The sequence below is a fragment of the Carassius gibelio genome, chromosome B10 (genome assembly GCF_023724105.1).
Source record: "Carassius gibelio isolate Cgi1373 ecotype wild population from Czech Republic chromosome B10, carGib1.2-hapl.c, whole genome shotgun sequence".
NCBI classification, from domain to species: Eukaryota; Metazoa; Chordata; class Actinopteri; order Cypriniformes; family Cyprinidae; genus Carassius; species Carassius gibelio.
The window spans coordinates 11,348,685-11,492,863 of NC_068405.1; the positions used below are offsets into that span (position 1 = coordinate 11,348,685).

Sequence of the window (144,179 nt, forward strand, 5' to 3'; positions counted from 1 at the left end):
GAGTCTGGCGACCACTGCAGTCATTACTCTTTAAAACTGCTGACCAAAGCCATCGCAGCGCCCGGGATGTCAGACAACACACAACTCCTACCTGCCAGGAACAGACAGGCAGCAGGAGACAGAAAGATAAAAAGAAAGAGAAATCAAATGAGGTGTGTAACAGGAACCATGGCATAGAGGAGCTCAGTCGTGATTCTAGTTCAAGGAGAAAAGATGAAGGAGAATGAATGAGATTAACAGTACGGATGCATGAAATTGCAATTTTATGGGTCCAGGTTCTTTGTTTTTATGAACACAACCATGACGGATTTAGGTTAATTTCACAGAACTTTAGTTAACAGAGTGCCATTTGCCCTTGGGGGGCAGTTAGTTCACCTTTCGGGACACTAATAAATAAATAAATAATAAAAACTTTATTGTTTCACCCCATTAACATTTAATGCAAATTATACCCATAATGCACATTAATACTTTAAGAATGGTTGCTTAGAGTGCCATCAAGGGAATTGCATTGTATTTTTAATGTCCATCATAATTCATTTGACAACTGCACCCGACAGAGGTCCGATTTTTATTTTAAATATCGCAAATAATACAAATCGCAATCAGCTTGAGTCATTATATATGCATTTGTTGGATTAAAAACTGATTCTTACCAGACGCAGGAAATCCATTAAAGCCCCGTCTTTCTATCACACCCCTCTCTTATGTCATCCTGGGGACAGATTCAGAAAAGCATCCATAATTAATAAATATTCATAAAAGTCATTAACTATGAATGCAGACAATTGCTTTCAAAAGTGGCTCCGATGACCCAAATTTAAACCTCAGCAATATTTAGGATATGGCCTCTCTTGAATGTTGGGGTGCGTAAAGCCTTTTGCAAGGCAAACACAAACAGAAGCCAAGTCCAAATGATGAAGCTTTATCTAGCTTGTTTCTAAATCGCATAAAGATTTATTATACATGCTCATAATGCGCCGTCAGTATCTCCACAGTATTAGTGCAGCTTGCATTCATTAGGCAGCTGAACGCTATTTGACACAAACTGCTCATTAATTTGACCCTGTCAAACATAAGTTTAGCATAAAGTCACTAGGAGACCGTTTTGTAATGCTTGTTTGCGCTGCATATGTTAATAGGTCCCACACAACACATTGCAACAGCCTCCTTAGCATCCTGCACCCTCATCTAGAGGAAAAGGTGTATTGCTGTCGAAACACCTTTGTTAACCGAGTTGTTTTTCTGTGTATGTGTGAGTGGGGTTGATGTTTATTTTTGTGATGTGGCGGATCAGCAGTTGACTGATGTACAAGCAAAGGAAAATGTCTTTCATTTGCTGCACTTAAGCTGCAATATGTTGAGTAATATTCTGACGCTCTCTATTCTGTGCGCAGAGGGAAAATGTATTATTTTGACTTCACCTCTTCAATAGTGAAGCGGCTGGACTGAAGTAAAAGCCATGACAAAAACAGACCTCAATCAACAGATTGAAGTGAATTTTACACGTTATAAAATATTCTGTTTTTGTGAAGAGCAAATGGTTCAGACCAACCATAGGACGAAGACTAGATTTCTATTACATTTATTTTTTAATCATGTATGGTGTAATTCACTATGATGAAATGAAGTGATCCATGGTGTTAAACCAAACATTGGAAAGAATCCTTGCACTCACTGGCTACCGCCTCTTTAGATATGATCTGGCGATGTGAAGATAAAAATCAATGTGTTATCATTACAAACACAAGGTGGAAAGATTTATTGACAGAAAATCCTTAGTAGTGATTCCCGAGTTGAGAATTATTGGGTAATTTACTTGAAAACACAAGAGACAATATTTGCCAAACCATGTCAATAGATGGCAGTGCAGCATTTAACACCACTGTGGTAACGGTACTGAAATACACAAAGAACAGTGATGCTAAAGCTAGCTAAAGAACTATTCTAATCTACATAAACAGTCAACAACACTGTCTTCAACATCAACTAGTCGATGTTGATGTGTACATTGAACATATACAACAACATATTCAGTTAATTGCTCTCAGTGGATGATTCCAGATACTGATTCAGTGAATATTGATTTGCTCTTTCTGTGAAGAAATGACACTGAGACAACAGCCTTTCTGATGGATGGATCGATGGACTGGTTAGTTGATTGATAGACCAGTTGAAGACAAGGATTAGTTCAGCCAAAAATGAACATTCTGTGATTATTTATTTATCCTCGTGTTGTTCCAAATCTGTACTTACTGTACTTTCTTCCAACACAAAATGACACAGTAACTTTTTTTCCCATCCAATTACAGTGAATAGTGACTGGACCTTTCACACTGAAAAAAGAAACATAGTCATAAACAGAACAATTTTAACGTTGTTAGTCATTGATAATCTTTCCCTTCAGTGAGCTGTAAACCACTGTGGTTAGATTAACAGATCAATGTGAACTAATCATTGAGCATTTAATCATTTGAGTGAACTGAATTTGAATTAAGTTCTTTTTGATTGTTTTGTCTTTATTCACTTTCAAGATATTCAGGATATATGGATATATATGGACAAGACCAGGATATATATATATCCTGGGCCCATATATATATATATATATATATATATATATATATATATATATATATATATATATATATATATTATATCGTTTCATACTTAGGTGAACTTTTGCTGTAGGTTCACTGGTCAAAAAAAAAAAAAAGAAAAAAAAAAGAAAACTATTTGTTTCTAAACAAAAACTTCAGGATTGACAGTCAGTCAGACACCGAAAAGAAGTCCAGTAAAGTCAAGTTCTATTTGTACAGAATTTACACAATACATTTGGTTTCAAACCACCTTTACGGAAAATAGGACCTTACAAATTCCCCAGTGAGCAAACCAAGGGCAACTGTGGCAAAGAAAGAAAAAAAAAACATTCTGAAAGAAATGTACTTCTTCATGTTCTTTGGCATGAACAGGCCTTCACTTTTTTCCTCTACTAGAAGAATAGTGAATTTGTGGGCCCATCTTCCAGTCAAGAGCATTTTTGTGTGCAGAGACGTGTCCTGTGACAAACTGTCTGATGTGCGAGCACTGGCTGCCAGTAAGTTTGCCATCACTCTCTTTCCGTCTGTGCCTCAGTGCACACTGGGAAATATTTCATGAGCTCTAAGTGACTGAAATAGTGTGTAAGCATTTTTATCGGCTGGCCATTTTAATTAAATAAGGATGGGAGAGTTTGGAGTTTTAAAGAGGGCCTTTTAGCGCTGCGCTTAGATATTTAGAGTGTACATCTTCATGTCCATTTAGGTCTTATCAGCATTGACCCATTACAGCTCTGTCACTGTGGTCATAAATAAAGGATCTTTAAATATGTTATCAGCGCTGACCCAGACTTGATCGTGGACAGGAGGGAATTTGCAGACCGTATTTCTTGCTTTCCCTCAGTGGGACAAAAGTATGCATGTAAACACACACACAAACCCAGCTCAGCTAGGTGATGGACCTCTCTCTGTCCATCTCGTGATCAATCTTGAGTCATCTCAGCTGTCTCACTTTCCACTGGAGATTTGTGTAAGCAGGACTCATCGATTTCCTTCCCAAAAAGCGACACCTTGTGTGCTTATTCCACTGCATATTAACAGAATAAATTCTTGCTCTCTGCCCCCGGCAGCTGGGTGTGACTGCATAAGGAGATGTCGTGCACCAAAAGATGAGTCATTGCTGACTGACGATCGTCACAGATCCACTTCACACTTCCTGCTATCCGGAATCAGGAAATGGCTTTCTCATGGAGCTCATATATGAACCCCACAAAGGATAGTCTGAAAGTAAAAGGGCGCACAGATGAGGTTCTTTGAGAGTCTTCTCTCCTCTGGTGGGAACTGTCACCTCTGTCTTTTTGGCACTTCAATTACCAGGAACGAGAATCATGTACGGGAACAGGCGAGCTGAATGTTAGTGCAATGATAAGATGTTATCTGAGAGTGACATTTGCACCTGCACAGACTCGCACTTCTTTAATTGGTGAACGAGGGAAGCTCCTTGTTTTTGCAGATTCATTAGAACAGCTCGGTAGTTTTATTCAATCAAGAGGACTTTGATGGCTGAGGATCCTCAGCAAAGTAAACTTGCTGTTGGCACATGCATTATTTAGAAGTACCGTGGCCCTAAAAAGTATCTGGATGCTTAAAAATGCACTTAAAAATGCATGAATGTCATTGCATTATATAACAGAACATCAAAACCGAGATATGCGGCCATACTTTACAAGAAAAACTATTAATTAAATTACACTGCTCAAAAAAAAAAAAATTAATAAAATAAAATAAATAAATAAGTAAAAATTGCATGACCGGTTTGGTGTTGGGTCAGTGATGGACTGGGGGAAAATATTTTTGGAGGGTTTCAAAGACCTTCAGTTGCCAACATAACACTTGCTGCTGTTAGGTACTGGGATGAAATCCTCAAAGCTATTGTCAGAACTTACACTGGTGCAAGATAAAGCCCAGCATCATGTGGCCAGATAGTTTGTGTAGATAGTTTTTTACTCTGATTTTAGGGTGATGATTTCTGGTTTTCATTGACCATTTCACAACACAAAATTTTGTTCACAAGGACTTACACAATATATATACATACAGTTATGCTGTGAGATGAAGCTGCAATTACCAAAAAAAAAAAAAAATAATAAAAAACATGAGACTGTGAGAATTGCATTTATGTGGTTGTGAGACATAAGGCAGCAACTGCGAGATAAAACGATATAATGTGAGATCTAAAAATCACACTGCGTGATCTAATGTCACTGTGTGAAATATAAAGTTACTGTGCACAGTGAGATACAGTAACAAATGGAAGATAAAAAAAGTAGCAATTATCAGAACTGAGGTTGCAATTACTTTCTTTTATTGTGAAAATCTACTTAGATTATATTTCTGGCTGTTAACCATGTAGTTAATGTGATCTTTGGACCTGCTGGTTAAAGTAATTGGCCCAGAAATGTTAGTTCTAGAAAATATCTGGCATAATTTGTTTGCAGATGCCACTTGGTTTGACATTTTGTTAACTTATGTAATGAAGTTCATGCATTTTACATAAAACTTAAGTGTCCAAATACAGCCCACTGCTATATTCATGATATGAGAACATGAAGCACACCAATTAAGTATTATTTTTAAATTCATCCTTCTGCTTCATCCAAAATATTTATGTAATCAGGGGAACTATCCAAGAAAACTCAGCAAATTTAGCCAACAATCTATAAAATGATGAAAACTGGATCCGTTTTCAAACCTGCTCCTGGAGGACCACCAGCACCGCACATGCTGGCTCTCTCTCTAATCTAAAACCTGCTACTTCTCATTAGCTGGAGAGTCTCAGTTACCTGAATAGCGGAACATCCAAAATGCCCCGAAACACTGAACTTTATAGAAGTGGGAAAAGAAGCTTCAAACTCAGGTTATCAAAATGTGTCTTATAAGCGGTGAGAAGAATCCTTTCAGTCATGCACATCTGTTACCATGGTGACAGAGGACCTGCTGGGCTCTTCAATACATGCAACATGTGTTTGATACACTGCCATGAACACAATAAACATCATTTACATGCAGGGATGCTTAAGTAGTTGCAATGAGTATAGTTTATGTGAATGTGTTCATTTGTGTACACAATACCCATAAAACAAACTATTGCTGGAACTAGCTGCGATGGAAGAATTCTGCTGGAACACTGAGAATAATGGACTGGCACCTCAGAGTCCGGACCTAAAGCCCATCAAACTAATTCAGGGCAAGTTAGAAAATAAACGGGACAGATCTATTGTATATCCAAAGGAAAGGATTGGCTTGAGATGCACAAGGCAACTTCATCTGATATTTGTCATGCTTAGAGCAGCCATCTGCATGTTTCATTACCATTATGAAATTAAATCATGTTTTGGAGGCAAAAAAAGGTAAATGTTTTCAGATCTGATCTGTCTGGTTCTGGTAACTTTGGCCACTACGTTATAAATGTGTATATATATATATATATATATATGCATGTATGTATGTATGTATGTATGTATGTATATATATATATATATATATATAATCTAGTAATATAGAAATCAAAAGTCCTAAAATCTCAATAATGTTCTTCTAAAATGATTTTAATGTCAGTACCAAAAAACATTTGAAACATATTTAACATTCTAACCATCAAGACATTGTAAAATACAATAAATATATATAGCTGTTGTTATTATTATTACTAATAAATATCAATAAGTAGTGAAGCATTTTTTAAACATTTTCTAAGAAATAATAGTACATTTGAAAAAATTGTCAGTGATGGTCAAACTACTAAATATTATATAAGACACAATATTAAATGTTTATAAATAACAAAAATGGAATGGTCTTTATTATTATATAATTTTAACATATTGTTATATAATTAAATTATTATTTTATTGTTATAGTTTTATTAATGTACAAAACTGCTTCCCTGATTATTTATATAATAGCAGTGAAGTATTTTTGTATTTTTTTTCTAAGAAATCATTAAAAAATGTCCAACAATTTGAATCAAGTTTCTTTTCAATAATTGATTTTTTTCCTTCATTGCAATATCTGTATAATTTTTCATTATACACTATGCCTCACAAAAACAGCTCAACATTAATTTTAAATTCAAAAATTAAAAATGTGATGAGACATAAAACAAGTTCTACATAATATTAATTATCGTAATAATAAAAATAATATATTAATCTCCTTGTTGTGATTAGATTTGAGTTACTTCACATGCACATTCAAGTTAGTGTGTCCGAATGCGTTGCTGGATACAGAAGTGAGTGTGTTGCAGCAGAAGTGGCTTTGACGTGCTCATCCATCAGCGCAGTGAGCTGAGGTCTCCGTCAGAGCGGCAGGTATACAGCGGGCCGCAGGGAGGGGAGGTGTCACTCTTAAACAGGATATATGGCCTCTCACTGAGACACAAATTACAGAGTAAATACATTATGGTACTGCAGGACTTCCCCACTGCAACATCTCTTTTCTAGCTGCGGCCCGGCGAATGCAAGCAGTCCCGCATTAGACAGCTCCATACCGCACACACAATCACATTAGAATGGCCTGCCAACACCCTATAGAGTCACATTACACAGCGTCGGGAACTGTCACGCAATCACCGCCAGCATTAAATGAGCTCGCTGGATCTAAATGTTGATCGGACCACCACACAGCGAGCAAATTTAAGCACAGCATTCAGCTCCCACAGCATACCAGATTCAAGATGGTCTCCAACTAGAATATATCCCAATAATGGCATTTCAAGGATACGGCCTGATCCATCATAAACCACCCGGCATGTGTGCTTTGAGGGAAAATTGCTTTGTCTGCTGTCTTCTCTTCTCTAAATTAAGCTCAATTGGCAGCATTTGTGGTATAATGCTGATTAATTAATTCAATTTCCAGTTGCATCTCCTTTACTTTTGAAAAAAGCAAAAATGTTACACAGTGCAGCACTTACAATGTAAGTGAAAGGGGACAAGCCATAAATGTTTCAGAAATCAAAGAACACAAACAGTATCTGTTAACATGATTTTAGTGTGAAAAAAGTAAGTAATTATAATCTCTCTTATCATGCAAATTATAAAAGCAATTGAACCTGGAATATTCCATTTAAAGCTGCAGTATGTAATATTGACAGTTAGCAGCCAAAATGGGTCCCGAAATATTGGAAAGAATTTTTCCCGCCCCCTTCTCCTTAGACTTGACGCTTCTGTGGGTTGCCAAATTGAGGACATGCAACAGAAACAACGCAACTGACAATGATGAGCTTTACCGTGTAAGTTGATGAGTTTATCCGTGTTTTAATATGCCCCTGGTGATGAAGATTTTTAGATGGGTGCCAAGGCTTTGTAGTTCAACTGAATCTGCAATTTTTTATCCAGTTTGTTTGCTGGTTTCTATTGCTTGAAATGCGCTGTTTTCTTCAAACTGGCAACACAGGGTGTCAAAATACTACTGGGAAACTGGCAGTAGCCAGAATCACACAGACAAAAATAGACATTTCAAAGAAGAATAACTGGCTGTAGCATTATTTTTCAGAGAAACAAGACCTGTTTGCTAAATCTCTCCAAACATATTATGGTATTTTTCACTTTAGTACAGTAAAAAAAAAAAAATACATATAGCACCTTTAAACAAAAACAAAAACTGAATATTATCAGTCTGCTGGCCACCAATCTAAATGAAGCACTGAGGCAGTCAGTGCATCCATGCATCAAAAGCCCACAAGTGCTTCATGGTTTCACCATCTAATAAAGACTGATGTCCAACATGAGGCTCGGGATTTCACAGCTACCTTAAAAGCAAAAAACAAAATAAGTCTCTCTACCATATCATTTGCTGATTGTCGAAACAGAGCATCTTCCTTGGCAATCAGTATACAATTCTCCATCTATAAATTATGATTTTTTAACATAGGGAGCAGTTTGAAATGAATTATGCCCCATTTGTTTGAAGCACAGCTATAATTTTCATAACTACACCCACTGATAATAAAGTGCCACGGGTGGCTGTCTGTCACCTTGCCGGCATTCTGTGACAGATGACATCCTGCTTAGTTTATTCCCAGCTCTCTGCTCTCGTCTCATGCCCTCAGCGAATCACAGCAGCGCCCCGCAAAAGCACAAACATGCTCGACGTGAAATTAAGCTTTTTTTTTTTCTCCCAGTGCTGTCAGATAATGCGGCAAGGATGACGGTGACTTGTTTTACGACCTCATTTCTCGTTTTCAAACCTGCAGCTTCACTCGGTATTTTCCTTCCTTCCTTTTTGACTTCGCCCATAAGAACAGAAAGGGCAGGGTGTGCAGAACCTAGACAAATGGCCTCTTACTTTTGTATTTATAGCTAGCGGAGAAAAACAAAAATGACCAATGAGAAAGAGGCAAATAGGTCAAACTAAATATTTAATTTGAGACGCAAAGGCATTAATTTAAACTAGCACAAACAATCATCATATTATTTGAAATGACTGCCAACAGGCCACTGTTTTGTGTGCAGGTTTCTTTGAGGCAAGGAGGGAGCACAGTCCAGGGTGAGTGGACAATTAGATCCACATAGGCTGATCGGTGCAGAGTTTTCCTCCAATTATCTCTGGTGTAAACCACAGGGAGGGGGTGGGATGAACCTAGCCCTTAGCGAATAATCATGTACAAATGAGTGGAGGCAGAGGAGGGGGCAGAAATGAGAGACGAGTCTAAAGCAGCTCCGTGTGTGACCGGTGAGAACCGTCTGTATAGGAAGGAAAATAACTCTTCCATCTCAGTGGTTTCTCCTAGACAGTAACAGATTAAATAGAGAGCAAATTGAGACTTTTGCTGACATATCTCTGATGTGTTTTCAGAGAAAGATAGAGAGAGAGAAACTCTGTTATACTTTGCGAGAGAAAGAAAAGTGTATCCACCTAACAATGCAGTATGGGTGCTCCCGGCCCTTTTTCTTTATCAATGCTCTCTGGAAATATTTACCTTGCTTTTTTTTGTGTGTGTGCATTATATGTGACAATATATGAACAATATGGCCATGAATAAGTGTTTTTTTATTTATTTAACTATCTATATGCCTGTTTGCTTGTTCACTTGTTTTTTGCTTTGATGACATTCTACTGTTCCAGAGTCATGCCAATAAAGCTCAATTGAACTGGACAGAATTGAATTGAGAGAGAAAGAGAGAGCGAGACAGAGCCCTCAACAACACCGAAAACTCACAGGTCACAGATTTTCCAATGAACATGACATAGCTATTGAAACAAAACTGACAAAAAGTTGTCAAAAGGACATGATGATTTTAAAATGTTTTAATGAAGTCTCTTATGCTCACTAAGGCTGCATTCATTTGACCAATAATAAAGTAATAAAAAAGAGAAGCAATATTGTGAAATATTATTACAATCTGAAATATCTATTTGAAGATATTTTAATTTCATTTATTCCTGTGATGCAAAGCTGAAATTCTAGCATCATAATCCCATTAGGATACTCTAGCCTTCAGTTTCTTAATCTATATCATTAGAAACTGATATTCTTTAATATATTATTAAATAAATACATATTTATGTTAAATCATAAATATCATATTATGCAATTAGAATTTTTCCTTTCTCTTTGGAGTGTTACAAGCTCTTGGTACGTGAAGAAGATCTGTAAAGTTGCAAGGACTAAAGTCTCAAATCCAAAGAGATATTCTTTATCAAAGTTAAGAGTTGTCCAAGGCCTCCTAAAAAAGATTTTTGTGTTATGTTTTGAGTCAAACTTTTGACACTTGTTTTTTGACACTGGAGGTAAGTAGTAGTTCAGAACAGCTTCAGAACTTCATAAAGGCTTTTCCTTTCAATGCTGAATGATAGGACACACTGGTTTCAATGAACTGTAGGGTACAGTTGGTACAATTTATGCTTTATCCTTTACCACACCAAAACCAGGGACAGAAAATAAGTGATTTTTTCCTTTACTTGCTTACTAATATATTAATAATTATTAACATCCATAAGTAGGTCACAATTGCCACAATTAGCTCATAAACACAAGCAGCTTTTTTGTTCCAACTGTACCCTAGGACAGTTGAGACACCCATCCATAATGCTCTAAAGCTGCCTAACCTTTAAAAAATTTAATTAAACAGTTTTCATTTCCATTCAGTATTTTATTTTATTATTTGTTTAGTTAAAATTAGTTCATTTGTAAAACATTGTACAGTAATGACAAACAGCAATAAAATATTTAATTTCAGTTCATCATTTTATAATTAACAGTTGAAAAGTTGAGTAGCAGTAAAAAAAATAATTGCAAACAGCAATAAAAAAATTTGTGTTGCCAGTATGATTTAATAAAATAACCAATTTGAACAACTTATTTCAAAATAATAAAATAAACTGGAATGAACTTCAAAATAGGAAGTTAAGCATCTTGTTTTGGTGAACGGTGGGTTGTGTCTGAGGTGAATGTTCGTCAATACTATACCGGATTACAGAACTACCGGACAAAAACAGTGGATTATTGCACACGATAGGTGAGTAATTACTCTTGAAGTGTAACAAACCCGCATAGACAAGCTTCATAGCTCGCAGAATCTGATAAGTGTGTGTGTGTGTGTCTGATGCTTGGTTAACGTTAACATTACCTTAGTGCGAACGATTATTTTCTCCACGTTTAATTTGCAGATCTGCAGATCTTGCACCCATCCATTTGTGAACTGCAGTTGAGCTTCCAGTGAATTAACATTTTTTAATTGATCGGACCAGTCTCCACAGAACAGGTAGGAGAAATTAGCAGGGAAACTGAGGCTTGGTAAACTTTCATAATTATTACACCAAACATTGTTCATAGGGATCGATTCCGCCTGTAACCTCAATTTTTAAGTAGCGTTGTTTGGCTTCATTATTAAGTTTTTCCGTATGTGGTACAGGCAACTTTTTTTGTCACGTTCCATAACTTTTTCTGGGGACCAGCCGGCTACGCTATTATCTTATTACAAACCGACTTTGCGTTGCCTCTAAAATGGCCACCCACAAAATGGTTACCCACAATGCACCATTCCATAACGTCTTCACCCGAGCTCTATACATATCCACTTAGTCCTATTTATCCAATGCTTTTTAAGAGTGTAAAAATAGTTCTGGTTTAATGCCATTTCAAATATAAAAATGCAAATTTTTTATGAAATATCTTGTATTCTAATATTTCTCACACGAGGAACATATTACAAAGTGTGAAACCTCTCCAAAGGATCCAGCTCGTACTGTTCAGTTCATTTAGACCGAATCACGAACTGAATCACTAGAGATTCATCAGAGTACCGACTCTATCTAGGGATTCATTCAATCAATCAATCAATCAATCACCTTTATTTATATAGTGCTTTAAACAAAAAACATTGCGTCAAAGCACTGAACAACATTCATTTGGAAAATAGTGTGTCAATAATGCAAAATTCATTGGCAAATTAAAGGCATTTCTGGTTCTGAGCCCAAACATCTGACAGACACGAAGATGTGTGGTTATTTAAATATTGTGAACGATTTTATTTTTCAGATTGGTTTCTCAAGTCCTTTCAATTCCTGATGAATTTACTTTTCTTAATTGCAAGTGAGGTAAATAACTGCAGAGGAGCAGACAGCCAGCTGCTATGATGGTGGGCGGGCCTAAAGCGTACGTAGTAATCCTATTGGCTTGTGCATCTACCGTGTTTTGATTTCATCAAATAACTTTGGATGAACACAGACAGCAATCGAAGCATGGTTATGAGGGAAGACGTCAGAATTTAACAGAAGTCTCTTTGATCATTGTACGTTAATATTATTATATTTTAGTGTCTCTTGGAGCATCTTGGAACTCTATTTTTTCTTAATTCTTTTCACCATCTATTTGTTAGTAATTGTCGATAAGTCAATACATTTTCATTCATATATGGTTGCAACACAATTTTAGTTAGATTAAAAAAAAAAAACGATTGACTGATGCATCTTAAACATTCAGCTTTTATACTTTCAAATACATGCCATGTTATGGTTTCATCTTAAAAGCGTGTCATATTGATAAACTGATTTAAAATGTTTATACAGTTTCCAGATCGTTTGTACATCCCCGACTGTAGTGAAATTGCCTTCGTAAAGGCAATCAAGGTGTTGATGGCACAATGTATAAGACACATGCCTTTGGTGTGAGAGACCCAATTGTAAGTCGCTTTGGATAAAAGTGTAAGCAAAATTAATAATGTAATGTAAAATAAGCGTTTGCCAAAATGGCTCCCTAGATGACAGGTCTGTATGAATAGCTTATCTAGCAACAGGTTAAACATTTAGATAAGAATGCTTCATTATATATATACAACTTATTATTATATTATAATTTTCTTTTCCAAAATTACATTTCATAAAGAATTATGGACATATATTAAAATGACGGCCATTGCATGATTGAAGCTCTGTATATGCAGTATGGAGAGTAATAGACTCTGTTCATAATTCATTTTCAGGTTTAAATTTTATGGGTGAAACTAGATGAAGCAGGTTATCTCACAGAAATCCTTTCATTTATGCAGGCCTATAAAATGATGAATTCATCTCATCCCCAAACCTGAAGCTTAAGTGTGTTTTTTCCCTCAAGATCACCTCTTTATAAAGCCGCTGGGAGAGGGTTAGCACTGGACCATTTTCTCTCTGCGCTGTAAGGTAAGAGAGTGTTCGTTCATGATATGAATCTCATTTGAAGCAGCCGGAAACATTGCATTGCATGAGTGGCCCTATCGCATGACTGACGCAAGGAACCCAACGATTTGTCACCCGCTTCCCGCGCTTCTGCAAAGAGCTCGCGAGTAAACGCTCCGTAACCGCCACAAAACACAACAGGCCATTAAAGTTACCTCACCATGAAGAGAGATTACAGCACCTTCTGAGAAAAAAAAAAAAAAGGTGAGATAGACTTCTGGCTTACATAACTGAAACCTTTGAGTAGTATGGCCTTATTCAGGGCAGACGCCATATTTAATCCTGTTCTGCTGTGTTATATATCCGATTCTTACAACATGTATTTTTCACACATTGTGCCAATTGAATAATGAATAATTTTTATACTTCCTTTGTCGGGCCAGTAGTTCAGATTTCTACTTAACATTTTCACTGGTGCTAAAAAAGGATAATAATAATATTGTATATATATCTTCTATACAGTATACTGTAAATGCTTTCACACAATAAGTGTTCTTTACAAATAAAATCTGCAATAAAACATGGAAATTTTCCAGTTATTATAATTACACACTAGCCAACAGGTCATCCTTTTTACTAAGCACTGAGACACCTGAAACATAATTAGGTATGTTAATTTTTCCACTGTCTCAATTCTGAATGTCTAGAGAACAATGTAAGTGAAAACTGGCTTATCTCGCTTCTCTGCTCTAAATTGCCTGGACAAACTACTCTTTGTAAGTTGCCGTGAAGTATAGAGTCTGTAAACTTTTTAACTGCAAATGTTTTAATAGTGAATTCTTTCAGGAAGCTTGGTGAAATCATCTGTGGCCACATATATTTGTAGTCATAATTCTGCATCGCTGAACACAAATCTTGCACAAGGTCAATTATTGTATGCAATTAAATTATACAAATTTGGTTCGGACAATAGACCAGTGCACGAATCAGCCTTTATCCTGTTTTTTTTTCATAGCAAGTTCAACCCTGATTGACACAACAGTACCAGTACCTATGGAACAGACCCTACATCTATCCCTCACAGTATTGTTTTTATTTGTGAAATTGAAATATGATGTCTCACCTGAATAAAGTTCACGGCTACTCATGGATCATCTGGTTCCCTGTCAAAACCTCTGTTTTTTTTTCTCACAGAATTAAACCAACGCATACAAATGATCTTTTGGATGTATCTGTGTTATTTATTTTAATTTTTTGACTATGTCTGAGAAACCTGACCGCATACGTCAACTCTACTTCAGAGACATTCACAGTGATGAGAAAGAGAGAGAGTAGAGCTCCGCTGGCGTCCTCCATCTCACAAGAACAAAAAGGAAATACAAGTTTAGTCAAGTGTGAAGGGAGTACTCATTATAAAAGTGAAACATGTCAGTTTTGGTGTAAGAAAAATATGTAAAATGCATTTGACTTCCTGCTTCTCTCCTACAATAGAGCACTTTTACATTACATGATTAGTGTTGCTCGGAAAAAAAAGGGCTCATTTTCACACGTTAAAACTCTTTATGAAGTCAACACATCCTCTGGAGAATATTCTCCATTCCATCATGAAATCATTGAGAGTTCAGCTGAGAGGTTATCAAGTCTCACTTTCCCCCCAATTTTCCTCCCCAGAACAAAAGACTTTCTGTCTCCTGGCAACAAAAGAATACATTTATGGAGAGTGGAAAAGAAAAAAATAGGACGGCATGTGGCCCCCAAAACATATGCTTTATTTTATTTTTTTACTGAGACTATTCAAAGACCCTCAACCGTTTCTTCAAAAACACATCATGCGCTGAATAATGGCTTTGAGACTCGCCATTATCTCGAATTCAGTGTTTTGTTGTTTTGAGGCACAATCTGCACTCGTAATTGGACAGCCAGGCCTGGTGTGTGTAGTTCTTGTCTAAAATAAACACAGCAAGTCAGGTCTTTAAGTTAGTGAACTGGGAGAGAGACTTCTCCTGGGATATACAGGTCCGGCACAGAGGACAGTGGAAGAAAAGTAGCTGAAAAAAGTGACTCTGCACTCTGGGTTCGAAATGGAACCTCCAATTCCACATGGCTTTAGAAGATCCAGTCTGGGAAGCAACAAAGTGGATGGGCTGAAATTGGCTGGATGCCGAGGGAGAGAGGTGTATTGTTAGGGCTACGGCGAAGCCTCGCTGCCTGAGGTGGGAGACAATGATCTTCAATTACCAACAACTCTCAGTCCAATTTACTGCGGACATGAGAGGAGGAACGACGAAAGAATTGTCTTCAGAAGAGAGCTTCGGGTTGTAGAGGCTGAAAGTTTCCGGAGAGATCTGCGAACAGAGAAAGGTGGGATTTTTTGGTGCGGCTAAGTGGATCGACATACAGAAAAGTGAATGGGAGCCTTTTAATTAGATGACGGACACAGAGAAAGGGTGGTTTTAATTAGAAGGGAATCGATTCCGAAAGGAAGAAAGTTTTATTCAGAAGGGAGAGGGCTAGGAACAAAATGTGAGCTTTAATGATACTACAAGATCAGAGCTTTAGCGAGAGGGAGGACTACATTAAAAAAAAAAATCCAAGGTAGATGGCAAGCGACACTGGGAAGTGCCTATCATTAATGGCTGTGCCTGTCATTAAAGCCGTAATGTATTTTACTTCTCTTTCACTGTAGGCCAAGATGCACATGCCTAACTCGAGTTATCGCGTATCGGAGAGAGAGAGAGAAAAAAAAGAGCACGCTTCACAAACAAAAACATTTCAAGGCTACATTGGTGGAGTAGATAAAAATGTTTTGCATTATTCGCAGAAACGCACTTGCTTTTCTCTCTAATCACATGCATCCAACCTCAGCCGTAAACAGGTGAGACCATTCCTCAATGCCTAAGATATAACCGCAGACTTTGTCCGACAGCATGGCAATTATACTTTGATACAGATAGACTGAAAGAGCAGAAAATGAGCGCGTGGGGTTGATCAGAGTCTCCCACAGCTAAGATCAGCTGATGCCACTCAGCCGCCCAGGTGTGTGCTTAATCAGGAGTGCTTCTCCTTTAGATTTCACGTTGGACAGAAGGAGCAGGTCCGCCGGGAGACCGCCTGTCAGTATTCATCTTCTAAATGAGAGCCCCCTTCCCTACTCCATCATGTAGCCTGTCTCTTCTTCTCTGGGAGCTGCCAGTTCTGCTCTCCCCAGCAGCTACAACATTTCTCAACAAAACGCCGTGTTTTCCAACTGTACCCTGACTGTCTTTACAAAGCCATCAAGCAAGTGCAGGAAAGCCGAGGCAGAGGAAGCACTATAGCTCATCGTGCCTGTAGGGTTCATTCAGGTGCATAACAATATCCCACAAACCTCTAGAATAAATGCAAACAATGTTGCTGCACAAAACGGCATCAAAATAATCTGGCCCTACTTGCGAAAGGATAAATATGTAAAAGCAGCTCTGATTAGGCTCTCAACTGATCTCCCTCCAAAATAAACTACTTCTCTCCACCATTAGCGGCACCGTGTTTTGTAGTAACTCCATAAGGCCTTCAATAAAATCGTTCAGAGCAGCTGTACACATGATGTTTAATTGCACCCGCTGTGTTTACTACAAAAGATCCATCTTTCCTTTCTCTCCATTTTCTTGCCTGCACACTCTACCTCTTGAGCATCTGCTTCTATCCACTTTGTCTAGGGTTGCTAAGTGAGTTTCTCACGGGAGAATCTTGTCGTTGAGATATCGAATCTTCTCTTGATTTAAGAAGTTTTTATTTTCTCTAACTTTCTCTAACTAACCTTTTAAGCTTCCTTTGCATACTGTTTTTTTCTAAAAAAAAAAAAAATAAATACTCCACAAACATGGCTATAATATAGTAGGGTAATGATGTAAGATAAAAAAAAGAAAAGAAAAAAAGGAAAATTGATCCGTTAACATTAAATAACAGCCTTGTTTTTTTGCTCTGCTTAATGCGATGCATCAGAACATGTGTGATACATTTAAAGGGGTCATATGACATTGCTAAAAAGAACATTATTTTGTGTATGTGGTGTAATGCAATGTGTTTTTGTGGTTTAAGGTAAAAAAAAAAAAAAACATTATTTTCCACATAATGAACATTATTGTTTCTCCTCTATGCCCTGCCTTCCTGAAACACGTTGTTTTTTACAAAGCTCATCATTTAAAAAAAAAAGCGAGGAGTGCTTTGATTGGCCAACTACTCAGTGTGTTGTGATTGGCTGATTGCCTCAAGAGTGTGACGGAAATGTTACATCTCTCACATCAGTTGTGTCCTCTTTTGGAAGGCCAATCAGAGTTTGTAGTTTGCTTTCAGAATGAAACACAATATGGCGGCGACTTCAACAGTGAGAATAAAATGTCTTTGGGTGGCGTTATGGAAATCTTCCCACATTGTGATGTAGACATGTTGTTAGAACGAGCCATTTTAGGAGCGTGTGGTTGAATCATAACTTTTAGAAAGATTATATCTCTTTGGATTTGAGTCTTTGCAACTTTAGACCTTATTCATGCACCAAGAGCTTGTAACACTCCAAAGAGAAATGCAAAAATGTAAACCGCATCATATGATCCCTTTAACATGAAAAGAAAACAGCTTATCACATTTGCTAACCTGTCTAAATGGCAGGATAATTCTAATAAAATTGGCATAATACAGAGTGCTTTTCATTCAGTGTGCCATGGTATTTAGGCACTACCAGATCTATGAGAGCAAAACAAGCATTATACTACATACATTAAGGTCTAAATCATGATGATCAGCTGTAGAGGAATAATTCATATTGCCTACATTGTTGATTGAAAGTGTCATGATATTTTTAGGGTGCTTAATGGAGAAAAATGCAGCCTCATGGTGTAATTACAACCACTACCAGCAGGGGTTAATGAGCCATGCTAACCAGCCAAACCTCGACCCTTTAGGTGAAATACCTCATTTCCAAAAGACTGCTGGATATCTGGGCTGGTGTGGATTTCCATTATTGGAGGATCAAGACGTGCAAAGCATTTGACACAGATTATAGTAGTTCACAGACCTAGACATAGACCTAGACAATAATTGACCCCATTGCCTCCTGCTGGTGTCAGTAGATTTGAATCTATTTGAGGCATCACTTAATGCCTGAAAATAACCACAGTGACAAATACATTACCAGTCTCATCATTATTACAGCACAAACTGGCTTCTTTAGAAAGGGTGTGAGAAAAAAAAAAAAAAAAAAAAACGGACCGAAGAGGGGAGCACATGCGGCCGCCCCTTACCTGGACCCTTCCTCTATGAACACTGCCCGACCCACACAAACCCCGAAGCACAAGGAGGACACCAGATCCCCTGTTTATTTTGGACACTCTCCCACTTTGGCCACATTTATTCCCTTGTTTTATTTTCTGTTAATAAAAGCCTCTCCGAGGCCTGACGCCATGCCGTGTCTGTTGTTGACTCCTCCCGTTACTATATACATATATATATATATATATATATATATATATATATATATATATATATGTGTGTGTGTGTGTGTGTGTGTGTGTATTATATCAATCATAAATTTTCATCCTGCCATAATTAAATCACCCTCATGCTGTTTAAAAAGCTTAAAAATACATATTTATTTCTAAACATTCTTTTGTTTTGTATTTCAGAAAAAAAAATCATAAGAATGAGTAAATTAAAAATTATTTACATATATATTTATTTTATATTTTTTATATCTTGCATTTTTGTTTAAATACAAAACATAGATGATGTGTTGTACATTTGAGGATGAATTGTTTTTGTTGTCATCATTTAAAAACACAAATTAAGATATTTTTTATTAACTCTAATAAACCCTCCATAGACAGCAACGGAACTACCACGTTCAAGGCCCAGAATGGTAGTAAGGACATTGTTAAAATAGTCCATATGATAATTCGATAAACCTTAATTTTATGAAGCTATAAGAAGATCTTTGTGCACAAAGAAAACAAATATAATGACTTTTTTCAACAATTTCTTCTATTTCATGCAAGTCTTCAAAACCCATTTATTGATGCAGGAGCCATCAGTCTGACGTAGAACCCGGATTGTAAACAAGGAGCAGCGCACACCTTGTTTACAAGCAGAATGCACAGGCATGCATCATGGTACTCTTCGTGGAATTTCTTTCTTATGTTGAACATAAAAGATGATATTTGAAGAATGCTGGTAATCAAACAGTTGATGACTTTGACTTCCATAATATTTCTTTCTCTACTGTGGAGGTCAGTGAGGACCAACAACTGTTTGGTTCTTCAAAATATCTTCCGTGTTCAACATAAGAAAGAAACATACACAGGTTTGCAACTACAAACGGATGAGTAAATGAGGACAACATTTTCATTTTTGGGCAAACTATTCCTTTAAGGTACAGGATATAAATATTCTCATATAAATACATACAGCAGGTGACTCAGACATCGTTGAATGCATGTACGCCAGTGGTTTGAAAAGCTTTTTTAATTCCATTTGCAGTAAATTAGATTAATGTTAAAGTGTCATGTTTCTAGGATTAGAAGATGAATTCAAACGAGTCTCTAGGTGTGTGATGGTGCTCAGCAGGTGGGCAGGAAAGTGTTGAGCTACCTCTCTCTTGAAGGCACTGTTGATTTGGAGCTCTCTGCCATGTCTTTGCGATTTCAATAATCCTGTTTTAACAACCCGACAAACACACACAGCGCGGGTCAATAAAATACGACTTTTAATAGTACTTCCTGTTGGACTTCTCCACAAATGTGACTCTTATGGTACACTACAACTCTCTCTCTCTGCCAGACATGAGCTATCGGCCATTTTTATCAAGCAGAATGCCTCAGACGAGGTAGTGAACGAATGTGAAAGGGACAAGTAGTTATTCAAAAAGTGATTTTCCACTTGAACATACAGGAGGAGCCTCCTGAGACCTAAGCGACTGTGGAAAGAGGAGGTGTTTAGGCCAAATGAACGGGTGAGGAGGCTCTACCCGTGATGTGTGGCGTATGGCCACTGTGTTTGTCAGGGCTGATGGATGGCTCTAGGCTGTTTCGGGATCATAGATGATTGGAAGATTGAGTTCAGGAGGGACGTAATTGGGTGTTAAATGAGACAAAGAGACATTTTATTGACACTATTGGGCAGTGGAGGAGTGTATACAGCACCTAGCTGCAATGAACAAAAATTGACATGATTGCACGTACAATATGATGCAAAACTAGTTTTTCATGTGCGATGTTGCATGTTCCGGGGGTTCCGAACCATCCCTGCTGTGCTTATTGACTTTGCACATAAACCTTTTTAATGATGATGCTGTTTAAATCGCGCCATTGATTTTAATGCACCAATTACGTCTATAGTGTATGAGAGTCGATATGTAGGACAGTGGTACAAATGGCTGAATATGAGAGGGCTTTAGTCCAGCAATTTTCTATGAGTCTTAAGTGCCCACGATCTGTGAAACACCTCACTTTCCTGAAAAATGTGCAATCAATACTGTGGAGAAAACCTTTTATGGGCTTGCAGCTACATGCATTTTCCGCTGAATGAAAGAATAATCAAGTTTTTAACGCCTTGTGACTACAGGAAAAGCATGCCGCCTTTAGCATCATTATGGATGCTGCTGGAAAAGGGTGGAATTTGTGCATGCATCGATCTCTGCTTCTGTTTGTTTAGGTGCAGTTTTAACTATCCTTCCTTTTGAAGCACAAATGTGTCGTGTGATAGGAGGGGATGGCAAGAGGTGGCGGTTTTGAGATACGCCATTATTTGACAGTGTTTAATTGGAGAGTACATTTGAGAGGCAGCCGTCCCCGCCGCTGGCTTTGCTTCTAATTGCCAGCAGCACTGCGCTTAACGAAGCGAGCGAGAAGGAGCGTGGGTGAGGGAGGAACAGAAAGAGAGAGGGGCCAGGTTTCTATGGCAACAGCACATCAACAGTAGGCAGTAGCCGAGGGGGTAGTTTCATCTTGAAGAAAGACCCTCTCTGCAGAGGCCCCCTCCGCAACAAGAAACAAATGCCCAAGCCGCACGCAAAAAAACCCCAAAACAAAACACCAGCGAAAAGGCTCTTTTTAAAGCTCAGCCTGTGGAGTGCGAGGCGAAGTGAAAACCTATCCATTAGAAGGAGATTAATGAAAAAAAACTCAGCGGGTCTTCCCATCGCAGCCTCGGTTAAATAAGCCGCTATGAGCATCCCTGTCTGCGAAATGTACTTCTATGTGGTCCAGAAACCACTATCATCTTGATCTCAATTATTATTCATGCAGCTTCACTCGTTTCATCCGCCATCCCCGGGAACGCGTACGCTGTAGGTGATGTCAACAAGAAACTGAAGAACACCAGCAGAAAGGAAGGCTATCTGATTCATTAATCCTGACTGTTGAGTATCAGGTATTAAACGCTAATCCTTTGCCTTTTTGGGGAGTAGTAGTTCCCCTGACGACCATTAGAGGGCAGTTTGGCCTTCTAAACTACTATCCATGCGCTTGACAGCGCAACGTGCATTTCTCACATTCGTCTGTTTACTCACATACTTGTATTTACCTCACTTTCCATCTTGTACCTTTGATATTCTTTTTAACTTGTTTATGGCGCTCACTTTTCACAGCGTTTGTTCGCTGGCTCACATCCATTTATTTTTATCTGTGAAAGCTATCATTTCAGAGGTGCGCGAATTACGGTGTGGCATATCTATAAAGACAGCGCACCAAATGAAAGCCGGATTGATTTATTGTCTTTCATCTCAGCGTTATCATCTTTATGGCTTCTTCTTTATTGTGCTGTCGAGTACTGGGAGGTCTTGGGTGTAACGGTTTAACTCCTTGTAGAGAAGAGAATTAGGTTTACGAGACTGAGAGAATTCGAAGGTCTTGTGTTTTTTGATCATTAATATTGATGGACAGCTTTTGTGAAGTGAGAGCTTCACATTACAAGATCTCACATTCGCTATTCTGTTCTATTAAGTTCCTGTCAGTCTGGCGAAACCGTAACCTTTTCCTCTTTCTCTGTTTAAATAGGCAAAGAGACCCAGAATGGGAGAGAAAGAGAGAGAGAGAGAGAGAGAGAGAAAGAGAGATGAGTCTTATATCTTTGTCAGATCAATTTGCTTTATTAATGAAAATGGTTTATGGAGAGATCACAGTCTTTAGATTCATTCTTAAACAATGACTCAACAAGCGAACGTATTTCTTTGTTTTTATTTTCTTCACTCATTTTATTACAAACTTTGCAAGGACTTATTACAAGGGGTTTGTTTTCAACATGCGGAAACGGAACAAAACAAAACACATGGGAATCAAACAAACAAAGTCGGATCGGACAATCCACTGTTCACAATAAACATAAAATCTGATAAAGCCCTCGGTGACAGGAGCCAGTGAATGACTACGGTGCAGGCATACAACGGCCACATTCACACTGACTCGGCAAAAAAGATCAATCCATCCAAGGCAAGATGTGCACATCTCAATAAACACTTTACGATTTTTATATGCCATCGGCTTTTGTTGTAAGATTTAAAAAGCTTCACTTGCATGTACATAAAACTGTACAAAAACAGATCATCACAAGCATTTTTAGTCCTATATAAATATAACCAACAATTAAGGATAACAAGTTTTGAACTCTCCTGCAAAAGACATACTTTCAAGGCAGCTGTCTTCAGTTTTGGGGTGAACGGTGAAGATGAGTTTTGTGCAGTGAACGTCGCTTTAGCTCTCAAGAAAAAGGTTTCTGAACCGGCACTAACATTTCAGCAAGAACAGTAAACGGTTTTTACCAATTATCTTTGGAATTCATGCTCAACTCGTCGCCTGCTTGACACCACGCACGGGGAATGTGGAGAGCTATGTACAGAACACTTTTTAAGAGATGTTTACCACAAACACCAGTTTTCGTTAGTCTATGTAGAAAAGTCTCGCTCTAAGGACGAAGAAAAGACTCCCTCGTTCGTTATGGTTGTCTCATCACATCCAGACATCTAACAGTGAAAGAGCACACATCTAAACACCAGTTTAAAAAACAACCACGAGAAGTGGACACTCCTCCGTCCGTCCTCCGGCATTTTGGGCCGAAGGACTCTAGGAGTCTAACCTTAGAATTACTAGGAATAAAACAGCCGAGATGAAGCCAGAGCAGTCAAAACCTGCAATTCAGACTATCTGACTCAGGCCGGCAACAGAGTGGAGGAAGGTCAGAACCTGCTTCACTCAGAGTTTGAGTAGATGAAAGCCTTTAAGTGGTGGTGGAGTTTTGTGGTCATCTCTATCTTTTAGCCGTGTTAAGTCCAGGTCAGCGTTCGCCTGGGAAGAGCGCGGCTGCAGCACGAAGGAGGAAAAGTGAGCTGGGCTAATTACGCTGGATCATGACTCTCGTTGGATTTTTTTTTTTTCTATCAGAGTCACTAAATGGCTTTGAAAACAGCATAATGTGCTTTCTTTCCTTAGGGCGGGATAATCATTCGCCTTATTTAATCATGGCTACGTCCAGTAATTTCCATACGTTTCAGCCTTAATTATTCGGCGAGAGGTGCTGAAGGCAGTCACAATGAGGTAAGTGCTGTGAAAATTGTGACTCGCTAAACAATTGAAGCGTTTGGACCGGGATCTTTTTCTGTGATCTGTGCTTCCTTTGGGGGCTGGAGTGTTCGCATATGCCAACTGCACCACACTCATTACTCACCCTAATTAAGGAAATGCCCATCGTCAACCCCCCTGCAGACAAAGCGCCGGGATCTGGGCAGGTACTGTGCTGCAGTATGTGTTAAAAAAGTAGAGATATTGAGGCGATGCAATAGTAATGATAATGTCCATCAGATATATGGTTCTTGAGCACACTAGATAGTCATTGTCAAAATGGTCCCCCAGAGATTCTCGGAAACTTGGAGGGGAGACACAGCTTTAGAGCAGGTTAGATAGTCAGCACAGTGTCAAAGAAAAAAACTAACCTGAAGAAATACCCAATCAATGGAGGACAGAACATTTACGTAAAAAAAAAAAAAGAGTTGCTGAAAATAGGCAAATGGCGAATGGTGATGTGATCATTTGTAACATTTGTCATTTTTCGACCGTGGAAAAAAAACATGCACAATTGACATGCGAAAGACAAGACAGGATTATCAGTCTAATTTGTCCATTGTGATTGTTATATACAACTGTTTTAAGGCATTAATACATTTGTTCTTCAAACAAAGTCTAAATAGAGTGACACAACGATTTCATTTCGAACTGTAAAAACTATGTAAACAAAGAAAACAGGACAGTGAATATGAGTGCGGCGAAAAATGGACCCATTTGATGGAGACTAGGTGTGTTTGTGGACTTAACACACCGTTGAGTTAACACAACTCTACTGATAATTTGAGGGGAGGCAGGTGGTCTCCTCCTCATTGAGGCTGTGCTGTGTGAGCCGTAGGCGTCTTTGCGAGTGCCAGGCAGCGTTTGCACTATATCGTGGGAGTTCAGGAGAGATTCACAGTGCCAAAAAACACAAGTTCTGCCACGACACAAAAGTATGCACGCACATTCTCATCTGTTGAATAACGTGTTAATGTGCCAGAAGCCACTTGTGTTACTTTCGTGACAGTAGGTCCCCTGACACACGAATGCACAGACCGGCATATGTTATGGTCTGTCATAGTTAATCGCTGTTAAACCCACTGCCCACCCTCACCAAACACAAAACTATACACCATGCTGCAGTGCGAATATGGACATACAGTACAGCAGGTGAGGATCTGGGTCGTAGACGGGCACAACGAGGGTCATGGAGCACCATTAGGACATTTTTCCTTTCACTCCAGATCATCTATTCACGTTCCCATATGACCATTATGAATGTTCAGACCCTCGAAAGCAGTGGTACCAACACACACTTCAGGTGTTCAGGCTGATTTAGATGTAACCTGTCACTATTTTTCAACTTGAGCCTGATAGTAATATTCATATGTACACCATACAAATGTATTTACAGCGTTTTACATGTATAAAGACTGCTCTCCTCTGAGGACAGGATCAAGTTAAGAGTGTTAGACACTCTGGATGTGGCTCAAGACCCTTTTACAGCAGTTTCTCCTGCCCACTCCAGCACTTGGTAATCTATTAGAAGAAGCCATGAACATTCTGTAGGCTAGCGAAGCTAAACGTTTGCTAAGTCACATAAAAGTATGCGTTGGTTGTTTTTGATGGTATGCAAAAACGGTACAAACAGTTGAAAAGAACAGTAAAAGTGATGGTAATAAATAGATGAATGCATGAATAAATAAATAAATAAAATTAATCTACTTGGACATTATGACAATAGCGTGTTTTTCCACTATCTGATTGATATCCTGTTGCAAATTCGATGTTCTCTTTTCGCAACCCTGTCTCTGTAATTTCTGATATGCGTCAATCAAAGATGGTGGGTGTGGTTATCTCACAGGTATATCTCTCTTTTCGAGGCGTGATTGGAGCGGGGGCTGGTAGGCAGGAACTCTGATGTCACACTCAGAGGCACCTCCTCCAGTGGGGCGTGGTCACTTGGGGTGTGGTCACTGCTGGAGTAGGCACTACGGGAAGGTGGGAGGCGTGGCCTATTCTCCTCTCCTCCCAGCCTCACGCTCCCATTGGCCAGGCGTCCCAGGCTCCCCCTCTCCTGATAAGGCACAAACGTGGACAGTTTAGGGGGGTTGCGGGTCTTGCGGACGGGCGAAGGCTGACCGGGCATCCAACACGCATCTGAGTGACCCAGCTCGCTGCACTCCTGACTGCAGTTTCCCGTCATGGCAACATCAGGCAGTGAGCGAATATCTGTGAGAGGAAGGCACACACAAAAAAGCAGTCTTTAATGATGAGTACATTATGTTAAAGAACAGCAAATCAAAACTTGTTTTGATATGCTTGAGTTCATTTCTACCGGGTGAGTCACAGAGACACTGCAGTTCACCTAGCGTCAAATGTAAGCAACTAACAGGGAATACACAAAGAGCTGCCAGTGGTTGCTATGCACTGTGGTGTGGTTGCTATGTGAGAGGCAGTTGTTGCTATGCTCAGTGCTGTTGTTATGCATTGCATACTGGGATTTCTTCAGTGGCTACTGTGGGTCAGATTCTTCTGGTTTGATTCCTTCAAGTCATTTGAATTGAAATGGCTTCAAATGCTGACTGACGTTTGCTAGGTGCATTTGAATGTCTGCATGCCCAACATACGTGCTGGAAGTTTGGTGGCAAAAGGGTGAAAGGGCAATTCACTTTTCACTGCATTTATGTCCCTTGGGCTGCAATCCCTCGATATACATGTCTTGAATATTTATGTACATATACACATACAGGCACGCTCACATTCAGTATCCTACATTCAACACTAAATGAGACCCACCAAGGCCCCTGAAGGAAAATTCTGCACTAAGGCTTATTGATTGGCAGGTCTGAAATTAGTGAGCCTCTGATTGCTATCCATTTTCCATTCCACTGTTCCCTAATTAATTAAATAGGGCCGAGACCCAGTGACCTCATTCCAACAGAGCCACAAAGAAAGCTACATTAACACACACTCCCTGTAATCCGCCAACCACATGCATTCTTTTTCTGGATCTATTATACTCTGTGGACCACGTTCATCACACTTGGGAATTCACACTAGAGGTTTTCAACCTCTCAGTCACAAATCCACCTTGGGTTGCTGGATATGGAGATAGGGTTGTCGCCTTTTTATTCATCATACTTTTTTTAGCAGAACTTTTATAGTTTATTATAATCTATAAAATCCGTAAAAAACAAAATGACTTAATTCTATGACATTGCTAAGAATTTTTGGGAATTGAGGACCAAATGGAGGCATGCACATATGCAGTGTTATTTATGTTGTAATACAGAGATGGGGACTCGAGTTTGAGACTCGGACTCGAGTGCGACTTAAGTCGCACAAACAGTGACTTCAGACTCGACTTGAGACTCGTCCTCGAAAGACTTCAGACTCGACTCGGACTCGAGCTCCGGGACTCGTGAACAATGTTAATTTTTAGTAAACGTCAGATGAGCTCGCTGTTAGAGTTGTGACGTTCGCGAACGAACCGATTCTTTTGAACGGCTCATAAACATGAACGATGGGAGCCGAGTCACGGCTGGAGGGGAGCCGTTCTTTCTGTCACTCTTTTTTCCTATGCGTGTTTCACACAGATGCACACAAATGAGCTCCTCCGCGAGACAGAACAGTTATAGGGGAGGGGCGCACCCAGCGCAGGCCAACCCTTTATAGCGTGATGATATTAGTTATTAGTTGTGCACGCATCCTTCACGTGAGTACTCCAGTGAAAAAAACCTGCGTGCCTCTGTCATTGGGTAGGAGCGGAGCCATGACGTTTTGCACAGATATTCATTGCAGCCCACTTTGTTATTGTTCATTGACTTGAAGGGGCTGATGTCCTATTTGCAAAGTTTACAGTAGTAATAGTATGTAGACATTTCCATTTTATTTATTCTAATTTTATCTACTTTAAATATTTTTGGTTCTCTATCAAAATGTTCTTGTGTGATAACAATGTTCTTGTGTGGAAGTGTTTGTAGTAAAAGCTGTTTTGCACAGAAATTCATTGCAGCCGGCTTTGTTTTTGATGTTTATTTGTGAGTAGGTATTGTATGAATAACATAAGTCAGCGTAGCTTTGTTCATTCTTAAGCCAGACAAGAGGTGTGCAGCTATACAGCCAGGACAGACAGAAGGCCATTACTGAATCCATAAATGCAAAATACAGATATTAACTTAAAAGTAAAGCATTCTTGGTGTTTTTGTCATGTTGCAATAGCCTGTTTACACTGATTATATACCAAAATCAAAGTTGATATTGTATGCTAATAGATAGAGTTGTCATAATAACATATTACATGCTTTGAATTTCCTTATATATAGCTATGCAGTGTTCTAAGCAGCTTGGATGGGTCGCTGTACGTGATGCAACATTTATTATAACCAGAGACTTAATATAATAAAGAGACTTGAGACTTGACTTGGACTCTAGCTCAGAGACTTGAGACTTGACTTGGACTCTAGCTCAGAGACTTGAGACTTGACTTGGACTCTAGCTCAGAGACTTGTGAGCATCTCTGTTGTAATACGATGCTGTTGTGATCAGTGCGCCAAGAGTATGCGCATCAATAATAACGGACTATAGCATGGCTAATGTATGACTCCTGTTAAGTCACTATAGTCATCTTCACCTTGATTTCAAAAGTCATCCATCAAAAATTTACTAATGTGACACTGGTTTACAGAGGTTACATCGTGATTCAAAGTTAAAAAGTGTGCCTTTGAATCACGATGTAACCTCTTTACGCTTTTGTGGGATTGAGAAAGTAACTTTGCCACCTAGAGGTGGAGACATTGAATTACTTCTACAGAGACGCGAACTGTTTTGGATTTACACCCTTCAAACTTTATCACCTATGGGTATGAACAATGAAGCATTATTTAATGTAATGTTATAGTCATGCAATTGTTTTGAATGAGGTGTTGTTTTTACTGTGTATTCACAATGAGTTTGAGAGACTATAGAGCCTGACTACCGGTTTAGAATTACAATTTGATGCTGTTTGATGACGATGTGTTGATTGTGTTTTTTGGATGATTTTGTTAACCTATAGGGGGATCTTGATTGTTGTAATTGTTTATGATGTGGTGCTAATTATGTATTCCGAATGAGCTTAATTCTGTGCAGATGGAGCTCTGTTAATTGGTCATGTGTTTATTTTAAAAGAGATGAAATTTGAACATTTGTATACTCCTGATGAAGGTCGTGTGACCGAAACGTTGGTGTGATTAAAATTTTAATTTGCAAGTTAAGATAGTGTGCGGGAGTTCCTTATATGTTGATACGACCCACCTGGTCTTTATTTTCTATGCACCTATCACTTACAGGTGTGCGATGGAGTTCGTTCACTAATGTATATTTTATAAAATATTATTTCTTCTGTAAAGTACTGATTGAAAGGGTTAAACATTAATTGATTTATAATAAAAAAAAATCGTACAACTCCACAAGCCTCCTTTGACAAAAAGACTTGGGCTGCTCTGAAACAATCACAGTTTATGGGATAGGTTGTGGTTTGAAGCCATACACATGCTAAAATTTATAATTTGCTAAAACCTGGACGCGAGTCTATTTTCTCTGCTGTTTCATATGTTTTTCATATTTTATCAGTTCTCATTTTCTACAGACATTTCTAACATTTTAAAAAACTTTAAATAATATAACAAATTAGCACATAATTAACATTACACATCGTTGTCCATGTGCATAGTGAAACACTAATGTTTAGCAAAGTGCTGTGAATAAAACAAAATGTATTGGAATAAAACCAAACAAATGTGTCATTTTCCCCAATGCACCTTCAGGATGTAATGTCTAGTTCCAAAGATGATGAAGACGTTTATAAAAACTTATAAAAAAATAACACTGTTTATTAAAGGAAAACAAAAGGCAATCCAACTTAGAGCCCTCACAGACCTCATATTTAGGCCCCTGCCCAGCCCGTGTCCGACAGCTTATCAGAATTACCGGCCCGTGCCCAACCCGACCCTGTCTTTTTTCCCTCCTTCTCCCAAAACAGCTTATTCTATTGTTTGAGCTATTAAAATAGTTCAGTTTTGAAAGTAATGACAAAGTGAATCTATTGCATTTGATTTTTTTCATGTTCATTTAGAAAAACATTTGGATAATTTTTTGTTCTTTAAAAAAGTTTTTAGTTTTTTATAGTAACGACCAAGCCGCCAGCAGCAGACAGTGAGCCGATATTTGATCAATTTAGCCTTCTTAAATCATCACGACTTGCCTAAAATAAAAGACATAAATATAGATATAAAACAGTGAAACCTTGATAAATGTGCGATATATCAAATAGTTTGTGTGGAGAGTGGACGCTAAAGTGCGCTTTGCAGGACATGGAGGCGCCAGTGTGATCACTTCAATTTTTTCCAGTGGATGCGCTGTTATTTTTGTTCATAAAGGTAAGTGTATTACATCATTCATAACTGTGAAGGGTCTACTTTTATTTGTATGCACTTGTAGTGAATGTTACAGACATAATTCACCATTGTTAAGTGTAGTTCTGTACACTGTGTTCTGCATAACTGTTCAGGGATCGTGGTCCCTTTAAATGTTCGGAATGCGTGATGACGTAACACGCCGGTCAGCGCCATTGTTCGGTTATTCTGTTTTTGCTTAAAAATAAACTAGACATGCATTCGTGTGCTCAAAGTAAGAAGTTGTCCCTTGCAAATTACTGCAATTTCCACACACTCAAAATATCAACAATATGTTGTGCTTTTATAAAAAAGCAACAGGAGCGCTTCACAAAAATGAACCAAAACTCAGTGAATACCTGCCTCAGAGATATGATAAATATGTTTAGAAAGCTTTAAAATACTACTTAATGAAATAAATCCAAAAAAAAAAAAAAAATTCATCATAATTATAATCTATAAAGATACATTTCTCTCTAAAGGCGCATTTAATGAGGAACTGGTGAGTCAGGATCGGCACTTATGTCGATACTTTGTGGCAAGCTTAAGCCTATTGCATGCATTTGAATGCAGAACTGTTCAGCTCCGCTGACGCCACGCATCATTCATGCTGCTGCTGGCGGGACAATAAACACCATTGAGGCACTCTTTACTTTCGTGGTAGCGCAGCTATTTTTTCATCACTAATTGTTGGGTGTCTAAAGTATAAAAATAAGGAAAAGCCTAAAACAGTGTCTAAACTATGACGTGATAATTGGCCCATAGCCTGGCCCAAAAGGTGTAAAAAAGTTGCGGCCCGTCGTGCCCAGGCTAAAATGCAGGGCTCTAATACAACTAGTAAACCAACTTCAAAACAGTGTGCATAGCACAAATAATACCAGACAAAAGAGGAGTGAACACAGATGAACTTAAATACACAATGATAAGGAACTAAAGAGTGAAGAGACATGCTGATTAATGAATGTTCATGGTGACTGATGAGTGGCAGGAAACAAGAAGCAGGAAGGTGATATGAAACAAACAGAACATACAGTAATGGTGACACAGGTCTATTAATTAATTGCATTACTCACCTCTAAAAAATGAAAAATCATTTGAAAGTCTGTATATTACTGAAATAAGCTCATCATTTGGCAATCAAATTGTTTTTCTTTAAATATATATCATCTATGGAACCAAAATACTTAAGAGCAATAGCAATCACTAAATTATTCATGATTTCCATTTTGGAATTCCAATAGTCGTGAGTATTTATTATCCTAAGAATGTGCTGCGGACCACTAAACATTAAGAACCTCTGATCTGCACTCTCTGCCCGCCATGTTACCTTTCTCTCCACTTTCGATTCTTACTACAGTCCCAAACTACTTCATCTTCCAGAGACAGAGAAAATGATGAGAAAAGTAGTGGAGACCCTTAAACGTGCAAGAGATCTACAGATGGCAGCCCTGAGGCAGACGGTGGGGCCCAGGGGACGTACCTCCACTGGCCATGAACATCCATGCAGCTTTAATGCACTCATTAAAAAGAGCTCTGTGAGGCTCCACCGGCACAACATAACTGACAGTTCTCTCCACACGAAAACACCACACTGACCCCACCACCGCACAAACGTATGTATGCTTCAAAAAACTTCCAATAAGCAGGGGCTGACATGGTCAATACATCAAAAGAGGTCTGGAATAGTGTAAAAGAGGGCGTTTACTGGAGGAGGAAAGAGGCTTTATATCTCACCAAGCGGAATAGATCAACTCGCCCCTCTGGAACAAACACATTAGAGTCCTACGGTCCTCTTTGTGTGTGTGTGTGTGTGTGTGAGAGAGAGAGAGAGAGAGAGGGGGATAGAATGTGTGGGAGAAAAACTGTGTGGTGAACTTGGAATATAATTGCATGTGTAAGTGATAAGTGTGTCCGTAGGAAAATGAGCATGTGTGTTAGATGACGCTTCTGTCAATGCATTTGCAAAGTAATAGTGTGTTTGTACAATAAACGTGTGCTACAGTTGGTGTTTGGAGTGTAGAAAAGTGTGTTTGTGATATTCTTGTGGCTCTATGTAGGCAGGTGTAGCCTTGAAGTTGGTTTAGGTGAACTGGAAATGAAAGCATGCATTTAGATGTGAGTAAAGACAAAAAAGGAATCAAAACCCTTCTTTCCTAAATTTACCTAATCATGCATGATTGATAAGTACAAAATATTTTAAAATACTCTCAAAGTTTTTAATTAAAGCGGCATAACAGTTTTGTCCAAAATGGCTGACGGAGCCAAAGCTATGTATATGTAGGCAGGGAAAAAAACATAATTACTACACTCTAATATTTTATGAGTTCATCACAATATATAACAGTTCGGTCCCTCTTGGTTCCATTCCGAAAATGTTATATCAAAGAAGTAGTGTTTATAAAACAGTTACAGTATTTCTTATTTGGTGTGCCACAATTGAAGTAATTTTAAAATGCTCCTATGCAAACAACAACTACATTGTGGAAAGATTTATTAAAAAACCCGAAACTATTTATTCACTATAGGTGCCATATTTCAGTTGCTTACCATACACCTTATCCTTAATACAATCAGTAAGCGTGTTTACATGCACTTCACAAGTTTTATTTATTTGACAGAATTTAATTCAATTCATCTTTTTAAAATATCAATTACACTGTTACACATAATTAATAAAGATTAGAAACACGTTCTAAAAGAAAATAACAATATCCATCTCAAAATTGTATTCAATGTGTTACTTGCCTTTTTATTTTATTTTTATAAATATACTTTTGGTCAAAATAGTTTCAAAGCACTGAATTTGGTTATTGCAAAGTCCAACATACACAGACCCAGATAATGTGACTGCAGCACGGCTTTGTCCAGCATACATATAAATTGGCTGTGAATGACTGTAGCTTGTTTATAACTGCCCTTCAAAACGTTGAGTAGCTTATGGCATTCATAAATGTCTTAAAGGTATGTGTGTTTTGCCATTTACTGTGATTGGTATTGTGCATGGGCTTTGGACTACACTTTGGTGTTTTCTCTGTACAACAAAAGCTTGAAACCATCTAGGTTTACAGCCTTAATCACAGCGCACAGTCTGGTAGAGACCAAAGGGAAGTCAGAAAAGGAAAGATGAAAGAGCACAAAAAAGGTAAACTGCACGCTACAGGCGCTTTGCCGTGACCACCTTAGCATGCAAAACTTGCCCGTCCTTCATTTTAAGACACATGTAAGGGTGGGTTTGCAGTGTTCTTGCATCAGGGAACCAGTGGGATGACTGGTCTCGTGGATCTGTGGCAGGTTTCGTTTCTGTCTGATCTCCAGCCGAGGGGGAGTGGGGAGGGGAAATGGGCATGTTGCTCTTCCTGAGATTTCACAGAACACCTCCTGTTTGATCCGGCGTGCACACTTTCTAACGTACCCTCAGCCTTTTGCCCTCTCTCTGTCTCTCTGTCTCTCTGATCCTCTTTTTTCTAGTGCTTTTTCCGAATGACTCTCTCTACCTTGCTTTTCTGCTTTTATTCTCCCACCCCCTCCCATCCTCTTTTACTTTTTCTCGCGCCTGCCACTTTTTCTCTCCCTTCGTTACCCTCCCTCCATCTCTTTCCTTCTACCTGCTGCTTCTGAGTGCGCCACTGTGCTCTAATCAGCTGGAAATTACAGTCCAGTTCACGGAAAAGCACACCAGATGAAAAGAATCTGTCTGACTCCACAATTGTCCACGGTTTTAATCAAATGTGCAAAATGCTCATGTAATTATAAGAATCTATTATCAAAAATCAGTTGCCCTGTGGTTAACCACGAAAAAAAAAACAATGATGTCTATATTTCTGTAATAATTTGTGGCAACCGTCTTCTTGCGGAGGGAAAATGCCACAGCTTGGTTTTGCCTGACATGCTGAGGTTATTATCAGACACAGAAGCTCCTCTAACAAGCTGGCACTGCTGAGTACATCATGTTACTCTCTAGAGCAACCAGGAAAGACAAAGAGAATGAGAGAAATCAGCCGAGAAAATAACACCAAATAAGACAGATCTTGGGATCCTTCACATAATGGCAAAGATATCCCAAAATGGATACATATTTAAGAAGTAATGATGGCAGATTTTCAGGTGCTGAAGCATTATGGACGTCTATTATCCTGTTTTGTCTCTGTGACAAGGCAATTTCTGAAAGCAGGTCATTTCTCTGTTATAAAACCCTTCATATTTGGGGTGAGGGGCCTTTGAAGGCACAACAAGTAGCATTTCTACCAACTGATCATGTCTACCCATCCGTCAGTCTCTACCGACTCAGCATGGGGCTTTTGTTAAGCTAATCTCAGCCTCTAAAATTTTCACTACAGAAAGTACAAAAAAGATTTCAAGGAAGATTTGATTCATTATTGAACACAGTCCTACTCTATTTTTGTACTTGTGAGTGTGTTGATTGCAGCTTGGAGCATTTGGGCTGCTGCGGTTATCTTTGGTCTCCATTTTTGTTTGCCGTGCTGTGCCATGGCTTTCCATTGGAGAAGGAACAGAATTGATGAGAAGCTTCTTCTAGAAGACCTAAAGATCCTCCAAGTAGAGGTCTGTGTGGGATTGATTTTTTTAGTCTTGTTTCCACAAGATTATGTCCAGTTAGAGAATATACAAACCCAGCACTTGTAAACAATTTCTACCTTAAAACAACTTCTATTTTATTTTTAGATATTTATATTTTGTGGCAGTCCCACAAGTGATTTTTATCTCGCACTTCCTGCATGCACATTGTTATCTTCCCTGTTGTACTCAGAGATGTAGAACTTTGTGTTGAATGCAGACCTCTACCTTTAAGAGAGGATAGGGAGAGAGGTTCGGAGGTGGTGCAGCCATTTTGATGAACTGATTAGCCACTCGCTTCTGCCAGGTCCTCCTGATGGGCAGCAATTTTTGGGCTAGGGATCATTTTCCTCTTGGCGCCAGAGTGGTGCTGCTTGGCTGTAGCAGGGTCCTGGGTTTTATTATGGTGATTGCTGGCGCTTGTATGGTCGTATCTGGCTTTGATGCAACACACTTTGGCACTATCAGTTTGCTGTTGGATTATGGGGTAACAATTAAAATCTGGCTTTCTGGTGTGTGACTGTATAATCACAAAGCATTAGAGCATGGAGCGAATGGGCAATGGTGTGTATGGCCGCATCAATACGTGCGAGGGAACGTGACTGTGTTCTGTCTGCGGATTTACAGCGTATGTTTGACTACACGGACCGTGTTGCCATTGGCTTTCTGGTGAAGATGGAGAGTGGCCGCAGTGGACTTGCTCCTCTCAGCACTGCTGAAAATAAGGAAGTATATGTCAGAACCACACAGCTCTTCTCCCTCTAGTACCATCCATCATGGCAGGCCAGTTCAGTAGTTAGAGAGCGCGTCGCTGGCTTTCCGTGTATGCGTGTGTGTGTGAGATGCAGGTATGAGCCCCAGGGCAATTCTTTGCCTATATGAGCAGCCCAACTGGGGTGGAAGTGGATTTGGCTGCAAGCCAGCAGTCTCTCAAAAGTGCCCTTTGCTCTACCTGCTATAAGAGAGCTTTTCTGGGAAAGACATTGGGGTGAAGAGGTGGTGCACGGATTTTGGTTGCGCAAGATCATCTGATGGACCTTTTCACATTTCCAGGGTTTCTTAAGATGGAGCAGTCATCAAATTTGGGTGGTGAATGTGAACTATTAAAAATAGAATTTTTCCTGCCTTTTTGTGTCAATAGCAAAAGAAAAATAAAACGCACAATAGCATTTCTATGGCTTAACATTGGTCAGAAAAGAGAAAGATTTCAAATTTGCTGTCAGTCCCTACCTTCTTCCACCACTGAATAAAAAAAAAACACAAAAAAAATTACCCTAAAATCTGTCATCATTTACTCTCCCTCTCCCTCATGTTGTTTCAATATTAATGCAAAACTGTTTCTGTCCCACCTCCAGGTAACCAAAGCTTAAAGGGTTGTAAAGGCGTTGTATATACATACGTATGTGTGTTTGTGTGTGTGTATAAAACGTTTTTAAAAAGTTTGAGTTTTCCTAAAAAAAAAAAAAAAAACACGAATGCAAAAAAAACAAACAAAAAAAGCAATGGACAAAAACAACATAAAAATATAAAGGTGAGGCAAATAGTGCTATAAGTATTTTCTATTCAAGTCTGAAGTATTCAGCTAACAGCCTACTACAGAAATTGAGCAACTGAATGTAAAATAAAACAGCAGTCTTCACTGTAGGAGTTAAACTTGTTTTGTTTCTTTTTAAAGTTACAAAAGTACTTCAGTCAAGAGCAGTGAGTCATTTTCTCTTTCTTTTGTTGTTTGATTAATATTAAGCACACAGACAGCAGCATAAATATTAGCCTGTCTGTGACTTTAAGAGCTCTATGGATCAAATATACTGTTACAGGTATTTTCATGCTTAACTGTTTATGTTCACTTAAAGGGGGGGTGAAATGCTCGTTTTCACTCAATATCCTGTTAATCTTGAGTACCTATAGAGTAGTACTGCATCCTTCTTAACTCCAAAAAGTCTTTAGTTTTATTATATTCATAAGAGAAATTTTGAGTATTTTGGGAACAAAAATACTCTTTCAAACGTACAACTTAATTTTTGAAACTTTGTCAATGTTTAGCATGGGAATCCAACTCTTTAACAGTGTAAAAAACTCAGTATGCATGAAATAGCATTTCACCCCCCCCCCCCCCCCCCCCCTTTAAGATATAAGCAACAAGGGTTCACGTGAATTAACACCAAGCACCACATTTTGTCATTTTTGATTGGATTTTACCATTTAAGCATGCACCCCAAGCTAAAACTTTACTTAACTTGTGTTATGTTCTGTCTCTAAGTGCATGCACAGAAAGCCACCTGAGAAACATTGAAAGATATTTTTGGGACTTTTAATAACACTAATGAACTTTAATATATTAAGCATGTGCCATCTTGGGAAAGACACATCAATTTTACTAATTTGCACCGTAAGTTTGGGCTTTTTAGGAGATGCAAAAGCACAACACAGGAAAGGAGTGCAATGTGGCAAAATAATCGTTTTTATCTCGAATCAAAACTTGATTTCAATTAATCACAGCCTAAAGAAAATATAAGAACTTTTATGTATGATTTTAATAACTGAAAATGTGTCATCACAGTCACAATTCAACAGTGCAATTCGGGTCTATTGGCCCGTGATGTGTTTAATTTTGTGAGGAACCCCCTTCCAGAGACTGATGCTCCAGCCTGAGCTCAGATTTTTTGTTCTTTCCTCTTTGTTTTGAGCTAATCATCTGTCCGGCTTTGCCTCATCACATACCATCATCCACATTTCTGCAAAATCAGTCCACAGCAACCACACATACTAAAACCGTGGAGTATTTTTATGCGCTTTTTTAAATTATCCCCCATGTCTCTATGATGTCTAACAGTTCCCCTTATACTCTTCTAACTCAAGTCTATAATGTCAGCGTTCCCAACTTTGCTTCTTATTTATTGGGTTATGTTGTGCTATGTGTATTGTAATGTTCTCCATCTGTCAGACAATCAAAAGTGTTTACTGTATGAGCAATCCACATGGCAGTATAAAATGTTTCGCTTGTGATTAGCATACAGGCACGCATGCTCACAGAAAGCATGCTCAAATCGACAACTCAAAAAAAGAATACTGAATCTATTGAAACTTGCTGAAAAAAATCTATCGAAGCACCAGCATTTCAGCTTTACTGGTGTTTATGACATATACTAACTAATATCATGTGGCCATTAAATAAATAGCAATGGAATGATATGTTATTGACTTTCATAATGGATTAAATGACTTCAGGTTGGACCGCATGAGCAGATTGAGATGAAACTGGGATCAGAGATTAATTATATGTGGCACGAAGATGAGAAATCTCACTGCAGCAAAGTTATGCTATTGTTTGATGTACAATATCTTGCCAAACTTGTCAGTACACATAATGTAATTTAAGGAAAAACAGGGTGTTATTTGTGGGGAAAATGAGCAAGGAGCAGTTGAGAGGTTTGAAAGGGCTTATTTGTGCTTTATTGTAATGTGACATGATGAGGGTATAATCAGTTTCATTGAGGCACAAACCGAAGGCTGATGTTGATGTTCCATGAAGCCGATAATCATCTAATTTTTATCTATGATCAGCTCACATTGCCGAGACCCTATCAAGCCCTGAACCCACTGCTGTACTTTGAGTGATCCACTTTGTCCTAATGACAGATGTTATCTCCACCAGATCGCCTCGCGGTCATTACAGACAATCCTGAGTAAACATCGGAGCGATACATGAAGGGAGGGCTGAAAATGGGCACTTGGGGAAGAGGAAGAGACCGAGAAAATAAAGCAGATCAGATTGGACCACAAATTCTCACTGTTTATTTTAGAAAGCAAACTGTCAATCATATGGCGATATGGTGCCGTGAGTATTTTAGAAAATAAACGGCTAAATAATATTACTACCCCTTGCAGTATTTCTTTAGTGTGAGAGTTGTCAAAAAACAAATGTAATTATTTGCATGACTAGATAGATGAGTAGACAAACAAAGTCAATGGAAAAGATGGTAATCCCCTTGTGACGAGCTGTGGGAATGGAGCAAGGCCGGTGGAGTGATTGGGAAATGATCAACACCTGCAACACTCACCAGTCTCGAGTTCCACGGAGGAGATTGGAAGGATACAAAAGAGGAGCGACGACAGTGAAGGACGAGACAGGACCAGGCCTGGGTTTTGTTTTGTATTTGGTTTTTGTTTGTGCGCGACAGTCGTCCACGAGGGGCTGTCGCGTTGTTTTGTGTTTATTTTGGTATTAAAGAGTTGTTTGATTGTCCGCCGGTTCCCGTCTCCTCCTTCCCGTGGATATGACGTTTGTAAATTACTACACCCCTCAATTGCGTATTCCATTCCATTCCAAGTTTCAAGTTTCCTTGCAAATTTTCAGCTTGAGTTGGAAATTTGAATGACACAGTGGTGCACATAACAAATCAGTGAAAGAATTATTGACACGCCCGATTTAACAATTCCTGGAAAAGACAGTAAAATTCAACACATTGTGTGTAATTCTGTGTGCAATTCTTGACAGAACAGATTCTGCTACGTTGCTGCTGAATTCCTACTGCTTTTGGTTATTTCTGTAGTTGTAGATTATTGCTGCTGCTGCAAGCAAGAAAACTGCTACTGCCCAAATAGCATATAAAATACCTCGTAGCAGAGGCAGGGAAAGGTGGAGAGTTTCATAGAAACTCTGAAAGCGCGCTGCTGGAATCTCTAGCCAGCCATATACTGTAAATGCAAGGCAGTAAGCTCATTGGCTGCATATGCAGCATGAACCAATCAGCTTTCAACTTCAACAAGTCGTTTAACTCTCTGAATATCATGAGTTATGTTAACAACCCATCAGCCTGTGCAATCTAGAGTTTCATGACTGAACTAAATATTTATCTCCAATATTGTTGATGGAAATAATGGCAGAAATAAATGTTGTTGTGGTTTTTAATGATGTGCGTGAAAACACTCTTCATTGTCCAATGTTTTTATTCACTCAAATGATGCAAAAACATCCCCAGAGTAATCTAGAGTTAGTAACATGATGCAAATATTTGCTTCACTTTTGGCGTGCGTACACCATTAGAAACAAAATACTTTTAAATGTGGGAAACAAAAATGAACTAAGTGGAAGGTGCTGCATGCTTGTTAGATTTTTTTTTCTTTTTTCTTTTTTTATGCATTGAGCTTTCAGATTAAAACGTTTCAGAAGAGGGCAAACTGATTAAATGAAGCATACACTTCAAAACATAACTATAGTTATCATTCTTGGTGAATTCTTGAAATAATCTTACATAAAAATAACCTTATCTGGCTAAAGCTATACTCCAAATTGTTTTTATTTTCATTCATTCATTCATCTTGTTCATAGCCTTGTTCACATTCATTATATGTGCCTTAAAAAGAAATATGGGACAATTTAAATTATTTTCTGAGCCAGAACACTCATTTAAACCGGGCTGTGACCCACTCTCTCGATCTCTTTACACTCTGTTTGCATTCACCCAAACTCTGCAACACAGATACATCTAAGCCCTAGTTGGTTATTTTTTCCTGCCACTGCACTGTAACTGTAAACGGTGCAGTAAAGAACAATAAAGGCGGTAAAAAATGAACTATAGAACAATGAGAACAATAGCTGTGCTGGAACCTACTGGCATTAAGGCCAGAGCCACTGACAGATCACCTCTTGAGGGTAAACAGAACCAGGACACATTGTTTCACTCCTCCCCTCTCCACCTGAAACAACCACCAAGGGAAAAAAAAAATACTGTCCGAAAAATCCAGAGCATCACATGCACCTCTCTCTTGTGGGGAAGGTTGAGCAGAGAGCAGGGAGCAGAGAGGCTGGCTCGGGCCTCTGCAATCAATTCTACTAACAGGCAGGGACCCTGACAAGGCCCAACGCCATCTGTCTGAACAGAGCCGTGCCCCGCGTCGTCACGCCATGCTGGCACCCGGGCATCAGCCCAAGCTGGCACCCAAAAGACAAACAAGCCCCCTCAGACTAACACTCTGTTCTTCAGTCTGTCCCTCTCACTTCCTTTCTTTCAACACACACATTGTCACATACACGTCATCTTTGGTTCACCTAACAAACTAGTGAACGATCACACACAAACACAAATCACTCACAGAAATAATACTGATGGCCAAAACGGCACGAGATCTGAACACAACGTGTGATTGAACAAGGTCGGGATACGATGAAAATGGTTTCATTATGACCCGAAGCTTGAAACTAAGAGAGAAGCTGTCAACAGAGTTCAAAGGATGTGCTACAAAAATATTTTTTTCAATAAAACAAAGATTAATGTAGTACATTTTACAGGAAATACAATTTCAGTCCTTATACTGCACAATTACTCAATGTGTTACTTGCTGTTGTAATTATTTGTGAAATTTACTGAGTTAACATTTAAATCCAACACCCAAGTTTTGTCAGGGTACTTCTCCACACTTGACACTTTAAAATGTTAAAAGTACACTTGTTTACAACACAAGTCTGGATATACACCAGTTACAACTTTCTTCTCCATCGCCATACATGTACGCACTGTCAGATACCGAACATGAGTACGCCCGAAAACAAGCAAACGATCACACGCAAACACAAATCACTCGCAAACAAGACCAACCACTAAAGCAGCACGAGATCTGAATGTGTCGCCTGACTGAACGAGCTCGGGACAAAATGAAACGTGATTTCATTTAAAACTCAGAGCTTGAAACTAAGAGAGAAGCTGTCAGCAGAGTTCAAAAGACACGCTACATTATTAGGACTTCATAAGGCACCCGAAACATCACAGGAACGAAGAAGAAAGAAAGAAAGAAAGAAAAAAAAAATCACAGGGCATTGCTAAAGTTCCTCATCATTATGCAAATGCCATTTTATTCCATTTTATCTCTGTCTCTTTTTCCACTCTGGCCATATGTGCTGTGGCTCATGTTGGGGCTTCAAAAGGAGGCTCAGCCAGGCCACATGCAAATACCCCCATCTGGGGATCAAACAGCCCAAGCTGATCACCACACACAGGACACACTGCAGGCACAGAGATGTGGTCAAACGTCACCGCTGACCTGTGTAAAACTCCCAGCGAGCTCTCGTACTTTCCTCTCCCTGTGGGACGAACGAGTGCCTGTCTTAAAGACTACCAAAGCAATCTAACACGAGTAGGACCCAATATCAGTGCCTTAGAGACCAAGCGTTTCGACAATCCTGTCTAATGAGCCTTTAAAAGCATTTCTGAGAGTCAAATTATTCCAGACGCGCACAAGACTGGATTGTCGCTACAAAAACAGCGATGTTCGATACAAAAAAAAACCATGCTTGATAGTTCCTTCATAAATCAAAATTAGCAGCCCTAATCAGAGTCAAACAACTACTTATCAGGAAGGAATGATTCATCAGCGTCAATCCCTCCTCTTTTTCCTTCTCTCTCGAGTGGAGGAAGCTGCAATAAAGAGAAAATCAGCATTTGCGAGCATGTCATTGTTCGCTGACTGTCACTCAGATTGCCTACATAAATGAGTTCTGTACACCTGGCTCGTCCAATCAAACGAGTCCAATTAAGAGAGAAGATTAAAACTCGGAACCTGTTATGGCAGACGTTCTCGCCGCTAGAGATGCCTGTCTTGAAAAATCATAATCAAAACTGGGTGCGCCCATATGCATTAGTACAGAAATCTCTATTTCAGGTGGCCTCTGTGTGGCGGTAATTTTAATACAAAACAGCATCTAGAGTAAAGCGCAAGCTGTTGTATTACACCGAAATTGTGTTGTCGCCACTGTAGCGATGTATCTATATACAGGCAGGTTCATTTGTAATGCATTTACTGTAACTAAAGCAGATGGGGCCACATAAGAACACACTAACCACTCAAAACAATCACTGATGAGATCTGCAAAAGAAATAAGTGGCCCGTCATATACTGTACACTTTTGATTTCATGTTCATTTTTCATCATAACGCTAATATGATACTAATAAGCATTAGCCAGCACTTAAACTAATGATGATCATAAATTCTAATAATGTCCACGATGATGACAGATTTATTAAAAAGATTGAATTCAATATAGCAAGAAACATTGACAATCATTCAGTCCGTGGGAAACGATGACTTTTTCCTGTTTATTAACTGCGGAGTCTGAAATTATTTCTAATTAACATTAATCTAATTATTATACAGTATCTGTATCATTTATCTGCCTACATATGGTGATGAATTACTCATTACTGCATAAATATGTATGGCTGCTTGGGCAAATGTTCATTTAACAAAATCAATGATTTTTTACAAAGATGGTTATATGGGAAGTATTTAGCCAAGCTCTGAACCACAACTATATACATACATACATATATATAAACCTTAGAGCAGGGATCCTCAAATCTGGACCTCGAGATCCACTTTCCTGAAGAGTTTAACACTAACCCTAATCAAACACATCTGAGCATGCTAATCAGTGTCAATCAATGTCTTTGGGATCATTCGAAAATGGCAGACAGATGACTTTAAATAGGGTTGGAGCTAAACTCTGCAGTGCATTGGACCTCCAGGGTAAGATTTGAGGAAGGGGGCCTTAGAGGCATTTTTAGCATCCAATTCACTGTCAAAAGGAATGATATTTTACACTGCATTTCCCTATTTTGCGGGTTGATTGCTTGGTTGTGGATTCAGCGGACTACTGTGATCTGGAACGTTTTACTGGAACTATACAGCATAATCTTGTCAAAAGTAAAATGCTTTTTTGAAGATTATTGGAATATGTTTTGCTTTCTACTTCAAAATGTCATGCTTAATTCAATGTGTTACCTGCAATTTCTTTGTGAAATTTACAAGTCATTTCAGAGTGAAAACTGTTTCAAAATAAATTCTACATTAAGGTCTTCTCGGTGTACTTCACTTCAAGTGTTGAGAGTGCACTTCTGCGTATGCCGGTTATATCACGCTTCTCCATAATTTGATGTACAGACTGTTTCAGGGATCAATTGTAAATATATGCAAACATCTCTTTTAAATGATACTGTCGTTACATCTGCCTTCCACAAACAGTAATAGAGCAGTGTTAATTGCGACAGGCATGTCGTTTTATAAATAAGGCAAACTCTGTGGTAACACTTTATTTTACAGTGTCACTGAGCCGTTTTTGTTTTCATTTGGAATTTGTGATAATGGAGACGGAATGTAAATGCACAATTTATGCGCTTGAAGTCTATGAAAACTTGATGTTTTATCATCGAGGCTAAGAAAAAAAACAACAACAACATTGTAGACAAGTAAATGCCGATATTGCTGTTTCCCAGGTGTGTGGAGTGAATACTTTTACATGGCTTTTTAAAAATGCTGGGTGGCCGGGGCTTTGCATGCGTTTGGCAAATCAGCATATATTTATGTCACTGGTAGTTCTTTTAGAACTGTTTTAGACCCTACTCTGAAGTAGTAGCCCATTTGTTTCCCCCAGACAGAGTTCCTAGAACTAAAACAGTTCCTAGTTCCTGCAGCGAGAATACGCCAAAAAGTGGATACTTCTGCTATTAGTTCTAGGAATTAGGAAAATGTCCCTTTGATGTGAAAGCCCCTATATACTCACTATAGTAATACAATTAAATGAACTAACCCTAAACTAAAAGGCAATCCTTACTCTATATACAAAAAAAATTAGGATTTGCTTTGAAACTATTTTCACTTAGAAATTGCTAGTAAAATTCAAATAATTACAAAGAAACTTCAAGCACTGAATTAAACATTTTTTTCAATTTAAAGTATAACTTCATATTCTTCATTTTACAGTTTAGTAAGTACATGTTCTTGTTCTTAAATCTATAATTACACTTAAACAAGGATACCTTAAAATAATGTGCAGTCTAATCAATAATGAGCCTCATTTACACAGGGAGGTGTGTTTGCATTGCAAACAGTCAATTACTTTGTTTAAATACAACACAGAGCTATTTAAATGCATTCCGCACCTAGTGAAATTGGTTTGCAAGTGTGTTAATGCAGGTTTTTGCTCTTAAATATTGTGCACAAAAGTGCTTCTTACATTCACCCCACAGTACTTAAACATACACAGGAAGATCGGGAAAACACAGTACAGAACAAAAAGCAAGAGCAAACCAAAAACCAGAGCTAATGTTAAGGCCAGAACGAGAACTGTAGAAATCAATAGCAACAGATCATGTTACATGAAAATCAAATTGTGTATCACAGATCTCAGGAAGCCCGTCTGAGCCTTTTCTCTAAGGAGAAAAGCCTTGAGCAAGAGAGAAAGAGAGGAAGACAGACTGAAAGAGAAGAGAGACAAAAACGAGACCGGCAACGAGGGGAAGACAGAGCAATTGAGAGAGAAAGAAAGGGATACAAAGACTCAGAGAGACAGGTAAACAGACAGAAAATGGGAGGGGAGAGAAAGAGAGCACAAAACAGAAAACATTTTCCCTCCACTAAATCACTGAATCCCAGAATTTAAGACCATCGCCCCTTCTCTTCCCCACCATATACCACCAAATTACATCATACACTTCAATCTGATCCAGGATCAAAGGGGAATCGCACGGGTGCCATGGAAACACACTTCAAAGACTTCCTCTTCCAGCATCCAGTGTAAACCTCTGCAACTGACTGTGTTCGGGAGGAGACGCCGGGGTTTTGTTGACTTCTTAAGAATAAGAAATGTGTCTGACAACTGCCTGAGCTCCAATTTGATATTTACTGATGGAACGATAAAACTGCTGCAAACCGCAAAATGAGAGATGTCAATTACATTGATGTTAGAGACAAATGTGTTTTCTGCAGCACAAAATAAGACTTGAATTAGAATGTTAGAATTCACAGAAATGCTGCTTGTGATGTCACAAAACGGCACAGATATTTCTTATAAATATTAATTAGGTTATGAACAAAATTGTTCATGAACTTGTACATGTTTAGTATGATCTACTAATCATTTCAGGGATCTTGCAGGTCAGCAACTGAACAATAAGTGTGTCTTAGGAAGTCATGGCCTAGTGGTTAGAGAGTTTGATTCCTAACCCTAGGGTTGTGGGTTTCGAGTCTTGGGCCAGCAATACCACGACTGAGGTGCTCTTGAGCAAGGCACTGAACCCCCAACTGCTCCCTGGGCCCTGCAGCATAAATGGCTGCCCACTGCTCCGGGTGTGTGTTCAAGGTGTGTGTGTGTGTGTGTTCACTGCTGTGTGTGTGCACTTTGGATGGGTTAAAAGCAGAGCACGAATTCTGAGTATGGGTCACCATGCTTGTCTGTATGTCACGTCACTTTTACTTTTTATGATGGTCATAATTACAATTATTACATTATTAACATAACATTATTACTTTGTATGTAAAAAGTTCCAGGTTCTAATCCTGGTTTATTTAATTAAAGAGGCAACTGTCCATTGGTGGATGCATATTTGGACTGGGGTGACATTTGTTAGCAATTTGTTTTGTGAATTCACTAGAACGGATAGCAAGCTGCTGAAAAGCAATAGATTAGAGTCCACGTCTGAGAGGTGCGAGCTGGAGAGAAAATGCCACTGTTGCTTTCCACGACTGATAACATCCGCAACAAACATACAGAAGTAAAAATAACACATTCCAGCACCGTATAGTGGTCCATTACCACACACACTAACCAAACAAATGCATGCTGAAAAAACTTTCAAAAAGTTGTGGAGACTAAAATTGGCTATTGCTAGAAAAGTGAAAAACACAAAGCAAACTGCAAACAACGTAAAATATAGCTATTACATTTATAAACCTTTTTTGGGATACTGTATTAAAGGAATGTTATGGTTTAAATAGTTAAGCTCTATCACCAGCGTGTATACAGTTAATAGTTCATAAAAACAATTAAATAAAATTAACTAACTGAAATGTTTTTTAATGTTGTAATCAAGGCAACATTTAAAGATCAAGTACTAAAATAAATACAATTTAATAAAAACTATACAAACAAAAATGTATAATAGTATACCAATGATACTAAAAAAAACACTGTTGCTGAATAATGTTGTTAAATAATTTCCTGTTTGCAATGGGACATAATTTAAACATTTTAATTGTTTTTATTATTAATACCATTTGAAATATAATGTTATTATGGTGTTGTGATCATTTAATGTACTACTACATACATACTAGCCACTCCACTCTTGGAAAAAAAATCAGTAAATCAAAGATAAATCAAATATCTGTTGATCAATGTCAGTTTTTGGCTGGTGTGGGGAACGCAGTGCACTGTATATGCATAATATAAATCACTAGACTCTGCTCTGTGCTGCTCAACTCTGTCATGATGACACCAATCAATCATTAGTCGATTGACAAACGAGCAGTGTAGTGACAGGCTGAAACATTAGCGGAGCTCTTGGTACGTCAGTTTGCGGTCTTTTGGATGGATTAGAGGTATCATGTATATTGTGCTCTGAATTGATAGCAGCTAACAATGGTTGTTGTGTCAAATATCCCGTGAAGGGCATGTGAAATATTACATCTTCCATTTGCTTAGCTTGAGAGATGGACGATATTCGATACTTTGTCCCAGGCTTCAAACGATTGGTTTAGAGTTGCAGTCGCTCCCTGAATCAGGTGTTCACTGTAAATCTAAAAAAGGCAAGAGAACAATGTGTCGTGTTCCAGCGCTCTCGATGAGAATTGGGAATCAAGAGGACTGGTAACAAAGGTCAGAGCAAATCATAAAACACAATCGTTTCGTGCACGAAGGGGCCAACGTCGGCAACAGAAAAAAGGAGACTTTTCATAACCAAAGGCCAAACTGCTTCGGGATCCACTGTGTCATTTCTGCTGTGGGCCACAGATGCACAGGAATGTGTGTGTGAAGTTCACATATTGCTTTTCATCCAGCTTAAACGGAGTAACCCCCCTGCCCCCCCACACACACACCTGTCAATCATCACAAAGGCAGCGAACAAAACCCTTCACCGGCCCCTGCTTGGCACCCTGTCACTCAAATCCCACCGCAAAAATAAATAGGAGGCAGGAAGCAGCACCGTATTGTAGATGGCTAGAGGGGGTGGGGGAGTGGGAACAACTGCCTTTTTAAAATCATTTTCTCCTCCGTTTCTCAATGAGGGATTTCTTTATAATCTCCCTGAGGTGAGAATCAAGCTTTAATTAGGTCTACCTCTGGTTAACAGTTCCCCTCCCTGCCTGATCAGTGTACGTGCTAGCAGGGCTGTCAGACTCACTCTCGTTCAGATCAAACTGGATCAAATCAAAGATGCCAACAATGCTCAGTCTTCTCACTCTCACGACACCCCACAAAAAACAAAAAGCCAGCTTGTGCCACGCTAGTCTTTAAAGGAGAAGTTCACCAAAACATGAACATTTAGCAAATTTTTTATTCACCCGTGTGTTGTTGTTTTTTTCCCCCCAAGAGAATACCAAAATAATATTTGTAGACATCAACGGGACAAAAAGAAGAACACTACAAAAGTTAAAACCACCAACATTTAAGGCATTATTCTTTGATCAGGGGTGCAAAATTGACACTTGACAAAAAAATTAAAATAAATAAAATTAAAAACCTGGTCAATTTGTGTAGAGAATTATTTATTAAAGCAAAGTAATTGACAAAGCGATGAAAATTAGTCTTGTAATTTTACAGTTAAAAATATACAAATATTGTTTTAAATAACATTTTTATAATTTATTATTTTAATAATACTAAGAAGAAAATTACATATTTTTGGGTTATTTTACAGTTATTTACTATTATTGTGTTAATATATTACTTTATTACATTATTCAGTTTAATATATATATTGAATAAAATATTTTAGTGATAATAAGAAATAAATAACTATTATTATTATTATTATTATTAAATAAAATTTTTGTAATTTTTCAGTATAAAAGTATTATTGTGATTATATTAATATACTGGTTTAGCTTTTTTATAATAATTTTTTATAATAATGAGTTTATATAATTTAACGTTTATAATTGAATAAAGCATATTTGAATAAGAAACAATACTTTATACAGTAAAGTACAATAAAATATTATGAACAATATATTTTGTTGTTATTATTGTATAGTTATTATACGGGTTCTATGAAATACAACAGTGTGAATATTGCTAGTCAGACTAAAATTTCTGTTCATCATACAGAAGGTTGACAGTGTGGATATATTAGAATTTTTGCTCTATTCCATGACATATATAACAGAGTTAAAATAATATTATTTTCATGGAGATACTGGCCAAAAACCATCATGCAAAATCATGCATAACACATCAGACTAAGGTGAGACACACAAGGCAATGTACAAACAGAAGGTTCATTGTGTGTTCATTTGCTGTAGGATTTTGTCTGTTGAACACAGAGCCAGTCACATGCAGTGCTGACATTTCACTTCCTAAACGGTTCCCCTGGAATCTGATGCATGTCTTTAGGGCTGGCAGACACACCCCACACGCTGCACAGGTTCCCAGTGTGAAATCAACAGGACGTTGTGTCTTACGGAGCATGTTAAAACACTGATGTGAGAAGGCTAAGGTATAGTTCACTGCTAAAATGTTAACATGAGTTCACTGAGACATCCATAGGGATATCAGCATGGTAATGAATCACAACAGCACTAATAGAGCAAAAATCTGAAGAAGATTTGTGCGGAAAAGTGATATTATGGAACGGTTGCTGCAGTAATAGAGCTTAAATTGAACAGAGACAAATTTGAAAGGGCAACGTTTAAAGTGGCAGCTGCTCGGAGAACGTTTCTGGTTATGAGAGCGACAACATAAATGAATTACAAGAAGAATGTGTAGTATGTTTCCGGGAGAATTTAGTAATGGCTAAATAAAAATTGACGTTAGGCCATCCCGCTTAGTCCTTACGTTTTCTTTTTTGGATTCATTTTCTGTCTCATTGTTTTATGACCCCAGCAGCTGCTGCGAGAGCAGTTTGGCTTGAGCAAAGAAGCTGTTTACGATCAGCACACTGTTGTCTGGGCAGACGTCAAAGTGCAGATTTATTCAGAGACCAAAAGCTCCATTAGTCTGCGTTTTTAATTAGCACACTTGTGTGAGAGGGTCATTAAGAATGATTTGCTGTTGTGATTGAGGGCTTGCTGATGGGCAAGACGCAGACCCTGCTGAGTCTGCTTCTGACCCCAAACTCATAGATCTAGCTTGGGCCAAAACAAAGCAGTGTTGACTAAATTTGGGCAACTTTTCACTGGATCCAGTGTTACCCTGCCAAATGAGATGTAACGGAAGTCTAAATTGCCTACCGGTTTCTGGGTGTTCCATCTCTCCGATGCTGCCATCAGGGGTGGTCCTTTCGTAGTGGTCCTCGGGCAGGGCGAGGGGGCCGATACGTGGTCCTGAAGAGCTCTTGCTGCTGGGGGTCTCGGATTCCTCCAGACCACTGTCATAGTAGCTCTGCTGAGAGGAGTCCTGCTGATCTTGCACGGGATTGGCTGTGGAGAATGTCACTCTGCGATGCGGGAGCTGCGATCAAGAGGAAAGAGGGGCTTTCAGTCACAAAACAATGTAATTATAACTTTAGGCCCAAAAACTAGGCTAATTGACCACTAAATTTGTAATATCACACTTCAGCAGAGGGGCATTTTCAATATGTAATTTCCAGAGGAGCGGCTAATGAGGAAACATTTTGTTCAGATTGAGGGGAAATGGTAAAGAGGGAATCACTTATTAGAGTATCTCCCGGCAGAGGGGAGAAAGCAATATAACCCTGCTTTGATATCACTGCTTAGGTGACCACGTTGTTCTTCACAAGGCCAATGAGGGCAAACACTCATGCTGAAATACAGAGGAGCAGAGCTCATAAAACAGTGGAAATCACAGAATCCTGCAAAAAAAAAGAAAAAAACTCCATTCCCAATTCTGTGTGAGCTCACAGCTCGCCGACTGCAGCGAGGGATCGATAGTGCCAGGCTGCACACACACGTACAAACACACACAGACTGGCAAACAGAACCATTTTAGAGTAGGAATTAGGGCCATTAAGAGAGCAATTTTAGTTCATATAAAAAGCCCATTAACATGGCCATTTAAAACGTACCTGTATAGAGAGACCATTAACGGTACGTACTTCACCATCCCAAAGTTGTAAGGCTTTCTTTTTATCCCGTAATTCAGCATGTTTATTTATAAGCTCATTCATCAACAATGTTCTTGACTTCTCCTGAAATTTAATGTCCAAATTGTTCAGAAACGCAGTGCGCACACAAATATTGCTAATCTGTACATTTGCATAGCTAGTCTTGCAACATATTGCTCATTTACATACATGCGACAGTTTTAGGATTAGAAAATGACAACATACTCTCTGAACGGTGTCATAGATGTGCACGCCACTTATGACTCCTTTTCACTGAGCGGTATGATCAGTATGATTCGGTACGGGTAACCCTGATCAGGCTTGCGTTTCCACTGCCAATAGCCACCTTACTTGTTAGGCATGGAAAGTAGCGATCGACGATGAACCGCGACAATAAGCAGAACTCTGCCTCTTTTTGTTAAATGTTTGTTTTAATTAAGGCATAATGTACATCCAGCCGGTTGTTCTACCAGAATAAAACTGTAAATTGTTAAAACTGTAGATTGTTAATGGCAGTCCTGCAACTTGCAGTACTAGAGAATTCAACTGTGGTGTGATCGCAATTATGCATACATAAATGGTTGATTGAAATCAAACCCCATGATGTTTTATATATTAAATAACCATACATCAATGTTGTATAAACTCATATGTACTACATATACTAGATATATACATTTAGGGGTTTGATTTCTAGCAACATTAACTATATTGTGATATATACTCTTACCATGACATTAAATTACTTGTACGGTGATATAAGATCTTGGTCATTCTGCCCACCCTAAATCAATTTACTTTCACACATCCCCTCATTGCTCATACACTGTACACACACTTCCACTGAACATTTGTACTTTGTGGTCACTCTTTACTCTGTCACTTTCATGAGTTGTCGGCCTGTTCTTCGTGTGCTCCCTTGTGCCCTGGTATTTACGGTTAGTGAGGCACTGAAGTGAGTAGATGAACATTCTCACTGCACAGTAATTACATCGACTTCCTTAGCAAACTCAGACATGGAGTCACAAGATTATTCCTACTGTTGTCAGAGCTGTGTGGAAGTGTTGTATGTGTGTGGAATAGAGACAAAAGATATAGGGGAAAACCAAGGGGTGCTTTGTCTCGGGGCGGTAACTTTTTTAATATATTTCCTTTTTAAGTTTTCTTATTAATTTGTAGTCTTTGATGTGCAAGGGACCACGTGCAAACCCTTCTTCGGGTGGTGCACATTTTAGTCATTGTTTTATCTATTGTAAAATGTTCTTATCATGCTTTGTAGAAAATGCAAATGGCACTGCTTGATCACTGTAAAGGGATGTAGTGATTACAAGGCCACATGTAGTATGCAAATTGAAGCGTTTGATCTACAGTAAGGGACTTTGAAAAAAAATCCTCAAGTGTGGTTTTATTAGGGAAATAATGTTATTACAGTTATGATATCTTAATTGCTAATAGCATTGCCATCCCAGGTACCATCCTGGAATAATGGCATTCTCAGCAGCTAGAATTGTACTTTAGACATGTTGCTATTTAAACCTTAGAGAGGCATTTAGTTATTTAAATATGGGTTCTTGCTTAAACTGCTCCTACAGGCATTGCTCGAGAGTCAGCATTTTTATCCCCCCTTATTGCTGGAAGCTGCAGCTCTGCAGTTCTGCAGATGGGGTAGAGTCTCAGCACATGGTCCAGTCTCTCTCTCTCCCTCCAGGGGGAGCACTGCAGATATGGGATGGGAGGGATGTGGGGGTTGTGTAACGGGGGTAGCAGTGAGGCAGGACCAAGATAAAGGAACAGGGCCCCTTGGCTTGGGATGTAAGAGGCCCAGTCTCCATTCTAGCTGGCTTGAGATCTGCACTGATGCCTAGAATAAAGTGATACCTGATTAGAATCAGCCTGCATGTTTTTTCAAAGTTGGGCACTTTGAAGGCAGAGGGTCTCGTAGAGTCTTAGATTAGAAGAAGAGTCAGAGAGAGAATCTTAAGATTGTAGAGTGGACAGAGTCTTGGATTGGAGAGTGTCTTGTGCTGGGCAGAGAATCTTGGACAGGTCAGAGAGTCTTGGATCAGAGAGAGAGAATTGGATCAGGCTGAGAGACTTGCTTTGGAGAGGCAGCCCAGAACTAGGCAGGGAGTCCTGGATTGGAAAAGGTCTCGGACAGGACAGAGAGATTTGGACCAGACAGAAAGTCTTACTTTGGAGAGACTAGGCAGGGAGCATTGGATTGGAGAGGGATCTTGGACTGGAGACTGAGACTTAGATTGTAGAGAAACTTGGACTGGAGAGGTTGAGTGCTAATCTGCTGTCTCCAAGGCCAGTAATGGAGAACCGTATTAGGGTTACTGGGACTGGCTGTTAAACTGGACTTAAAGCCAAAGAACAGTTTGATTTTGCGCCACAAATATGACTGGACAAAGTAAAGAGATAGATAAGATGGCCCTTAAGGAATTGGAGAAAAACTAGAACAGTGCACAATTGAATAATACAAACATGCAATATAGAATATGCAAGAGCATTTCACTTGACAGAAATAAAACCCAGAGACAGTGGGAGAAATTGACATTTGCTGGGCTGTATAATGTATAGTGTATAATGGAGTGCTGCCTGATATTTGTCTATTCATCACATACGAGGTGTGGTTTGAGATGAAATAGCCCACAAATGGATAGCCGATACACGGAGTGGTTTAAGCTGTAGGCAGGGTGGCGAGGCTGAGCTTTTCCTACCAGTGATTCATTCAGCCTATTACTCCTGCATGCTGTCATACCAAATGGCGTGAACTATGAGATTTGTCATTAGAAGTGGCAGCTCGATCCCCTGTACTCTGTGTAGGGCCAATGCAGGCTTTTACTGTGTCAGTGCTGCTGCAGCCTCAAACCCTGTACCCGTTTTAAATATTCTGCTTCAGGAGTACCGTTTTCCAGGCAGGGAGGGAGATCTATTGAGGGAGAAGCTCTCAAGTCTCTCAGACACAGAGGGGTTTTTGTATCTACCAAGCTTTGCTGGTGCAATTAGCCACTAGTGAATGCTAAACAGGTCTGACAATGGCTTTCTCCTGCCCTCTCTCATTTCAATCACTATACCCTCTTCTCTTGTTTCATGTCTTCACTTTTTCCTGTTTTCGTGACCCCCCCCCCCCCCCCCCATTCTGTTTCATTCTCCAACACATTCCAAGAATGCCCCTCCTCAACTCCCTATTTCTCCCTCCCTGTGTCTCTTTGATAAGTCTGGAGTCTTTGAAGACCCTAGTGTCACACTTCTTGCCTCCAAGCTATTGCACCTACAAAAAAAAGGAAAAACACAACTCTGGAAGATGGAAGAGGAAAAGCAGAAGAGGCAATAGTCGGATGGAAAATAAGAACAGATCCGTATGTGCCTACCCCCCCACCACTTCTCAGCTCTCTGTGATTTTATGCTGGCTGCATCTCTTCCGAGGTGCACTTCTTCATTGTCATGTTTGTTTGCGCAGCTCATTTTTCCTCTGCTCTACATGCCTTCTGAAGCAGCGGCTCATTGATCCTCACACACGCCTGCAGCCCTGCAGCCTGAATGCTCGTTCAGATCCCCTTTAACTAAAGCATGGCGGCAAGAGTTCACCCACTGACTTAAACCAAGCGAGAGCACAGTGGTTCACACTACATCTCCTACTCAGTGTGGGTGCACAAGGGCAGGAAAGATCTCTAAATTAACAATAGGACAGCAGCTGAGAAAACAACCTTCAATTTCTAACGTAATGTATCACAGCAGACAGCGCAACAGACCTTTCCAGACATGTCAATGAAACATCTTTTAATGCTTTGAAAAAATTACAAAATTCTAAAAAGTTATATGAAAACATCAATACTTCACTTTATTGGTCTAAGGACAAAGTTTTAAATGAGGGAACGCCGGGTATAAGATACAGGAAAAAACATAGGCAGTGAATTCACTTAACGGTAAGCATACTACTTTTGTTCACAGCATTTTTATATATAAAATTTAGAGTCTTAATCACTCACAATCAAAATTAAAGGGAGTTTATAATTCAATGAAAACTCTGTCATCTCTGCAGAACGCTAAAGTAGATATTCGGAATAACATCCAGGTAAATGTGCTGAAATAGCACCTGAATTAACTTAGTGTCATTTCTATGCAAATTAAGCCTTATTCACAAAACTCAGTGGTATTTTCCTTCCGCAATGAACACTGCTCTATTAACACGCACAAAAAAAGCTGGTAGGATTCACAATTTTATGACAAAGAGATGCTTGTGCACATTTTCTACTGATCGTGGCAGCAGTTTTTAATCAAATGATGATCAAATTATAGAGAAGCACACTATAATTGGGCATGCATTCTAATGTAAGGTGTAGACGAACACACATTCACATCTGAAAGAGAATTACACCTTTACATAATTTACATAATTCTTTAGTAAATTGGCCACCAGGAAAAGACAACGTGGGCAATTAAACAGCACTAAAAGCCAGCATAATGCTTTCTCAGTGAATGCTCCTAGTGTTAATCTTGTCAACGAAATTACAGATAGAAAGTTTTTTTTATTATTATTACATTACAATGACGACATGATAATTAAACTAATAATAAAAAAAAACTGATGATGAAAATATAACAAGCAGTGCATTAATGTATTACCAATGTTTAAAAAAAAAAAAAAAAAAAAACTATATTGTTTTTACGGATATTTAGGTCAAAAGGAAAACTGACAGCTAAATGCTCTTAAACAATCAACTCTAACTATTTGAATAAACATTCAAATAGAGATCTTGTATACATTTTAATTCCTAATAAATTTGTTCTCGATTTTAAAAAGAATTCATCTTCCTTTATTACATTGTGGGTTCCTGAGTCTTTGTGAGATATTTGTAAAGGTTGATAAGCCCTGGTCTACACTATATTCAATAAATGATTATGGTGAGCGCAAGATAAATAACATCATTTCTGTTGTGTGCAACATCAGATGACACAGGCATCTAATCAATCTAGAAGAATCTCGGTCCTGACTGGGAAAACATACAGTAGCCGAATCCCTAACTCAGCTCTGGCATTATCTTCTTAGACTGCAATGGCTGTCACTGTTGACCTTGCCGTGAACCCATAACCTTTCAAACTCTTCGGCATCCTGTCCATCAGCAGGACAAGATGCGAAACAAACACTCTAATCTGCACTCTTTTGTAACACCTCTCCATCTCACCTTTACTTCTTTCACACCATCTAAATTTTAACCTTTTTCTCCTCCCAGTTTCTTCACACCCTATATATTTTACCTTTCTCTCCTCCCTTTCTCACCTGGCGTCTGTCACTCCCTCTCTGCCTCCCTCACAATCTCTCCATCTCTCCCCCACCCCACCTTTCTAGAACTGTAGGCTGCCATTGGGATTTGGAGGAAATTGAATTGAATTATGAAGGAATTTCTCTGCAGTTCGATTGGCATCATTTCCCCCCTCACAATAGAACATCATTCTCATATCTCTTCGTGTGAGAGAATGAAAATAGGCCCGGGCGCCATTCTCTCTCTCATCCTTTTAAATTGAATTTTTCATATCAGAGGGCACTCGAGACATCTGCCGATTCTTTTAAGGCCGGGGAGAAAAACCCATTTCATAACATATGAGAGGTATATACCTGCAATTTTCCGACGTGAAAAATCTGACTTCCTGCGAGAGAGAATAGTACGGATCCGTCACAGCATAACATAAAATAATAACACAAGTCTCTTTTATAACATTAGAAGGTGAAGCCGTGTCAGTGGTGCGCAAGTGTCAAGTTTTCTGAATATTACCATTTAATCTGGGTGGATCAAGCAGCCGTTTTTCCACTATAAGTCCTTTATCCTGAGGGATGCACTAGGTTGGCCCCACTGCAAGTGTTTGCATTCAGAGGTGGGCAAACACTTGGGCTGGGTGTCCTAAATTGCATTTCATTTGCGCTGTGTTCTGAAAGTCCTTGTTTTGAAAATATTGAGTGACACTGGGAGAGCCAGTCGGAATATTAAGCCACAACGTGGAGGTGGAAGGGAAAGGAGAGAGGCACAAAAAAGAGAGAGAAAAGCACTTGAGAAATTAATCCTCACTATCCACTCCCAAGTGGACACCTTTTTCCTTCTTAAACCTCCATTTTAGAGTTAATATCTCAGCCCCTAAAGCTCCTGGCTGGAAGGCATGCATGGAGCTCAGCTTCAAATTGCTTTAAGGACCTGATATATAATGGGATTGTGGGAAGAGATGACAGCGTGCGCTAGACTTTAGGAGCTCCCTTCGGAATAGTTTTTTTGCATCACTATTAATAGAGTATGATGGAATAGCTTGGAAGATAGTTCACAGTTAAAAATTATACTACTAAAGACAGTTACTGTATCACAGTGGTTTTGTAGAAGTACTGTAAAGGTGGTGTGGGAAACTGCCCCAGTTCTCAAATCCTATACATTTAACACATTTAAATCGTCCGCATTGACGATATACATGAGAACCAATGAAAAGCGAGCACAGTTTCTCTTATGGTGTTGCTATGCTTATGTAAACAAAGAGGTTTTAGAGTGCATCATTAACGCTGCTTGGATACAGAATTATAAAATTATCAACTAAATATTCAACACTATCAAAACCTGTTGTACACAATCTGCTACATGCCTTCTGTCATCTGAAGTGAGGGTAGGAATGTTAAGGTATACATTGATAAAGCCTTAAGTATCAATCTAAAATTTTGCCTTTTGGGTTGTGGCTCTCATTTTGCAGTGAAATCTTAAATTTAAATTAACTTTTAGATTTTAATTAATATTTTAAGATTAATTTATGGACTGAAACAAATTAGCTAATTTATAAGAGAAATCATGATATGATGTTTCAAAAAAATTATATATTATGCTTATGAGGAATGTTTATCTGTATGTTTTAAATGATTAATGTATTGCATTGCATTATATTTTGACCCCCACAATAAAATAATAAAACTAACCAAGTTGATATAATTTTACTACGACATATTATTGGGAGATAAAGAGTGTCAACTGATAATTATATGCATATTCTGTAGTATTTTGTACTATTATAAAATCTTATTTAGATCTTACAGAATTTCATCTTACTTTTTTGTAAAAGATGTTTTAACACTTTGAGTATGAGCACCATATTTTCTTATATTAATGAATGTTTCCATTTAAAATAATAAAATAAAACTGTTTCAGACTACAATTTCATATGTCAGGTTTAAAAGGGTTAACATGCCTCTAGAATGGCAATAAACAATGCAATGACTTAAATTCAGGTATGTTCCTCACACAACTAAACGACATGATTTTATAAAAATTGAAATACAGAAATTCTTATGGATCTGTAACCTATATTCTATAAGTTTATTGGAGTACCTTTACAATAAATACTATTTCAGTCTTTTTACTTTTCTATGTTTAAATTTTTTTTTTTCCCATGATTAATCACATGTGATTGTCATGCGTGTCTCGTTAGTAAAGCCGGTTCTGTGATCAGCAGTAAATGTCCATCACCTGCTTTCAAAAAGAGCGGCACTTAATAGACAGAGCCGTAGTTCACTGACAAGCTAATAATCTGATACTGATAATCGCAGCATAATCGTGCAGCCCTAATATATATATATAAATATATATATACATAAATATATATATATATATATATATATATATATATATATATATATATAGAGAGAGAGAGAGAGAGAGAGAGAGAGAGAGAGAGAGAGAGAGAGAGAGACACACACACACACAATGTCGGGGCGGACTGGCCATCTGGTGCACAGGGACTTTTCCTGTATTTTTAAATGTATAGCACAGTAATAAATGCAGCAACATGTGATAGATAGTACATGACAAGAAAGGCTATTAATAATCTTTGATTGCGCAGAAAAGTAATATAATGCTAAAGGCACCAAAATAGAGTGGCACCGAGCACTTATGTGCATCCCGTGTGCAGAATGACGAGTTTGAAACAACACGGAGACACAGTGCAAAGGCTGTGCAGCCCTCAGAGTCCATATAGAACAGTTATTACAACACACATGCTGCTCTGCTCGTGTTCATCTTCAGTTCTCTCTTCACAGTTCAGTCAGTGTACTGTTTGAGTACATGAATTACTCCAGGATATTGGATTATTTAGACTCAGAGGGAGTGTCAGCCACATTAAAAAAGTGAATAATTTAAGTAATTTGTGGATTAATGTTTACTGGAGATGCAAAACGTTTCAAACAGTTCAGTCTGATTTGGTGAACTGGTTCAACTAGTACGGAAATTGCTAGTTTATTGAGCCTATTCTTTGAACAGTTTTAAACCTAAGTTACTGTGCGCTCTTGAAGAGAGTTTCAATGTTTTTTTATTTAATGGCTTAAATATTCATCTGTACCTCATATTGAACTATGGAACAGTTTCAGAACACTTGAAATGTAGTGCACAAAAAACGTTTTGGTGCTTTATAATGTTTTTATGCCTTTCGTGGGGCTCAACAATAACACAGAATAGTAAACGCACAATATCGAATTTGGATCAGTCTCGTCTGACCGATAACCGATCTGCAGAAAATGCCAGTATCGGAGCCAATACCGATCCTGAGTATCGGATCGATGCATCCCTAATGTTGGGCCGTAACATTTCCATCACACTCTTGAGGCATTCAGCACGATGCACTGGAAAGCTGGCCAATCAAAGCACACCTCACTTTTCAAAACAATGAGCTTTGTAAAAACCCATACGTTTCAGAAGGCGGGGAATAAAGGAGCGACAATAATGTACATTATGTGGAAAATAATGTGTTTTTTTTTTTTTTTTACTTTAAACCATATAAACACATTGCATTACACCAAATACAAAGATTATGTTTTTTTTTAGTGACGTCATATGACCCCTTTAAATTAGAAGATGGAGATCTCTTTCATCTCCTGCACAGAGCGCTCTGGAACTAGGACAAAATTCTTTTATTGATCCATTTGAGCAAACCTGTGGTTTGGCAGCTGCCTAAGTGTGTTCAACCAGACGTAAAAAGGACTCTTACTTTTTTTTTCTGCAGCGAGGCCGGCTCGCTCATGTTCTTTCTCCTTTCGCTTCTGAAATCAGAAGGACGTCTTGTCTGGAGTTCTGTTTGCAAATATCAAAGGAATTCAAAGCCTTTCAAAGATCCCAAGCAAATGATGGAGTAGATGATTCTGCTCACATCTCATCCTCCACCCACTTTAGCCAGTGGGTGAAACAACACAGAGTAGAGCTGATGAATTCAAAGCTCTGTCCTCTTAATGAATTAAAAGCTGATTACAGATGGGTGAGTATAGCTCTGGCTACAGCTGGGTCTTGCGAGTGAGCTGAGGGAGGGAGGGAGAGAGAGAGAGAGTGAGAGAGAGGTTAGTCCTTAAAGAAAAAGAAGAAGAAAAAAACAGAGCCGTATAAAACCACTGCCGTAAGCCAGAAACAAACTATCTTGCGAAACCTGGTAATCAGAAAGCATTGATCCGACATTTCCAATTAAGCGAGGATGCATGTAGAGTTGAGGAGTTTGTGATTACGCATTCATGTGTGTGCATGCGAGGCAAAGTGTTTGTCTGTGCTTAGTGTGGTGTGATAATGGCTTGAAAGTCAAGGCATTTGCTCACTTCCCCTTCTCACTCTCTCTCTCTCTCTGTGTTTCTGTGCATCTGAATTCACACTAAAACAAGCGAACCAAAGTTCTACACTGTACTCTGCAATAAATGGAGTAAGTCTGTACCAGTAATTAACATTAAAAGTGTAGGCATTTATGGAATGTTCACCCACAGGAAAATAAGGAATTCAAATACATATATGTACGTTTGCAATCAAAATTATTCAACCCCCTTGACCTGCATGATATTATACTGCAGAGAACAAAATTGTATGAAAACAATCCAACAAAGGCATTAGTACACTATTAGAGAAATGTTATTCATACACATTTGAGTAATTCTAAGAATGTTGATGAAGTAATGAAGTTACTGTGATGTTTGTCACTAATGAAGGAACTAATGAAGTTGATGAATAATAAAAAAGTCAAATTGGCTCTTAACATTCATGTCCAAAATTTATTATTAAACTCCCAATAGTCGAATTTGGTTTGAGTGAGTTTTTTTATTGCTTAAAACAACCAATAATCACTGCTTGGGGGTGCTTAGAAGGTTCGGTCACCTCTTTACTGCAATCTTGGCCCTTTCCTCACCTGAAAAAGCTTACAGATTACTGATAATATGTGGCTTTCACATTGCCACTGCATTCTTTAAATTTAACAAAATATCTTCAATGACAATTAAATCTGGAGACTTAACAGCCCAGTCAAGGACATTTTACAACTCATCCCTAAACCAAGCATAATCATATTTGGATGTAGGCCTATAGTTTGGGATGAAAGTCCTGCAAGAAAGTCCATTGATCATTTTCTTCAGTCTTTGAATTAAAAGCATCACAATTCTTGGCAAAATGGCCTGATATTTCAAAGAATCCATGAAGTCCTTCATACAGTCAAGATTTCCACTTCCTGCGACAGTAAACAACATGTTTGACCATGAATAAGGTGTTCTTCTGCTCATTAGCTTAGCTTTTTTTTGGACCAGACATACAGATAATTTGTGGGTCCAAAAGGTTCTAGTTGGATCACTCCATAAAACGTTCTTCCAGAACTCCACAGATCTATGTAAATGAATTTTAGCATGTTTAAGTCGGCCTTTTATGTTCTTCTTGGGCAAGAGTGACATTCAGCAAGATGGCCCAACATGAAGACCATACTTGCCTTGTGTTCTTTTTATAGTCTGCATTTAAATGTTTTCCCTCCTTTCATCGGGTCATCTTTCAAGTCTTTGGCATTACATTGCAGGTTTTTCCCTCAGTTGCAGAGATCAAACATTTTATGATATTGTGCTTTTTCTTCAATACCCTGAAAGGTTTTCTTGTACAACACATTTTAAGCTAAGGAATAAGGCTACAAGCTGTGTCTCTAGGAATATTTAATGACATGGAAATCCTCATGTAGCCTTAAGGCGGTCGCACACCAGACGAGACGCGCCGCGTCGCGTCGCGCCACATGTAGGACAACTCGAGGTATCGCACACTGGACGCGCACATTCTAAATGCGTGAGCTCAATTTCGCAGCAAGATGGGAGAGTTTTAACTTCATCTATTATTTTATATTATTTATTTTAAATATATGATTTTAATTGATAAAAGCTGAGTTTTTAACGTTAATTAATGAAAATAATCTGTGTTATTATAATAAGTCTGTTATTGTTTTGTTGTATCTGTTGTCTAGGCAACTGTGCTGCTGAAAACGTAACCAAACACTTTGTAATGTTTTATTTGAATGAAACAAGTGTGCTGTACTTTAATTTCAGTTTCAGTTTATAACATCTGGGTTTTTTAATATAAAACTATGCGGATGGCGCTCTGTGGCGCGGCAGAAATTTGAACAGCGTTCTGAGTCGTAGCTGGGCGCCGCGGACAGACGCCGAATGGCGCCGCCGGTGTGTGTACTCCCATAGAGAATAATGTGTTCGAATTTTAAAGACGTGGCGCGACGCGACGCGGCGCTGCGCTTCTCGTCCGGTGTGCGACCCCCTTTAGACTTTCTAAAGTAATACAATTATTTCTTCACTACAGCTTCTCTATAGATTTTGTGAGAGCTCTGTTGACTTGTCATATTTGCTACTCAACGTCAGCACATGACCGGGCTAGGGATGGGCATTCCAAGCAAAAAACATATTTGAAAATCACTTTGATTATTATTTGAAAATCCCACCCCTCCCCCACATACATGCACCAACATCCATAAACAGAGAAAGAGGGAGAGAGACACAATTCATGTTTTCAATCTGTATGATAAACTGTTTAATTTAGAAGATACACTACTGTAACTCAAACCATATAATGATTGTAACGTGTTGAAACATATTTTTTGGCAATGACGGCACTTATTATCATAACAGTCCTTCGATTAGCATTAATCAACTGCTCATAAGGCTAGGATATTTCCATTTAAAAAAATTATTTGAACACCTAAAGGAATTAGATATGAGAAACAAATATACATCAATATCTTCTGTCACAATTATATAGTTGGGTAATTTTACTGTCTATAAACTTCGGGCATCATGGAGCTGTTATTTATATATGGGGCATTTCAATCTCTTATTAATGCGCGTTTGATTTTTACAATCACTTTTGAGACTCCCGATCACCCGTACGGAGCAGCACTCGCAGTACTTACCACACACATTTTACAAGATTAGATGTTTTTCAGTGGTGCTCAGGATCTGCAAATCATTCGCCATCATCCTATCAGTCATCTCTTCTTACTCTGTTTACATGGTAAGTAAAATATTATGTACTGTAATGTAACAGGCTAGTGCTAGCAAGCAGCTAACCATGTCCCTTTAGTGGCTCCGTAGAACAAGTAATGTGTTTTCCACATGTTTCTGAATAGGGATTCAACCACACCTCTAACCCAGTCGGGGGTGTCCGCACAGAACTTCCTCCTTACTGTAACCGTTATATGCTTCAGAAGAGCATGTATTTGTTAAGTACCGTTGAATAAGGGTTGAATAAACATTTACAATCGATGAATAGTTTCCACTTTAGATTGTGTACTGCAAAAACATTAAAAAATAATTAATAAACGATTTAAGATGTGCAAATGGTAGAAGTCTACACAACAAACAAAAAACAAATATGGGACTTTTACAGATTGTGATTGAGTTAATGTATAATATGCTAACATGAATAATGTGTTAAGTGCTTAAAATGATTAATTAAGCAATATTTTTACAACATTTATAATGTAAAATGAGCATTAGCTAATATGTGAGCTGAAGTTTAATGATATTTGTTAGCATTCAAAAGAACTAAACAAAAAAACTTGTAATCATTGTATAATTTCTGTTAAAATCATTTGTAAATGTTTAATATGCATTGAATGAATGTTTAATGAAATTTCTAAACATGAACTAATGATCTGTAAAGCATTATAAAATGTTTGTTAATGATTTATTAATAAAGCTTTTTAACATTATAAACTATCTGATTTCTTTTTTTTTAAAGATTAAAAGAATGCATGATCACATGAAATGAAAATTGAATGCCATTTGTAAGCATTACAGATAATGATCTGTTAACCATTTGGTAATGTTTATTAAGTTGATTAGTTAACATTAACAAGCACATTATCTCATATTTCTAAATATGTGAATATATATTAACCAATAATTTGTTAAACATTATATAATGTTTTTTTTTTATTATTATTTATTAAGGAAAGTTATTATAAAGTGTAACCAGTCTACGAGTCAGTATTACAGATTATATTGATTATTGTGCATTCTTATCTATAGAATTTTAATATTGGGCATTCGTTGGTTATCAGTCATCAGCTTATCATCACGGGACAGAATTTCAATATCACTGCATCCATAATTATTAATAAATTGCCATCAGGGCCCAAGACAACATGTCATTGACAAGAACGCCTTTTATATCCCCAGTCACTTGTATATTTGTTAGTTAAACATTTGGCTAATATGACAGTGCTAACATTTTCTTCCATAATCAGCTTAAAAAGTGTGAGAAAAGTAGGCAGGTGTTGGTCTACATGTAAGTTAGCAGATTTCACAACATTTCAACACTAGTTGATTAATTTGAATAAGCTTAAGGGTCCTGTCACCTGCTTCCAAACCCCTGGATAACACAGGGATTGAAATGTACCAGCCTTCCCAGAACCAGTGTTTTCTTTTGCAGTGTAACTCTCTCTCTCTCTCTCTCTCTCTCTCTCTCTCTCTCTCTCTCTCTCTCTCTCTCCCTCCCTCTCTCGGATTTGTTTCAAAGATAGCCGTCGTTTCTCATGGAAATCAAGAAGTGAGTCAGCTAGTTGGGGATTAGAATAGCAGATGGGAAGGAAAGGAGGTTTCTCCAAGCTGCAAATTTAAATCTGCATTAGTTTTATTGGAGATGTTTTCAGCCAATCAGAAAGCTGGGATTTGAGACACAGGCTTTGCTGGGCTTTATAGGGGGTTTTGTAGGTCAGTGGACTAATCGGGAGCCAGAGGTGATGTTCTGCAGCAGACACTGACCTCCATTACATTACTGCAGGACATTAGGAGAAACAGATAGTGAGACACAGAGACAGCGATACTCATTATTCCCATGTTAAAGCAACTCATTTCAGTGCATTTCTGACCACAAACTGAGAGGCAGACTGGGAGTAGAGTCTGGCCTGAGTCTGTATTTAACACGGCAGTTCCGTGGCTATAAAGCTCCAGGGACCTTATCAGTGTAGGGATCGTGTCAAATACACAGAGCGCTTTCAACTCTTCTAAAACATCCAGACTCTCACAGTCTAACTGTAAATGGCACAGACATCACAATTGGCTTGAAAAAAAAAAAAAACATAAAAAAGGACCTGGCACATGGTCTCGATCCCTGCGGACATATGCAGGGTACGCCACAGTTTCCACTCTGAAAACTTGGGCAACGGTATGTGTTAACACCATTTCCAGCTAATGCAGATCAGCAATTAAAACGTTTTTTTTTTTTTTTTTTTTTACCCTCAAATGCAAATGCTGTCATTATTTACTGATTTACAATCTCATGTTGTTCACATGTCCAAGCTGTTGCTTTTCTTATAACTAAAGTAAATGCAGATGAGCTCTGTTAAGCTACAAAAATCAGGCACAGACTGAAACAGAGTGCAAATTCATAGCATAAATTGTGGTTAAAAGTACTGCCTTCTGATATGTATCTGATTTGCATACATTTAGATATTTTGCTGTTAAATGTGAAATTCTGGCAAAAAAAAATATTTTCTTGTAAAATGTACAGCAAAGAAACATTGTTTTTTTTTACTTTTATTTTTCTTTATTTTTGTACAGTTATTATTACTGTTATTGATATTATATTATTATAAAAATTTTAAACGGTGTCCTAAAGTTGTTAATTATTTTCAATTAGTTGGCCACACGTTCCTAACAAAAACTAGCTAAGGACAACAACATCTTTATGGATGTACAACTAGTCTATAATTTGCAATATATTAAGACCATTTACTTGAAAGACTAACATGTGAACCATTGCTACTAAAACAGAAATAATAAAACTAGACAACTCAAATGTATAATATGAATGATTGTGAAGGATAGCAGCATTTGGTTCAATTCTGGACTAAGATAAAAAATCAGCAGGGGTTAAGATGAATCTCTAAATTATTTATTTCACTATTTGAATCATTTATTTGACCATTTTACTTATATAAACCATATGAATGAACTGAATGGCTAAAATGATCTGGACCTCCTTACACAACACATGAAAGGGAATACAAAATACTGTATGTTAATCAAACATTTACGACAAATAATGTAGGTAAATTAGTGCTGTTACGTTAATTAACCCTGGTACCAAGTTTGACACACAACATTGATCCTTGTGGCACTTTTGTCAAACTTCTTGCCTGCATCTTGATGCATCTTATTTGAACGTACCAAAATACAACCAAGAAGCAACAAATCAAATGGGTAAGCAACATGGGTTTCCACAACAGTATGAACCCAGCATCTGTTTGCTAAGGCAATAACGTCTATTGAAATGCAGGTTAAACATACTTGTGAAAATAATTATTCTTTTCTGGAGACACTGTTAACACCATTTTATTATTGTTATTATTTATTTATTTTTCTTTTCTTTTTAACACATACACAGTGCTTGTTCCTAAAGACGGCTCTCTGTGATCACACATTAATGCATTATAATGCCATAGTGGCCATTGCTGTTTTGAACCCCGAACATCAACTAAAGCAATAGGCAGCTCTGCGAACATAATGAGTTGCCATTATAACTCAAAGCTTTTCAATTATTCAAATTCAGTCTGACTTGTGATGAAGGCACACACATAATTTTAAAGTGCATAGCAACAAAACAGGCTTTGATTAAAGATACATCTATGCCAACTTGGAGATAAATCACAGTCTTTATGCTGGCAACATTCCAGTGTGTTCATGCTCACTGTATGCACATAAACATTTGCATACACTAGAGTTAGATCAATATTAACTTTTTGGCGTCAATTTGATACTAGCCTCCGTTTCCTCAATACTGATACTAAATCAATACTTTATGCAACAAATAAACAGCCTTGGCAAATGATAAAATGAAACAAGAGCTGGGAATAGATTAAGTCAAATGCAAATAATTCATGATTAATATCGTTTTTTTTATTAATAAAGGAAGAAAACTAAATGTGTAAGCAAGTCATTTTGATAGCAAACATAATGGAATATTTATATGCATTAGGAAATGCAAACAAAATGCAAAGCTGCTCTAATGAAGTAATATAATAAGTCTTACCAAACTTAATGTTTTAAAAACATTATTATTTGTTTTACAAAAGTATTATTTCATATGAGCGTTGTAAACATCCCATCAGGATTCGATACATAGCTAAATTACAGAATAAAACTGTGATAATGTCAAATCAGCTAAGTGCATAAAAAGCACATTTAATGAATCTCATGGGTAAAACACATTAACATACGCTTCACGTTACACTTCCTGCACTGTCAAACTACACTGAATAGCAACACATTGTCATCTGCCTCAGGTGCCGAAATTCGTGAAACGATAGTTTTGGTGCTGCAGTTCTTTTTAGTGACAATATTCCATTCAACTCTATGCACGCACACACATAATCACGTCAAAGCCATTGCATTTGAGTGACTTCTGTTCATATTTCTGTGAAAGTGTTTACTCATTGGTTGAAACGAGAGATTGATTGAAACTCGAAACCATCTAACAAAGAGACACTCAATCAGCCTGAAACATTATTAAAACATCAAACAACTTCAACACTCCTCCCCTCTCATTCAGCGGCACACCAAGGCAAAACACACTTAATTTTCTCTGTTTCTCTCCCACGCAAACACTCACACATGCTAACACACCCCCACTGCCCCCATCCTCATAGTTAATACATCAAACAGCATTAGCTCACAGTATTGGAAGGCCCAGACAGACATGTTTCTGACAGACCGTGATCTCTCTGCATCTCAAACACAACACACACATATATACGCAATGTGCCGACAGTGTGTAGATTGTATCTGTGTTACTAGGCTTGTGTGATATCAAGTTTAAAGTGATGTGTTGTCTTACCTGACAGTGTAAACTGCTGTAGGAAGAGCCAATGAGAAAAATCGAAAACGTCGAGATCCTTTCGCTCCAACTTTTGAAAGCTCGTATAAATCTATACGGCTTCATTATCATCACTTATTATCACTATCCAAAAGGTATGGAGAGGAAAGCATCAGTGTTCACAAAAGGCCTCATTATCAAGCTTTACATATATGGCTTACACATCCATATTCATGAGTGTATCTTTTATCCGTTTGTAATTAGAATGCTCCAGAACAAGCTTTATTGGCTCTTAAACCCATAAAGGCCTTTGGCGTCTAATGAAATGACCAGGTGGTCCATTATATTTCGCCTCAAAAAAGACATTAATTAGTTCACGAGCTGAATAAAACTCCTTGTAATTAACGCTGATGGACAGAGCTCTCGTCCATTTCCCCTTTTCATGGAAAATAGCGCGTGGTGTCCGGCCTCTTTTATTTCATCAGCTCGGTAATTATGCTATTGATATTCATTATTAGTTTTCAAACAAGCCTTTGTAAACGCAGCAGGGTTGTTAAATCTAGGTAGCCAAAAATAAACAAGCCCCATTGTGGACCGGCTCCCACGCTCCGCCCCAAGTCTGGCCTCGCTTTCTTATTTTTCAGCAACGATTTGCAATATTCCCCTTCAAATGAGGGAATAAAGGAGACGTTTGCTGTGTTCCGCCTCAGCCGCAGCTCTCAGTAGGCATTAGAAAGGAATACCAGTGCTCTATGAAGTCCTAAATGCGCCCTGACAATCTGAGACCCACTTGTTATGCCAACTTGGTATTAGCACTGACACGGTACTATTTGGAAGCTGAAGTGGTGTTATCTTCAATTACCTGATCATTCTCTGAGTGAGCAGGTAATCCATGGAAAAAGAGTGTTTGGCTTTAAGGATAGAGAATGTCGACAACGTCTCTATTTTTTTTCACTCTGTTTTCCCCGCCGTCCTCAGTGGACACATTTCATTAGCCTAAACCAGCTGCGGTAGGAAACTCATCGCGATGACACTTAGTAGATGGATTTCTCGTGTTTGAGAGCCATCCGGAGAGAGTTCCTCCGGCCTTGGACGTGGGTGGGTTTGCTTGGGAGTGTAAATGCATAAATGTGCCAGTCGTTTCTGGAAAGCGGGGAGCGCACAATCACATCACATCACATGACTGCACTCTGGTGTCTCTGGAGCATCGGAAAAAAGAAATGAGCGTGGGCCATTATCTTTAACCCTCCAACAGTGCAGACACAACATCTTCTCGGATATAACCCGTTGAAGTCCTTCCCCCAAGACTGCATTCAATAACGCAGCTCCTAACATCAGATTAATGAGGCCTGCCTGGCATGTGCACCAAACTCTCTCTTAATAACAGCACTTTTTTTTGTTGCTCTGCAGAACAACGCAGACCAATTTAGCAGAACTGAAGCCGCCTGATTTCTCCATAAATCTCCTTCGTCATTTGTCCTGCCGCTGCGGTATCTTTATGGGGATGGCGAGATATGCCGGCGAATCTCCCTGGACCTATTTGCGATCTACTCGGCTGACTAAAGGTGTCTCAAAGAGCGTGTGTGCGTCTGACAAGCATGCGTGTTCGCCTGCCTGTCTCTCCTCATTGCCACCCACGAGAAAATGAGAGGCTTGATTTAATTTCCACTTTGTTTTCGGTGATCTGTGTCATTCCAGTTAAAGATGTCACATGTCTGCGGACCCATCTCACCTCCGGCGGCTCAGTGACATTTTCAGAGCTGCTTTCATCAGCGTCTATCTGACAGGCTTTCTTGTCTCGCTGCTCCCCATAAACATATAAGGCAAACATATGAAAAGACACAGCCCCATGCGCTTTACCAGAGTTCCTATCAAAGAACCCCGCATTAACTTGTCAAGCTAAAAATAAATAATGTATTGAATTTAAATAAAAAGGCAGAGACGCCAGTGGTGGCAGCTAGCGTGGCAGTGCTTTGATCCACTTCATCAAATATAGAGTGTGCCGTTCCCCATCTTCCACTCTCCCTCGCATTCTGTCTATCTATATTGAGCCTGCGCTTTCTGCATTGTTTAAATGACAGTCCTGGAAAAGAAAGGTTTCAAAACCGATAAAAAAGAAATGCTTTTCCCTGGTTCAAATCTGACTCGGTTTTTTAATTTGCATGGACGTCTGATGTGGGGATAAGTCACATGAAAGGCGGTGGCATTTTCAGGTGAGGTAGATAATGAAGAGGATGTGAAGGAGGGCTGTGACTGCCAGCATCTTTCCAATATGTGAATAATGCTTCCATTTCCCTGCTGGCATTTTTGTGGCATTTTGATGTGAGTGCGTGAAGGGTCCCAGGAGATAGGGGCGGAGAAATCCAATAGAGATAAAACTCCCTCTTCTCTGTGTGCATTTATAGTTATGCCAAACATCAAAGATCAATATCCATGCTTGGTCTTCAGTTGGCTGATGAGGGAGAAAGAGCGTAAAAAAAAAGAAGATCTGATCGATTGTGATGCATAAGGTTCCATTTGCACACTTTGTGTACCTACCTTAATGCTTTCTGATCGTGTGTGAAAAAATATAAAGTGGGGGCTCATCATTCGGTAGGTTCTCTTAGGACGCTCCTCAGACCACTGCTAAGGGTTTTTGATGGGCTTGTTTTCAATAGTTACGTAATGGGGATCGAGCGATGCTTTGTGACTTTCGAAAGAGGGAGTGAAAGAGAGAGAGGTTTCCTTCCTCCCCTCTTGCTTTATTTATGAGGGCTGCTGGAGCTCTCATGGCTCTGATTCATGAATGGAAAGGAGAGAGGAGAGCAGAAAAGAGGAGTGGAGCATGAGTGTGCACCATGAGCCACTCCGGAAACCAATTCCCAGCTCATCGCTTGCACTCCCTTTACTACACATGGCCAATTCAGAGTGTGAGATCTCGTTCACCTGATGATGCTGTGGGGCTTTTGGTTCCGAGTTGTTTGGTTGGTGTGAAAGTCACTTTCCCAATTTAGTAATTGGAATACAAGTGCGGCTCCTATCTTCTTGAATGGGGGACACCAAAATCTACCAAATTTGTCAAGATTACATTTCAAGAATGTATTTCAAGACAGCAGCTTACAACAAAGCTAACAACAGCAGTATCAAATATAAATGGTTTTCTTACATCAGGCCAGTCCAATTAATGTGCATGCACTCTCTACAGTAAACAAACTCTATCAAAGTCCAGTATCTGGAAGTAAAAAAAAAGAAAAAACCTTTCATGACACACCCTGCATCAGCCTCAAGGTTATTAGTTGTTGATATAAGCTTTTGTTGAAGCCATCAGTCAATTTTCTTTTCTTTTGATATAATTGAATCGCCTAATTCATAATAAAAAACACTGAAGAAACATACACTGAGCAACATTTGATAAAGAGCTCATCAGCTGACTAATCTATATGTGTGTGTTTGTGTCAGCTCTGTTAAAGTTGAATATGATACTGGTCAATAGTTTGGATTTTTTTTTTTTTTCATTTGTTTATGCAAAATAAAATAAGTCTCTTTCTGCTCACCAATGCTGCATTTATTTGATGAAACATACAGTTAAAATAAAAATATTAATGATACTGTGAAATATTATCATAATTATCACAATGACAATCGCAAACTGTTTTCTATTTAAATATAATTTAAAAAGTCCTTACTGTAATGTACAGTGTAATTTGCAGCAGCCAGTTCTACAGTCTTCAGTGTCACAAGAATGTTAAAAACATTGATGCTCTACATTTGGGATAGATAGATAGATAGATAGATAGATAGATAGATAGATAGATAGATAGATAGATAGATAGATAGATAGATAGATAGATAGATAGATAGATAGATAGATAGATAGATAGATAGATAGATAGATAGATAGATAGATAGATAGATAGATAGATAGACTGTGACATTGAAGTTTGGCGTAATGGCTGCTTTTTCAGCTTTATATATGGGTCATTCCTGGGATTCAGTAATATTTCTGTCCCCCAGAGTTTTTAAGTGGTGGTTCACCAAAATGAATTGCTAGAAGCTTTTCACAATACTTTGGTATGCCCATTATAAGTAAATAATGATTGTATTTCAATATTTTTTAACATAAAAGAATGTCTTACATTTATCTTAAACCAAGCATTTTGTCATGTCCCTGAGGCAGTTCAGTGAGTTTGTACTTGTGCACAGTTCCGATGATGATTTTTGACAACACTGTAAGCATTCATTTGTGTTCTTTTCTTGTTAAATATTTTACTATAAAAATCAATATATTTTATTTAAATGTAAATTTTATGTTCCTCAGTCTGAACTCAACCCAATCACACTACTCAATCTAAGCCCATAATAATTTAGTCTACACACATATGTGACATCATTTACCAGAAAAGACATCATTCAGGTTTCTTTAACAGTGGTGCAGAAAATGGTTAGAATCACACTTTTTATTCATAAAAAATATATTTTTGAGGCATACTATAGTCAGGAAGGGTACTATAAGGGTATTATTTAATCCATAAATTTGTACAATGTACTTATTTTATAACATATATTGCCATATATGGTCTACTCTGTTACACTACCAGGTCAAGAAAATATGATCATATAACCCCAATTTTACAGTCTCTGCACTGGCTACCTATGAAGTTCTGTATCAGTTACAAACTATTATTACTTACCTATAATACCCTAAATGGTTAAGCTCCCGCGTACCTAACTAGTCTTCTACCACGCTACACTCCATCACTCTCCCTAAGGTCACAAAACGCTGGACTTTTGGTTGTTCCTAGGATAGTAAAGTTCACTAATGGAGGTTGAGCTTTTTCACACTTGGCTCCAAAAGTCTGGAATAGCCTTCCTGATAATGTTTGGGGTTCAGAGACAATACATCTCATAATTTTGGACTGCAGCTATATCTGATCAAATCCGCATTATTATTCTTTAGCTTGGGTTAAATGAATTAATTTTACTTGGTTGGAACAGCAGCTATGCTAATTATGTCTCTATTTGTCTCTCTGTTTTGCCATATGGGATTTACACAAGCTCCAGTCTGGATCCAGAACACCTGAGAAGAGATGATGCCAACCCCTCAGAGGACCTCAGATGATGCTAACATGAAACAATATACAGAACTACCATATTTAGCTATAAGTGTGATTGCATCATATAATAATTTCTGTTAATATTGTTCCTCGTCTGTTTGATTATATCTTTCATTGATTTTTCCAAAAAATTCTGTCATATGCACATAAACTTACAGTTGCAACTGATAAGCTTCTACTAAATAATGTAGAAACTTAATTTTCTGCGAAGTTGCTTTGCAATTACTTGTATCGTAAAACGCATTATATAAATAAACTTGAATTGAATTGAAATGAACTACATGAGGAGTGGTGGCTATTTTGAGTGGAAAACCCAAAACTTATAAACTTGTTTCTATTTACATAATTTAGCAATACATTTAATAAAAAATATAATATAGTCATTGTTTCAGTAAATATATACTTAACAAATCATGACAACTGATATTTTGCTATAAATATTATTATAATTTTTTTGGCCTAATGGTTAGAAAGTTGGATTAGCAATCCAAAGGTTGTGGGTTCGAGCCTCGGGCCGGCAGGGATTGTAGGTGGGGGGAGTACCTTCAATACCACGACTGAGGTGCCCTTGAGCAAGGCACCGAACCCCCAACTGCTCCCCAGGCGCCGCAGCATAAATGGCTCCCCAATGCTGGACAAGTGTGTGTTAACTGCTGTGTGTGTGCACTTGCAGAACACGAATTCCGAGTATGGGTCACTTTACTTAAACTTTGACAAGCATTATACATCAGAAATTGCATCCACATTTGCAGCAGAATGACAATGTTGGCCTTACAGCTATGTTGACCAAGAACCAAGAAGACAATGAAAGCATTTCTTGCTGATTACCATCTGAAATGTTAAGGACTAAAACAATGAAATTGTGGTTTTGGTTAAACTTCTAAATTAAAAAAAATATATTATTTACTAGACATGGGGACTTGTGACTTGGTGACTTGGACTCGAGTCGACTCGAGTCGCTATTTTTAGGACTTGAGACTTGACTCGGACTTGGAAGTTAAAGACTCTGGACTTGACTTGACTTGAGACACGATGACTTGAATGACTTGAGTGTTAATTACATCATGTTTTCAGTTTGAATATAAAATATATAAATTATTTTTTAAAATAAAGTTGATTACTCAGCTGGAGCGCAGGCTGAGAATAGCGTCGTGACTGGATCAGGACACTATCATCAGTCATGCCCTCTCTACCTTACACACACCACGCCCACTTAAATCAGATATCACATCACATCAACATGTCAGCCTGAGAGGTACCGAGGGTCATCGCTTTTGTCTTCAATAGTTCGCGCCTAAAAACGCGTGGAAAACGCTAGTCGCGCCGCTTTCTACTTCTTTCCAAAGCGCTCGGGCAGAAGTGCTCCTGGGGCGTCTGTCGTTGCTAAGCATCCATGACACGCTCTCTCTCATTGAAAACGCGGAAATTTCAGCAAAGGATAAATGGATTTGCAGTACTAAAAATCGCTCGCAGTAGCTCTGCTACTAAATTCATTTCAAAATGGCAATCCATATACAGCTATGAACAGCTGTTCCTTCATCTTAGCTGAGCTTTCAACGTTGATACGAGAAAGGATGAAGCTGATTGGTTAGTTATTGTCACATGACCTGCGGTGCGCTTGCGGCATTCTGAAAAGTTTAGATGTTGAGCGCGTTGCTTCCATTATGAGCGCGCATACCGCGCGCCTACATTGGAAATAACGAACTTGCGCGCACAGAAGACGTGATGTGAACAGCCCCTAATGATCCGCTAGCAGGCCGTCAAAAAAACGCATTCCAGGGGCGGCGCTAGGGCTGGGCTAAGGGGGCATAAGCCCCGAATATTTTGTTACCTTGTCTTTTTTCTCTTAGAGCAAAACAATTAATCAGAAAAACAAATGTAGCTGCCGCGATTACCCAATCATGACAAGTGCATATTACATACATATATATATATATATATATATATATATATATATATATATATATATATTTATATATATATATATATATATATATATATATATATATATATATATATATATATATATATATATATATACAGTACAGAATATAAATATGACGTATTTTCAGTTGTTTCATACTTTTTTGTTATGAACAGTACAGACCAAAAGTTTGGACACACCTTCTCATTCAAAGAGTTTTCTTTATTTTCATGACTATTGACTATTGTAGAGTCACACTGAAGGCATCAAGGGCTATTTGAGCATGAAGGAGAGTGATGGGGTGCTGCGGCAGATGACCTGGCCTCCACAGTCACCAGACCTGAACCCAATCGAGATGGTTTAGGGGTGAGCTGGACCACAGACAGAAGGCAAAAGATCCAACAAGTGCTAAGCATCTCTCGAGGATCTCCTTCAAGACTGTTGGAAGACCATTTCAGGTGACTACCTCTTGAAGCTCATCAAGAGAATGCCAAGAGTGTGCAAAGCAGTAATCAAAGCAAAAAGTGGCTACTTTGAAGAACCAAGAATATTACATATTTTCGGTTGTTTCACACTTTGTTATGTATATAATTCCACATGTGTTAATTCATAGTTTTGATGCCTTCAGTGTGAATCTACAATTTTCATAGTCATGAAAATAAAGAAAACTCTTTGAATGAGAAGGTGTGTCCAAACTTTTGGTCTGTACTGTATATAACAAAAAAGTATGAAACAACTGAAAATACGTCATATTTATATTCTATACTCTGAGAGAGAGAGAGAGAGAGAGGAGAAATGTAACAGTTTAATGTTGTATGTAAACTGTGTTTGAGAGAGAGAGAGAGAGAGAGAGAGAGAGAGAGAGGTGTTCAGAGAGGAGTCTGTTGGATGTTTAGTTTTATGGACTCAATGTTGAAAATGTAAAACATTTCAAACACTGTTGGCAGAAGTGAAAAATAAATAATTTTAGGAAGTTACAATTTTGTTTGATTCCATGATGTATTTTACTGAACATGAGTATTTACAATGCAAATCCAAATTATTTTAATTTACTGACAGTTACTTATATCTTGTCTTTTAACTTTATCAAGATCAGATTCTGCAGGTAAAATAACAATATTAAGGTGACTTGACTTGGACTTGACTTGACATAGCTTGTGACTTGACTTGACTTGACTTGCCCAAGAAAAAAATACTTGGGACTTACTTGAGACTTGAAGGTTAAGACTTGAGACTTACTTGAGACTTGCACATGTGTGACTTGGTCCCATCTCTGTTATTTACAACACACACACACACACAAAGACCACAAACACAATTTGTGTCTTTTTAGCTGAAGTCCTATATAGTTATTTAATGCATTAGGTGGGGTATATAGAAAATGAATCATATGAAGTTAACAAAAAGGTGGTGATTGGGGTGGTATTGGTGCAGGGTATAAGTCAAATGCCTTTGGTGTGAGAGACCTGGGTTCGAATCCACTGTGAGACAACAATGTGTCCCTGAGCAAGATACTTAACCCCTAGTTTCTCCAGAGGAGTGTGACCTCTGACATATATAGCAATTGTAAATCGCTTTGGATTAAAAGTATATTCCAAACTACAAAAAAAAAGTATATTCCAAACTAAACTGTTTCCCAGGAATGACCCATACACAGAAGTTATACAGATACAGTATGCCTCAGAGTGTTTTATAGTGTAATAGCAGTTTTAAATTGCTCACTCCTCTCATTGTCACTGACAATTCCTGCTTGTGACAGCCGTTTTGGATCCATTTTTTTTTTCTTTTCATAATCCAGGTCTCTCTAGTGCTTACTACACAGATGGATTCCTTTGTCATACGGTAAATGGGACGGTTTTCAACGTGGCTGCCGCCGGGGAGGCCGAAGGGACTCTAAGGTGTTTCTTACTTCTCCCTCAGCTTGCTTAGCAAAATGACAACCCAGACCAAAGCTCATGCTAAGGAGGCAGAATCTGTCCGGGCAGCCTTGTGGCTGTGAGCTAGCCAAACACTCTCTTTCCTCATCATGACATCTTCATCTCAACATCCTCTCAAAGAGAAGAGTGACTTGTCTTTCACTCTCTCTGACTCACTTCCTTCCTCCAAGTCTGCATCCCGCTCTCCTTCGTGCTTGTCACTCACTGTCGACTGGGTGGAAGCTCATGTCTGACATGCTTCCATTAGTAGGGAGACTGTTCAATTACCTCAGCTCACGATGTTTAAACCCTGCCAATTACTGATACATCTTCCATCTAAATTATGCATACACAGGGCTGGGCTGCTGCGTGTAATGATTTCCCCCTTTTGACACCGTACTGTGTCGAGACCTGCACGCCTGCAGTTGGAGGGAAGGTTCATCCTGATGCCCCGTGCTCGCTGGTGTGCTTACAGATCCCGGTTTAGTATCTCGCTTTGGTCTATCTTGTGCTCATTTGGTCTGATGCCTTCACAACGGCAGCTTTCTGCAATCACTGGCACAAAGCTCGCCGTCTTCAAACTGGCACACTATCTCTCTGTATGCACTCGGCACATCTCTTCTCATCCCGCTGTCTCCTAGCAACCTCGGCTGTCTCCGGCCCATGAGGCTCCCTCGTGTCTTCACTCGGCATGACTTATCCCCCCTTTATTCTATCCCCCACCCCCCTCCGCTAGTTGACCCCCATTTCGTGTTTGGGATGTGACCCCATCTCTTGCATGAGTACTCCCTCTCTACAATCTCAATTCAAGGCTACTCTAACCTCTCTTTTTAGTTTGCTTGTTTCTTTCTTGGACTGTCTCGCTCCATCTCCATCTATTACTCCTTCTAAGGCACCCTGTAGTTAATCTCTGATCTCTGAAACCACCACATGTATCCGGACCCCAGCATTCCTTTAAAAGACAACATAAAGCCACATTCAAGATGCATTTATCTTCTCTTGCGTAGCATTTCTGAGTAAAATACACTCTTATAAACAAAGGTTCCAAGAGGGAGTTAATGATGCTACAAAAAAACAAACAAAAAATCTTCCCCAAAGAAACTTCAGAGCATCTGTACAACATTTTGATAAAATAACACATCTTTTTCCACTATAAAGAACCTTTCGTGCAGTGGAAAGTTTCCATGGATGATAAAGGTTCACCTTAGATAGCAATTAAGAACCTTTATTTTGAAAAGTGTAATGTAGGGCAGGCCTTTTTTGACTGGATTGTGAAAAATGGGAAAGACATTACATACCAGAAAGGTGCCAAATCTCGATGTAAATTTGCTAAAACAATGTCTAAATCGCCACTTAGTGATTAAATTATCCAGTATCCCACAGGGCTGAAAAGGAAAGCCATTTCAGAGTTTGATGAAATAATTTTTTTAACAATAGCAATGATTTATACACAGTATAACCAGAAATGTTAATTAAGAAAGCAATTTAGTTGACTTTAAACATGTGAAATGGAATTTGCACCACATTCAGCACTCATAATGTGACATATTTCTGAGTGAAGCACAATAGAAAAGGAAATAATGCAGGGCAAAATTTGTTTTTAACCATCAGGATTTGATTGGACTGTGAACCCAAGGCAGTGATATTATTGGTTCATGTAATTTTTTTCCCACCTGCCCAGCCATAGCTACATGAGCAGAGTTATTGCATTTTTATGAAACCAAATGATTATGAAAACAAACATTTTTCTTCAGATTAGCACGGCTTGATAATTCACGCAACAACATTTGTTAAGAAAGTACATAAGGTCAGTTTGATTTCACATTGTTTTTAAACCATCACTGTAGCATTCTGAGAAATTCCTCCATTTTCCTCCAAAACACACTTTAAAGCTTGACTGGGAAGCAGGCATTATTATCAGTGAAATCAAGGAGAATAAACTGAAATTATCAAAATTCTCCATAAGTAATTGTTTTTGGAGTCAGTGACCACAGGCAGCGGGGGGGCAAGGGATGGCCAGCCTGCCTGCAATGAAATAAGCCTGCAGCAGTGATTGTTAAGTGCATACTGCCCTATTATGGATAAATGCACAAAGAGCTCGCATTAAATTACATTCAATTCAGACAGACTTCATCACACAGCATGCCTATATAGAGCTAACACAGGCCATATCAAATGGCATCAGATTCTCTTTCAAATAAGCACTTTGATGAAATTTCATTAAAGTGAAAGTATAAATTTATCATTTATATATTTTCTCTATCAAGAAGCCACCTTTAGTTTAAGACAAATGTGCACAGTGCTGAGGAAGATACAGACTTAAAAAAAAACACCAAAATTAAATAAGAAATTGAAAAGAACTGAGTGAGAGATAAACAGAAACTCATAATTACTCAGAAAATTGCTGGAGTTATTATATAAATTCAGGCTGAACTTTAAAACACTTATTATGACATTATTAAGTCATTATTAAAAACACAATATTTTTCTTTTTATAGCAATGTTATGTTTTCACCAAAAAAAAAAACATTTATTTTTTTGAGCAAACAGAAGTAAAAACATTTCAAATCCATAGATAAACTGTATATCAGAAACACATACTGTGGCATGATCATGATCTTCGTAGACACAGTGGATTACCGAACATTTTTGGGTTCATCAACTAACCATCCACTGAAACTGTATTCGGAGACTGAACTTGGTTGGTTAAAGAGGGTTGTTCCAACGATTGCTTACAGTGTATTTACTATATGCACTGACTTTATTATATATATATATTGACTGGTGCAACATAATATTGCACATGCACACATTGCATATCTCTCTAAATATGATAATGACAATTTCAAAGTAAATGCACATTTAGTTTTTAAGGGTAGATTTTTCCCCATCTTAGAGTTAAATATTGAAGTAGCAGGTAGTTCAAATAAGCACAAACTCTGAGGCTGGCAGGAGAAAGATTGAAACTGAGTTCAACTGCAATCCAATTATAATATCCTGATGCATTGCAATGTATTGTATTGCATTGCAACATACTTATTACAATGTGTATTGTATTATGAAGCAGTCTGCACTACCCAATCGTAATTCAAACCTTGCCTGTGAGTATCAAAACATACCAGTATCACTTGGAAAAAGTATTTCGTGATGGTAAGAAAAACAACAGTTGCAAAAAGATTTTTCCTCCACGAGAAATGCTTTAAAGATTCAAAAAAAAAAAAAACCGGGAAGCTCATTTCATATGCTGTGTTTGAGGTTCTCAGTCACAGTCAATTCAGGCGGATTGCCCTAAGACTTGTGGAGGCTCAAGCTGTGATGCTCTGGCAGAGGTGGTATAGGGGGTTGTATCCCTCCCCAGCTGTGCTTCCATGGAGATGGAGTATGTAGAACACAGCCAGGGCAGTCTGGTTTGAATCCCAGCTGTGCTGCAAACCCAACAAGCGAATACATGACAAAAGTGGTTCATACTTCATTTGGACCCCAGCTGGGTAGCCAGGGCGATGCCGGAAAACAGGATGGGCTCAGCACACACCCTTGTGGAACCCCAGCTGTCCTATGATTGTAATGCAGAAATAAAGCCGAAGACTGATACAGATGTGGCACCCAAAGCCTTGTACACCAAGCTGATATAAAGGGCACAGCATTCCCCAAAATTGGAGTTGATCCGTGCCTCCATAATGAGGCCATCTTGAACAACAAAGCTTGAACACAGAAAAGTGGGGCAGAGCAGTGTTCTGTCAATATATCACTGATATGCTTCTATCTTCCCTTCCCACAAGCCACAAAAAAACTGGCACAGAAAGCTTTTTAAAAAACATGGCCAACACGACCAAACGAGTTGAAGCTAATAATTAGCTTTATCACACAATGACACAGGTCGTTCAGGAGGGCACATCTCCGTCTTCGGTGAACAATAGAAGACAATATGTTTCAGCTCAGGAAAAATCTCCAGTGGGAATTGCCTGCTTCTTATAATACTTGTCAAATCCCAGTTGACACTTCATATGGAATGCTAATCAGAGACAATCCATCCCTGGGCGAGACCCTGTAGTTTCCACAAATCTTTTTGTTATGAGCATAAAAAACCCTGGTGCTTCTCGGACTTCACATTTCTGGTCTTTTGTTTACTCAGACATTAATCCAAAAGGGAAATGAGGGGGGGAAATATTAATTTCTAAACAGGTATTCAGTGTGAAGAAAGCTAAATGACTGCTGAAAGACTGCAAACAAGGATAACGAAAGTATGCAAAACTGACAAATAAAACAAATGGAAAGAGACTGTCTATTTTCAGGATCGGTGCTCTGGAGACTTGTGCCTTCATGCCGCTTTCTCTAGTCTGATATTTTTAGATGAAAATTGGAGTGTGAGTATGATATCGTTTTACCATACCTAACAGTTATGCCTTGGGAAGTTTGCCACCCAGTTAAGGTGTGAGTAGTTCCTCACTTCCTGGTAAGCCTTTAAAAAAAGGCAGACATGGGAAAGATAAACATGTTGTGAACGAGACTCCTGATAAATGTTTGTGTGGTGCTGGTCCACAAAATCGAATATTTTGTGATATAAAGTGGTGTTTGTAAATATAAATGGGGTAGCAGCTGAAGAATAAGGTAAAGGAAAGAGTTTGATTATAGACTTGTGATTTTCTCTTGTGATTAGCATTGCAAGCAACTAAAAGACAGTCATCTGTTTTTAGAACGTGATTACATAAGTATAGCAATTCAGACCAATTTTGTTCGAAGTGTTCATGTATTAGCAAAGTAATGAAAACATCTGCCTCTCCAAGGTCTTTAAATGATGAAGAACCATGATAGTCTTACAAACAATCTAACACATAATTGCATGCTACAGTGAACAGTAGATAATTTTAAAAGCTTGCTGAAACCCTTCTCAAAGGGACCGAGTCCAATCTTGAAAACCTCTCATTTCATGCTATACTGCATTATGGTATTGTTAATTATCTTCTATCTATCGTCCTGTTGAAAACAGCCAATATTTTTTTCCCCGAATCTTGTTGATACCAGAGGCAATCTTTAGCAACCACACTCTTAGTAAGGCAGTTTTGTTGTATTAGCCTATGCTATTTGGAGGAGACAGATACTGGTGTGCTGCTAAGCGAGGCGGTTGAGCTGTGTGACGCATTGTCGTGTGTTCCTGGTTATGAAGTGTAGAAGCTTTAGCGGACTGGCCCATCGCATTAGCATTACCACAGTGAGCATGGAGAGGGGGAGATAGACAGGCTCAGTGAGCATCAGGGTGGCCCTGCTCTTCTTTTCTTATCAGCTTGCAGTGCTTGGCATCCAAAAAAAAAAAAAAAAGGAGGCGAAATAGGGAGGGAAAAACAGAAAGTGCAAGAGAGAGAAAAAACAAATGCAGATGTAGCCAAGCAATTAATAGTTGCCTTGCCTGGCATTTCAATTCAAAACTCAAGCAGAAATGTCTATTATAAGGATTGTAATTATAGATAGAATAATTACATTAATTATAGATAGATATATATTTTTTATTTTTTTATTTTATTTTTTTAAATATATATATATATATATATATATATATATATATATATACATATATATATATATATATATATATATATAGGTGGCATTTTTAAGTATGCATTATACTATTTCAGTTCAGAATAGCACACCACCCTGATTCAGACCAATTCCAGAATTAATCGTCTGGTGCTACTCATGCCACACATTGAGACCTTGCCTTGGGCCATTTCTTTAGAGACACACTGAACACAAAGACATTTCAGAAATGCAGAAAAAAGAACATATAAACAGGAAACAGAAGGAAAAGAGGAATAGAGGGAGAAAAGGGGGTAAAGGGGGGAGCATACTTGGAGGAGAAAAGGTTATGGTTCATTTGTCACTGTCCGATTGGTTTGCTTCTTCCTTATAACAGTAAGCATGAATCCTTTCCCTAAAACCTCTTCAAAGTTCCCCCACTGGCAGGCACACGCACACGCACACGCACACGCACACACACAAACACACACACACACACACACAGACACACACACACACACACACACACACACACACACACACACACACACACACACACACACACACACACACACACACACACACACACACACACACACACACACACACAGATATACTTACATTCTCTTAGCCTGTGGAGGAGCTTTGTGGAGGAGCTTGAACGTCTTAAACATACTGAGCTGGACAGTTGACCCTGCCAAGATATAGCTGAAGTACAGAGACTAGGGATGGGCCATGATGATAGTGAGGTTGACTAGTTTGTCTTGATTGGTTTTACATATATACATGTTAGGCTTTCCTGTAGCTCAAACAGTTAAGCAAGACCCAAACAATGTCGAAGTTGTGGGTTCGATTCCCAGGGAATGCAATGAATGTACATGTTAATTGTTAGTGCTCTGTGTTATTTGACCAAAAATGCAGTAATACTGTGACTATTTAAAATTACTGTTTTCTATCGTACTGTAGTTTAAAATGTAATTTATTTCAGTAACGGCAAAGCTGCATTTGTATTTTATTTGGGATTCAGTTTCACATGATCCTTTAAAAATTCTAATATGCTGATATTTTCTTGTTCTTATCTTTATCAATGTAAAATAATAATAATAATAACTTTTTATTTATGCTTTATATTTTTGAGGAAACCATGACGTATTTTTTCTCAAGATTATCTGATAAATAGAAAATTAAAAAATATATATATTCTGTAACAGCATAAATATAATTTTTACTCAATTAAATGTGTCCTTACTGAATAAAAGTATTAATTTATTTCAAAATAAAATAAGATAAAATAATATAAACTTTTATGAAATAATAATAACGTTTGAACTGTAGTGTAAATGTTCCTAAGAAGTATGTCTGATCAGCTTCCAAAAGTTTGATTAGTAAACTAGTCATTCAGACAAAAAAGGTCTAGATTTGGCTGGTTAGAGTGACCCTGTTAGCCCTCTGCTGGTAGTTGCCCTAACTACACCAGCAGGTAATTTTATTATTATTATATTACAGTTCACTTTTTTTTTCTAGGCTTTTGAAAATTCAACAATGTTTTTTTTTTGTCCAGTGTTTACTGCTTTTCACGTCACAGCTTAACATAGTCACTATGAAGGGTTTGAGACTGAGCCCACAAGCTTAGATGGTAGATTTCAAACTGTGTCTTTCCAGGGGGTCTTTTGCAAGGTGCCACAAAGATAAATAGGAATGCTATTGGATGGCTCTCACCAGGTGTTATAGCCCTCTTTGGTTCAGGCAACCCTCCAAATAGTGGATTTTAAAACATTTGCAATATACAAGCCAAGGTATTTTTTTTTTATTGAAGCAGGGGTGGTAATAATAAGCAAAACATTTTTTTTCTCTCTCTCTCCCTACCTTCTCTTATGTTTGCTCACTATCTTTCTCTACCCTGCTGGGACTGATATGACTGTAGGATATGTGAGGAAGGCTGCAGCTGAGGTAGCAGTCCAGAATGCACTGCAGGCACAATAGGATAAACTCATTTATTGGTATTGTGTGTCCACTCAGAGAGCATCAGTGTGTAATGAATGGCAGAGCACAGCTACTGCAGGAAACTCTCTCGCTCCTTCTCTGCCTTTCAAATTCACATCCAATGGAGCTTTAATGATGTCACTCTCCAAACTATAATACTGGCAAGGCAATGTAGAGCAATTTCTAAATATAATGCCATCCTTTCTTCCTCTCTGTCATAGTGCACGGTCAAGCAGGTGACCTGCTGGCTGCAGGTTCAAACCCCAACTGGGAATGAATTAAGAGTATTCCAGCAGCTAGATAATTAACCTGAATTCTTCTGTGTATCCAAGTGCATAATGGACAACTGAGCCATGTCAGTGACTGCAGATAAGGGCATCTGCTCTGCATTCTGATTACAGTCATAGAAATAACGCTGATAATGATGTGTTATTATCATCAATTATCTTCTCATATTATGGAAACAGAAAAACTGTCAGGGTCAGAAATGAATGAGCTAATGAACGCAACCACCATCCGTGCATGGTCAGCGTAATTTTGCAAAATAAGACACGTTTCTTGATCAACATCTTTTGTTGATCCTGGATCAACATAACTTTCCATAAGTACAGAGTTAACCCAATCCCTACCCCTAAACCTAACCCTACCCATAATTTATTATCAAATCTGAGGGAAATGATAGCCGATCAACAAGGGTGTAGAAGCAACAAACCCTGATTGTAAGCCTAAAACTGACATTTCCTGAAAAGTTATCTCTCAGTTCTGATTGGTTGATTGGAATGACGTTCGAACATGTTGTACTCACCATCCGGGCATTAACTGGTTTTATCCTATTTTCGAGCGTTTTTTTTTTTTTTTTTAAGCACTTTAATTGGATTTCATCATCCTGACAAGTGCTTTTGAATAGATAATTATCACTGGTGCATTGTCCAGTGCTATCTCTGCCTCTCTTCTCAGTGGCCTTTGTGTTTAAACATGCCTTCTATCCAGATAAGAGCATGAGACTGCCATGCAAATAATATTCTCTGAGCGTGCTTTAGTGCACTCACCCGAAGAATCTCTTACCACGGGAAATAAAGGATTAGACCGCAGTGGACGCTTTCCCTGCGTGTCTCTTCTCTCGTTTTCTCTCTTGCTCTCTTTCATGCCAGTGTGTAGTTATTGGTCAGACAAGGGATTCCAACATGGTGGAAAATATTGGATCTGGATCAAGTGTAGCCATGTTATTCAACACCAGTGACCATTTCTACAAGGGGGCGGGGGAAAAGCTTCCGAAATCAATGTTGTAAGATATATTATCCATTTAAACAGAAATCAAAACCGCATACACAGACCAATATAAAATTGCAAATGTACCATTCCTTGGTCCCAAGTGGACCTGTGCAAGTTACACCATATTGTTGAGTTCAAGAAGTTTATTTTGCAGATGGCTAAACCGGGTACTTGGAGAGCTGGCTTTTGTTTGAACGTATTCAGCGCTACTTTCTATTCCTCGTCACCCTTGACTAGATTCCGGTTGACACTGTTGCTTTTGAGACTTATACAAGGAGGCGAATCAGAACAATTTATATTGTCAGAAGCTCTTCTTCCTCACCCCATTTTATAGACTTGTGCAATTAGGCCTTGTTCCTTTTACTGCCAAAATGAAACAGCGGAGAACATCATTTCTGCCACTGCCAAAAAGCCAGGGAGAGCTCAATATTCATGAAATATTCTAATATCCTACCTTCCCAGTGGGGTGAAGACGGTGAGAGAAATAATGATCACTGCTCATGTCAGCCAGGAAAAGCAGGAGAGAGAATTATGCAACAGCATATCTCTTCGGCACCTTTTTTTTTTTTTGGTGATTTCTCACTTTTTTTCTCCCAGTAAGTGGATTACACTCCAATCCAGGACACAAGAAAATTAATGTTTTCCATCATGACTACGAATAGTTTTGAAGCCTCAGATATTAAACTAGGCCTTAAACACGCTTGCCGCTGAAGATGTGGGCTGAACAATTTGAACATAATTGGTTTGCTGGTTTCTCCAAAACTGCACTATGTAGCAATTTCTCTTCAGGGGTGGAGATAAAGAGCGGAAGATCTTATTAGGACTTGTATTTTGACAGGGTCAGGTGTTGAGCCTGCTCATTGACATCTCAGTAAGAGCGAGGCCGCCTTGGGGCTGTCGAGGGGCTTGACTGACAAGCCTCTGACGATGAAAGGTGGATCTGAAGAATTGATTTAGTTGTATCTCCTTGTTTGTTTGTGCCAGGATGTGATGTATGATTGAGTCACTGACAGCTCAAAACCAGAGAATTAGAGCAAGCGCATTATGACTGCAGGACTGTTCCTTCATTTCCTGCCGTAAAAAAAAAAAAAAAAAGAATCATGTCCTGTTGATTTCCAATGCAAATTTCAATCAGGGTATGCTCGCAGTAAGTGATATTAACAGTAGGTTTATAAAAGCAAAGCTCTACCAAGTCTGCCCCCAGGCATCTTTTCTGCGGCGACACATATCATGGTCAAATATGAACACGTGTTTCTCTTGGTAGTTTGTAACTTGCATTATGTATGAATGGTATGTCTGCATAATGAAACTTGATTGTAAGTGTAACGACACACCACTGCAAGGCTGTGAAGGTGTTAGTGCGTGTGTGAATGTATACCTCTCTAATGGAGCTTAATGGATTGCGTTCAGATCTCTACCACTTTAATGGGGTGAGATGTCTGAGAGGTCTTTGCCCTTGTTTTACTCTCTTCAGCTGAAACTTTCCCACTGACCCACAGAAAAGACATAGAACAGTGTCCACTACACCAACTCTGTTGGATTCATTTGGGCTGGCATGGACTGACATTAGTTTTCAGGTTGGTTTGTGCCGATTTTGTGATACTCTACCTACAGGTTTAAGATTTACCTATAAGCCAGGTTTATTTTATTAGTTTTTTGTCTAAGTTGGGCCTAAATAATGGTAGCGAAATTATACAGTGCCACACGTTTTACTAAAATAAAGGAAATAATTCATAAAACACTAAACAATTTCTCAATCAGTGTACGAATAGATCTCTTTTCCCCAAGTAGTTCTCTGTCAAAATAAAGGACAGGTAACAAATAACAAAGTCATGGGTGTCAAAAATGCATAATGTTTTATTAAAGGATTTTTTATATATATATAAAAGTGTACTTGTGACAAATATAGGCCTAATATGTGAGAATATTGGCATTTTGTATATATATCCATGTATGTAGCCTAGCTCACTAAAATAGGCTACCACTTGTAATGCTCCAATGTAAAGTAAACCACCATTACTTTAGGATAATATAACACACAATTCATATTAAATAAATAATACTGCACACCTGATAAATGTTTTAAATGTAAAATATGGTGTAATACTGTGTGGCTTAGAGAAAATATAAGCACAGGCTCAATATTTACTCTGATTTGATTTGTTTTAAGAAACGCACATAATTTCGTTAAGTAGACTAAATTTTCATCGTGGCACGAGATCTCGCGAGATCTGATGCGCCTTTTGCATGATCTGACTGGTCTCACGAGAACGTGACGATATCCTCACGCAGACCTTTCAAATATATTTGCATTCCAATGGCCCTTTCACCAGTGGTGATATGTATGATATTTTATGTTTACATCAGGCAAGTGGACTCATGATGAGCGTGAAAATTATGCAGTGTAGTCTTTATCCAGTCACAGAATGTCAAAGAATTTGTCAAACTTTAATTAACTTAGATTAAATGTAATCAATCAAAAGTAGGTCATTACACTTAAATCAAATCAAGATATGTATCTGTAATATAAAGCTGCAAAAGTCGATTTAAATATGAATCCTGCATGTTCTGCGTGTGTCTGTTAATGAATAGCACAGAAGCGCATTTCATTTACTACACACAGAAGCGCACCTGGCGCTCGCGGTGATTTCAGCGTCTGCCGTCTCACTAAATGAGGACGGAAACACATAATGTCTCCAAAACTGCTCTGAGAGTCACTTCATGAGTATTTTACCATTTGAGTAAAACTAGCATCATATCACTTACACAGAACTGTAAAGGAATTTGCATCAAATTATTTTTCAGTAGAATGTACCAGCTACTACTTCTACTACTACAAAAATTAAACAAACATTATTTTTTAAGGATTAATCACACAACATTTCTTCCATGTTTTAATTTTAATAGTAAATCCCCTTTGTTTGCCAAAAAAATAAAGTTTGCTTAAATTTCAATAATTAAAAGATAAATGATAAATGAAATTAATGTTTTATGCTTTCATTTTGATAACCAAAAAAATGTAAATGCACAACACAGAATTTCTGAGGGGGAAAAAAATCATAAGGCTACTTTAAGAATAAATATTAATACAATTAATAAATTAAGTTGTTTATACATTCAAATAATTAGACATGCTAAAACACAGAATTAGGTAACAATAAAAAATATAAAAAATATAGCCAGAAAAAGAAAATTAATAGGGCCATAAACTTGTGGAATGTATACGTTTCATGATTTAGATTAATTAGACATGATTTTTAATTGATAAATGTTTTGTTAAATACTAAAAAGGAGTTGGGAAAATGTAAAACCGATAAAAGCAATACAGAACAATTAAAAAAAAAAAAAAAAAAAAAAAAAAAAAAATTTATATGGCCCAACTATCCCTCAGCCTTGCTGCGCCCCCCAGTTTGGAAGCCACTGCTTTATTCTTTTAAATGGATACATTAATCGTGTTATTATATATATATATATATATATATATATATATATATATATATATATATATATATATATATATATATATATGTATATATATATTTTTTTTTTTATTTTTATTTTTTTATTAAAGTGAAAATTAGTTTACTAGATAAGAAAAACTCGACTGACTGCTTCACTTCCACTTTAAAGTGATATTTGTTGTGTTTATTTTTATTTATACTATTTATAATTTATGTGCAATTACTTGTCAGTTGAGTTCGTGGCAAAACGTTCTGCAGTGTTTTCATTAAAACAGTTTTTCAAATCATTTTCAGATAAATTATTGACTATTTTTTCCTATATATTTCAAAATTGAGGATTTCTTTAAAAAAAAGGCTAAAAATCTTGTCTCGTCTCGTTCTCATGAACCCAGTTGCATGTCGTCTCGTCACACCCCTACCACCTACTGTATTAATTAAACCGGTCAAGCTAGTTATGAGGCATGGTGGGAAGCCAACTTCCAAAACATGTTACCAGCCATCTTGGTGACTTCCTCAACACTCGCTTAAATGAAGTATTGTTAGTGAGATAGCAAAACAAGATCTTCTCACTCTGTCAAATCTGAAAATTAGATTAAGGAAATGAAAATATATGAGACCCAGGGCATCTTCAGTCTTCGGGAGATTGTTTGCCTTTTTATTTAAAGTGCCTTCAATTTTAATATAATCAATATTTCCAAATAAGCCTCAGCAAGTGCAGAGCTGTTGTCCATTTCTCCATGGCAACACACCGAACAGAGAAACGTTGTGCTTCACAGTTATCAGGCAAAGCCTATGACAAGGCAATTACATCATGCAAAGATGATTTTTCATCGCACTGAGAGAATGAGCCACTTCATTACTGACACCTCAGAAATCTGACTGGCCTTGTTGGCCTTTGAATGAGCAAAATAACAACTTATATTTACACATTAAAAGATAAAGCAAGATGAAGAAAGGGTGAAAGAACATAAAAGACAACTAAAAACTGAAGCAGAGTGTAAAAAACTAATTATATTTATCTAGCATACAGGGCTTTTTGAGACACAGAAATACAAACAAAATGTCAATTTCTACTTTGTAACAATATTCCCACATGCATTAACTGTACGTAAACTCCTGCTTAATAATAAAGAGTGACGATGGCGAAGAGATTTGCTTAATGTTATCGTGCACATTTTATCTTACCAAACATTTCTAATTTGCAATATTATTAAGACATTTGTCTGTGAGATCTGCAAGAACTCGCATGCGCGCCATGGAGGCTGTCTGTCACTCACACACACACAACAAGAACGAGCGCGGCACACGCATAATGGTATGAAAACTCCCGCTTAATACAAAGAGTGACGATGGCGGAGAGAGCAAAACGTTCCAAAGTGTGGTTATACTTCACTAGAATTAATGCTGACAACCCTCGTTGACATAAGTGCAAAACAATATTTGCATGTAAGGGCGGAAACACAAGCAATCTGTCAAATCATCTTTCAAAAGTGCATTATGTGTATCGACTGCCTAGCTAGCTCGTCTCTGGTTGTTGCCCCATCTACGTCAGGTATGTATAGTAAAATCATGTTGAATCAACGTTGTTCACGTCATTTAAAATAAATGTAAAATCTCCCTGGTTTGCTAACCTTACGTAGAAATTCTGTTGATTTCTTTTGGGAAAAATGAGAATGAAATAAACATATTTTCTACTTGTTTTTAAAATTCCAAGTAAGGAGTATGTAAATGTAATCATTTATTTGGCTTAAATGCACAGAACCTCAAGTTAGTTTACAAAATAGCCAATTGCCACATTTTGCAACCTTTTTATTATATATATATACATATAATATTTTTTTAAGCTGCAGCTACTATGAACCAACCAACTCCTCCTAACACCTCTGGTCCAAGACAAGCCTATTATTAATTATACATAAAACCCATCCCTAGTGAAGACACAGTGTAATAAAGGCTATAATCTCTGTGTATCTGTCTGTCTGTTTTCATTTTTATTATGTCAAGAACAATTCATCCAATTGACTTCACGCGAGGCGGGTGTGTTGTTGCAGACTCAATGAGTGTAGTTGTCGCATTTTGGTGCAATATGGATACACAACATAAATAATAATAAACTTTTAATAAACTACAGAACAATGCGAGCCAGAAGCAGAGCACCTCACGCGGGCAGGGCTATTTTACACCAACAATACACTAAAGGCGTATTCATTACAGAACTGAATATAAATATAAACATAAATCAACTTTGATAAAAAATTACATTTGATTACTTCAATTTCTGTAGTATTTCTTACCTGAATAAAAATTTACTTAACCTGAAAAATTTTGTTTCATAGCTCTCTATATTCTATTGCATTTATTTGTGCTGTTGATTGCAGTTTTTTTCTCTCATTTTTTTTTTTTACTGACCTTTTACTTTTTTGTGTTTTTTTATAATAAAATAAAACTTTGCATTGAAGAAAAGTAGATTGTTGTTTATATATGCTGTTAATTATATTTATTATATATGGAATCTGCAAAATTTGGTATCGGTAGATCACACTAACAAAAAATCTGAGATTGAAATCAGCCAAGAAAATTTTAATTGTTGCATCTCTAATACATACATATGCATGCATACCTACAGTTTATGGACTCTGAAATTCAACTGATTATAGTCAAGTCAAGTCACCTTTATTTATATAGTGCTTTAAACAAAATACTTTGCGTCAAAGCAACTAAACAAGTTTTCATTAGGAAAACAGTGTGTCAATAATGCAAAATGACAGTTAAAGGCAGTTCATCATTGAATTCAGTGATGTCATCTCTGTTCAGTTTAAATAGTGTCTGTGCAATAATTTGCAATCATTTCTACCATAAATAATTATTAGGGGTGTAACGGTTCACAAAATTCACGGTTCGGTTCGATACGATTCACTGGTGTCACGGTTCGGTTCGGTACGTTTTAGATACAGCAAAAAGAAAAATTGGCAGATAAATTTCCTTGATTTTTAAAAAATGTTTTATTTATTAAAACTAACAAAGTATGTTTTTTTTTGTTTTTGTTTTTTACATTGAACAATGATGGAGCTATTCTTTACCCATATTCTATGGTGTTTTCTTAGCAGCATATTGTATAAACAAAAACAGCTCCTTATAAAAAATAAAAAAAATGAAAATGTCATATTGTTGTAGTAGTTATGAACACATAGAAAGATGTAACCTTTTATATGGAACTCTATAACTCTTTATATTGAGTGTGTTTTTACTCAATTGGTTAGGGCTTATGTTTTTTGGAACAAAGCAGGAATTACTCTCTGGCTGAAATAGGCTCGTGAAGGAATATTGTAACGGGGCTCAATTACATTAAGCATGTTCTTAAAACCTGCGTTTTCCACTACAGAGTAAGGCGCTCGCTCACTCAGTACGCGCTGAAGGCTCGTTGGAAAATGGCCAAAGGGTCTTTAACACAGGACGCGGTATGCGCGGTGCTGGACCCTGGGCTCAGCGTTGCCCTTCAGATACAACGCGATTTGCGCTGCACCATACCAAGAGCAAAGTAGGTGGAGTTTTCAAAACTGCCCTTGCATACGTTCTATTTATAACAGTTCTTCTATCTAATAACGTGCAGGCCTGTTAATTGTATCGTACTGCTCAGGAAATTCCGACACAGTATAGTACTAGTCCATTTTGATTTCCGTGCTTGTTTGGATGCCCCGATCGATTGGTAAAGTGCACCCAAACACGAGACCTGTTGGTTATTGGAGGATTTTCTATTTCTGGTCTTTTAAACGCATTTGTTCTTCTTCGGGGGTGTCAGGGGCGTTGCCTGTTACGTCGTTTGGGTTATTGGGCTACCTTGTTGAATGCATATCATTATATTTCACAATTCTTTTTTCCAAATATAATTAATTAGTCCAACGAACCGTTCGGTACATAGTGCGTACCGCGTACCGAACCGAAAGCCTCGTACCGAACGGTTCAATACGAATACGCGTATCGTTACACCCCTAATAATTATAGTAGAAAATTTTAATCCATTGACTTAATTTTAGAGTTGTTCCGATTCCGATACTAGTATCGGAAATATCTCCGATACCACAACAAATTCTGGCATCGGCATCGGCGAGTACATGAACCCATATACCGATCCGATACCATTTTCTTAAAAAAGACCTAGTTATGACCGCAAGCTTTGCCTAACCGCTGCACGGTTCTTCTTCGCTGCTCAAAATGCATTGAAAACACAGGAAGTTGTGCTGTGTTGTCACAAGCAACCCCTGTTTAGAGCAGCGAAGAAGAAATGAAAACGCGTTAGCAGCCCTTATCTATATATGACTGGATCACTCATCACATTCTAAACTGCCAAAACACAGTGAAGCCGCTACTATATTATAGATCAGTGGTTAGCAGTATGTCTCTGTAGTACCGGTAGTTACAGACTCTCGAGTATATTCAGTACCGGCAGCTGCGTTCAGTCGCTTCCGTGTAAGTCAAAGCGCAGGGCTCCAGACAGTAGCCGAATATATTATATACTAGTGTCTGTGAATATTAAACTGCAAAATACTATTTAAATATTACTCCCGCAAAATCTACATCTCTGTGGGTGACTGGCACAGATGCGCGAGAGCTCGCTGTTTTGTAGTCTCTGCTGTGTGTCATGAGGACACGAACGCATAAACCGTCACTTCATGAGAATTTACCGTTTCATTTGAGAATACTGTCATATCATAAACACAGACACTCAAAGATCTTCATGGCAGCCCATTAAAATAAATGTTTGGTTTACATGAGTAAATTGACAATATATAAAGCTACTGTTGTAGCCTACAGTAATAATAATACGTCTCTATAATAATAATAATTATGCCTAGATGGTTGCTTGTTTTTTACTTGTTTTGTTGTAAAGAGATTATCTGATTAATAGATCTTTTTTGTTGCAGTTTTTTTATACAGTTATATTGTAAAACTTAAATACCTTTTTTAGTTTGCGGTGTTAGATTTTTGGCTGCATTTGAAGTTCTTTTTTGCATAAGAAAATAAATAATACTGTCAAATTCATGTTAGATAATAAAAATACTGTAATAAATACAGTAGTTCACCATGTATTTGTTCATGTTTTATTGAGGGATCTGTCTGAAGCACACCATAAAAAAATTCTAGCAATTTACACAGGGCTAGTAGTATATGCTGTATATACAGATATACACCCAGGTATCGGATCAGTACTCGGTATCGGCCGATACCCTGAGCCCAGGTATCGGAATCGGTATCGGGAAGAGAAAAAGGGTATCGGAACATCTCTACTTAATTTCTATATTAAGTTGTATTATTGGCTAAGTTAGACATTTTAGCATTTTATTCACAAATTTAAATTAAAGGAACAAAAGGAACAAAAATTTAAAAGGAACAACTTAATATGGTTGTGAGAACTTCAGGCGAAAATGCATTATGCTGACTTATAAAAAAAATATAATAATAAATAAATAAAATTAACATAACTGTAAAGGAAAACAAGTAAAACCACTCATACGGTATAGAGGAAGGCCACAAGAAAGAAAAGCATAGGAGTTACAGCAGCAGGAGAGAAATGGCATAGCACATTATTGAGAGAAGCACTGGTGCTAAGCTGCTTATTGATAAAAGCACTAATCTGCCTGGTGGAGGGTAAAGGAGGCTGGAATGAGTAGTGATAAAATATTTGAGCTAAAGGCAATGCCATAAGGGAGCTGAGCCTCTACATAGCTTCCCCTAGAGGAGCTTCTCATTTTTTATTAAGTGCAACTCTGACCACTCAAAGAGTGTGTTTCTGTCAGTGGTGAAATGAGACAGGGGCACAGAATACAACTGCCACTGCCTTTCATCTGCTCAGGCAAACATTTAGGGAAATTGAGAATTTCACTCTCTCTAGGCCTGTCAGTTATTACAAAATCACCTGATTGATCTGATAGTAATTATCAAGCACTTTAAATTCCAATCTCATATTACCATCCACAGTTTAAGCCAATGTGGAAATTCCATCAAATGTCTTTATACTGTACATCAATATTTCACTATATTATAATATCCAGGTTGGCTGAGTTTCAAAAAGCTGTGCTGTTAATGGAAAGTGAATTAATGATTATTATTTGTACAAAAATTATTCCCAAACTATCTACATCCATCCTTATCATAGCTTTGTCTTCTCATATATTAGCAAAAATGCAATATGATGAAATCAGAGATTCTCTGCCTCTGGCGCAATACAAAAAATGACAGCGCTTCGTAAACACCCATGTAGAAAAATGCTTCCAAGACAACATTCGCATAAATCAAGCTCCTTGTGCTTGTGTGCAGAAAAATATTTGGGAGGAAATGAATCTGACTGTGAACACTTGCATATTACCATAATCATTATCATTATTGTCATCCTTGTCTTCGCCGACACTATCATTAGTTGCACATCTGTGTGCTACTATGGTGCGCCGCGCTTTGCTGTCGAACAGCTCAACAGCATCAGCCATCTCGTTCGGTGACAGAGAAACCGTCTCCTGCCAGTGGAGCACCTCCTGGGTAGGGGCTGTAATCCCTCTTAACAGGTAATTGGGATGTTAGATCGAAATTGCCAACAACACGTACAGGGACTGGACCAGAGGCGTGAAGATTTAGACTTTTGGAGGCCTTTCCACTACTCGAAACCCTAAGTTTCTGAAAAAGTTTGTGTCCTTTTGAGATGAAGGGAGGAGGAGAGAGATGATCCAATTCTACTGTGTCAGTTCTGCAGGGTCTATCCCAGCGTGCTTGTCAAGATCATGAGAATCGATTAGCCCAGACTGAAAATGTCATGTCGGTCTCATTTATTTGAAGTAGAGATCCAGCAGAGTGGTGATATCTAGTGAATCATTTTGGCAGAAGAACCCGACTTGGACATACTAAAATTGGTTGGTGGCCAAAATATGGTTTGACTACGAAATGGCTGAGAAAGAATTGCAAACCGTCTTTCGTGGCTATACCATCTTATCACTACTGGACAAGATTACTCATTTGGAATATGTCTGCCCGGTGCACTAAATCTCTGAGCACTTGTCCAGGTCAATCGATTCTGAAGTGTCAGCCAAGACCAGTCAGTCTGTAAGTGCCTGCAGAGACTTGTTAGTCCCAGGGAGACTCTCCTGTGTGAGTCCAAGAGCAAACAAGAATGCATATGTGACCCACACTGTTGTCTTCACGACATCTGCCATGTTGACACAATAATACTGGCTGCAATGGAAGCTCTTCTTATTGTACTAATTTCCCGCAGTGTGAGCGATCTCTGTAGAATATAATTGCAAAGTATTTCTTGATAATTGCTTAGTTGCTCGCTCCCACAGGCTGGATGGCGGAGAGGGTGCCTCGAACTCTTGAATCCCTGTAAGTGCAGCAGTTGTCTTCACGCTGAGCAGGAGCCTGTGAGGCCTTCGCACCTGACAGTAGATTGGTCCACCGAGAGGGAGCTGAGTGCCGGCAGTATTGTGCTCTAATGAGGAGCAGTCTGAGAGTATTATGGGCTGTATTCACTGAGGAGAGATCTGAGAGGGTGGGCGCCAGGTTTTGAGGTTTACGGCTGCATTCTGCTATGGATATTAGCCAGAGCTGGGTTGAGCAGATGCTCAAAATGTGGGATTTTGGAAAGGGCCTTGAGGCAGCCTCCATAAAGGCAAGGCTGCTTCACATAGTGAATATTTGAGTAGGAGATGAACCATACAAAGAGTAGGGAGCTCTAAAGGTACTGAATATTTACTCCTTTAGCTTCTCTTGGTGCAGGGGCTGATTTATGGCCATACTGGATTTGTTATATAGGGTGCATAATTTAGCAAAGTAAAAAAGGAAAAGACGGCGAAGGAAGAGGAAAAGGAAGAACACTCTGTAGAAAGGCAACATTTTGATGGTAGATCCTCTTATCTTAAATCTGTGCTTGCCAGAGAATTTGAGGCGTGTGTGGTAGATATGAAGATAGAGAGATGGGGTGGAGATAGCAGGGAAGGGCTTGGCTTGGAGCTATTTTTCAGCTACAGTGCTTTGCTAGCCTGCACATCAGTGCTTTTACTTGGTTTGCCATGCAGTGGATTGTCAAAGCAGCCTGACTGAGTTAGGGTGAACTGAATCTTATAAATCGTATATCGGGTTATGAGAAATTCTATACCACTTTATTTATAGTGTATGACTATCACAATAGTTATGTGTCCTGTAAAATTAACGGAAATGGTTTAGTGAATTAAAAGGTAAAGTGTGATATGGAACTGCAATCTGGTTGCTTTTAGGGACCCGACCGGAGTCTAAATATATAATTAATAGCTGAACCAATGGTGTTAGTTTGGGACAGAAGTACTTGCTCATCCAACACGTTTTTTAAATGTGATAGGGCAAACATTATTTTTGCAACTGTGCTCAGAAATCACACATTTCACATGTAAATACTTGCAACAGTAACAACAAAAAGAGTAAGTTTTTAACATTTACATTAAGTAACATTTCAAAAGAAATACCAGACAACTGATAGTTCCAATGCTACATTCCAGTGGCCGAACCACATTTGAAGCAATGGTAATATAGTAGCCAATATACTGTAGACATATCTGTGGCCAGCATTAATGTTAAAGGTATAGTTCACCCAAAAATAACAAAACAAAAATAATGACTTTATTCAACTATTTCTCTGCATGTCATGTGTTGCATGTGCATTCCTCTGCTTGTTAACATGTCAGAACACCTTCTCCTGTGTCAACAGCACCACGCATCTGCATCTTGGTACTCTTGTGAATGCAAGTCAAAGACTGACAAAATAAATTGTTGAAAAAAGTCATTATTTTTGTTTTCTATGTGCAGAAAAATTATTCTCATAGCTTCATAAAATTAAGGCTAAACCACAGATTTCACATGAACTACTTTAATGATGTCCACTGCCTTTCTGGTTCTTGAACATGGTAATTGCGCTGCAGTCTATGCAGCTCTCGGATTTCATTAAACATATCTTAATGTTTGTTCCTGATGAACCAAGGTCTCACGGGTTTGAAACTACATAAGGGTGAATGACTGTTGACATAATTTGAATTTTTGGGTGAACTATACCTTTAAGGGAATTCTAATATATATATATATATATACACCTAAGCATAAGAAACTATTTCAATTAAAACAACATTTTAAAACATGCAACACAATCTATACACAATATGAATATGAATGTTTTGAATAATCCAATTACAATCAATAATGTATTTCCACCACTTGAGCTGTGTGAGCTGAGCAGTAAATGGACATCATCAAACGCAAACCCTACACTTTTTAGAATTATCAGGTGCACACAGCATAAATGGAATAAAACAACATAGCCTCTGGAAAAAGTGAGCTTGTGCATTATCCTTACCTCGGAGTAAGAATGTGTGTCACATTGTCACAGACAATAAAGCATATTTTTTCTTTGACTTAATGTTATTGTCAAAAAAAAAACAAAAAAAAAACAGTCCATTTCATACAACTGAACATTTCATATAACTGAATTCTACTGGAGAGCTGTGAAACACATACGTAACTTAAATAACTGAACTTTGCTTCACACTGCTCTCTTTATAAAACTTCCTCCTCATCATTAAAAGCAAAGCAGTCATGCATACTAATAGTTAAAGATGCAAAATCTTTCTACCATCTCTTAATTTATACCATAACCTACCCAGCCCCAAGTGTGTGTGTTGAGTGTTTTATAAGCGTTCTTCCAACACACTGGCACTTGCAAGGTTAAGAGATGTGTTTCACTAATTAAAGCCCACCCCAAAATCCAACCTGAATCCCTGCCTTCCCATCCTCCTCCCTCCAGTTGGAGATGAAGGGCAGCCCATGGTGAAGAGGGGGGAAAAGGGAGTTTTATCTCTGTCTAATAAAGCATTTTAATTGTATGGGTTTAATTTAGGCACAGATTTACAGCTTCACAAGCTCTCATCACGCCCATTTAAAAATAACTAGGAAGGTCTCTCCCTTGATCCCTGTCTGTGTGCTATGTCTTTCACTCAAGGCTGTTCCGGAGAGAGAGAACCACATCACAAAAAAGGTGTTAGATCTTTGCCATGACCATGCTAATTGTCAACACTGTACTTGATGAGCCTATGCAGTCCCCTCGGTAACTGTCACACAGTCTAACACATTTGGAGGTTATAGGGAGAGAGTTTTGGGAAGATCCATGAACTGTGAAAGACACACGCACAAACACAACACACAGCAACACATTCAAACAAATCTCTGCTCACCGAGTCAGACCATGCCATTGTGAATTGAGCATTGAGTTTTTTTTTTTTTTTTTTCACACCTCAGGAGAAGACTTTCCGAACAAACAAACTCCTCTTAATGAGTTTTTTACGGACCAGGAAGGAAGGCAGTGAAGCCAGTCATCACGCTCAATCCTCACTGGCAATAAACGGCAAACAAGGCCACTGTGTTTACACTCATAAGAGCTTAAACTGGGAGAGCTTGAGCCAAGGATGTCACGCACCTGAGCACATTGCCACGCACAGAGTCATTGGTGAGCGTATTACCATTCGCTCTGTCACGCTCTACACTCCACTCCATCTGTCACTCAGTTGGGCTGAGATTTTAATTTTTTATTTTGGTCAATCTGTTAAACCTGATGTGGGTTTGGGATGGGATGGACATCTGCCAAGAGATGTCACACGAGTCAACATCTGTCCCTTGTTTATACACCTATCAGTCAACTCTCACAGATATAAATATCCATTTATGTAACTTATGTCACAGTGTAAGAATCTGATCGGTCAGGTCGACTTGCTGAAACCAGTCCACACAGAGGAAACTCAGCCCACATTCACACAAATGGATTACATGAGTACACGCAGAAACCTGGAAGTACACACAAACAGAAACAATACACACCAATGCAGCACACTCTCCATAGCTGGAGTCTATTGTCACTTCCATGCCATATGCTGTCCATCACAGTGTGGGAGCTGCCGTGGGTAACTATTCTCCCCAGTCAGTGAGTCTACAAGGCCTGCACTCACCCTGACTGTCATATAGCATCTGCTGGCTTTATCAAACACCAGACTGGTACTGACGGAGTCAGGACCCATGTGCCCTTGCTTTCTGTCTCAAGCCTCTGCCCAGTAAACTTCACTACCACTCTCACTGGAGATTACACTCAATTTTAAATTTCTTGTAGCACATTTAAAAAATTGTAGCACCAGTTGCTTTAATTTTATTTCCTCTTGGATTCCATCTGAAATTAGCATGCTGAATTGACATCTAAATGGGTCAGACTGAACAGGCATCTGAGCCAAAGAAAATGACTTTGGACTTATTCAATAGCGGCAGGTCACACATGCGCCTCTCACTGAGTAGATCAGATTTCATGAGAAATCTGAGAAAACATGAGCTCCAGCAAATATGCCCATTTTGCATTCTAACCACACTACAAAAATACAATGAAATCATTTCATGACTGGACCTTTGAAATTGTCTGATCACAAAGTAAATTGTATTTTCAGACAGTGAACTGGTGGCCAGATAATCTATAAAAGGGTACATGATGCAATACAAGAGCCATTTTTGACATCTTTCAAACTGACAGATTCTTCTTATTGGCAAGATGATTTTTCATGTCATATATTGTGAATTAACCAAGCAACTAATGAACAAAATGAGAAGAATAACATTTAGCATATAGCAAAATATACATCAACACCCACCACTTTAGCACAAGTACCACTCTGAACAAAATTGATATGCCCCATATCAGCAATTGCAAGCAAAACCGATTTTTCCATCATAGCATTACACATACAAAATAAGGAATAAAGATTGGTACCGTTTTTGAGCTGTATTTTGGTTGATTGGTCTTGTAGCTGTAATCCGAGTACTGGTCTGAGCCGGTGGAGTTGTCATCACCGCCTGTTCCCACAAAGGTGTTGGCAGCTGGAAGCTCCTGGACAGCCTGATGCTTTTGGGAGGCAGATGGGGACTGGGCCTGGAGCTGGATGGAGGGCAATGGGGAATTGGAACGGTAGTGCCTGCCTAGGTCAGGGCTTCCAGGCGGATATGTCAGAGGCAAATGGATCCTGGGGCTGTCGTTGACCCCATCAAGGTTAAATTTCAGACTCTTTTGAAGGCTGACTTCCTCATCCTCTCCAAGAGGTTTGGGTGATTTTGGTGGCTTACCTTTTTTACCCTTTCTGCCCTTGCCACTTTTTGGCCCTTGCTTGGGGGCATACAAATCTTTGGTCTCCTTCTTGCCAGCCTGATAACCACTCTTAGATTCTCTTTGAAGGCGATGCCTGATGAAGACCACTACAACAATCACAGTGACCACTCCCGCCACTCCAGCTAAACTGCCATATACAATGTTGCTTCTTTGGGCAGCCAAACCGTAATCTGGGTCTCCTGCAATGTCCATGTCCAGTGGGGTGTACAAGCTATGCCCCACAAGTGCCTCCACGTGACTTACATTGGCAATGGTTTCATTTACGTAAATGTGTACCAAGGCAATGGCGTGGCGGGAAGGTTTTCCCCTATCACTCACTTTTATCACCAGTCGATGCAGACCACTGTGTTTACGAGTTAGTTCCTTGGTTAATGTGATCTCGCCATTAGATGGAGAGATGTAAAAAAGGTCATGTGGATTTCCCCCGGAAATGCTGTATACGAGCTCAGCATTGGAGCCTGAATCAATGTCCTCCGCTTCGACCACTTCCACAACACTGTCTGGAGCAGTCATGGGTGATAGACGTATGAATGATGAGTTAGATGGTTTGGTGACAACAGGTGCATTATCATTTTCATCGAGGACATTTATGGTCACGCCAACATAGGATGATCTTGGTGGATCCCCTCCATCTACAGCTTTCAAGCGGAATGTGTAACTGCTCTCCTTCTCTCGGTCAAAGGAGATACTCGACAGAATGGTGCCAGTACCATTCTGGATCACAAATTTGCCTACATCAGGTTCCACAGAAAGTTGCACTTGAGCATTCTCACCTTCGTCCATGTCCTGTACTGTTACCATGCCAACAGGGCTAAGGGGTGGCATGTTCTCCAAGACTGAGAAGCTGTATCCACTCAGCATGAACTTGGGATCGTTGTCATTCCGATCAAGTACCTTGATTACAACTGTGGCAGTACCCCTGTGACTGGGAACCCCTTTATCTGCTGCAGTAACACGGAACTCGTAGCGCTCCTTATGCTCACGATCAAGAGGGCTCCGAGCACGTACTTCACCTGAGTTAGGGTCAATCTCAAAAAGTCCCCTTGTTGAAGAGTCTGCAATAATACTGTAGACCAGCTCTGCATTAGTGCCACTGTCTGCATCTGAGGCGACTACATCTACCACCTTTTCTCCTGGCTGATTCTCCTCCGCAAACTCTACTTCAAACAGAGTCGGTGAGAAAATGGGGGAATTGTCATTTGTGTCAGTCACTTGGACTTTTAGTGAGTTAGTGCTGGACAGAGCCGGATTGCCTGAATCCACTGCCACTATCTCCACCCGGTAGTCCCTAACCCTTTCATAGTCCAGAGGTGTTGTGGTCTGCAGAAAATACTTCCTCTTGTTATCAACTGATGAATCACTGGCTGGCCGAAGTTGGAAAGGAACATCACCAGCAACCACACAGGTCACCACGGCATTCTCTCCCTCATCCTTGTCTGAAACCTGTACCAATGCCACTGCAGTGCCTACAGGCATATCCTCTGAAATGTTTGCTACTCCATCACTATGGGTCACAAGACCAATGCCTCGAATCTCCACTGCTGGTGCATTGTCATTCTGGTCAGTTACATCAATAGAAACATATGTTTTGGAACTCTTGGGTGAGGGGCCTTTGTCTCGTGCAACGACATAAAATTTCAAATTGTTGATCTCCTCACGATCCAATGGGCCTTTGACATATATGATGCCTGATGAGCGGTCTATCCGGAGAAGTTTTGGCACAGGATCAACGGCCTGATGCAATGTGTATTCAATCTCACCATTAGGACCCAAGTCTGAATCATTAGCCTTCACCTGCAATAGAAAATATAGTTATTAAAACTTGACTTGTACTGTAATCAGTTCAAATGTAGAGTACTAAACTAACAGCAAAATTGTACACATACTCAAGACAATGAACAAAAAAATACTGCAGACTGCAAAATTACATCCATTAGACACTGGGCATTAAATAGTGGGTATTTAAACAGAGTGAATCTATTTATAGTACCAAACTGGGAACATAGTCAAAGCATTGCATAACGGGATTTCTAGGGCATAGGATATCTATAGAGAGTGGGGTTCCTTGGAAACTTCACAGACTACTCAGATCATTTCAATAATCTAATATTTTAGATTCAAAAAGTTTATAGTGATTTACACATTTAACCAAATGAACATATTTTACTCAACAAAATTAATGTGTATTTTTTTATACTTATTTATTGCTCAACGTGTACATGATGATCAAACTAGATTATTATGATAATTAAGGGAAATTAATTTAGTAATCCTGCTCCACTGATGTAAGGCATCAAAGTAAAGAACAGACATCTGGGAGGTTGGAAAAGCAGCACTCATTAAATTTTCACACTCCCAACATGATGCAATAGGCAATTTATCTTGCCTTGTTTGGATCTAAAGTTTGACTGAGCATGTTTGCCATTTTACCTGTAACACAGAGTGTCCAATTGGGCTGTTCTCTGCAACCTCTGCTTCGTAGGAGGATTTTTCAAATTGGGGTGCATTGTCGTTGGCATCAGCAATGACAACCCTCAGCAAGGCACTGCTGTAGCGAGGTGGATTGCCTCCATCCACAGCTTTGATGGTGAGATCGTAGGAGTCTTTACGTTCCCGATCAAGGCTTCCCAATACAATGAGTTGAGGTAATTTTTCACCTCGGTCCTCTGCAACTTGCAGACCAAAGAGTGCTACAGCCTCTGGTCCTGCTGATAGGGTGTAGTCAGCTACTCCATTTCTCTCCGTATCTTTGTCAGTGGCCAGTGGAATTGAAAAGAGTGCCCCCACGTGGGTGTTCTCTGGAACTGAGAGGGTAAGGACAGGTGAGGGAAACTGTGGTGTGTTATCATTGATATCCTGCACTTCGATCCTTCCTTCTATCAGCCGTGGACTCTGATTCTGAATGAGGTCTGTGACGGACACCTCAAACTCCAGAAAGCAGGGCTTGCCTTTATTACGACAATCCTTCAATGTCTCTCTGTCTATGGGGATCTCAGTGGTAAAGATATCTCCAGTTTTGCCATCCACCCGCAGATAGGGAGTGCCCACCTCCAGTTTGTACAGGTGTCCAGTGTCTGGTAGGCCCTGGTCAGCAGCCAGACTGCCAATCAGTGTGCTAGGAGGTTGTTCCTCATGCACACGATATAGAATGCCACCCACAGCACCACTCAGCAAGTCCAGCAACAGTCCCCACAGCAGAAACAAAACCACAGGGAGATCCATGGGCCCTTGGAGAGGTAACACCTCAGTCTGCAAAACAGTGTGAAAAACATGTTAAATCATAAACAAGTGTGTCATGTGGTGCTGCTCTTGAACAAACATAGAAAAACAAACTTCCTTGATATATTTTTTTTTTTTTTTTACTTTACCAGTGAGGGACTAGCTGAGGGTGAAACAGAATGCACACGCCGTTTTGTGTACACATTATGAGCACTAAATCCAAGGCTAAGAGTTGAAAAAGCTCTCCGGAAAAATGCCTCTTCCCCTGACACCACTAAAAGCCTCCTCTCTCATTATCCTACATTATTTATCATCCTCGTTTTTGAGCAGGCAATACTTCTATGTACAGAAAGACAAAGAAGACCTACTGTACAAATGTCATTCAAAAAGGTGTTTGAAACCATCAGCCAATAATTTAGTAGCATGACGGCTGCAAAAATGCTTAATTTCTTAAATCTGGGAGTTGGATCATCCCTATTAATACCACACAGGAAAATGTTAATTATCACCCTTTTGAGTGCCTGTCCAAGCTAAGCTGCTTTTGAAAATTAATGATTTAGAACACGCAATAAGACACTTCTTAATGGGCTTTTTAATAAGAAGGTATGGGTTACTGTTAGGCTCAAAACAACAGCTCAGCAAGCTTTGTACTATTTACAAGATAAATTAAACCATCTTATATGCAGTTTATAATGCACCTTCCTCAAACATATGCTTAATCCAGTGCATATTCACAGCCAGTGATGGGGCTATTATTTTGGATGACTTCCCTTTAATGAAGGTTACACTCATTTGATTGGCCCATAACGTAAAATAGGCAGTTTCTCAATGCAAAGTGCTGATGAGACAAAAGGTCCGAAGAAGACTGCTAACATAGCAAAAAAAAAAAAAAAAAAAAAAAAAAAATCACAGAATGTAGGCTGAAAGATTCCCCTCAGTGAAACACTGGTATATTAAGACGCTGCACTCCCAGGTCACAGAGGACCTGAAGGCCAGCCCTTATCTCAAAGTACAGATTTACGCAAAACAGATGAGAAATATCTGTCCTATCAAGGACTCAGAAGTTTCAGGCTAATTTACACACTGTAATGCTCTCATGTTTGATTTTCAACCTGCTTGGCCTCCTCATTAATCACTATCCTCTATTTCAGCGTCTGCTTTGATCTGTTTTCCCCTGGAACCAGGTTTCGCTCCTTTTTAAGCACCAAATAGTTTTAGAGTTTAATTATTTCTTAAGTGAGAAGACGTTGTGCCTTTAAATGACATCAGACAGTTTACTGAGCTGGGGCACTTAATGCTGCGGTCTTTGTATGTTTATACGCGAAACATCCATGTAACATCTAGAATGGAGCATGGGTCAAACCAGAATCGATACAGGCTTTGCAAGCGCCCATGATCCAAAGGAAAGTAAATAAGTGTTATACAAAATAGCTAAACACAAGAATGCATAGAAATCCAATCAGAAATCCAATTCCTTCGTATCTGTTAAGATTTGGAGTGCAGCATATTGATGCACTAATTGCCCAGGTATTGATGTGTCCTCTTTTTGCATTTTCAGGGGCAGCCTGCTGTCGATTTAGCTGTGCTGATAGTGTATAGGGTAAAAACATGATTAGGGACTGTGGCATAAAGCACAGCCTCTGAAGGCCCAGGCAATAACTTGTGCTCATGGCAGTGGGAAGGTGCACCCTAGTAATACAGTGAAACTGGAACACTGGATCTACTGCTACGGATCTGAAAATACTCATAATGGTGATGATATGTTGGCCCATGCATTATGTCCTAGTGTAGAAAATGCAATTTTGTGGCGTTTTGGTGCATTGTTTTTTTTTTTTTTTTATTCATCTGAGAATTTATAGACCTTAAGGGCTTTAAGTATGCTGCCAGAAAGTCATTGAATTAGTGCATGTAATGATTTATGACCAAAAAAAAAAAAAAAAAGATTCCAGGCAATAAAACTTCCTACAACCAAGGAACCTTAAAGTCAGTTCTACTGCATAACCACTCGATTCAAACTGAATAGAAATTCACTGACGCTGCACTGCCCTACAAAGACAAAAGCACAATAACTACACATTTTGTCAAAAGTGGGTTATGACCGAAAATGGGTCTCTTAGTCTATGATATGTCCTCTGACAGACAGGTCTAGCTAAACTATCCTCAGATTCAGAGAAAACAGTGTAAAAATCAATCAAAAAACTTTGAAGCTATTTTTCCTCAGTTCTAGCATGGATGTAGTTATTGCATTTTGCCTGTGTTGGGGCGGTTCACAGGGAAGTGAACACATTTTGTTGAAGAAATGTGGAGGGGGTTTTATTTGATTGCTTTTCCACGTAACCTTTCACAGGTTATAGAAGCCATTATACATTTTCACTCCCTCAATAGTCACAATAAATTGACACAGATTCATACATGAATCCAACAAATCATAATAATAATAATATAAAAAAAATTTAACACGGAAAGACACTTTACATAAGAGACTCTTCAAATACCCCAAGAGCATAAGCACTTCATCTCATCCTGATTAGAGTCTACAAACACTAGACAAACTATTTAAGTGCTGTTCAATTTTTAGCTATTCGGGGTTGCCTCATAAACAAAAGGTTATTATAATATGCTCTGAACTCTAGTGGAAGTGCTGAAAAATATGTTGATGAAAACATTAACTGTAGGGTTTGTTTCAAAGACGTCAATTTCTTCATGCTGTGGAGAGGCAAAGAGCAGAACATGTGTTCACTATGTATTATTTCCTTCCCTAGTGAACGCTGGTAAACACCTAGACAATCTAAATGAAGCAGGCACATTCAGCCAGTGTATCAGTCTCACACAGTACTAAGGATTTACAGAAGTCTGTTGAAAATACACTACAAGCACTTTTAGCCAGAACCCTCAGTTGTACATTTCAATCCCTGCTCACACTCCACAAGATGCCTGCAACAATTTCAGAAATGAACATGTATGAAAGCCACCTTAAACTAGTTCTGAACTCGTTTTCGCTCTGCTCTTGAGAATGATAGTCCATGCAGACATTTTATTTTCCCTGAAGTATTGTGACCTTTTATTTTTATGCAGTGCAGTAAATCATCTGTTATCGCATTTATTCAGGTTCAACAGGTTTAGAATTTCAGCTCAGTCCAATTAAATCAGTTACCCATATTATTAGCCATACCTTTCCTTCCCTGTGGACAAACGCTGGGCCATTTTACAGGCAAATGAATTCAGTAATGGCTGTTAAAGACCATGCACTATTTTTATCCTCGAACAAGATCATTAGGAGTAGAATCTTTTCTTATTTTCTAAGTGCATTATTAGTTTTCTTTTTTGATATTGATATGCGATCATATATGTAGCAACAATAATAATAATACTTATAATAATTATTTCACCTGTGGTTGTATGAAAGTATTATTATTATTATTATTTTTTTTTATAAACCCCAGGTTGTAGATGCACACCATCCTTGTCCTTTGAGCTCAGACAGGGTTGTGGGTGGAGATGGTGGATGGGGGAATCCTGTAATCAGTCTTACAGGGATTTGACCAAACATTGATCCTGCTGTTGACCCTGCCAGCCCAGGTGGGCGCTCCACTGCGATTTTCTTTATATCTGCAGCCCTGTGGAATACAATCCAGCCCAGTGCGGCTAGATGGCGAGATATGAACGATAATAATGTTATACATGACTTGCAGTTAGTTGCGCACGGCAAACGGCACATTCAACTGGTCCTTCGTCAACTATCTTCATTGCAGCTGTTTTCGTAATACGCACCAAAAGATCTGCAAGACGTTTACTGCACTAATGCATGCGATTCGTGAACTCGCGTCGCATTAAATACGAGCGGCAACAAACAAGTGTTATTTGGTTATTTGCATGTAATCCTAAACAGCCCGATTGATTCAGCAGCACAATAAACCCCATCTAAGACTAAATGTGGTCAGAATCTCTAAATAACAAGCGCTGCCACAATTCTCTGACATCGATTCGTAATCTTTCAAAATCACAATAGTTTCTGCAACGGCGTACAGCCGTGTATCGAATAATTAAATACGACCCATCGACATATCGAACATTCCTCTCAGCTTTATTCATTTTCTAGTGGCGTCAATAAAGTTCGTTGCCTACCTTCGTCGATCACTTTTTTCCTGCCGAGAATGAGGCTTCTTGTCTGAGGATCAACTAGAGTGGACGTTTCCTTCGTGGTTAAACGGAGTCCTAAACACCTGCTTTAAAGAATCCAGACATCAAGAAAACATAAAATCCCTTCGTTGGAAACCAATCCATAAGTAGCCGCGTTATTTTTCCTCGCCATTCCCAGGACTCCGCGTCAGTTTGATAACGTCGGCACTCATTTAAGTGTTAATATATAAGAAATTGCGGCTGATGATGGGTGTTGAAATGTCTTTTCTGTTGTTTCTCAACACAGGAACAGTTCTAATGCCAGCAACTTCCCCCGTTTCAGTCCATAAATCCTCAAACACTCATTTTAGGAGAGCACAGGTTCTCACAAGATTTATCACACTCGTTATTCGTTTCGGAATGATAGCGTAATCTACCGGAAATAATGTAAAAATGTAACAATATATGGTAGAGCGTATGGAGTCGGGTTTTCCCCCTTCGCTTTCCTCAGAAGTAGACTATCAACGCAGTTTTGGCACAGGGATCTTCTCCGCACAGGGTTAATCCCGCATTTCTATGCATGTGAGAGAGTGAGCGAAGAGATTTCTCAGCACCGCGCGCTGTTCTCCTCTAGAAGCGCGCGCAGGCGGACGCGCAAAGCGAGAGGAGGTGGGGCTCTCGCGCGCCACAGGCTGTTTGATGAAAAAGGCACAATTAGATTAGGAAAATAGCATAATTGTTAATAGCCTAATATATATGGCCCATATTCTTTTTTTATTGTGTTTCATTGCTTCCTATTAGCAAGTCAGTTTCGTGAACAAATCGGGTCAGACCTTTTCCATTCATTATTTGCACTAAACCAGAATTCGACCGAATCGGTTCACGAGTCATTGATCTTTGAACTTTCTTGTGTTCAAAACTGCCTAACGAGAAATGTGGTCTGATGGTAAGAGCCTTTGGACTGAACTGAGGATTTGACTTATGGACCTAAATGTGAGTTACTTGACCAAACATCAGTTAGGTATGCCCATACAACGAACATTTCCAAATGTTGCAAATGTTTCTATAATTTAATGAGCTGTTGCCTATACTGGGCTGGTAGGCATAACATTACACAAAACATACCTATAAATCAAATGTTATAATGAAAAAGAGCACGTGGCATGGACCATGGTGGCCTTTTTAAAATAATAGCTTCTGAACCAGTTTTTGAAACTGATCGGGGAAACGATTCGCGTAGAGGTGAGTCTCATCCATCATCATTTCTTTTAGCAAACTCTTTATCTGTTTTTCATTTAAGGAGCTGTTAGTTTTAAAAAGGTGGCTTCAAAGTCTTTAAGCATCAGACCCAAGGGTCACCCACGGAGCTCTGCTCTCTGTGTCATTACTTGATCGTGCATGGATCATAATACTGAGCAATTGGGTCGTAAAATATGATGAGTATTGATCGCGTTGGAATCGCATCCAATGAACAAATACAGTTTGATGCATTCAACAGTAAAGAGCTGAGGGCTCTTTGCTCTTTTGGCGCCACCCACGGGCGTTTGAATGTACACTCGGCTGGCAAAGCGTGTTCACGTTTGCTCTAATCTACCCCATAAATCCACTCCCCCATCGCCCACGCACGCACACACGCACACACACAGAGAGAGAGAGAGGGAGAGAGAGAGACAGAGAGGCTGTTGTTGTTCTCATGCTGAAGAAAGGATGCTAGATTGTGAAACAGTACGAAGAGAAGGCTAGACATCCTCCCTGAACACACTATGTAGAAAAGAGCACATATAGGAATAAATGGAGATGTGCGATTAAGCTTTGAATGAAGACACTTAAAGGAGACATACTATGCCCCTTTTTACATTAGAGTATGTAAATAATTCTAATTCTTTCTTCAGAATGTGTCTGTGAAGTTTCAGCTCAAAATAATCCACAGATCATTTATTATATCACTTTGAATATGTCTATTTTGAGTGGATGCAGAAACACGCCTGGTTTTCAGGCCTGTATCTTTAAATGCAAATGATCTGCTGCTCTCCAACCCCTTTTCCAGAATAGAGCTATTACAGCTCAGACCTGCTAAAACCATCTGTTCTGGTTCTGATTATCATGTTTATCATGCTGAAATCATGCATTTAAAAAATACAAGTTTACAACTTCTGACATACAGTTTTCTTAGAGCACACGTTCGAAGCACAGGACAAAAAAAGGCTGTCACAGCATGTGAGTACTAAACTAAGTTCTCTTTCACAAAAAGTTTACGTTAAAAACACACAAGTTAGAAAAGCAGTTGGTTTTGTCTGTGAAGGTAAACTGCTGGGAAATAATTTGCATGTTTCTCCTGGCTCCCTCCTCTCCATCATGTCCAACAGTCCACAAGCTCCGCTTGGCTCCCTCTTCCCTCCTGCTCCACCTTGGTCTGGCGTCGACCATCCTGCGCCTCGGGACTCAACTCCTCTGGCTTCACCTCGTCCCTCCGGCATTCTGGCTCCATCAGGCTCCTTCATCCCCTCGGCTCCATCTCAGTCCTCTGTCGCTCTTGCTCCACCGTGGCCTCCCGGATCCACATCTCCACATTGGTCACCGGCCCCATCGGCTCCGCCTAGGACCTCCGGATCCTTCCCGTCGCCATGGCTCTTCGTCTCTCCATCTCTGCCTCAGGCTCCTCCACCACTTGCTCCGCTGCTGTTGGTCGGCCCCCTGGAGTCGGCGGCCATTCTTCTTCCATGGCTCCTCCCTCCATCGGCTCCACCATGGGTCGACATCATGGCTGTGGCCTGGGCCCAGCTGGACTCCTCCTGCTCCAAGTCCCTCCTGTCTGCTCCCTGGCTCCTTCTTCAATTCTCTTCTCTGTGGACTTCCCTCCCATTCTCCTCCCTGTTGTTCTATGGTGCCAGTAATGTCACATCCCTTGACTTATTTCGTTGTGTTCCCTGGAATTATTTCGTTGGTTTCCATTACCATGTGTTCCGTATCCCATGTTAATTGTCTCATTCTATGCACCTGTGTTTTTAATGATCTATAGTTTTTAAGTACCTGTCTTTGCGTATCTCCTCTATCGAGTTTTGTCCATACCGTTGTGGATTTTTCCTGCGATTCCTGGAATAAAGACTTTTGCTTGTACTTAAAGTGTGACAGATTAAAAAAATCACCTAATTCTATACATAGTTGCATACATTTTATGTGTGTGTGTGTGTGTGTGAATCGGACTGTAACATTGACGATTCATAAACAGCACTTTCAGAATCTAAAAGCAGATTCAATTTATTCTGATAAATCCATGGAAAATTGGTGCATGTAAACATACCAAGTGTCTAAGTGTTTTGTTAGCATTATTGCTATCTGAAGAGCCATGATAGCAAAAGAATGTCATGCAAATACCAGTGATGTGATAGTCATGATTGTATGCTGACATTTAGTGCTCTCATCTTGGAGTTCTACATTACGTTTTGGGAGAAGTATGTTCTAATCTTGCCAATTACCCTAACTCCACATCTATTTCTACTAATTTTCATTCTGTATTTAGCTAGTCAAGGAGATAGTTGAGAGCTTGAATCATGTTTCATTCTCAATCCCTCCATTACAGACAGCAAGCCAGCAAGTGTACCTTCATCTCATTCAAGCATTATATTAACATGAACTTGTGAACTCTCATTCATTCATCCTTCATTCAATGATATCACTTACCTGAAATGAAGATTTACACACCTTCATGCCTTTTGTAAACTGTGCAATTTGAAAAAACTGTGTGAAGTGAAAAAAATGACAGATGTTGTAAACAAGATTTTTAAAATAGCTGCCGTATGACTTCTGAATTTAGCGCACAAGTCTGTACGAACTACTTTTAGTATGCTTTGTGTCCTTGCTTCAGCTGGACAGCCCCTGGTCCTCATCCACTTTCATTGTAGAGAAAACATTCTGCTAAACATCTCTTCTTATGTTTTGGAGGTTCAGAACAACATGAGGGTAAGTAAACAATGACAGAATTTCCAATTTTGCCATAACTATCACTTTAAGTACCTTAAAACAGTCTGCCAAGACCTTTATTGATTGTCATGAGACCAGCGGAGCAGAAAGTAGAACCCGCTATGCTTAATTCAGTGTTTACATTGCGAAACTGAGGATTCAACTTTTTTTTATTTTTAGCCCTGTATGTTTTCAACATGGTAGATGTTTCCTACACTGGGTGTAACAGCATGCCACCTGATGCTGTCTGTTAAAATCATGCAGCTCTCACCAGCCGAGAAGAGGTCTGTATAAAAGAAAGACAGCAGGCAGTTTGTCCTTCGGAAAGAGTGCAACAGACGTTTATGATTTTTTTGGGTTGGAAACTACACAGTTAATTATTTCCACCATGCTGTGGGGGGGGGGGGGTTGTTTTGGTTATAAAAGCTCAAAGAGAAAGAACAATTGAAGTAGGATTCTGTACAGATAAAACTGAGCCAATCCAGCGCGTATTGTTACCAAAATCACATGACCTAAATCCTTAAAATGGTTCATCATCTTTTCATATCATCATCTTTTATGAAAGATCAATACAAACTTGTTAAACCTAATTAACACAGACAGAGCAAAGCTTTTACGAGCCACATCTCCCTGGTCTCTGTGCAAACATCAAATCCGATCTGTGGTGAACAGCGGTGGCAGAACCCAGGAGTCTCCAGAGCGGCTCACTGCAGCAGACCCCCGAGCACGGCCCTCAGGGAGAGGTAGGACTTCTTCTTTTTTTGCCAAGCGCTCTGAAGGCAGACTCTTTCAAAGAGTTCCAGTGTGTGAGCCTTTTTCTCTCCTCTACCAGTCTCTCATTAGCAGCAAACAAACAGCTGTCGGGTTACCTCTCCTGGGCTCTCATTAAGTGCTGTCAATCATTTATGTGCCTGGCGCCAGCCAATCAAAGCGATACTTTCACCCACGCTGTCCAGCCTACATGCAACAGGGAGGAGGTCAGAGGTCAGCTACATATGAGACGGCATTTTTCCACTATGTCTTTGTGTCTCACAAGTGGGGCTGCACAATTGATCTAAATAATAGCAAGACTGCTATGACTTAGTCCAATTATCAACTCGCTAAGGCTGCAATTTAATTAAATGAATATATGTGCTGTGTTTTTCAGAGTGAAGGATGGCACTGTGTTCTTACACACCAGCAGCTCATTATCTGAGGTGTCTGCAGTATCTCAGAGCTGCTCTGTTTGCAGTATATACTATACCACACAAACGCTCATCTCTGTATCTGCTTTGAGTTTGAGTTGCTTTAATGTGTATTTGGCAGCCACCTACCCATACTTGTAGAGCTTTTTTCCATCAAAACAGTTGTAGTGAAGCTCAACTGGTAGAGCATTGTGTTAGCAAGCAAGCTAGTGCAAGGTTGGGGGTTCAATTCCCCGGGAACACATGACAGGTAAAAATTGATAACCTGAATGCACTGTAAGTCGCTTTGGATAAAAGCGTCTGTTAAATGCATAAATTTAATTTAAATTTAATATACAATACAGACCAAAGGTTTGGACACACCTTCTCATTCAAAGAGTTTTCTTTATTTTCATGACTAGGAAAAATTGTAGATTCACACTGAAGGCATCAAAACTATGAATTAACACATGTGGAATTATATATGGAATTATATACATAACAAAAAAGTGTGAAACAACTGAAAATATGTCATATTCTAGGTTCTTCAAAGTAGCCACCTTTTGCTCTGATTACTGCGTTGCAGACTCTTGGCATTCTCTTGATGAGCTTCAAGAAGTAGTCACCTGAAATGGTCTTCCAACAGTCTTGAAGGAGTTCCCGAGAGATGCTTAGCACTTGTTGGCCCTTTTGCCTTCTGTCTGCACTCCAGCTCACCCCTAAACCATCTTGATTGTGTTCAGGTCCGGTGACTGTGGAGGCCAGCTCATCTGGCGCAGCACCCCATCACTCTCCTTCTTGGTCAAATAGCCCTTGATGTCTTCAGTGTGACTCTACAATTTCCATAGTCATGAAAATAAAGAAAACTCTTTGAATGAGAAGGTGTGTCCAAACTTTTGGTCTGTACTATATATATATATATATATATATATATATATATATATATATATATATATATATATATATATATATATATATATTTATATATATATATATATATATATATATATATATTTGTAATTTTTATACCCTACTTAAAGGTAAGTCGTGACTTACGGGCTCAAAAACCCGTAATAATAAAGAAATAAAGAAATATAAAGAAACTCTTTGAATGAGAAGGTGTGTCCAAACTTTTGGTCTGTACTATATATATATATATATATATATATATATATATATATATATATATATATATATATATATATATATATATATATATATATATATATATTTATATATATATATATATATATATATATATATATTTGTAATTTTTATACCCTACTTAAAGGTAAGTCGTGACTTACGGGCTCAAAAACCCCGCCTTGTGAAACTCATCGATTTTTACAAGGCTTGTCGTTCTGAAAAGTGAGGTTTGCTCAGATTGGCCAGTTATTCAGTGTGTGTTATTGACCAAATGTTTCAAGTATCTGATGGAAATGTTACACCCCTCAACATATACTGTTATGCCGTGTCCCTGTCAGAACACCAGCATGGCAGGACACAAACAATAAAACCCTTTACAAACTAGGCAATTGTTGCATCCAGTGGAAACATAATTATTGATTATAATGACTCATACTGTCTTTTTTTGTTTTGCGTTGCATATCGCGCTGCGTAGACATAAAACCATGTCTGCATTTGTGATTTGCTGGTCTCAGCTTTGTCCAAATTGAAAGCTGATCTGGCGAGCCACAGTGCAAAGTTGATGTATTTCCTCAGCGACCAGCACGGATCTGCTCTAGGCATGTCAAAGTGAATATTGTGCTTTTTTTGGAAGGCCAAAAAGAAGAGTTTCACTTTCACAATTAAACACACAGCTTCTCCAAAAAATGGCACCAGCGGCAACAGAGAGAATAAAAGGTATGCCTGTTTCTTTGCGTGAACATTTGGCCGGTGTTTTGCAAATCTTCTCACATAGTGATGTAGAGATGTGGGGGCGTGTTTAAACGAGCCTTTTTAGAGGCCGTGGACAAATCTTAACTTTACTCTTTGTAACTTTACAGAAATTCTTTATGCACCAAGAGCTTGTAACACTCCAAAGAAAAAGGAATAATTTAAATCGCATCATATGACCCCTTTAACCGTTCATGGCTTGTGTACTGCAAACACATACAAGCTTCATCACTTTGTCTGTCATACAACGCTTTTGAACTGATGGTAAATCTAAGGACATTACTGCCTTTACATTTATTTTGAAAGATGAAGCTCACAATTATGGAAAGGGGCATTACATTTCCGACAAGTGCTTGCTTGGTGTTAAGCCACTGCTGCGCATCGTCACGAAAGCTTATCTTTTTAACGTGTTTTTAAGCCTTACTGCTTGTCGATTTAAACATTAAAGCATCCAAAAACAAGACGCGGAAAAGCTGAACAGAGTAGCTGGTTACTCGCGTACTGTGTTCGGTGCGGAGAGAGAGAGAGAGAGCCGGGTATCACGGACAGCAACACTGAACCGAGCTCTCTTCTGCGAAGTTCTCCTCGAAGTCCCTCCTGCACCTGAACGAACAAATATAAATCGCAGTTTGAACAAACAAAAAGATGTGAAAGAGCCCAATTCAACACCACAGTGTTCTGGTGTTCAGGGCTCGTGCAGAGAAAGGCGTCTCAAAACACATGTAATTATCAATGAAGATTCGGGAGGAGCGCGTCAGATACTTAGCCTAATCATCACAGGTGGACCACAATCAAGTAATGAATCCCACAGTATAAATATCGCTGACTTACCTCTATCCATTGACGGTTTATCAGCATGCTGGTTCGCTTCGTCAGTCACCTTTTCACAGACCCAATTTTCGTACCAACGAAGAGCGCTAAACAGGGGATTTATAAGACCTGCTGCTTTTGCCGGACCCGAGATCATTTCTACCCAGCCAAACACGGCCGTTGAGCTGCATTAAGCGTCATCGCGACAGCTGCTATCCTCGCCAAGCCACACATCGTGGCCAATAGACCGTGCAACTCCGAGCTCGTCTTGCTCGATACACGATCGTGCCGCCCGAGACCGAGCTCTCGTCGAGCGCTGGATTGCAGCAGAAAGAATCCAACCACGGCTCAGTCTTTCACCACGGCGTTCCGGCCGAGTGGCAGTGTGAGGCCGCTTCCTCTAGCGGCGCAGACTAATACATTTCCAGGCGAAGACGCTAAAAAACAGGTTCTTCTTTTTCTTCACTGGATTTTTACGGCAGTTCGCATTCAAAGTGTTGCATCTAAAAGCAGTTTTGCGGCTAAAGTTTTGTTAAACTACGTCTTGACGTAGTTCTGTCTTCTTCTAGTAGCGTTTTATGGCGGTTTTGGCAAACCAACGTAAAGGTGCATTACCGCCACCCGCTGATCCGGGGTGTGGATCCCGCATAGATTTGGACTACAGATCCACCGTTCCGTCGGATGATGATGCCACTTTTAACCACGAATCCAAAGGCATTAGGTTAGATTATCGTAATGCCTTGTTCTCAGGCCTTCCAGCTAAATCGTTGAGCAAGCTTCAGTATTCTGCCGCACGCTTGTACTTCTCCTCGCGAACACATTACACCGGTTCTTTCACAATTACACGGGCTTCCCGTAAACGTGAGAATTGATTTTAAAATTTCTATCTTAACATACTAGGCACTTCATGGGACTGCACCTGAGCATCTTTGTGAACTCATCAGTCCTTATATTCCATCACGCTCTCTTCGCTGTACTAACTCTTTCACTTCACCAGCCATAATGTGAGCTAAAGACCATGGGGGAAAGAGCCTTTTCATATGAAGCCCCTAAGCTATGGAATGTACTTCTTCTGCACGTCAGATATGCACCTATGTTGGGCGATTTTAAAAAAGTTGATTAGTGTGAAAAAAGTGTGGAGCCTTCCTACACCTCCTCACTGCCGCGCAGTATCTGCTCCCGCAGGAGCCTTTCCTATACCTCCTCACTGCCGCGCAGTGTCTGCTCCCGCAGGAGCCTTTCCTACACCTCCTCACTGCCACGCAGTGTCTGCTCCCGCAGGAGCCTTTCCTATACCTCCACACTGCCGTAGCAGTGTCTGCTCCCGCAGGAGCCTTTCCCGTTCTCCCCACTGCTGTAGCAGTGTCTGCTCCCGCAGGAGCCTTTCCCGTTCTCCCCACTGCTGTAGCAGCGTCTGCTCCCGCAGGAGCCTTTCCTACACCTAAATATATATAAAAAAATAAATAAATAAATATAAATAAATAAATACCACACATCACCTCTGCCTAAAGGCATGCAATGCATCCGAGCTTGCGGTGATAGCATCATGTATCGACAATAGCCAAGACGATATTAGGCCCATTTTCCAACCAACGTTTTTTATAATAATCATTAGGTGGCCTACCTTAAATCGGCTATCAAACTGCTCCGTTATCCCATCTCAGCACTGCATTTCCCGCTCGCCCGTGCTCTCAAAGGATGATGTGAGCCCGTAGGTTAAAAAAAAAAAAAAAAAAAAAAAAAAATTCACTGGACAAGCGAGATGACCGTAGTGCCGACTACATGACCTAGCAGTATTTAAATATAGTACTTATACTTAATACCAGTGTATCAGTACGTCCGAAAGTATATATATTTTTTTTGATTATTGGTGATTCCATAGGCTCTTTTCGTGCACCTGCATGGTCAAAATGGTAAATAGTAAGCTCAGAAAGTATAAAGAATCTTTCTCTTACTCCACCCATGCACGATTACATCGTCGATATGTACCATCGATCTCACGTGCTGACAATGACCACATTGCCGATACATGGCACCTATTTGGGGTACACTGGCACAGGAAATCCAATTTATTTTTGCACTCTTAATTTCGGATACTATGACTGCACCAAGATTTTTTCGGACTCATTATCGGAAGCAGCTCATTGGATTTGCTAAACAATTATTCAAGTAAGCCTCACAGCGTCTACCCTCGTAGACAAATAAATCTTTAGTATCGAACTCCCTGCCAGGCCCTGCAAGAGGGCTCCCGGTTGAACCAACCTTTGCCTTCTCCATTCAACTATCAGCAAAGCTTACTCATTTGACATCGCAAGTATTACAATCCTGCCAGATGCTTTCCCACTTAATCAATCTTGGACTTTCCATCCGACCACCAGCGAAGCTTACCCGATTAAAATAGGCCGATTAACCAAAAAAAAAAAAAAAAACGACATTTACCTATCGAACACCAATGAGTACATTGCAGCCCAAACAAATTTTCCCTCCGATGGCAAGATGTACCCATCCAATACCGCAAGTTACGCTTTCGCCGAACACTAACGAGCTCTTCGCAGATAAAACAATCTCAATTTTCCCTCCGATGGCTGGAGAGACTACCCATCTGGTGTCGCAATTTTAATAAATATAATAAATAAAAATAAAAATAAATATAGAAAATAAATAAATAAATGATAAATAAAAAGACACCGGATGCTGGCCATAGCCTCCCGACCAGATAACCTTACCTTTTTCAATCCTATGGCCGGCAAGGCTTCTCTCTTCGATGCCAAGCGCTTGAGCTCCCATCGGATGCTGACGAGAGCCTCCCGGCCAGACAACCTCACCTTTTCCATTCTGCGGCCAGCAAGGCTTACCCGTTCGTTGCCAGGAGCTCACACTCCCTTCGGACGTAGGTGAAAGCCCCCGGCTACCTGCTTTGCCATTCTGTCTTACGTACGGAGAGGTTTACCCATCCAATGCACGGAGTTAGGGCTCCCATTGAATGTAGGTGAGAGCTTCCCGGCTAGACAACCTTACCTTTTCCGTCCTTTGGCCAGCGAGGCTTAACCGTTCTATCCGGGAGCTAAGCTCCTGTCGGACGAAGGTAAGAGCCTCCCGGCCGGACAACCTTTTCCGTCCTTCAGCCAGAGAGGTTTACCCGTTCGATTCCTGGAGCTAAGCTCCTATCGGACGTCGGTCCGAGCCTCCCGGCTAGACAACCTGACCTCTTCCACCCTCGGCCAGTGAGGCTTACCCGTCCGATGCGAGTGCTCCCATCGGACGCTGGCGACAGCCTCCTGGCCAGCCAACCACGACCTTACCGCGTGGTTTAGGTTACAAACCTACAAGCAAGCTGTTCAAATGCTGCAAGCACCAAACACACAATAAACTCTCCTTCCTTCCTATGGTCGCCAAGGCTAACCCGTCTCTTGCCGGGAGTAGCAAACTCCCTTAAAACGCTGACGACAGCCTAATGACCACACAAACTTACCTTTTCCATCCTACGGCCTGCGAGGCTCACCCAGTTTTGTCCCCGCCGGACGCTGGCAAGAGCCTCCTGGCCACCTATCGTTACCTTTTCTGTCCGCCATCCGGAGAGGCTTACCCGTTCGATGCGTGTGCTCCCTTCGGACGCTGGCGAGAGCCTCCCGGTTAGACAACCTTACCTTTTCCTTTTCTATGGTCAGCGAGGCTTACCCGTTCGATGTGTGTGCTCCCTTCGGACGCTGGCGAGAGCCTCCTGGACAGACTTGCTTTACGTTTCCACCCTACGGTCGGCGAGGCTTACCCGTTCGATGTGTGTGCTCCCTTCGGACGTCGGTAACAGTCTCTCGGCCACGCAACTTACCTTTCCATTTGACGGTAGGCGAGGCTTAACCGTCCGACGCTACGAGTCTCGTCCTCTCGCCAAATCCTGCAAAAAAAAAAAAAAAAAAAAAAAAGCTACCCTCAGCTACTCTCACATCTTTTAACCCCGTCTGGCGAGGCTTACCCGTTCGATGTTCTGAGTTAGAGGCCCCATCGGATGCTGCGAGAGTCCTCCCAGTCGGGTTTTCCTTTCCAACCCTCCCCGTCCGCCGAGGCTTACCCGTCTGTCGCGTGTGCTCCCTTCAGACGTCTGGCGAGAGTCTCCCGGACGGGCCTATGCTTGCCAGCCGAAAGCGAGTCTCATCCATCCGATGCCGTGAGTCGGGATCTCCCTTCGGATGTTGCCAGAGTCCTCCTTGTCGGCTAGCCCAAAAGCTTTTTATCTGCCAAACCGAGAGGACCCAGACGTCCGTCATCCTGAGTCTCAATCTCCTGTCGGAGGCTTCATGGGCCCTCTCGGTCAGCGTTAGGCCCTTCACCCACTGAATAGCAGGGGCTATCAGCCAGTAGGGCCCGTACGCCGACACCGTGACCTATTCCGGTCGAGGCAACTCGGGTCCTCCCGGTCGGGCACCACAAACACGCTGCACCTCCTCATCGGCCGGTAGGGCTCACCGTTCCAACGGCAAAAAGCTCCAGTTGAGCATCGGCCCGAGCCCTACCGACCGGGCGCCAACAACCACGTAGTTCACTAGCTGCAGCCGGTAGGGCCTACTCTCCCAACTCCCATGTCGCTCCCTCCGGAGTACGTAGGCCCTTCCAGCCTGCCAACGAGATGACTTCTCAGAAACCAAATCAGCCCCCGCCAGTACTCTGCTTTTTTGGGGGGGAATTCTTTAAACTGGCGGCTGTCCTCTTGTACATTTGCCTTTTTGGGGGGTACTCTAGGTTCGGGCAATTCCCGAGCTCGGAGCCCTTCCCCGGACAGCACGCCAAATACGCATACCATACCTCAGCTAATTATATGTAAGCGTGAACTAGTGAAATGTAATTATCAATGAAGATTCAGGAGGAGCGCGTCAGATACTTAGCCTAATCATCACAGGTGGACCACAATCAAGTAATGAATCCCACAGTATAAATATCGCTGACTTACCTCTATCCATTGACGGTTTATCAGCATCCCTCCTCCACCCCATCTCCTCACTTCAAGTTCACTTTACAATATACGGGGAAGGGGGGGTACTCTAGGTTCGGGCAATTCCCGAGCTCGGAGCCCTTCCCCGGACAGCACGCCAAATACGCATACCATACCTCAGCTAATTATATGTAAGCGTGAACTAGTGAATTGAACATCGAATTTGCCGACAAATACATACAAAATATGTCAAAATATCCACCTTGGAAATTATGCGCGAAAAAAACTGTCAGTTATTTCTTAAAAGAAAGTAAACAGTTAAGGAAAACATGGGATGTGTATTATATTGGATGTGTTCATCGTCTCTTAAAGATTAATCTAGATTAATTTCAAGATCACATTGAGATTAATCTAGATTTAAAAAAATTTATCTATGCCCACCACTAATATATATATATATATATATATATATATATATATATATATATATAATTTATAATTATTATTAATTATAGTTAGTAATTTATAATTAATACCTGCAAAAAAAAAATGCATCCCTTCTTACAAGCATTACAGTAAAAAACAATTTAAAAAGCCACAAAAGATGACAAAAGACACACTTGCCTTTAAATTATATTTCCCACCTTGCTGAAGTGGTGTTAGAAACCCAACCAGTAGTAAAGACATATTTTACAGAATTCTGTTAAATACTCCAGACGGAAGCAACTTGTCTCACAAAAGAAAGTCTATATGCAGGTTTTGTACAGCCTGAAACCTGTTCTAATGAAAGGTGAGAGACTTTTAAATCACCCCTTTTGTTCTTTGGTTGTGTAATAGCAGTGACTCATTCTTCACACAGTTTGCGATAATGACACCCCCCACTGTCAATCAGTATATTCAGAAATATTCAAAGGGGATAAAACTGCATAATGGCATAGCAAACTCAGAGGGGGGTGCAGAGGAGTTGCTTTGGTTAGTGCTCTATTTCACAAGCAAAGCAGTTTGATTATTCTCCACTTTAGAGCTTGAGATGGTTTTGACATTTCCCCACAGTCAACTTCACAGAAAATGCATGCAGATGACATACACATTGTTCTTTTGCTGCTGAAACTCACTCTTTTCTCTTCTGTTTCTCTCTCTGACTATCACGCTGATGATTTTAGCAATGAATAGAAAAGCATAATGTGTGTGGGCATTTTTTGTTTCCACAAACTGACATTTACGTATTGAAATGACTCTGTTTTTGAGAAACCTGTGTGAATTAATGCTTCAGCCTTGGTGCTGATTCACGTGACAAGACCGCGGGGAACAATTAACTGGGCTTAGGAACAAAACCAAGAAGGAACCTTTTCTACACATTTCAGGGTCAACAGCTCTATGACAGCATAGAGCCAGTGCACGAAGATCAAGACATTTCTGCCCAAGGAACCTGACAAAATTGCAGCTTTCGAAGCGTTAGATCCAGCCTTGGACACGGTACAGGAGAGTAATGTTAAGAGAAGGCCAAACACATTTAGCTAGTGCCTCGTGGATCTCTGAGTGTAAGGGCACACTGCTATTCAGATGGTTTGTTGACCTTATGTAAAAGCTATATTTTGGATGACCCACCACTTTCAACTCTGCCGGCCCCTAAAAACACCACTTAATGCCCCATTCACACTGACAGAGATATTATTATTATCTATCTGTCTATCTATTATCTAACTCTCTGTTTGTCTATCTTTCTGTCTGTCTAAATTAGATGTGTGCTGGTAAAAATAAGCTTTCATTCTATTTTAAACAGAATCTGTTTTCTTCCTGCTCAAAATTCATTCTGGAGGCGAAAGTGTTGGTATATAAATTACAGTAGTGCATAATTCATCATATCACGAACAAGATGAACAATTATCAATGCATGAATCAAACTCAGGGCTGACAATTACTAACATAGTTTCCATGCATAATTATATCATACCATGTGAGCACAGACAAATCATATAGAACAGTGAAATCACTCCCTACTGACAGATCACATGAACTCCATTGTTTTCACTCGTACTGGTACTGTAGCTGCTGCATAGAGTTGCTGATCATTTGCATGAAGTAAAATTTGTATCATCTTTGTGACCTCGCTGGACACGCCCACACCTGGCACGGTCATTCCTGCTGCCAGAAATCACAAACTCTCATCTCATCTCAAAATGAATGACTTCGTTTCTGCAAATCACGGTCAGCACGCAGGCCCCTTTACTGACTGCAGATGCTGTGCTTCAATAATAAATAATAAACACTCTGCAGAATACATACACTCTGTAATGTTTTATTATATTTCTACAGAACACATAGTGAGTTGTCATGACTGCCAAACCTCTGATCTTCACCTGAAAGCTTTGAATAAAACAGAGCAGGTATAATGATTGAAAACTCAGCGAGTTTGCTTTTCAAGCCGACTGACTTTATGGAAGGAAGTTTCACATTCTACATATAACAATTCCTACAGTCGCATCAAATACCCCATCATCTGAAGCCTTGAAAGTATAGAGATCATATAATGTAAGAAAAATCACTGACATTGGCTGTTTCTCTGCGAGGGCTTGTTGCCTTTGCTGTGTCAGAATGCTGAACGGTTTTATTCCACATGTGGAAGACAAAAATCACTGACAGCAATGCAAAAACACTATAAACCTATAATTTTTTTTTTTTTTTTACAAAAATGTGAAAAGCATATGAGATGCTACTAACTACATTGGCAGCTCCCTTCTAATGCATCATTCTAACTGAAATTAAACCTCATAAGTGACCAATTTAGGCAGCAACAGTGAACCACACAATTGATTTAAATTCACACAGCATGAGAAGAATGACTTTAATAAGCACAGCATCCAGGACGTTTGGGATTAAAAAGTCAGTTTTTTAAAACTATTTATACTTTTCAGTATTGAAAGAGGTAAAAAATCCTTATAATCAACTTTGTTTCTTTGTACATTTCAGTGAATTCTGGGAATACTTGCACTGTGAAGGATACGTATGATGTTGCCTTTCCATTTGGGCAAAAGATGGTGTCTTAGCAGCCAGCATAATTACGTTTAAGTTGAATAAATTACACTTTGGAGCAGGCTTCACGTTGAGAGTGTGCCTACGATGCTTTAAAATGCTGCCTATAAAGAAGCAGCTCACTAGGTTTTGGAACAGAGCTGATGTCTTGGCTACCTCAGTGGAGGACTAATTTTCACAGTAGCTCAGATTGCTAAAGCAATGCTTGAAAAATGTAAATGAATAAATAATAATGATGATTATAAACCTTTAGGTTTGTTAAATTCAAAGACAATGATTAATGCGTATGGCGTCCATCCAAAGGAACATTAGCCAACACAATGGAAAATTGCAGAATCTCACTTAGTGAGCAAGCTAAAATAATTATTTTTCATTAGTGTGCTTCAGAAAATGGTGCTTGGAAAAGAAACTGCACTGGTTGCATTATGTTTCTACTGTTAGTAAGCAAACAAATATTGGTGTTATCTGTCTCTCTCTTTGCCCAAGTGGCTCATGTCTCATCCTAATGACTGCGCGTGATGCACTTTCCTCATTCTAGACACAATGCTGTCTCATATTTCTGTCTTAACAGACATATTTATGTCTTAAAATAAAGGTTACAAAAAGAGGCTTTTGCAGAAAGTCCATAGCACCACCATGGTTGGGTTCCCAAATGATCCTCTTATTGTGTCATTTCCTGAGTGCAAACAATATTTTATTAATCTGAACAGCTTTTTCCACCTTTGGTGCAATAGAAATTGCATTGCAATATAATCTAACAATTCTGAGAAATGAAGTCAGTAAAATATCAGTCTTTTCCCCGTGAGCACTGGACTTTATAACTCGCAATTGCGAGTTTATAACTCACAATTCTGACTTTACAATTCACAATTGCAAGTTTATATCATGCAGTTTTGAGATTTATTTATTTTTTGGGCAGTTTGTATCATGCCTTTGAGACAAAAAAAGAGTTATAATTGTGAGAAAAAAAATTGTGAATACCTTTTTTTATTTTTATTTTATTCAGTGGTGGAAACGGCCGTCCATAATAAATAGATATTTACTAAATATTTATTTATTTATTAATGAATTAGTAGTACATTTTCATATTGGTAACACTTTATTTTAAGGACCAATTCTCAATGTTAACTAGTTGTGTATTAACATGTGTATTACCAACATATTGACTGTTTATTAGTACTTATAAAGCATATACTAATGCCTTATTCTGCATGATCAGATTTTAGATCCCTTTAATCCAACCCCATACCTAAACTCAACAACTACCTTACTAATTATTAATAAGCAGCAAATAAGGAGTTTGTTCATTGAAACCTCTTATTTAATAATGCATATGTGTTCCCTATTCTAAAGTTGTACAAATCCATATTTAAATATCCAATATCAATGCAGATGAAAAGTATAATAATTATGCATAACAAGTATCAAAGATTTTTTTTTCCTCCTGGGATGAGCTATTTCGGATTTGGTGAGAACATTGTTTTAGCCCATGCTGCTCAAAATTGTAGACATTTCCTTCTCCTTTTCCCACATAAGGTAAAGATTGAATCAGCTTCAGGGCTTGGATTGAATATGTTCATGTACGTAATACATTTTTATGTAACAGTTTGGAAGTCTCCATCTTCTCCAATGGCAAGTGTGCTATTTAAACCTGCCAGAGGCCAGTATTTGTCCTCACTTAAACTGAGCATTGTCCAATATGAGTCTTGGCACCACGAACAGGTGACATAACCCCCTCGACTCTATGTTGTTACGATCTAACCGGCACTTTCCTGTGATCTACCCCAGCGAGACACCGAAATTCCAAAAGCAAACACTAAAACCGTATGTGGCCATCGAATGGGCTTGAAGACTCCATAATACCTCACTCTCTCTAATGAGAGGTCTCTTAACGCGATCCCCTGCAGGTCTCTTTCAGCTCAGACTGACCAGCCACTGAACAAACAGGTCTAAATGAAGTCCTTCATCAAAGGTCTGTCACACCTCAGTGCTCTGAGGCGGCGTACGCCCCCACGGATCGTGACAGAGGTTGATGGCGTGGAGGCCTTTTATCGTATTACAGTGTTCAATATGGTATAATAACCCCCATATATCACAGAGTAATTATAACTGGCTTCTATGTCCATTGTAAATCAGTGGGCTACAATCTGTAATGGGAACAATTAGAAATTTCACATAACAATGGTGTACTGTAGATGAATGATTATGTGTCTATTCTTGTAGCGAAAATACCAGAAGAGAAATTGATGGAACAACATGCATTATTGTCATCATTGTCTTTGTTCTGGTTACGACGGGATCTTGAAAACAGAAGAGCTCATTTGCATCGAAAGTGCTGCTGATTGCAACTAAAGCGTTTTATAGTTGATATCTCCAAACAATAGGATTGAATGTCGGAAGCGTACAAAGAACACGTTAGGACAAATCAGATAATGTCTTTTTATGCTGCATTCAGATGTATTCTTGACATCTGCATATGGTGAGGTGTTGTAGGTGATTACCAAGGCATTGCTTTATGGTTGCATGGTGTTCCATGTGGCTGTTACCACAAATAGTGGTAAAAATGTAATCTTTATGATTAATAAAATGTCTCTATGCGAAAAGATACAGTGTTTTTTTTTTTTTAATTTATGTATAGTAAGTGAAAGAACTTACTATAACCGTAAACTTACAAACCGTACGTTTACATCACCATAGTTTCTTTGATAAAACCCAATATCATTTTTCCATTGGCTTTTGGATTATTGCAGAGCAGGAAGCTCTGTGACCAACAAAATATTATGATTCTTACATGTTTTGTTCATCATAATATTTACAAATCAACACATATGTCATACATTTTGAAGCATAAATGCAATCGGCAGAAGTATGAAGCTGAACTTGGCCTATTAACTAACTATAGTCGCATGATTTTAATGTCCCCATGATTAACCTTTGTAGTCCTATCTAGCCACTTGTTAGGAACTGCCTTTGTTAAGGCAAGGAAAAGCTTTAAAAATTCACAAGGAGGTAATACTGATGTGTATTGTATCTTAGAATAAAACATGAAAATATCTTGAGCTTGTGCTAGCCAAAAACCTGTAAAAAACAACAACAACAACAACAAATAAAAAACTTTTTGGAATGATGGAAGCATAACTTATTTAAGGTTTTAGCCTACAACATTTTCATTGTTGTAGCACAATATCATTAAAAGAAATAGAAAATAAAATGTGAAGAGAATCAGTATTTATTGCATGATCCAAATCACTAAGTCCAATGCTGTACAAGACGGTGTCTTTGTGCCAAGCATAATTAAACATTGTAGTCAAAATAAACACAGCAATCGACGAAACAAGAACAAGGTTAAACAGAGAGTTCTAGGGGAAAAAGGCATTCAATATCCTGAAAAAAAAGTGACGTGAGAGCACAATAGACTTTAACAAGAGAAGTGAATTAGTGTTTTAGGAAGCGGAGCAATGTCACGCCAATGGAGTTTTATTTTAGGTTTGGATGTTGTATTTGTGGTATAAGTATCAAAAACCATCTCAATATATTTTACAGCTCTTCCCTCAGTAGCTCTGCTAAGAGTAGGTCAAACTGTCCTGTCTAGCCTAATTAATATTCTTGAGCAGAGATGTATAGTAACGAAGTAGAACTACTTCACTACTGTACTTAAGTACTAAAAGGCGGTATCTGTACTTTACTGCAGTATTATTTTTTTCTCCTACTTCCACTTTTACTTCGGTACATATTTTCGCTGAGTTTAATACTTTTACTCCGATATTTTTTTTATGTGCTGCATCGTTACTCGTTACAATTATAATAATGTTACGAATCATTCCATTACAAACCACTGCCAGAACTGTAGATGGCAGGTTTGATGAAGCTGGCACATCATTGAGCGAAACAAGCGATTAAGAAGACTGCGCGTGCTGACTGAACTGCTGTGAAGAGAGAAATGAACACCAAGCCGAGCCAGATAATGACTCGTTCACGAGTCAAGAACCGGTTGCATCGGTTCTCGGATGACCAGTAACGTTAGTTCTTTCTGAAAGTTCGATTCAATAAACCAGTTGAAGAAAACAGTTCACCGATTCTTTTGCGCTCGATGCAATGGCGTCATTGGCCACTATACCTGGCATGGTGGGCCTTTACTGCACCTGGGCTCATAGCATTAACACAGAATCAGTTCAGAATCAATCACCAAAAGAATCACTCTGTGTGTCGGTTTGCTTCACGCTAAATCACACATGCGCAGTATCATCAGCTCATCGGTTCACGAATCAGACGCGTCTGACAGAAACGGTTCTTGATCGTGAACGAGTCATTATCTGGCTCGGCTCGGTGTTCATCTTCAGTTCTCTCTTCACAGTAGTTCAGTCAGTGTACTGTTTGAGTCAATGAATTACTCCGGGATATTGGTTTGTTTTAACTCAGAGGGAGTGTCAGACACATTAAACAAGTTAGCAGCTTAATTCATCTGTGGATTAATGCGTATTGGAGAAGCGAACTGTTTAAAACGATTCAATTTGATTTGGTGGACTGTTTCAAAAAGATCCGGTTACATCGAATGATTCGTTCACCAGATATCACAGACTGCTTTGTTTTTAACTGTCTTACAACACGGAAGAGAAGACAATGCTGAATAAAGTCGTAGTTTTTGCTATTTTTGGTCCAAAATGTATTTTCGATGCTTCAAAAAATTCAAAATGACCCTCTGATGTCTTACGGGTTTGAAACAACATGAGGGTAAGTTATTTATGACATAACCGTTTTTTGTTTACAAGAAGTTACAGTCAAAGGAATTGTGATAGTCCTTTAGGTTAATCATTTGAAATAGTAAAAACAATATGTTCAAACTTTTGACTACTTTCTTTAATAGCTACATAACACAATACTTCTACTTTTACTTTCAGTACTTGAGTAGTAAATTTTAAAATAGACTACTTGCAATACTTAAGTACAAAAAATGTTGAATACTTTAGTACTTCTACTTAAGTGTGGTGCTTAAAGAGCACTTCTACTTCTACTCTAATCACTTTTTTGATAGAGCACTTGTACTTTTACTCAAGTATTGGTCTCTAGTACTTTATACATCTCTGTTCTTGAGGCTCTCTTCTGATTGGCATGTTGTTTTCTGAGTGACACACGGCCAGACCAACCACAGGTAACTAAGGTCATGTATGCTGTAGCCTGCTGCGGCTTGGTGATACTCACAAATAAGAAACACTGGTAATGATGGCCACCGCTGAGGAAAATTTTGTCCAGCCTTACATGTTTGAACCAAACTTAGACCCTGAATTAGCGTCAGCAGGAGACAACCAACCACCTCCTCAAATGTACTTACAACAGTATGGTTCAGAATCGTAATTAAAGGTTTCAGTTTTTATTTTCAGACACTGAACCCAGTAAGCTATGTAACTATTGCTTTCCTACTGATACAGTAAGTTGACGTTAACATCACGTTAGCATCGCATAACCATTTACAAACTATAATATCAGATTATGCTGGCTCCATAATGTAACAAAAAATGTGTGAGATGTTTATTAACGGGTTGCGGGTTTAAGGTCAGACCCAACAATGTAGTAACTGCAGCATCTTTAATGAGTAGCTTCTTTGAAAAACCGGCATTGAACTGTGCCTGATTGATGAAGCAGTCACTTGTGAAATGTGCAGAACAGACGGTTAAGATTGAACTAAATTGCTGTGGTATTTCCAAATAAATGATCATTAGCCACTGGTCTGTTATATTAATGTTGTTCGGAAGCCTGTGCAATGATGTCGTTTCCTGACATCCATCGACTGAACAGCATTTTCTCGACATGTTTCCGTGTTGTTGTTGCTCATTCTGGTGGGACGGTGGACGGTGTTCTGGGTGGTGACTGAAGGCAATGACTGAGTAGTTCTGATGATAAATTTTTACGGAAGTCACAATGAATCGTGAAAAGGCACAGCTACTTTATGCATTTGACTGTGGATTGACTGTTTTGAAATCTATGTGGTAGTTACATATGGTGAAAATACATTGTAAGGTAATTAAAGCTAAACATATCCATATAGATGTAATAAAAAGCGACATTAACATTTGCCGTGAAATATTATCTCTGCATTGATAAGACCAGAGGTCATTTAACTCTAATTTGCACAAGTTGTTTCAATGTCTTTATTTCTTTTTTTTATACTTATCTGTTATTGTACAGGCAAAATGATAACTTAAGTTATCAGCAAAGCCTGTTTCCATTTGAGGCAAGAAAATGCAATTTGATTGCAATTCCTTCTACATTGTTGTGGTATGTGATTTATGTAATATAATTGCTTTCTTCTAGTCAGTCTCCATTGACATCTATTAGATAGCTGCTCATGTGATTCTGTCAGTTCCTATTGTATTTGTTTCCGTGTTGTTGATAATTGTGTTTGGCCTTTACGTCTCAGAGCAGCAAAACTAAAAATGGTGTGTAATTGATTTTCTTCCTGTTTGAGAGACATCAGCATCTTATTTGCTTTGAGATGCTATTTCCACATCGATGGGGCTATTAGCTATCCAATCTGACATCTCAGATAGGTTTGAGAAGGAAGGAGGGGGGTGTGGGTGTGTGTGTGTGTGTGTGTGTGTGTGTGTGTGTGTGCATAAACCTGACTGACAGCTCAAAGAGTCTGGTGTTTTGGCTCACAAACGTTGTTATCAACTGATGTCAACCCCCTTATCACAAATAGCCCGTACATCTTCACCTTTCTTCCCTTACACACATACACAGATTTGATTCCACAAATCCATCAAACATATGCATCTGGGGATTTTTTATGCTTTAAAAACAACAACAACAACAACAAAACAACTGTTTTAACCGTTTTAGATCATATTAACCATGCCATCATCATTTATTTTGGCTTTTTAAACGCCTTTTAATTTGTTTGTTATATAAGGTTGCTTATGTTATATAAAGCTATGAATTTTTATTTTATTTTATTTGTTTGTCTGTTTATTTAACTGGGACAATCCACTAGGCAGTGTTACACACAGACAACCGATGCCGTGTACATAGGGTATAGCATAAAGCTAGTCTGCAGCTCTCATCCCTGGTTAGGCTTTTATATCAAATCAGAACAAGCAGGATGAAAGCAAGGAACAAAATTAGTACAAATAACATGAATATACAGATATCTATATGTGTATATGTTGTACTGAAACAGTCAACAATGGCCTTTTGACATACCTACACACATATGTAACTTTATACAAAGTCACATAAAATGTAAATCAACCTGAATAAAGAAAATGTACTTAACCAGCCTGTATAAGCCTAAAGGCGGGCGTACACGGTGCGAATTCGGATGGTCGGAAGATCGTATGTCCACGCACACGGCACGAGTGAGTTTATCTGAAAATCGTATATACGAGATGATATACGACACGATTTTACAACATGCGAATTCCAGAAGCAATCGCACGAAATTGATAGACGCGTTCGACTTGAAGCACCGCTGCACGCAAAGAAGGATCACTGTATGACATTAAAGTACCGCGAGAGCGATAAGAGAGCACACATATCCAATGCATTCGAATCGCTCTCGGTACTTTAATGTCATACAGGTGATCATTCTGTGCAGCGCTGCTTCAAGTGGAACGCGCCGAATATAACTGCGCTCCCTCTCTCATAACTGCATATAAAATATTGATACAAGCCGTGACTGTTTCCTACACGTACAGGTTATTTTTCAACAATAGGAAACCGGGACGCTTGTTACCCTGTGTGTGTGTTCTTGTATATGGTTTATAAATATCTGAAATGGGTATTAAAATGTAAACATGGTTTGTGAGGACAATTCCTGTGCCCTCGTAAACCAAATGGCTTTAAAAATACTATACGGTGTTTAATAGAAATTTTAAACATGCATTTTTCGTGATGGATAGAGGTAGTGTATGGGGATATACAGTATATAATACCGTTACGTTTATGGAGAGTCTCTGTAAACTACGCATGCGTGTGTGAGCGAGAGAGGGAGAGAGAGAGAGAACTAAAAAGGCATTGGAACACGTTGCTAGAAACATCATACAGCGCTCGCTGTTCCTGTCAGACTTCAGCTGCCGTCTTCGTCTTTCTTCTTCTGTGGTTTTCCTAGTTGGTGATTGGTCAACTTCAGATAAATCAACAAATCGGCTCGTTCAACCGCACAAATGGCACGAATTCAAACCGATAGCTCACAAACTTTTTAGACATGTTTAAAAATGATCGGGAGGTCGGGAAGTGCTCGTAAGCCACTCTGCTCGGCTCGTAATTCATGGCAAATGATACGAGCCGCGACCATACGAGAATACGCGATTTCCACACGATTGAAAAAAATCGCATGCGAACTCGTACGACAGCAAAAATCGCACCGTGTACGCCCGCCTTAAGGTACTCAATGTTTACATTGCTGTAAAGATTTCAGCCATTGTTTCAGCTTTATAGAGAAAACTTGGTTGCACTTTATTTTACAGTACGTGTACTTACTCGTACTTATAGTGTACTAACAGTGTATTTAGCTAAGAAAGTTCTGGTAATACATGGTAACTACATGGGGTAGGGTAAGGTTTAGGGGTAGGTTCAGGGTTAGTGCCTAGTTATTAAATAGTTATTGTAATTACTATAATAAGTACATAGTATGTACAAGAGGAACAGGGCTGTAAAATAAAGTGCTACCGAAATCTTTAAAATCTGGATGCAACTTTAAATCAACAGGCATGCTGTTCCATAGATGTGAACCTTTCACTGAAAAGGATGATTGACCCACAGTAGTTCTCTCTTTGCCCCATCGTTACGAAATTTTTGTATCAACTGACAGTTTACATCAGGGGCGAGTCCATATATACACTTAAATACATAAATGAAAACTTTAAAATATTATCAAAGCTTCACAAATTATACTTTTGAAGAACTTGACAATGATGCCATTTCAGTGGTTTCTGATCCATTACTTTAAAAGTCTGTTTGTATAATGACATTACAGGCTTAACAACTGACTGGGAAGCCTGACCCCAGATTATCGAACAATAGGCCATATGTGATAATATCATAGCATGCATAAACATTTGAGCTGCTTTAAGATATATATATGGTCTTATCGTACCATACAAAAACAATTCAAATTTGTTTTAAATTATTGCATGCTTCTAAACGAAGAGAGGGGAGTATGGAAGAATATTCCGGACTATATTCAAAACGAATAGCAAATTGTATTTTCAATTGCGTTATGTGGTCACATACATAGTAACAAATTATAAATGCAATTGCAAATCCTGCATTACCGTTTGCATTTTTGCTGTCGCAAACACACAGTGACTGCCAAATTTCGAATGAAAAGGCAAAGTCCATTTGCAACTGTACTGGGGAAAGCATATACTTTTTAGTGTGTGTGTGTGTGTATACAGGTATACAGTATATATACAGTACACACAGATACACACACACAAACATATAGAGAGACCGGTGATTATTTTTTCATTTCATTCTAAAAGCAACCATTTGTCCCCAATAAAGTTTTTTCATAAGTTAGTGTTCTTGGTTACCATGGAAACAAACCTTCAGTGGACAGGGTGCTTGAAATGAAATATGAGATATGTAATGTGTGAAGAAAACAAAGGGAAATCAAGTTGCAATTGTCGATTTATGCCAAAAGTATAAACATAATATGTGTATGTTGTGTGTATTTCAGATACGTAATATGCTACTTGTGAAATCAGCCTAAGACGATATTAAACAAGGGATATTTTGAGATATAGTGAAAATGTTCTTGCTTTTCAGAAAAAAAATTAAATAGACAGGATTCTTCTGTGAAGAATGTATATCTACTTCACTGGTGTTTTTTTTTTTTTAATGGGTAAATATGAATTTGGTCAGAAATTATGAAGCGTGGTTTGGTCTTGTGAAATTATTGTGAAATAAGCCTTAGGAGAAGACAAAGTAGGTAGTCATTGGGCAAATACACACTGCAGCTAAATTTGGTTGTCAAGTCACCTTTTAGTTCTTGAATCTGTTCTGTACACAGTCACTCTTCTGATGAGTCATTTACAGGAGAGACAACCGCATTCTGCATCTAATTTGACTCCAGATTTGACTAAATTCAGTGAGAACTGCATGTACAAAATTCTGCGCTGTGTGTTTGGAACCGAACAACTAGCTGTTAATGACTTTTGTTAACATGCATCATAGTGTCTCTTCTGTATGTGCAGTGTACGAAATCACAGGATACATTTATGATCCATTAATGTTGATTGTTGTTGAAAGCAAATAAGAACAAGCCTATAATAAACTCATCTTGGAAACAAGCCACATATTAAAATATAACATTCTGCATCTACCCTCTTTATTAACTTCATGAACTGGATCACTTTATGAGCCCAAACAACAAGCACAAAGATGTTTAACTATTTCCCCGCCAAGCGTTTAAAAAAAAAAAAAGTTTCCAGCTGCCAGTGTTTTTGCAGATTTTCAATTTTCACAGAAATGTATTGGCCCACAGAATATTTTGTTGTATGAACATGCAATATAATAACAGCTTCAATGTTTTTTTTTTCTTTAATCAAAACTTAAATGTTGGTAGGTGTCATAAAAAAGCACAAATTTGAGCAAAAAAAGCTGAGAATGTTTTAAAATAATTAATTAATTTGATTATTTTTTAGCAAATATCTGGATCAGGATATATAATTATTAAAGCAATGATGCAGTGGATGGCTTCCATCAATACTCCCAAAGCTTGCATGGGCAAATTTACCTTTCTGGATTGACATTCCACTCTCCAACATTTTTTGCAGTTTTCATTTATATGCAGTTAGTGTTGATGTTCACATTATTTTTCATTTGCATATGCTTAAATACGAGATTGCTTGTTTCTGCATCTTCCCGGCTTGTGTTTTTGATCAGAACTTTCAAGACTTATTCAGGAGATGGGTAATAGCATCCCAGAGTGTATAACAGTGAAAACCCGGAAACCTGGAAAATTCTGTGTTTGGCAGGGAAGCGTTGTCTCATGAATAACGGAAAATTCAGTGTTTGACCAAGAAAGAGTTAATAAGCATCACTTATAATAAGTAACATAAACAAAACACATTGGCCCAGTTGACGGTGGTTTGGTTAAAAACACTTTGGCCGCCGTCATATTACTTTTATTAAAAATATTGAATGGCACACGTCATTTCTGCCAACATTAAACACAATAAAGAATTGCAAAAATGCTGGAAATATTCTTGGTTTTCAGAAAATGTTACACAATTCTCCTGTGATGTGTGAATATATACACCTCTGAACTTTGTTACTGGACAAGTTAAGCTAGCGAGAGTGTGAAAAGTTTGTTTAAAGCGAGTTTAGTCAGGGCCAAAGTGCACTTTTCCCATAATAGATGAAGTCTCTATATTTTCCTCCTCCTTGACTGCGGTTAAATATACAGCGCTGTCCTTGTCAGTATCATGCACACTGAACTTATATACTCTCTCTATTCTAGTGTCCAGAGGAAGCATCTGCCCGGGAAGTCATGCTCGAGGCAGCTGTGTGTAGGCGATGCTGAAGGCAGCTGGGGAGGAGAGGTGATGAAAGCTTTAGAGAAAATGCAGCATGCCGAGATGGCTAAAAGAGGAGAGATACTGGAGGGAAAGAAACATGGGCAGCCTTTAAGAAATAGCTTGTGTGAGCAGAGTAGTGCAGAACTTTCTGGCTTTGCTTTGTAATATCTATTAAGTAGGTTTCTCTGGCTGCTGGTGAAGCCACTACAGCAAGCTGACTACTCCAGCCATTTGTCTTGTTGAGTAACGCCATGTCAGCCCAGCCAGATGAGCTTTTAAATGACTGTCACTTCACCCTCTATTTCAAACAGCCTCATGTTATGGCATCCTATAGCAATTTACTTTATTTACGCTTCCTGCCTCTGGGTGCCTTCGTTTATGGGCCGGATATAAGTTTGGTCAAAAACAGTGAAGAAAGGTTTGGCCTTGTATTCTCTCAGACGGTGTACAGTGGTTATTTAACTCACAGAGGAGGTGGGAAAAAGCCCGTAAGAAAGAAAAATCATAACCGAGATCTTAATATCTCAATTGCTTTTCGTAGACAACAATGCAATTCAGTAGAAAGGAAAGAGACTTCCGCTTAAAGGAATATTCTGGGAATATCATTTATAGACAGCATTTCTGACATAATATTGATTGACAGCTAGAGAAATTATTTCCAACTTCTGAAAAGAGAATAACCAACATCTGTTACAGTGAAGGACTTACAATGGACATGAATGGGGCAAATCCATATAAAATACTCGCAATAATATAGCCACAAGATACTTTTTTTTTTTTTTTACTTTAAACAACAAACAACAAACTTTTCTAGCTTTGTTGCCATGAAAACACAACACCATAAATGCCAATAATTTACACATCTTTACAGTTAAACATTATAAACCCTACTATATCGTATTTGATTCTCAACATTTTATGAAATATACTTAAATACTGATTAAAAATGTTGCTATAAAACCTGTTGTATGCATCCCTTCTCTCATCTGATTGATAGTTTATGCTTTTATAATTAGTAAAATACCTTTTAGTATTTTTTAAAATATCTGCCTTCAGGTTGTGGTTCACATGCTGCTTTGCTGATTTTTATAGTAATATCTAAAGAAAAAATCTGAAGTGGAATACTTGATTATTCAAGTATCAAATGTGATCCAATCACCATTATATTTAATAACAATATGTTTTAAGCCATACATTTCTGATGATCAAATATGAAAATCAAAAAAAGAAAAAAAATTCCATTCCATTTAAAACACACACACGCGCGCGCTCACAAATCCTGTCAAATGAACTTAACTTGTACATTTAAAATGCACATTAGTTCAACCAGTTGTGTAATTTGGGATGGGTGGTCTGTTTATCCTGCCAACAGAAGATGCAAGTGTTTGTATTTCTCATAGGAATTGCAGGAGAAACATCAATGTTGCTACTCATATGAAACATATCTTTAAAGTCTCCTCTGCTATAAAAGACCCTTTGAGCAGTGCAGTTTTCCTCTGGGAGGAGAAAATCATCTCCACAGATCTATTCCAGAGGTGATGAGCTGATTAAAACCACATTATAGTTTAATGAGCATGAGGAATAGAGTAAAAAGGAGGGGTTTGTTTCTGCTACGAGGGGGTGGGTCCAGGTAGGTTTTAGATGGAGTGCATTAATTTGGAGAAAAAGAGAGATGACTTAATTTAGAGAAAAGAAAGAATGAGGCTTTTTTCGGTGACAATTACTGACTCTGGTGCAACATGAGCCGTCATCCCCTTCGGAGCACAGTGGGTCAAACAGAACATCCTGTGAGTTAATTAAAGAAAAGCTAGTCTAGATGTAAGCTGGGTAGTCAGCACATAGAGGCCCTGTAAAGGTTGGTAAAACATGTCAGTAGAGACAGAGGGCAATGCGAAAACAGGCAGAGGGAGATTCGTTTTCGTCTATTCTGACATTTCAGCCTAAACTTTACGAATCCATTTTATATTATTTATTTACCGCTTTTTAAAATATGCATTAAACCTCTGCGTTTTTTTTTGACTTCAGGTGTAATGCTTTGATGCTTGGGGTGTCAAACAGAAGCCTGACCCTCCTCTGGCCGGATTCAGGACATGACCCACCTCAGTTCCCCTCTGGAAGAGCTAACAGGGCAGAATATGTTTGTAGGTTGTAGGACAGACAGGAGAGTATCAGACTAGAAAGAAGCGACTTATAAATTCGGTATGTCGTGACTTTGTGCTTTAGACTTTGGGCAACTTTGAGAACCGCTTGAATACAGACAGAATAACCTCAGTTACACTGTGTCCTCAACGTCCAGTGTTGGAGAATGTTGTTTTTGATTGAAAAACATCACTTTATTCTCGAATAGTATAGTTTTATATTTGGCTTGCAAGTGATTGCTATTCAAATCTGAAGTGTTATTAATTTATTGAATATTTCAGTTCAACGTATACTAATATGGAATATTAAAACTCCAATTAAATAAAAAATAATAATAAGACAAAATATATAACAATTTGAATTTTGAAAAGAATGCTACTTCTGTAAATTTTTATGATTTTAGTATTGTATTTTTTTTATTATTACAATGCATCTGTTCGATTTCACAAGAACGCTTCCTCTGTGGATAGCTCAACAGATTTTTCTATACCTGTTCCATTGAAATTGAACCCGTGACATTGGTTTTTGCGGTAGTTTAGCTAGTACGAGTTATTTTACCTCAACATTGCAGTCTTGCACATCACACACTGTCATCCACAGCAATTACCACAGAGAAAACCAGAAAAATATGACATGTCCTAACATGTCTTAACTATCAAAGTAGTTGGTGTTTGAATTAGTCATCTTGCTTTTGAGATCTCTCTCTCTGTCTCTTCTCTCTTTCTCAGATATATGTTTAATGTCTGTGTACATGCTCCCAGCCACGTTTCACCTCTTTCCCTGCCGCGCTGTTTACTCTTCCAGCAGATGCTTGTTTTCTACCTTCTAGGCTATCTGCCATCGGGTTGTTTAGTGGGATTACATCTGTGTGGATCTGTGGTGGGGCTCTCGTCAAACCGACATGGCCAACAGTGATAGAGCTCTGCTTTAATGTCTATCATGCTTTTTTTTTACCCACGCACCAAGCACAGAGAAGACAGCCAACAAGGAAACAGCATATTAAGCCTCTTAACGATACAGTGGTCTAATGAAACGGTTTGTCATAAAGAACAGAAAAGAAAAAGAAGAGAAAAATGCTTTTGAATCAATATCACAGATTTAGTGGATTAGCGCACACAGTGTCTATTTTCACATTTCTCTAGGTTTGGTATCGTTTTAAGCTGCTTTTTTCCATTAGGATTAATTCTGCCCCTTGGAACACTATTAATTTATGATCGCGGTGAGCGTCTGTAATTAGTTGTTAACAATTGGCTCTTTGTACAAATCCTTAGCTGGTGATACATGTTACCCTGATGTCTTTTGCAAACAGTTCGCAAATCCTTAGCTGGTGATACATGTTACCCTGTTGTCTTTTGCAAACAGTTCACACCTATTTTTGTGGGATATCAAGTTTGCGTACGTGTTTTCCTCTGAATCGCATGCTTCTTACAGTCTCATTTGCCAGCTTATCACACACACTCTCTCGGAAGTAGCTGAATGTCAATCCGGACCAGCTTTGAAGATATGATCCCATTCCACCGGCGGAAAATCCTGATAATATATGAATCCACCGGCTCCAACTTTGTGGCATATATTTATCTCTGACTTTAATATATGGAAAACGTGTACATCTGTACCCAGGTGCATGTGGTACTTTATGTGCTTCTGCACATTTATTGCATGTTCCATTGGATAACATTCACAAATGCACTCTGAGGAGTTTCTTCATCTGGGAACAAAGAAAACATTTCCCCAGCAGCCAGAGCATGGTTTTCCGAGCCGAGTAGAGTGGAAAAACAAAATAACCACGACTGGCCCTATTTGCAGAGTAAATGCAGGTGTTTGGAAAGAGAGAGCAAGAGGGAGTCAGGGGGTATAAACATGAAGTCTTCTGCTTTGATGTAATGTGCTCTCTGTTTACATGATCTGTACCTCTTTGATGTTGTAACGAAAAGTGTTGGGAGCGCAGTGTCAGGGTATTATCTGCCTCCGAAGGCATTACCTTCACCTCGCCGTGAGCAGCACCTTAAGAGAAAGGGTATCCTGAACACAAAATGTTGCCTGAACTCTGAGCACATATTGTATTCATTTTAAAATTGCTTCAGATATGCTGGACCATCATGAATCGTAGCTTAGCAGAGAGTGTGCATGCTGCGTCCACATAAGCGGTGTTCGAGATTCAATTCTGGCGTGACTCTCAAAACATGGTTAGTTCACCCAAAAATGAAAGTTCTGTCATTAATTACTCCTTTCTCGGCCTTGAACGTGGTAGTTGCATTGCTGACTAGGTAGGGTCAGATATTTTAATTTGAGTTCTGAAGATGAATGAAGGTCTTACTTGTTTGGAATGATACAAGGGTTCGTAATAAAAAACTGAATTTTCATTTTTGGGGGAACTATCCCTAACATCGTACATTCATAAAAATCAAGGTTCTTTACTGGCATCTATCATTCCTTGAAGAAACTTCACCATCTATGGAATCTTTCAAATGCACACAAGGTTTTTTTATAATGTAAAGTTTCTTTAGATTATTAAAATGTTCTTCACACTACATAACAACACTGCATCCTTTTTTTGAGGAATGAACAATGGTTCTGCAATCGCGTCACTAAAGAAACTTTTTAGAGACTATTAAGGAGTGTGAATCTAATCTAGCAATGTTTTTTACATATAGATTTTTAAGAAGGAAGTAATGTCAAAAATTTCATATCATTTTCTTTTCTGACCACTGCTATCATTATCTATATATTTTATTTACCATGGAATTGTAAAAAAAATCCCATATCCACCTGTATGAACAAAAAATCAAAGTCAAGCAGCTCTTGGATTCTCAAGCTAATCGTGAATATCACCCTTAACCATATAGCAACAGGAATCAAATAGCAAACATAGTGATGTGCATAATTTTCTAAAGTCTTATCTCAATGACATAGCGTTAATTAATAGACGAGTCTAATGAAAGGTGTCAGTTCATCCGTCAAAATCTTAATTAACCAGCAGTGGCTTTCAATGCTGTACAGCAAAACACAGAACTTCTGATGCTGTATAGATGTAGCCATTGAGCCCTGGCACTTAAAATGTGAGATTATTTTCAGATCTGAATCTGATTAGCAACATTTACAAATCATGTTCCTCCTCTTCTTTCATTTACTCCTCAACTGTTTTGCTGCATTTAGAAATCATTCTGCAAAAAAAAAAAAAAAAAGACTTTTTAATAAGTTTTTAATTACTGTATTTGTTTTTTACTTGTTTTCTAGTGAAAAAAAAATAAAAAATCTAAAAATCCATGAAACAAGATACATTTAGTGGAGAAGCAATATTGCATAAGATATGAAGATTTGTTTTTTTGTGTCTATTATGTCTTCCAGTCTTACTGCAGATATTTTTCACTTGTTGTTTTTTAAACTTGTTTATTCTTAAAAAAAAAAGAAAAAAATCCACCAGTGCAGAAAGATAAATCACACTTGTATTAAAAATACATTATCTCAAAACAAGTCTTAATATCGTATGCTGTGCTATTTCCCAAATAAACTTCTTATTTCAAGACATAACTTGAAATAAGAAGATATTTTTTTCCCAAGTATAAATCTCATTTCAAAAATAGTCTGTGCAACACACAAAAAACACTGATTAGAAACATCTATGTGGCTTTTTTATCCATACAATGGATGTCAAATGTTGAACCTTCTTCAGAATATCTTTTGTTTTCCACAGAAGAAAGAAGTTTTCTTTTCTAAAAACTTAAATAATAGCATTATACTTAAAAAACTAAACAAAACAGATACTAACAAGCCTATGTCCTTTTTCTCACCTTCCTGCAGCAGTTTCAAACCATGCAGAAGACTCGGCCAGATGTGCCGACCTCCCTCCATACGCCTCCTCAGACACACCCTGCAGCCCTGCGGCATGAGGGGGATGTTCACAGAGCGGAATAAGAAGTGGCCAGACCTTACAGTGAACTCTGGACATGCTCAGGAAGAGTAGGTATACTGTAAATATTCCGTCTGCTTATGGTTGGCGAAAAGGCCATTAAGACTTGGAAGGGGTTGGGGGTCAAGAGAGCCTCGGAGCGGCAACAACCAAATATGGAAGCATTTTGACATTTAAACAGAGATTGTTGTTCATACAGAGAATATTTGGACCGCAGAAGAAAAAAAAAGAAACCGAAGCTGTCATAATCACTCACGGCAAAAAGTAATTGTGTGCCACATCTAGAAAACCTTGAACTTAATTCTCTGCAATTGTTTGTAAGAACACATCATTTAAATGTAAATAAAACATGTCATTTGAACAATAAACCTTTTCCGCCCAAAACAAGTTCTTGCAACAGAAAGAGTCACCAAATAAATGATGTCGGGAAACATCATTTGATAGCATTGTGATGCAAATACCAGCTTTTTAAAATGTAGATGCTATTTTGCACTAAGCAAATAACATTTTATATGTCTTGAAGGGAAGGAGATTTGAACAGATCTGAGTTTTGGACCTGCTGTAAAGCATCATTACACGTTTGGAGGTTTCTTTTTAGACTTCTGCTGACTTTCGTAATTGCTGAAGCTTAAAATCTCTCTAAAAGTAGAGATTCATAAGGCGTTGACAATGCCGTTCCACCTAAAACAAGGTTGAAGATTGCAAGAGCTTATAAAACACTCTAAAAGCTTGTAGTAATTTCCCTGCCGGAGAGAACATTTGATGTCTTGTTTGAATACTTTCATTTTGTGAAAATGGCCTTTTTGCGGATCCCTCAAGTGTAAAGTGGCATTATAAAACGTTTCTCTAAAAACTGTCAATTTTAACAGCGTTTTGCAAACTCATCAGTGGCACTGTACAGTTTGGTATAATCAGGATCCGCGAGGAATAAGTGTGTCAGTATGGTGATTTCTTAGTAAAAATCCATGAAATAAAGGAGCTGTAGTATCAGTAAATACTAATGATTTACATTATGGATCCCATGCTGCTAATAAATTACTTTAATTAATGTAATTATCAACAACAAAAATCACAGACTGTTCCACAACACAATTACATAAAAGTGCATGTTGTTCATTATTTTTACTGGGCACTTCCATATGTAATTACACTGTAAAGCTTGCAGAAGTACTTAGGCTGGCCATGGGCACTGGCCACTTATCATCGAAGGGCAGGGGAGAATTTTCTCTTTGATGGAGAGGCTATAAGCAATAGGCCGCAGTGGGGAATTTGTCCAAGGTGCCAGGTTATCACCCTAGCTTTCCTGCAAGAAGTGCCCTGGGAATTTTAATGATGACAAGAAAGTCAAGAAAGATTTCTCAGGTTATCTTTGCTGACACTTGCTTAGCCTCGACAGGTGTTGGTGGCATGTCTTGCTTGTAGTCTGATATAGTAATGTGATTTAGTATTTGATAAGGAACTAATGAAGTCTCTGTACATGCATTAAATTAATTGCACTTAACAAATAGCTCAGTTATCATTATGATTTATTTATGGGGGGTTAGATGTATAAAAAAAAAAAAATGAAGTGTAGTTTTATTTTTTGACAGGAAAGAGAATATAGAACCTAGAGAGAGAGAGCCTAGAGAACCCAGAGTGAGTGTTTCATGAATCTTATTTCATAAATCATTTGAGAGCTGTCAAAAAACACTTCAAACTCGAACTGAAGAAATGTTATGTCATTAGAAGTGTTATTTCTGCATGTCTGCAATAACTTTTTTTCTCATGAAAGAGCTTTGATTTATGAGCAGCTGGTGATGTTTTCAAGTGAGCGAATTGAGTTGGGAGTCACTTTTATGGACCTTTAAAACTTTTTGGTCTAATGACTCAACACCACCAATGTGTCCCACTTGAGAATTCATAGTCGACACATCAACAATGATCTGCAGGACAGCTACTGTAGCTGTAATGTAAATCAGGATTTGGTGATGGTTGGGATTTGAAATTTCAAAACATATTATTTTATAAATAACAAAATTACAGCTAGATATTGAGCCAGGATGGCAGTACTGCAGCTAATTTTGCGCTTGTTTGTGGTCAGTAAATTTTTTAAAATGTTTTTGAAAGAAGTCTCTTATGTTCACCTAATTTGCTTGTATTTGATCATAAATGCATAAGGTAGTATTTTTTAAA

At 38.7% G+C, this 144,179-nt stretch overlaps 1 protein-coding gene across 1 annotated transcript; it reads right to left on the reverse strand.

Annotated features, from left to right (window-relative positions):
• Window positions 1–22,380: 22,380 nt before the first annotated feature.
• Window positions 22,381–109,262, reverse strand: pcdh1a (protocadherin 1a). The gene is made up of 5 exons (XM_052568208.1): window positions 108,657–109,262; window positions 103,743–104,561; window positions 100,920–103,106; window positions 49,992–50,211; window positions 22,381–25,987 (listed from the first exon to the last, which is right to left on the reverse strand). The coding sequence occupies exons 2-5, from the start codon at window positions 104,532–104,534 to the stop codon at window positions 25,614–25,616; spliced, it is 3,573 nt and encodes a 1,190-aa protein (XP_052424168.1). The 5' UTR covers window positions 104,535–104,561; window positions 108,657–109,262; the 3' UTR covers window positions 22,381–25,613.
• Between the last annotated feature and the right edge of the window lie 34,917 nt (window positions 109,263–144,179).

Excerpts from the sequence above, each read along its gene's own strand:
- pcdh1a (XM_052568208.1), bottom strand. The coding sequence starts at position 104,534 with ATGGATCTCCCTGTGGTTTTGTTTCTGCTGTGGGGACTGTTGCTGGAC. Across the intron at positions 103,107-103,742 it reads TTGGACACTCTGTGTTACAG|GTGAAGGCTAATGATTCAGA; the intron begins GTAAAATGGCAA and ends TTTCTATTGCAG. Across the intron at positions 50,212-100,919 it reads CAAAATACAGCTCAAAAACG|CTCCCGCATCGCAGAGTGAC; the intron begins GTACCAATCTTT and ends TCTTGATCGCAG.